This window comes from Meriones unguiculatus, chromosome 7 (genome assembly GCF_030254825.1).
Source record: "Meriones unguiculatus strain TT.TT164.6M chromosome 7, Bangor_MerUng_6.1, whole genome shotgun sequence".
Classification (NCBI taxonomy): Eukaryota; Metazoa; Chordata; class Mammalia; order Rodentia; family Muridae; genus Meriones; species Meriones unguiculatus.
Window position 1 is genome coordinate 57043787 of NC_083355.1, and position 144179 is coordinate 57187965.

Here is a 144179-nt window from a genome sequence, read left to right on the forward strand (position 1 = left end):
TCCCTGTGGAAAGAATGACTCAAGAAAACCAAACCTACTGTTTTTGGCTCAGGACACAGTGACCGACAATGCTCAGGTCTTCTAGATGGAGTCACTGGTGTCATAATCCCTGCGCTTGGCAGGGGAGGCAGGGAGACTGAGAGTTCAAAGGCAGCCTGTGCTACAAGAGACATCTCAAATAACAAGCAAGCAAGAATGGTCCTGACAAAGCCAAGCCTTTCCAGGACAGTCTCGCAAAGCCTCCATCTTTCAGGAGGATCCGATGGGCGGGAGTTGGTGTACCTCAGAGTGGTTCTCAGAAGACGGCCCCACAGAGACGCTGCTGCATTCCATGCAGCGCAAACCTGACGGCGCCCTTGGCAGTCCCGTACACACAGAACTGCTTCAGCTCTCTAACGTTTTTATTTTTTGAGATAGAGGCTCCTCTGTGTAGCCCTGGCTGTCCTGGACTCGCTTTCCAGACCAGGCTGGCCTTGAATTTTCAGAGATTTGCCTGCCTCTGCCTCCCTGAGTGCTAGTTCTCTAACTTCTTTCAGGAACTTGTCTGGCGGGCTTACGATGCTTTCTAACCTTTCTCAGCTGCACAGAGTAGGGATTAAAGGCTCAAGGGTGAAGGAACAGGAGGTGGTCCAATCTTGCCAATGATGAGAACCTTGGCCACCTGCCTGGGTATGTGGGGCAGATGAATGCATACCTTTTTATATGTTCACAGTCTATTAGGTGACACCGAATATGCTCCAGCTGAAAGACTTTAAAGTCGAATGCCCGTAGCGTTCTCATTTAAAAAGCCTGTCTTTCCTGTGCTGACCAAGGAAGGAACTGTCTGCAGCTCTTCTCTGGACTAAGTCCTGGTTTTGTGTATACAGGAATCTTCATTTGAGTCACAATTGCTCTCCAGATAATTAACTCTTGTATTTTGGTGGTTAAAAGTTTCCTCTGTTAGCAGCTTGAGGCTTTGCTAACATTGAGTGCACAGAAAAGGAGAAGAGAAGAAGGAAATCTGCTTGGGGACAATATTATGACTTGATATGCTTCTGAAACCAGTTTGGTGTGATTTTACAGTGTATTTGAACCGGTTTGACTTGCCTTTTTTTTCTTTTTTTTTTCCCCTGCACTTTAGGTTGGTCAGGAGTGGGAGAGGCCTTAAACAGCTGCACTTTAATTTGCTGAGTTACAGAAGTTCTTTGATTTGCTGCTTGCTTCCTTAAATAGCTGGTGTTAATCTTGCTCTTCTGACGTTCTCCGGGAGTGTTCTCACTGCTCAGCGATCATGGGGCTGTGTTGTGTCCTTCTGAGGGGCCAGTTGGGCCAGATTTATTCTGTGAGGTAAGATTGAAACAGGACTTAAGCAGAAAGCCAAAATTAAATTAGGCACAGAGAAAGTGAAAAAGATGATTATGAGGTTTGCTTCTAAATCAAATAGGAATCCTCAGCAAGCTGCATTTCTTTCAGTCAACGAAGGGCCAGCTGGCAGCTCCGTAGCTCCTTGCAGTGTAGAAAATCTGCTCAAAGCCGGACTTGAGCTGTCTTTCCTCTTGATTCAAGGCACTGAAAGAGCTTTGTCCTGAAGGTCTTGTCGACAGGACAGCAGATTCAGGGGGCAGACACTCACTTGCCTGTCTCTTCAGGCTCCCATTAGAAAGTTCTTGTACTAGTTAGCCGTTTGTCCTGGACCAGATAAATTAAAAAAAAAAAAAAAAGAAAAGAAAGAAAGAGAAATGAAAAAGGAAAGAGCATGACTGCTTTTAGGTATGCTGAAGGAAAAGGTTTATTGTAGAGAAAGGGGAGAGCGTAGCCAGAGGCAGGGGCATCTGGGAGAGTCCAGAGCGAGCGTGGCCAAACTGAGCTGGGCCACATGAGGAGGAGGAGGCAGGGAAAGGAGCTACTGACCAAGAGAGGAAAGGGTAGACCAAAAGGACCACATAACCAAAACGACTGGGTTTTATCGGGAAGGGCAGCTGAGCCCTGGGCTGGAGTTTAGGCTAGGGGGTAGGGTATGTCAGACAGCTAGGGACTCAGGGGTGCTAGGAGAACCTGGTGGCCAGCATCAGCTTTGGTTTGCTGACTGGCATCTCAGTTAGCCATGTGTCCTGGGCTTGAGAGCTAACCGTGGTGGAATTCATCTGTATGTGGGCGTCCTGGACCTAACTCCCAAGTCATCGAGTACAGTCTGAATGGGGGAAGGAGCCTTCATGGGGGTGGAGGTTAAGAGACCAGTTAGCTAGAGATGGTGCATCAGAAATTACTGGATCATTTGCTAGGAGGCTGGCAGTCATAACATTTGTCACACACATATCAGCCAATTGGCTTTCAAATTTCTTATATTGAGAGACCCACGGGCATTTTCTGTCTGAGTATTTGTTCTCCACTGACCTCTTCTTTGAGAAGTTAAGAATGGTGTGGTGTCCTGCCCCGGGTAGGTCAGAGGTCATGGGGCAGGGCATCTTTTATGTTATTGGCGTACAGCCACCAAACACTGTCCCTGTGACTCAGGCCACCTCTCAGGGGCATGTACAGTGTCCCTCAAGAAGCATCTGAGGGTTAGACTCACAAGAATCAGAGCCCCACACATGAACTGCTCAGAGCAAGCGTGGCTGGATGAGAAGGTCCCTGCTACACATGTACCTGAAATGATTGGTCAGCCTTTGGCCTTTCTGTAGGGAAGAGGCTACAAGCCAGGAGGTGCGCTTGTCCAAGCTAACGCAATTGTCGTCGGCAGGCCTAGACTAGATCCAGGGGCTAGATTCGTGCACTTTGTAATGCTGGAATGTTCTTTTATTCCAGTGGGGCATTGTACAGCTGAGGTGATCAGTGTTCTAAATACAGGGACTTGTTTTTCACAGATACACTCATTCCTAATTAGCAGTGGGTGTCACTCAGGTTATTAATCAATGGTGAGATCAAGTCTCTGGACTCTGAACAAAACAGTGTGAGCAGAGAGCAGGAAGTTCAGTGGTAATAAGAATAGTGGGTGAGCAAACAGGGTTGTGCAAAAGCTCAGAGGCCGAGCAACAGCCCTGCATAGAACACAAAGAAATACGGCACAGGAAGTATTATTTTCCTGTCCTCAGAGGAAAAACATGCTCAACAGAAAAGCACTTTAGTTCTTCTGACGGGAGAAGAAAGGTAACCATGGAGACACCCCATGTGGTAACGACCATGTAATGAAAGATGGAGTCACCTGACATTCATGTGCGTGTGTGTTCTGAGGTCTGCTAAGGAACCCGCAGTGCCTTGTCTGTGTGGACCTGGGTCTGGCTGTTTTCCTGCCTGTATTTTCCCCAGACACAGAGTTTCCATGAAGTAGCACTGATTCCTACAGATCGCTAGTCTGTTAGGCACAGCTCTTCACCATCCTTAACTGTGCCCGGCTGTGCCCCTCTGCCGCTGTGTGAGCTCGGTCTGCTTGCCTGGAGGGGTCACCAGTGCCACATGCACGAGGGGACATTAGAAATGTGACCTGCGAGGACTGAAACTGGAGAGCCTCTGTGGCAACCAGCGGTGAGGAACAGGGCTTTGGCGCTTGGCCTCGCATCTGAAGGGAGCGGTGTAAACAGAACCAGTGACTGAGGTGTTTTGACACTTGTTTTGGGTGTTACTCCTCAAGTGGAAGTCGGGTGCCTCCTTTCCCATCCCACCACACCTTTTCCTGCTGGTGACCCGAAACAGGTTGCCAGTTCTGACTAATCTCTGGAAATGCAGGTGAACAGAGCTGACCTACTTTGCAAATGTCTGTGATGATGTCAATCAGCTGGCTTAGGCGGCTGGTGCCACATGCCTGCACTCCCGGGCTTGGGGATGGAGGCAGGAAGAAGCCAAAGTCCTCCTCAGTAAGGTTAAGGCTAGCCTGGGGTATATGAGATTTTTTTTTTTTTTTTTGTCTCAAAAAGGTACCAGCATTAAAAAAAAAAAAAAAAAAAAAAAGTGTGGGATTGGGACTGCCTATCACGAGCAGGTGGGGCTGGAGTGTAGCTTGGAGGTAGAGCACTCTGATACCAGGCTCTGAGTTCGATCCCTGGAGCTCGGGTCTGTGTGTGTGTGTGTGTGTGTGTGTGTGTGAGTTTGGAGGGGGGAAGGTAACAAGACAGAAGGAAAATAGCAGCGAGGATAGTGCAGCTGAAAGCAACCTGCTTGCTGAGGCTTAAAAAAAAATGAGCCTTTCCGTTTAGAAGGGTCTTAGATTTTCAGAAAGGCCTTGCAGTGCCTGGCATGGGAGCACACTCCTGGAATCCCAGTTCCTCCGGAGTCAGAGGCAAGGATAATTTCGAAGTCATGGCAGGTCTGAGCAACCTAAGGAGACCCTTTCTCAAAATGAAAAAGGCTTTGATACAGCTCCGTGGCCGGGCCTTTGCCAGCCTGTGTGGCCACTGCCTTTCCTCCCTAGCACTGAAGAAAACAAGAAAAAAAAAATTGTGAAGAGGATTTATTTTTTCATACCCACGTGCCTGCTCTCCCAACTGCTAATAGCCCACACTGTTACAGCGCCCTCACCAGCTTTGAACCAATGCCCATACTGTATTAGATCCCTTAGTTTTCATTCAGTGTCCTGATCGGCCCCTATTCCACTGAGGGTGCCACATTACATCTGGCATCTACTCTGGCATCTCTTGGATGCAGATTTTCAGATCCTGTCCTTGTTTTTTTGTTTGTTTAGATTTATTCGTTTATTATTTATACAGCGTTCTGCCTGCATGTGTGCCTCCATACCAGCAGAGGCACCAGCTCTTGCTATAGATGATTGTGAGCCACCGTGTGGTTGCTGGGAATTGAACTCTGGACCTTTGGAAGAGCAGCCACTTGTTCTTAATCTCTGAGCCATCTCTCCAGCCCTGTCCTTGTGTTTTTGATGACCTTGGCAGTGTCTTTGTCAGGGGTTTCACCTTTTTAAATTAATCAATTAGGGGCTGGAGAGATGGCTCAGTGGTTAGAACTGGCTGCTCTTCTAGAGGTCCTGAGTTCAATTCCCAGCCACCACATGATGGCTCACAATCATCTGTTCTGGGATCTGATGCTGTCTTCCGCAATGTACCTACAGGCAGATGGAGCACTCATCTGCATAAAATAAATAAGTAAATAAAATCTTAAAATTGAATTAATTATCTATCATGGTATTGGAGGTTGAGCCCAGGGCCATTATACATGCTAGGCAAAGGCTCTACCAAGGTTACAGTTGCAGTCTGTGGTTGTGATGAAACATCATGACAAGAAAGCAACTGAGGGGGGGAAGGAAGGGCTTATTCCCATTTACAATCCCTGCTCACAGCCCATCATTGAGGGAAGTCAAGGCAGGAACTTGAAGGCAGCTGGCTTGCTGTTCCAATTACCTGTAACCAAGGAATTCACTTCATAGCCAAAGAGGCCCAGCAGAAACCAGAGGGTGCTGCTTGCTGGCTGACCCGCAGGCCGGCTTACCCCAGCCAGCCTCCTCCTTCTCCTGTCACTGGACCCATAATTCTTACCATGGTATTATTTCACCTGCTCTCACAATCAATAAAGACACAGACAGCTGAGAGAGTTTTAGAATAGCCTTATATTACCTGGGGCATGGCAGAGAGTACCTCCTGATGATATCTTACCTGCTCAAGGCCCCTCCCATGCCATCTGCTCTAATAATTTCTATGGGCTAATTCCCCTCTATAACTCCATAAATACTTGCTAATGTTTTTCATCTGGGCTGTTTCCTCCATCCCTGTCGGCATGTGCTCCTCTCCACGATAATCCATTAAGGCTTCCTGCTTCCTCCATCCTCCCATCTCTCCTCCCCTTCCCATGATCCTCCTATTGTCAGAGCCCGAGAAGCTGAGCCAATGCTACCCCATTACCCCTGCCCAGGCGTGTTAGCTTTTTAGTGATCAAACAGAAATAATTTCGTAGGCGAGGTTTACACAGTGACAGGTGTAGTGAAATGTGCTCATCAGATCTTGGGGGCCAGTCATTAGCAGCAGAATAGCACCAGACCAGCCTCCAACATTCTTTCTCTTTTTTCTTTTCTTTTCTTTTTTTGAGGCAGGGCTTCTCTGTGTAGCCCTGGATGTCCTGGAACTAACTGTATAGGCTGGGCTAGCCTTGAACAGATATCCACCCACCTCTGCCTCCCGAGTGCTGGGACTAAAGGCATGTGCCACCCTAGCAGCAAAGCTCCCTTTCTTCTGGAGTTCAGGACCACTTGCCCAGGGATGGTGCCATGACATCAATAAATAATAAGACGAACTCCTACAAACGCCGCCAGGCCAATCCGACCTGAGCTCTCCTCTTGGATGGCTCTCAAGCTGGATGTCAGTGATGACCAGGACAACCATGGCACTGCATTCCCAGAACACGTGTCACTTTGTGAGACAGGGACTTCCAGATTGCCCAGGCTGGCCTTGAACAGCCAGCCTCCTGCATCAGCCTCCCAGTTACCTGGAGGCCTGTGCCCTAGGCCTGCCAGCCAGGTGTCTTGGAGGATGGCTGCCTGTCTGGTTTGTCTAGGATTTCTCCACGATTGGGCTGGGGTTGTGGGCTATCCGGAAGAAGACTAGAGAAGTACAGTGACATTCCCACGCCCAAGTGCACCCCAGCATGGCTTATAACCCCTGACCTCTGTCTCCCATTTCCCTACTGCCTCCCATTATTGGCTTTCCTGTATGGACTCTTCTGGAAGCAATTCCAGGTGCAGCCAATGTTTACACGGTGGAGTTCAGTTTCGCCTCCTAGAGGGCAGGATATTTACAAGTGACTTGAAATTCTCTGAATGGGAGGTTTGCCTCTTTTCATCACTCAGTAACTTTTTCTATCAGCAGTTTCACAGTATTACTGTTTGGACGCAAATGTCCCCCACAGGCTCATGCATTTGACCAAGTGCTCTGTTCTGAGCGGGTAGAACTGTTCTGGGTGTCAGTGAAGCCTTTAGGAGATGAAGCCTGGCTAGACAAATGAGTTGTTGTAGACTTTGAGGTTTGTAGTGCCATCTTCACTTCCTATCCATCTCTCTGCTTCCTGAACTACCATGCAGGCAGCCATGCAGCAAGCAGCCTGTAAACAGACAGGCAGTCCTGCTGCCCAATTTTCTTGTCAAAAAGGGCCCTATTCGCCTTCTTTTTTTTTCCCTTCCTCTTTTTGTTTTTTTGAGACAGGGTTTCTCTGTGTAGTCTTGGCTGTCTCTGTGTGATTTTGTAGACCAGGATGGCCTCGAACTCACAGTGATCCACCTGTCTCTGCTTCCCTGAGCACTGGATTAAAGGTGTGTGCCACCATGCCCAGCTAAGGGCCCAATTCTTTATATATATAATTTATTTATTATTTATACAGTGTTCTGCCTGCATGTATGCCTGCAGGCCAGAAGAGGGCACCAAATCTCACTATAGATGATTGTGAGCCACCATGTAGTTGCTGGGACTTGAACTCAGGACCTTTGGAAGAAGCTCCTAACCTCTGAGCCATCCCCAGCCCTCAAGGGCCCTTCTTAAGCCCTGAGTCACAGTGAGCTACCCAGGTCAGTGAGCCAGCTCACTGGGTAAGCAGAGCCTGACAGACACCTGAGTACGACGAGACCCACATAGAGGAGAGAAGGGCGAACTTCGACTCTCTCCATGCTCTCCATGGGGGCCCCACGGCACGTGCACACGCACACACACAAAATAAATGGAAAAAATTGAAAACGTATAAACTTATCCTCATTTAAACTGCTTCTTCAACAGGGTGTAGTGGCATGTTCATTGAAGCCCAGCATTTGAGAGGTCCAGCAGGCAGGTCTCTGAACCGGGAGGCCAGCCTGATCTACCTACCCAGCTCCAGGCCAGCCAGCCACAGGTAGGCCCTTTCTAAACACACAAACACACACACCACCAAAAACTGAAACAAGCTTCTGCTACTTCCTATGTTTATGTGCATACCAGCAGGGAGGAGGCCCTGTTCTGGGGACACTAAGGCACAGGGACCCTGTGCTCGCTCGGATCCTAGGGCTTAGGGGCAGAGGCAGGAGGATCTGGGCTTCAGCTTGGGCTACACAGTGAGACTCTGTCACAAACAGAGCAAGGTAAAAAAGTTCCCCCTCACTCTTCTCTTTTTAGGTTCTGTCTCTCTCTCTATTTATTTATTTTACACGTGGTTTCTCTGTGTAGCCCTGGCTATCCTAGAACTCACTCTGTAGACCAGGCTGGCCTCCAATGCATAGAGACTGCCTCCCAAGTGCTGGGATTAAAGGCGTGCACCACCACCGTCTGGCCATTCTGCCTTCTAAGCACAGTCCAACGTGGAGAGGCAACTCTAGTTCACAGCAGTGGGAAAGTAGCCGGTGCTGGCTGCCAAGGGTTTTCAGAGGCGCTATCTCAAGGGACCCTCTCTATTAAAACATGAACACGGAAAACGTTTCTGTAGATGAGAACAGTGACACGCACATAGCAGGTGGCCTCCTAAGGCCACACGCTTAGATGCAGCATGGAACTACAGTTAACAGACTAGAAAGCAACATAGGAGCTTTGTGTTTCAGGCTTGAAATAGCATGACTGAGTAAGGTGACCAAAGGCAGACATCAGCCTGCTGGCAAGACTGCCTTGTAAGCAATAGACTTAGACTCCACTTTAAAAAGCCTATCTATGCAATACCTTTTCATTTTACCTAAAACTACATATCGTCTGGGTGTGGTGGCACATGCTCCCCTCCCCTCCATTTGAGACAGGGTTTCTCTGTGTAGCCTTGCCTGTCCTGGCTCATTTTGTAGACCAGGCTGGCCTTCAACTCCCCATGCCTCTGCCTCCCTGAGGGTTGGGATTAAAGGTGAGTGTTACCATGCCCCGCTTGGCACACACCTTTAGCACCAGCACTTGGGGAGGCAGGTAGATCTAGACCTGTGTGAGTTTGAGGCCAGCCTGGTCTGCATAGTGAGTTCCAAGCCAGCCAGGGTTACATACCCTGCCTCAAAAACAAACAAACCTGCAAATTAAAACAGAATTTGACTTTTAGAGACAGTGTCTTCCTACAAAGCTCAGATTGACCTTGAATCTGAGATTCATAGCCCAAGTCCTGACATTACCGGCGTGAGCCTCCACTCCTGCTTTCTATTAAGATCCCCTCAACACGGACAAACCAGAATGGTTGTTAATGAAGAGGACACATCTGCCCTGGGAGCTTGGCAGCCAGCGCCACAGCACCCCCTGCTGCAGAGCGAGGCCTCACTGTTTCCCACTGACGTTGGCTCACAGCTGGCCTGTCGGTTATCAAAGCAGAAGTAGCTCCCTAAGCTACAGTCTGATTTTAGGAAACCTTTGTGTTGAAGCACACAAAGTACTTGACAGTCACTGGGAGGGTGTGGAAAGGACTTACCCGGATAGCTCCAGAGGCGGGAGTCCCCACTTCCCCGCCCCCACCCCTCTGTGACTGATGAGAAGTCAGAAGGCTTTGGCTGGCTACGAGGCTCAGGGCAAAGCCTGGTGCCCTCGGGTTTGATCCCTGGAACTCACAAGATGGAAGGAAAGGACTGGTTATCTGCAAGTTGTCTTCTGACTTCTGCTCATGCGCGCGCACACACACACACTCTCTCTCACACACAGTAAATGTTAATAACAAATGAAAACAACTGTGACAAAAGGCTTGTGTTGGACATGTGTGCAGTACCCAAGGACATGCTAAGAGGCTGGATTCCTGGGACTGGAATTACACAGATGTGAGTCCCCATGTGGGCGCTGGGAATTGAGCTTGGGTCCTCTGAAAGAGTAACCAGTGCTCTTAACCCTTTTAGCACCTTTTGGGGTCCCATGTTAGTCAACACATTATTTAGCTTTGTATCAGTTTAAGGATAGAAATTCTTCCCTCATAATATTACCATTAAGAAGCAAAGGGGATTCTCTTCCAGACGTTTGCAAAGACCTTGGGTTGAGACTATTTTATCAGCGCTATTCTCTGAGCCGGAGTCCTGTGAATTCTCTCAGTGCTCACGGCCTCTGTGTCTCACTGCTGAGCGCTGCGGCTTGGCTTCCTTTCCCGCACGGCGTGCACCGTGCTCAGCCTCTTTTGTACATTTCCTTTTTGTTGACACGGGCGGCTTCGTGCAGCTACCGCCCAGTGGTCTCTAAGTCACTGTGCAGCTGAGGGTGGCCCCTGTGCGCCCCACCCTCCGCTTCCCCTGCCGTCATGACAGGTGTGTACCAGCCTAACTAGTTCCCGTGGACCTGGGGGTGGACCCTGGGCTCCAGGAATGCTGGCAGGCCCTCCAGCAACGCAGTTACAGCCTCAGCACCTTTCCTTTTGGTTGCTGTTTTTGGATAGCCCTGTCTGGCCTAGAACTCAGTATGTGGGCCAGGCTGGCCTAGAACCCACAGCGATCCGTGAGTGCTGGGAGCAAAGGTGTGCGCCGCTGCGCCTGCTTCACCCTCTTCCTTGCAAGGGGCCTTAATGGTCCCTTCACAAGTAGACAGTGAAGTTTACTTTGCAGAACGGAAATTCTGCTTCCATGCTTTGTAACAGATAGCTGTATACCCAATATTAACCTTTCCATGACAAACTTATTTTTCTAGAGGAGGGGGTTGTTCCTGACAGGGTTTCTCTGTTTCACTCATTGGCTGTTCTGGAACTCACTCTGTAGATCAGGCTGTCCTTGAACTCACAGAGATCCACCTGCCTCTGCCTCCCAAGCGCAGGGGTTTCAGGCTTGTGCCACCACTGTAGAGGGACAAACTTTTAAGCAATGGGTCACATAGAACAGCTCCTGTGTGAAGGCCAGGAGGTGTAGAGCAGTTCAAGACAGACATTGTTAGTTCTCATGAGGTGACAATACCGGAGAGAAAGAAGTTCAGTTTGTGGTCACTCCCTCCCCCCCCATCAGGTTCCAGTCGAGGCAGCATGGGAGCTGCTCAGCTGGTGGCGGGCTGGAATCAGGGAAAGGAAGGTGTACCCTACCTCCAGTCTTTACTTCCTTCAGGGAGGTTCCCCTTCACAGACTCAGCAGTGACATCCGCTGGGGACCTCCATGCGTCACATCCAGTCACAGTACACCACAGGTTTCACTGGGGTCGCAACAGTAACGTGTATCTGCTTTTTGCACAGCGGTACCTCACTGAAGCAACATCTGACTACCCAGAACTTCCAGCTGGGCAGTGGTGGCGTACACCTTTGATCCCAGCACTCAGGAGACAGAGGCAGGTGGATCTCTGAGTTCGAGGCCAGCCTGGTCTACAGAGTGAGTTCTGGGACAGCAAGGGCAAACACAGGGAAACCCTGCCTCGAAAAAAGCAAACAAACAGGAAGTCGGAGGACAACTTATTGGAGTAGTCCTTGCTGACCTGAACTTGCTATGTAGACAAGGCTAGCCTTGAACTCACAGAATCTGCCTGCTTCTACCTCGAGTACTGAGGTTAAAAAGATGGCCTACCACCCCTTTAATAATTATAAGCACATCTGTAACTGTTACTTTTCCTCTCATGCCCAGTTCCTGAAATACCTATTCTGAGACTTTATTATTTATAAACACATGCCTAGGCCATAAGCTTTGGCTCATTCCTTGACTAGCTCATAACTTACATTACCCGCTTATTCTATTCTATGTGTGTCCATCTTTCTCAGAGTCCAGGGCAAATCTCCAGCTTCTGATTCTATCCCAGAGTTAATTTCTCTCTCCTGGAACGCCTACCTCCTATGTCCTGCCTCAGCTAATAGGCCATCAGCTCTTTATTGACAGGTGATGCTTCCATGTAGCACACAGAGATGCTCTGTCCACACATCTATGCAATACTTGCCATGTGCCAGCATTCTGCTTTGTAACTTGGGTTGGGGATGAAACCCGAGTCAGGTGCCAGACTCTTGCTCAGTACGCTGGTGTCTGGCAGAATGCAGAGCAAAGGACAGGCACAGACCATACAAAGCGAGAGTCAGCAAACTACGGATCACAGCGCCCTCCAGGAAGACAACCCCAAACCACAGCAGAAATGCTCTTGAGAACCAAAGCCAAGTTGTGAATCTGTGAGAAAAACTGGCCATCTTTCCTGAATTGAAATACTTCAAAACATACGCACATTAGAGAAAATTAGCTTTATTTATGTGCTATAGAAAAGTTGATTGCAGTGTTAGAGTTTGCCAAATGTTTTCCCACTCTGATGCTTTACGAGAATATTCACATACAAACATAATAAAATAGAGTCCATCACACAGCTCCTGCTCTAGTCAGTCTTACTCTTCTGACCATGTCTCTGCCTCTGCAGTTTGTAAATTTTAACAGGAAGCTGCATCGCTTTGACATAGTGATCAGTTCACACAGAATAACACTGCAGTGGAGGGAAATGATCGTAAATACAGCCAAAAATATCTTCAACCAGTATGACTTTATCATTATATATTTGTATATTAAAATACATTCTTTGTAAAAAAACGTATGTGAATTCACTCAAGGTCTAAATTTGTTGTGCTAAATTTGACATTCATATAATCCCATGCATATATAGACATGATCTATACTAAGCTCTCAATATAAATGATTTCCACCAATAAAAACGAACAAAATGGAACAGAGGTAACAGAAAACCCATCTGAGAAACAGGAGGGTGGAGACGTTCTGTTCCCCACAAGAGCGTTCTGTGTGAGCTCACCACAGACTCACCTCAAAGATGCAGCCATGACCATCGGGAGGTCACACAGCCTCAGGCCACATGGTGGGGCTGAAGCTCTCTCCTATTGCACGCTGGGTAATTCTAGATCTGTTCTTAAAGAGCGTGCCAACCACTTATTTACTGTTGGCGTTATTATTATTAGTTAGTTTGTTAATTAATTTATTTTTTGAGAGCAGTCTTATCATGTAGTCCTGACTGGTCTGGAACTTGCTGTGTAGGCCAGCCTGGCACTGAATTTTGATGATCCTCCTTCCTCAGGCTTCTGAGTGCCCCCTTCCCTGCCCTAACCACTTATGCTGCTTGAGAAATACACCAAAGTTTGGTACCACTGCTCCACACGGCTGGACTTGTCACCAGTCACTGGGATATGGCTGGTAACACCAATACTCTCTACCACAAGGCCGCCTGTCGGCGATGGGCATGCGCAGCTGCAGCGCGGCCCCTCATTTCCAGAGCAGCGGGCTGCTTAGTCAATTTGTCTTTGGCACTTCCTTAGCATGCCTGGCAAGAAGTCTCTGACAGTTACATGTTCTTTGTTAATGGAAACCAAACCAAACCAAAATTACGAAGACTGTTAAGTTTTCTGTCACTCCTGAAACTGGAACAATTAACAGGATTTCCAAGTGCACTTGTCGCTGTTCTCTGCTGTCTCTAAGGAAGGAGACTATCAAGTGTTACGTTAAGGTGCTCAGTGTTCCAGAAGAGCGGCATCACAGGAAGTTAGTCTTTAAGCGGATGCTGGAGCTCCTCCCCAGGTTCTTGGCATGTTTAGAAGGCGGCTTCACTCTGACGCTTTCCTGATTGCCCTTTACAGCGGCCTCCAGCCGGGCTTTCAGGGCTGGGGAAGAAGCCATGACACTCTTAAACACAGAGGAGTAGCGAGGCCCGATCTGCATGAGATTTTGCAAAGCAAAGTCATGCAGGCTTCTCATTACAGAAGAGGCAGATCCGAGCGCGTTCTCATCCAGGAGGAAGGAAATGAGGACTGGCAGAAGGCAGGCCACCAGCTGAGCGCCTAGGGGCGAGGAAGGGCAAAGTTCAGGGAGGGAATGAGCCCAGGGAAACTCTTGGGCGAAAATCAACCTCATCTTTTCTCACACTGTATTTCCAGTATTGGGGATTAACATCATACCCACTTAATTGCTCCCTCGTGTGTGCGTGTGCGCAAGTTTGTGTGTGTGTGTGTGTTGGGGGCAGGGCCCGCCACGTAGGCTAGCTGGACAAGGAAACACCAGGGATCATGTTTCTGACTCTGGGGTTATAAGCATTACTGCCAAACCACACAGCTTTGTGTTTTTTTAGGACTAGCCTGACCCCAAATTCTCTGCGGATGACATTAAAACTTCTCCTGCATGCTGGGAGGACAGGGTTCTGATGACTGAACTTAGGCCCTCATGCTTGAAAGGCAAGGTATTTATTAACTGAGCTCTCTCTCCAATCCTCTTTTTTTCTTGTGCTTTTAAAGACAGGGTCTCTCTGTGTAATTGCCCTGGCCGGCCTTGAACTCACAGAGATGCCTATGCCTCCCTGGTGCTGGGATCACAGGTGTGCGCCACCGTGTGCCCATCTCTCTTTTTGTTTTAAGAGTTTCACTCTGTGGCCCAGGTGGGACTCAAATCATGGCCACAGCAGGAGTGTCCACAGCAAGAGTGCTGGAATTACAGAAGTGTGCCACCACCCCTGGCACTCTTTTTTGACAAACCCTTAGGCCCAAGACAGCCTGCTGCCCCAGGCACTTGAGAAACTAGACTTTTGCAGATATGCACTGTGGCCTCTCATAATGGCCTTCTGATGAAGTGAAACAGATGCAGTGTGATCATAGACAATGGAGAGAGCAGGACTCAGAGCTGACACTCACGGTGCTGGTCTTCGGCAACGGTGACCAAAGCTTCCAAGAGCTTTATTCCTTCTTGACAAAGCTGCAGCTCAGTAGCATCTTCAGGTTTTCTCTTGTCTATTTCCTGCAGTTTCTCCACAATAGAAGACGCTAAAGAATAAATGTACGGGTAGGAAATGGCCGGATTTGGATACTGAAAAATGGAATGTAGGAGCTGATAGGTCTTCATTTGTACCTAATCAGGTAAGATAAGAATAAACTGTAAATTTACAAAGTTCTTGGAACTTGAAAACTCTGAGGTCAAAGTAGCACAGATTTTATATTTATTCCAGTTTTCTTTAGCTCTCGAAGTCCTAGCACCAACAGGTACTAAATACAAACAGTGGCTACGACAGTGCGGAGACGCACAGGGAACTCTGCACATGGGGAAGGCCAGTTTTCCCTCTAGCCCATTCTTCTCTCGGTGTCCCTCTATAACATGTAAAACTAGCAGCAACATTAAAAACAAACCCCCAAAACAAAACAAAAAAATAGAGAGAATTTAAAACGTTTTGTTTTCAGAAAATGTTTTACAGCAAAGTTGTACACATTTGATGTCATGTCAAGGTCTAAAGGTTTTAAGGACTATCTGCCCACACTAAAAATATGCCATCACTTGTCACAGCCACCACTTGAAGCCTACTCCACAACTTGGGCAGGCAGCCAGTGACAAACTAGACAAAAGGATAAAGGAAAACAAGTACACATCTCATCCATGTATCATCTCTTTAAACTGTGTTAGCACTTTAAGCATTAGTATTTTCCTTTGAAAATTTGGCCCCTCCATCTTTGGAGTAAGAAATGTTTCTGAGTATGGGCTCCAACTCATTTTGTAACACATGAAATCAGACATCTAATCCACTCTACTATTCCTTATTTTATTTAATATTGTTTTTATTATTATTTGGTTGAGACAGGGTTTCTCTGTGTAGCCTTGGCTGTCCTGGACTCACTTTGTAGACCAGGCTGGCCTTGAACTCACAGAGCTCCTCCTGCCTCTCACCATGCCCAGCTCCTTATTTTATGTTTTCTTTAACAAAAATCTACAAGTTATCATAAAAATACCTTGTACTATTGCATTTTCAATGAAAAATGCCTTTCCAATGATTTTGGTTTTAGTTATGTGTATGTGTATGTGTGTGCCTCTGTGTGTTGATATGGGCACAAGACCATGGAGGCCAGAAACGGGCATCAGACCTGGAGCTGGAATTCCACGTGTCTGTAACCTATCCACCGTGAGTGCTGGAAACTGAACTCTGGTCCTCTGGAAGGGTAGGAAGTGCTATTAACTGCTGGGCCATCTTTCCAGTTCCTTGTTTTGTTTCTTTTTCTTTTTTTCTTTTTTTTTTTTTTGACAGTTTTCACTATGTAGTCCTCATTAGCTTAAAACATCCTGTACAGATGGGACTGGACTTGGAGTCATGGGCATTTCTCCCACCTTCGCATGCCCAGCAATGAGATTACAGAAGTAGCCACCACTCCTGGCGAGTCACACCAACTTTAAGATGCCCACATTTAAGAATTTAGTATTGTTTTGCCTTTCTGTTTTTGGAGACAGAGTCTCATGTAGCTTAGCTGGCCTTAGCCTCGTTTCTGACCTTTGCCTCTACCCCCTAGAGCTGGGATTATAAACCTAAATACCATGCTAGATTTGTATAGAGCTGGGCGTCAAATCCAGGGCCTGTGTACGCTAGGCATGCACTCTGCCTACTGAACCACAAATCCAGTCCCTGGATACTTTTTGCTGGAGAAAGCAAAATCACAAAGCAGACCAGTGTAGTACTACAATCTTAAGATTCCTGCTGCAAACAGCTGTCTGCTAAGAGACATTTACCACAGGGTCTTGGCTCTCCAGGGCAGCTTTAAATTTCTCAATGCAGCGCTTCTGAAGGCAGGGGACGGTTGTCACTTCTGGACTGGTAGACAAAATAAATACTGTGACGGCAGTGAGCAGACTGACTTCATCAAGTTCTTGATGCGCTCCATCAACTAAAGAGAAACAACTGTCAGGAAGGTCCTATTTACTGCTTCATATCTCTGTGGGAGGCTGTCTTTCTATGCTTAGCAACACTTTTTTCCCTACAGACAAACGGACTCTTAAGAGTCCCAGAGGACACTTGGATGGTGGTGGTGCACGCCTGTGTGCTCAAAGTCACAAATGTGCGCTAGTCCATCCCACTACACACACCACTGAAAGGTACCAATCTTCTATGTACCAGGCAAGAACTCCACACTGAGCTCCGCCCATTTTCCAAGGCGATATTCTAATTACACATTTTAATAGCTATGAAAAGCCAGTAATTTGGCCAGGCAGTGGCAGTGCATGCCTTTAATCTCGGCACTTGAGAGGCAGAGGCAGGTAGATCTCTGAGTTCTCAGTTCAAAGCTACCTGGTCTACAGGGAGATCCAGGACAGCCAAGGCTACACAGAGAAACTCTGTCTCAAAAAATAAAAAATTCCAGGATGTCACCTAGCCTAGGTGGCCTCCAACTTGCTGTGTGGCTGCTGATGACCTTTCCTTGCCTGCAGCTCCGGAGTGCTGAGCTTACAGACTGGACCTCCATGCCAAATGTATGCAGCGCTAGGGACACAGCCCAGGGCTCTGTGTTACACAAGTACTCTATCAGCTATGACCTAGTCCACTAAATGGTTATTTATAAACAAATGACGTGCATAAATAGTAGCATCAGTTGTATCAATTCAGTAACACATGTGCCAGCAGCCCTGTTAGGCAATGAGAATATAACTTCACTATAAAGTGAGGGTCAAAAAAAGAATTTTGGGTCAGCTAGTAACAAAGTCCATGCTTATAAAAACATTAAGAAAGACAAAACAAAACAACAAGCCTGCAATCTCAGCACCTGGGAGGCTGGGCAGAGGAATCTGGCATTCAAAGCTGTCCTCTGCATCAAAGTCAGCCTGGGGACCCCACCTCAGGGTAAAACAAAACAAAACAAAAAAACAACACCATAGACAGTGACCCAGGATAACTGACACTGGGTGGGTGGAGAGTCTTGAGGTCTGTCACCTGACAGAGGAGATGCAGTCAAAGAGCATTTTCAGGCTGAGTGGTATCTATCAGACATTTTCAGGCTGGGATGATACATGGGTAACCAGGTAAAGCACACAGCAGTGCCCTGGCCGCTCTGTACTGAGCAGACATTTAACCAGCAGAAGCATTTTATGCACAAGACACAGAAATCTGCTCATTTGCCCAAGCCACACCAAGTCAGTAAAGCAGACAGCGTGACTCCAGAGAACACCCGGCATCCAGGGGCTCCCCTGCCTCCTCCACATCAAGGCTGGTTTCAGTTATTCAGAGCAACCTGGAACTGCACCACACTTAAGGTAGTTTAGGAAAAAGATTTTTTAATTTTCATTAGGATAAATGTTTCCTGGGTCCTCTTCCAATTTCTCCTAAAACTCCTCTACTGCCATCTGTCCGTCCGTCCGTCCATCCATCCATCCATCCATCCATCTATCTATCTGTCGAGGATGGATGAGAAGTCTGCTTAGCAGCATGTGCCTGCTGAGGCCCATGCAGTGGAGAACAGGCCCCTTGTCGACAGCTGTCTGAGTGAGTCATCTTAGAATCCAGCCCTCTTGATGTAGCCTTGGCCAATGACCTAGTAGTAACTTCATGAGAGGCTAAGCTCGGGGTCTCAGGACCAATAGGTAAGAATGCTTTTCTGTTTTGAGGCCATGAGGTTTCTACTACCAAATGCTGGAATGACAGGCAGCATCAGGCCCAGCTGGGAGGCAAACTGTTACTCTGCAAACATTTTACCTTTTATGATCAGCTCTTTTTTTTTTAGATTTATTTATTAATTATTTATACAGCATCCTGCTTGCATGTGTGTGTGTGTGTGTGTGTGTGTGTGCACCAGAAGAGGGCACTAGATCCCAGTATAGATGGTTGTGAGCCACCGTGTGGTTGCTGGGAATTGAACTCAGGACCTCTGGAAGAGCAACTAGTGCTCTTAACCCCTGATCTATTTCCCAACCCTATGATCAGCTCTTATTAATCTATGTTAACAGTTTATCTAACATTTACGTCCCGGCTTGATACACAACTGAGACAACTTTGTGTCCGGGAGGAAATAAAGTTTGTTATGAGGGAGAGCGTAACACTAATACGCTTCCCTCTTTACCTCTTCCTCCTCACTATGTTGGCAGAAAGGAACACATTTAAATGTGCTGTAAGTTCATTCAAAAAGCATTGTAATTATAATTCCAACTCTACCTGTTCTCTCCCTCCCTTTCTCTGTATCTCTGTCCCCCACCCCAGCCCCCGAGACAGGGTTTCTCTGTGTAGCCCTGGCTGTTCTGGAACTCAGAGATCAGCCTGCCTTTGCTTCCTGAGTGCTGGGACTAAAAGTGTGCACCACCATGCCTGGCCTCCTTTTCTCTCTTAAATATGGACTTGCACTAGAGGGTTATCTTTGGAAATAAAACCTTCTTGCCAGGTGTAATGGCATGGACCTGTAACGCCAGCATGAGAAAGCAGGGTTATTCCGAGTTCAGAGCAATCCTCAGCTACCCAAGGAGATTCTGTTTGTCTCAGGGAATAAAACAGCAGTACCTTGACCCTATCGGTACTGACCCTGCTGTCTGTCTCTCTGGGATGAGCCCATCTGTACTTCTGTCTTTAGTTCTCATCTGTACCAAAGCATTCCTTGCTCAACACTCTACTGATTTTTTTCTTATTTTTCTTTTTGGTTTCTCTGTATAGTCCTGGCACTCACTCTGTAGTCCAGGCTGGCCTTGAACTCAGAGACTTGCCTGCCCCTGCCTCCTGAGTGCTGGGATTAAAGGCTTGCATCACCACCCCTCTTTCTTTAGGAACTTAGGCTTCTGTGATTGTATTCTTTTGAGTCTCTTCCCATCTTGATTTTGGTCCTCTTCTTGTTGCACAAACTCAAATTGAGTGAAGCGTGCCAATTATAAATAGAACAAAGATAGGGATAACATAGAATGTATCTGAACACTTCACATACTGCTGAATACACACTACAGTCTTTTCTAGGTGAGACTACCAAATGTGATCAGCTGAATGGCTTGGCCTAAAACACAGATGCAGAAACAAAATGCCATGCCGCTCACTGTAGAGCCCCCGACAGTCCTACTGACCTGGACTCCAGCAGTCAAGCACAGTTGCTAGCGCACTTTGGAGGAGGCTGGTCCAAGCCTTGTGACTCTTTTCTGCTCGGGCCATGGGGGAGGTTAAGATGCCTTTCAGCGCCTGCAGGGAAGCTGTGACAGGTGGGGATAACTGGCCCCCAGGCAACTTCACCGCAGTTTCTCGAAGGACTCCAGTCACAAGGTACAACACAGTAGGGAGGATTGAGATGCTTCCTGCAAGATAGAATTGGAACTGAGTTTCAGCAAGTATGCTTTCTAAAGTCATCAAGGAGGGCTGGAGAGAGAGCTCATCACTTAAGAGCACTTGTTCTCTTACAAAGAACGTGGGTTCAATCCCAGCACCCACATGGTGGCTCACAACTGACCATAACTACAGTTTCAGAAGATGTAATGCACACTTCTGACCCCTGTGAAAACCAGGAATGCACAGGTACATATACGTATGTTCTGGCAAAACACACATACATATAACATGAAATAAACAGAGCTGAAAAAGTTAAGAGTTTCAGGAGTAAAACAGTGTTAGCGGCCTGCAGTGTGTCCTGTCTCTTCTCCATGCCTCGGCACACAGCTCAGTACTCCTGCACATGTGCTGGGAGTCCATTCTCTGTCAGCTCATCTTGTCTAAAACTCCACCCACAGACAACACTCTGGAGTATCGCCCATAAATTATAACCACTGAGAATTCAGTAACTCAATTAAGTTTAAGTTTTTCTTTGAAAAAACGAAACAAAACAAAACTCAGTCTGCCACTGGCTTGAGGGTTGCCCGTTAGTCCAGACTGGGTAGCCAGCAAGCCTCAAGCCTTGTCTGCCCTCCTACTCCAGGGCCTACAAGTGCGCCACCATGCCCAACCTTTTAAATGTGGTTCTCGGGGCCCAGCTCAGGTCCTCGTGCTTGCAAGGCAATCCACTTACCACCTGAGCCACTTCCCTGTCAATTAGGTTTCGTTTTTTTGAGACAAGGTTTCTCTGACAAGTAGGATTTTTACAGTTGGATCAAATTCTGATAGTTATAACTGAAAATGTTACTTTGCTTGTTATTGCTTAGTGCCAAGCTTTTGATAGTTACCTATTCTTTTTTCTAAGATGAGGTCTCAGTATGTATTACAGCCCTTGCTGTCCTATATACCAGGCTGTGTATATACCAGGCTAGCCTCAAACTCACAGAGATGTCTGCCTCTGCCTCCCAAGTCTTGGGCTTAAAACTGTGTCCCACCGTGCCCAGCTAAGCCTTTCCTATCTTATTTGCTTCAGTTTATTCCGTTCTCACTGCTTCTGAGGCAGGGTCTCACGTGTACCCAGGCTGGGCCTGAGCCCCCGGTTCTTCCGCCCTGGACTCTGGCGTGCTAGCCTGAGAGGCACGCACCGCTATGTGCAGCTCCCGCGTCACACTAACGTGTACAATCCAGTGTCTAAGTGATGGGGTTCTTATTACTGTTCAATTTACTTAGAATATTTTTAAATAGCTTTTGTTTCTCTTGGTAGACATAAGCACGTTCTACCACTGAGCTATTTCCCTGGGCTTTTTTTCCCCTTTACCTTTAGTTTTATTTTTGAGATAGGGTTTCACTAAATTATCCTGGTTGGACTGGAACTCATGATAGAGTCTGGGAAAAATCTCAACCTTGCCATATATCCCTGCCTCAAAATCCTGAATAGCTAGGACTACAGCTACATATTACAACACTCAGCTTGAACATTTTTCACTTATTTTTGTTTGTATGTCTAGTATATGTGAGCGTCTGTGAGTTCAGGTTGACATTGGGTGTCTTCCTCTATTGTGCTCCACTTTATTTAAATATAGATATATATATTACTTAACACTTGAATTTATTTTATAGTAAATTCTTTTCCAAGGAATTTGCAGAAAACCACTTATGACAATGTAAAAGTCTTCATGGAGGGGCTGGAGAGATGGCTCAGTAGTTACAAGCACTTGCTGCTTCTCCAGAGGACCTGAGTTCAGTTCTCAGTACTCATATTAGGAGGCGCACACTTGCCTGGAACTCCAGCTCCAGGGGTCTGACACCTTTGGCCACAGATAAGATTAAAAATAAATCTTCATCCTGAGTGAGCTGTCCCAGAAGCAGAAAGATACACACGGTATATACTCACTCATATATATATCATCACATATATATAGGATAAACCTACTATAATCTGTACACCTAAAGAAACTAATCAAGAGGGAGGACTCTGGCTAAAATGCTCAATCCCCACTCCGAAAGGCAAAGAGGATAGACATCAGAAGAAGAAAATAGGAAACAAGTTAGGAGCCTCCCACAGAGGGCCTCTGAAAGGCTCTGCCCTGACGACTATCAAAGCAGATGTTGAGATTTATGGCCAAACTTTGGGCAGAATGCAGGGAATCTTATGAAAGAAGTGGGAAATAATAGTAAGAGCTGGAGAGGACAGGAGGTCCACAAGGAGAGCAACAGAACCAAAAAATCTGAGAACAGGGGTTTCCTGAGACTCACACTCCAACCAAGTACTATGCATGGAGATAACCTAGAACCCCTGCACAGATGTAGCCCATGACAGTTCAGTGTCCAAGTGGGTTCCATAGTAATGGGAAGAGGGACTGCTTCTGACATGAACTGATTGGCCTGCTCTTTGATCACCTCCCCCTGAGGGGGGAGCAGCCTTACCAGGCCACAGAGGAAGACAATGCAGCCACTGCTGATGAGACCCAACAGACTAGGATCAGAAGGAAGGAAAAGAAACCCTCCCCTACCAGTGGACTTGGGGAGGGGAGTGTGTGGAGAAGGGGGAGAAAGGGAGGGATTGGGAGGGGAGGAGGGAGGGAACTAGAGGGGGGATACAAAGTAAATAGAGTATAATTAAAAAATATATATAAATAAACTTAAAAAGAGCCAGGTATGGTGGTGTATACATGTGTTGGAGAATACATATGATCTCAAAATCTGGGAGGCCGGGGCAGGAGATCTCTAGTTGGTTTCTAGTTGATCTAGTTGATCTCTAGTTCCATTTTGGGCTACAAAGTAAGAGCTGTCAAAACAAACAAACAAACAAACAAACAAACACAAAACAACAAGCAACATCAACTAATTTAATATTAGTGTGGAAACCAAGCCTAGTGCCACAGGGCACTTGAGTCTGAGGTAGCAGAATCATTCTGTAGCCTGAGCTCAAGGCAAAGTTCAAGACCAGCATGACTCCTGTTTCAAAAAAAAGAAGGGAAGGTGGAGTGGGTATGGGCATATAGCTAGCTCAGTGGTCAGATACCTGCCTCAAAACCACGAAGCCCTAGAGTATCAAAAAACAACAACATCAACAAATGTGAGGAGATTAAAATAGCAATTTAATTTTCCTGGCTATCACCTAGTAAGACTAATAAGAAATCTTTCCTATTTGTTTGTTTTGTGTAGGGATGCCCACACAGGGGTTGGGCAGGTTGGCAGCGGACAACTTGCTGGAATGAGCTCTCTCCTCCTACCTTGTTGCTTCTGAGATTGAACTCTGGTTCTCAGGCCTGGTGGAAGGTACCATGTGACAGATTTTAAAATCCTTTTGGTGTGTGCGGTATGTGCAGGTGTGTGTACAGGCGTGTGTGGAGTTCAGAAGGCAACACTGGCTGTCTTCCTGTTGCTCCACCCTATTTTCCAAGACAGTGCCTCACGGAACCTGGAGCTCACGAGTCGCCGGCCGGCTGCCTCACGAGCTCTGCCTGCTTTGCCTTCCCTCTACTCAGCACTGGTTACAGGTGCTCGCTGCCATGCTCAGCTTAGCGCAGTTCCGGGCATTTAAACCCAGGTATCACGCCTGCATCGCAGGCACTTCACCAACCGACCCATCTTCTCAGCTCCTGTGCTAGCTTTCGTACAGAATACCCATTTTAATTGGAAATAAGATACATCACACACGCATGTATATTATCACATACATTAATAGTTACATGTAATATATTTACATGATGGAGAAAGCTACAGATCTTCAGATAGAAACTTATGAGCAGGTTTCCAGGGAAACATTTTCTGATAAGGTGAGACTGGTGTTGAACTTTGAAGGAAAAAAACAAACAAAAAAAAACATTTAAAAGTGCAGTGTTTGCTGTAGAAGCCTAGAACCATAACAAAAGCTTGAGACAGTGGGGAACATCTGTGTCCTAGCATTCCCAAGGCGAGATGGGAGGACCAGTTGCCTGGAAGCTTGCAGATCAGCTGCCCACAGGATGTACTACCAGTCAGAAACAAGAGACACTGCCTCCAAACAGAGCAGGAAGAACCAACTCCCAAAAGTTGTTATCTGACCAACATACACGTGGTGGCAGAGTGGGGCTCTCGACCACAGTCAGGTCATGTAAGCTCACAGAAAGCATGACAAACTGCAAACAACAGGACTAATAGGAAGCCTTCTGGGATGCAGTGGATTCAGCGGAGCCTACAGAGAGCCCTGAGAGCCATTCGAGAGAACTGAACGAGCCAGGCACTGGTGGCGCATGCCTTTAATCCCAGCACCAGGGAGGAAGATGCAGTCAGAGTGCTGTGAGTTTGAGGCCAGCCTGGTCTACAATGTGAGTTCAGGACAGCTACACAGAGAAACCCTGTCTCAAAACAAACAAACAAACAAACAAACTGAACGGATTTGTCTGCAACAGAACAGGGCATCATGAAAAATTTGTCATAGCAGAATCAGAACTATTCACCCAATATTGCACACTGAGAAAATGTCCAAGCACTACTATTTGATTTAAAATACTGCCAGCTAGAGACAATACTTTAAAGAGATGGTCAGGGCACACTCTCACATTTTCCAAACCTGGGTTCCTGCCTAGAACTGGAATAAGGAAGCCAATCACAGACAGTGCGTTCATCTATGATATTTGCTGTCTGTGATTTTTATTTTCACTTCTTTGGTGGAATGACTGTAAAACTAGTCTCACAGGATTATAAAAGTTACATGGCTCTGCAGTCATGTAATGGGAAAATGACCAGCAACTAGCCCATTTCTCCCCTCCAAGGCAGTGGTTCTCAACCTGTCGGTTGTGGCCCCATAAGGGGTAGTGTATAAGACATTTACATCACGATTCATAACAGCATGAAAATTACAGTTATGAAGTAAAAAGAAAATAATTTTAGTGGTTACCACAGCATGAGGAGCTGTATGAAAGGCCGCACGCAGCATGAGGAAGGCTGGGAACCTGCTCTGGGGTTACCTGCACTGCACAGCGTACCTTCAGGAGAGCACACTGCAGGAAGCTCAGCAAGGATGCCCAAGGCAGCTGCGACCAGCCCACTCCCCTCCTCTGACAGGGTCTGCGGCTGGGAAGCCTTCACTCTAGGGCCACCTGTCAGCTTAGGGTTTAGTTCTGGGAGTTGTCTGACGAGGATGCAGACACACAGTTCCAGGGTTGCAAAGACCAAAGACTTCCCAGGCACGAGTCCTCCTGTGTCCTTTCCTTCGCCAAACTCTGGCAGGGTTTCCTTTTCAGAGGCTCCATCGTCAACTAAAAGACAGAGGGAACAGCGCTTAAGAAATATATGCTGCTTGCTTGGCTTTAAGCAGATGGCAATTTAGTTCACTTCTGGTACAGGCAATGCATGTAGTCTAACGTCTTAGGTGTGAAAAGCTAAAGAAAAGTGCAGTTCTCAAGTTAAAGTGCTGCCTTTACTATAACTTCTCATGGCAGTGGATTAAAAAAAAAACTCTTGTAATCTTTTCAGCCTTAAAATAGTGTTGGACTAAACTTGTCTCTGCTGTTATAAATGAGGATCTGACAGCAGTAGCTCCAACAGTGACTCTGTCATCTTACAAACTGATCAGAGGTCCCAGTACCCACATGGTGGCTCTCAATCATCTATAATGTGAACTGATGCCCTCTTCTGGGTACATGCAGAGAGAGTTCTCACACACATAAACAAAACAAAAATAATCTGCATGTTTGCCCCACACCGCCTCCCTCTGCATGTCTACTTTCTGTACACATTTCACTTTGCCCTAGTTACAGTGTTGGGGCCTGAACAGCTCTGCTGAGCAGGACTGCTAAGTACACCGATGTTGCACTGTATCACAGCATTTGGTGGTCTGGTGCTCACCAAGTATGCAGCAGTATTTATCTCTAGAACTGGAATAAAAACAGATGCTAGCTATGTCATTAACAGCTAATATTCACCTTCTGCACTTCTTCTTTTTTCCTTCACGTGTTCTTGAGCTGCACAGATAATCTGCCTTACCACTTCAAGTGAAGCCAGCTGAATGACAGGTGACTCTCTGGTCAAAATTACTCGGTGTAGTACATTCAGCAATTCAATACCCAAGCCCTGTCAGAAAACAAGGAGTGGACACTATTGGAAATTTGGGTGTGTTTGTGTGTGTAAAAATAACAATGTTAAAAACTATGACAAAATTCAGAAAGAGAAAATTAAAGAAATTCTTTTTAAAAATAAGTTTATTGCCAGAGCAATAAAGGTACAGCAACACTTCTTCTGCAGGCTCTGAGACAGTCTTCTGTAGCCCTGCCTGGTCTTGAACTCCTGATCATTCTGCCTCTGTCCCTAACTTCTTCCTCTCTGTCTCCTCTACCCTTGAACCTAGGCCACACTCCCTATCCACCTTGCCCAACTGTGTCTGCATTTTATTGGTCAAAGTTTATGATGCCATTTGGGGTATGTGGGTGTCTGCTTGTATCAAGCAGGCCTCAGGGAGGAAAGCCATTAACAGAGGATAAACAGCACCAGACTAATCTCCAACAGTCCCACAGGCTGGGATTTTAGGTGTACATCACCATGCCTGGCTTGTAACATTCCAACCAAGTTCAGAACATTTCTTAAAGACACAGTACTATGACAAAAGATTACTTTCATTCATGTCTGAAATGATATTGGAGACATAGCCAAAGACTGACATGTACAATTCCAAGATTAATACTAAGGTTTTCTTGTAATAATAAAGAATGGAGGAGAAGTGATACTAAAGTAGATCTTTAAACTACCCTGGGGAGGAGGCTGGAGAGATGGCTCAGTAGTTAAGAGCACTAGCTGCTCTTCCAAAGGTCCTGGGTTCAATTCCTAGCACCCACCCGGCAGCTTACAATTGTCTATAACTCCAGTTCTATGGATTCTGACACCTTCATACCAATGCACAGAAAATAAAACTGAATAAATTATTTGAAAAAAGATATTTAGTGATACCCTGTCTTGAAAAAAAACCACCCAATCTACAAAACAAAACAAAAAAAAACAAAAACAAACAAACCCTCAAAACAAAAAATTATGACAACAGTTTATAATTTAGTCATGTTCAATTCAACTCAGATAAAAACCTAACTCATGCTTTAAGCTAATTAATAGTAGTACTAATTAAGTAAGAGCTTAGGAAATCATAGTACCCATTTACCTTAAAACCCACCAATGAAGATAAGACAAATAGGATGTGTTGCTAAGAGTGCCTGCCTAACCTATTTACTTTTGAGACAGGAGGTGCTGCATGCGGCAGCCAGACTGAAGACTAGGAAGAGAACCCAGACGGGAATATTTTGTAACAGACAGAAGTACACATCAACCACATTGTCTCTTGGGGGCAACGCAATAAAAGACAGGGATGAGTGCACAGTTTGGGGTTCACAGAAACAGAAGGAACCAATGGCTACTGTGCTGAGCAAGGCCACACAGGCCCTTTCCTCACTGTAGAAGGCACAGTGCATGGCTGCAGGATGGCTTGCTCCTGGGTTCCCAAATGCCTGTGACATCTCAGGACTGGCTGAGCTGCTCTGTCTTTTTCTTTTGTGATGTCTGATCAGTTCTATTCACTGTAGTAACTTGAAGACATTTCTGTTCTTTGAAGCCTACTCAAAACACAATACATCACCTGATCACTGCCAATTCTAGATCTGGGCCACGGCGTATCGAGAAGGGCCTGCAGTGCAAGCAAGCAAGCAGTAATGCTCTCCATGGTTGCATCTGCACGGAGGGAACACAGGAACTCGACACTGATTCCTGGGGAAGCCAAAAAGAAGACTTCCTTAAGTCTGTAGTTCAGACGGTTAGATGAGTCTACCGTGGTAAGACACACACCAACTCAGCAAAGACAGACTAGTAAAAACAGTAGTTTTAGGTTGTATGTGTATGTGGAGTGTGGCCTTGAACTTGTGTTGGATCCTTTTTTGTTTTTTTTTTTTCCCCAAAGACAGGGTTTCTCTGTGTGGCCCTGGCTGTCCTGAACTCGCTTTGTAGATCAGGCTGGTCTCAAACTCTGAGATCCGCCTGCCTCTGCCTCCCGGTGCTGAGATTAAAGGCATGCATCAACACGATCCAGCTTTTTTTGAAATTAAAAATAATTTTAGGGGCTGAAGAGATGGCTCAAGTGGCTAACGAACACTTGCTGTTCTTCCAGAGGACCTGGGTTGGATTCCCAGCTCACAACTGACTATAAATAACTCCAGCTTCAGGGGAGCTGACCCCTGGCTTCTGTAGGCATAAAGCATAAAGTGGGGAGCAGGTACACTTATAAGCAAAACACCATACACATAGATTAAAATAATAACTTTAAAGTTAAAAGGTTGTGTGTTTTGGATCCTTAAAGTAGAAGTTACAGGTGATTGTGTGTCACCTGGTGTCATGCTGGGACCTGAGCTCACGTCCTCTGGAAGAGCATAACAACAATTCTTAACCTCGAGGCCACCTCTCTAGCCTCCCGATTTTCTTAAAAAAATAAAAAATAAAAAAAATCACTGGGCATACATTATTGCAACTGTTGGGAACAACCCACTAAAAACATGTCAGCATAGTCCTCTCTATGTATTTTTAATGTATACACAGAGAAATTCAGAACGTTTGTAGAAGCACACTCATCTTTTAATAAACATATGTGGCTAGAGAGATAGCTCAGTGGTTAATTACACATACAACTCTTTCAGAGGACCTGAGTTGAGTTCCGTTCTCAGCGCCCAACTGGCAGCTCACAGCTGCTGGTAACTCCAGTTCCAGGGGGCCCAAAGCCACCTTCTGGCTGAGTGGGTGCCTGCATGCATGCACACATACAAAGCAGCACAGGTAATACACATAAAACAAACCAAACAAAACTCTATGGAACCAGATGGTGGAATATTTCTGCAGGCTCACTGGGGGTGAAGCAGGAGTTCCAGGCCAGCCAGGGCTACATACTGAGGTCCGGACCACCCCCTTTTCCCACCAACCAAAAATTTTGTAGAAAGACAGGGACTAAATGTTTCTTCTGATTTCTGTAATTTATCAACTTGATACTGAAGCCAACTATAATAGGATTCTAGACTTGCAATTTGTAATTTTATAAAATACACACTCTACCCAGTTTCACAAATGCCGTTGCTAAGCACCAGCAAAGCATATGGTGGAGGAGGCAGCAAGGTACACCTCAAGGACAACCCGTCAGCCCTGGAAGCTCTTGCTCACCTAGAATCAGATGGAACCTGTCCATGTAGACATCTTCGGGCGACTTCACTGCGGCCCCGGACGATGAGCCCTGACACATGGAAGTTGGAGTTACAGGCCTGGAGAGATTGGCAGCTCCTTCGTCGGGGTCAGCAAAGCCTGTGCTGGTGAGCCACAGTGCTGCAGCATGGAGGATGAGTGCCCAGGAGCTGTGGTAATGCAGCTTTGCCTTCTCGCTGGTCTCGGCTGTGTAGAAAGCGCCACCTACCGAAGAGGAGGCCGTCAGCAGGAGCTGCAGACACACTATCCAGGGTCCTTTCTCTTTCACTGGTACAGATCGCTGCTAACAGGTTCGGGAAGTGCATTTGTAACCCCTTCCAGGCAGTCCCCCAGTGGAGGCCCGTGCCTTCTGACTTTTATCAGCACAGGTGAGCTCTGCCATCATGGGCTTGACTTTCTGCTCCTTCTCCACAGTCTGTCTGGATCTCATCTTACCTCAGCCACATTCTGGACATGTGTTCATGTTGCTCTGCTGTCAGTACCCCGTTACTAATGTCTGAGTTCTCCAGGGAGTAGAGCTGTTGGGTCATAGGGTTAATTTATAGGTAACTTTCTATGAATCTTAAGGCAAAGCCAGGTTTGGTGGTATATGTCTACAATCTCTGACTGTGGAGAGGGAAGATCTGGAGTTCAAGGCCAATCTCAGCTAAAAAGGGAGCTTAGGCTACCTTGAGCTACATGGAACCAAGTCTGAGAAACAAGAGAAAAGGGAATGGTAGAATGCTGTCCATATGTCCATAGGGCCGAAGTTCAATTCTACGTATTTGCTTTCTCTGTCTCTCCCTTTCATCTTTCACAGAAAGAAAAAACAAAACTCAAAAAGCACTTGCCATACACCTACACTCAGATGTCCACAAGCTTTAGGGCATAATTTGGATCCCCCAACCTATGTGAGATTGGATATGTGGCTCATTGCAAGTGTATTTAAAACATGGGACAATCTGGGAACAGGTTTCCAGGCAATCATCAGTCCAACTGGCCAATCCCAGGCACACAGCAAAGCATAAGGTGTGACTACACAGACTCTTCTTCAAAGTGTGTGTGACCATGAGGGTGGGTGCTACAGCGTAGAGGTCGAGAATCTATGCGCTCTCTGATGGCACAGACACCAGCAGGCCATCAAGTACGCCAGACATCTCCCTTAAGGCTGGGAAGACGTGGGGCAATCATTCCGGGAAATCTGGATAGGTCTGCCTCTACAGCAAAAGGTAAAAGAAGTCTGCCTTCACAGACAGCAAAAAGGTCACCAGGTCATCAACAAAATCCTCCTCCAGTCTTGGGGGGGGAGGGGAAGGGACAGGTGTTTATCTCCTTCTTCACCGAGGAGGAGAGGCCCCTGTATGCTTAACATCCCTGGCTCAGTGCTTCTCTGAATACAAGCATTCCTGTGCCCCTAACACCAGGCTCCTAAGGGGGAAACAGGAGGCCCAGGCACGAAGACAGGAGAATTCCCAGTACCGTAGGTCAGTCTGCCAGGAGAGACACTGGCTCAAATGGGGTGGAAGGTGAGGAATGTGGAAACACCTGAGGTTGTGCTCTACCTGAACACACGTGCCACGGCACACACTCATACAAGTCAACAAAAAACAACCAGGAAAAAAAACTTGGAAAGCTAATCCCTTTTTTCTTAGAAGTTTTATTTGTTTATTTATTGATTTTTATGTGTGTGTGGGAGCATGGAAAGACCATTTTCAGGTGTCTATTAGAAACCCCAGAAAGGTTAGATTAGGATATCTATAGAAGAAGCAATTTAAATGCTATAAACATAGAAGCAAAGACTCAAATATAAATTTAAAATAATTATTTTCTACTGTCTAGATTGGAAAAAATTAAGCAATATATTAAGTTGGAAAGGTGAGAAGCAAAAAACGTGCTGGTGGACACATGATACTAGAGCTCCCCTGGAGAGGCAGGCGGCAATGCCTGCCTGTAAGGCCGATGACTGTGGCCTAGGGAGTTAACGAGGGAGTTAACAATTTCTCATTGTCTGCACTAACGCAACTCTTAGCTGCTTAGCCCAGCACAGAAACTGTCCTGGGGGAAACTGTCAGCTGACCATCACAAACTACAGGAGAAATCTTGGAATAGAAGTTAATATCACTCTAGGAATTAACCACTTATTTTTACCTCCTTACCTTCAACAGGAAGTTGGGAGGCAAATTCTGCAGGCAAAGTTAAGAGAGCAAAATCCTGAAGTGCAGCAAGCCAGAGTCTGCTCAGTGTGCCCAGGTCTGTGCAGACTAAGTCGAGAAGGCCACCAGGCGCAGGGGACGTGCTTCTCACAGTGTCTTCTGGGTTAATAGCAGTCTTCAAGGTTTGTCTGTGGCTTTTATGTCTTTGTACAGCAACTATGTAGACCTGTCAAAAGTTTACAAGTAGAAGAAAAATCCCATGTCAGACGCTTTCCTCAGGACACAGGCTTGCCTTTGAGAATAATCAACTTGAAGCGCTCTGTGATATCTAGAAGGAGTGTGGGACTGGGCAGACAGCTCTGTCGTTACAAGCACACGCTGCTCTGCCAGAGAACCCGAGTTCAATTCCCAGACATTACATTAGGTCGCTCAGCACTGCCGAGGACTCTAGTGGGGTGGAGTGAGGGAGCCGTGATTCCACTGTCTCTAGCTTCTCCTGTCACCCACATGTGAATCGGCAGGACACACTCAACACACACACACACAACTAATAATAAAAAAGAAAGCAAGCATGTTTAAGCACATACAGATGGTAGAAAGATTAGACTCTCTGGGGCACAAGAGTTAAGAACACTGGCTGTTCTTGCAGAGGACCTGGGTTCAATTTCCAGCACACACATGGTAGCTTGCAACCATCTGTAACTGCAGTTCTAGATGCTCTGATACCTTATTCCAGCCACAGGCACCAGGTACACATGTAGTGCACACATATACATGCTGGCAAAACACTCAGACACAGATAATTATAAAATAAATAGATTTTAAAGAAAAAAATTTCCCTGAGATGTCTTATAGATAATACTGGTAAACATCCTGCCATTATTTCAACAGCCATGACAGCTACAAACAAGAGTACTCTAGGTTACACCAATAATCCACCCCACCATGTGGTGGATAACGGCTTCATACAGCCATTTCAAGTACTGAAAATATGCTTAGTAAAATCACCACTAAGCCACTATAAGAATGTTTACATGAATAGCTTCATGAACTACAGAATGGTAAAACAGTTACCATAGTACTTGACATGTGTTGTCATATACTTATAAGTCTAAAGCCTAAAAAAACTGATCTTGAAACACAACAAATGAAAACCTCCTGAAATACGTACATTGTGTTAAGCTAAAATAATGGCAAAATTGGACAAATTTAATTGTTTCTATATACAGAACAGTATGAATACTCAAATACTTTCTTACAGATATGCTAATCTGCTTGATCACAGGGTGCCTGTTATTTATTGCCTCCGACTTCTTAGACAGATGCATAGAATACACACTTTTACCCCTAATTCTGAATTTTAAATGTATCTGGCTCCCGGGCTTTCACACAGGGATTCTGGGACTCTATTATATAGAATGTGCGGATTGGTCATTATCTAAGAGAAGGTAACGAGTCTGAAGAAAAACAAAGAGTTTAGATCATGTGAATACAAAGGTTATGTGAAAATGTAGTTTTCAAATTTAAACTCTTTAGACAACTGAGGAAAGCTGAATGGGAGAGGCAGTTCTTCCCAGGGAAGAGCACACCAATTGCTTGTCCAGTGCCAAATGGTCAGTCCTGAAAACATATGTACAGACCCAACAGGTTATATACTGAGAATATATATGTATATGCAAATAGAGATATGCACACAATAACAATTAATGAAAGAATAGGCCATGAATTTACAGGAGAGGGGAAAAAGGTATATGGGGGGATTTGAAGGAAAGGGAAGGGAGAAGCATAATTAGATTACATCAAAAATAACAAAGTAAGGGCTGGAGAGATGGCTCAGTGGTTAAAAGCACTGGCCACTTTTCCAGAGGACCCAGGTTCAATTCCCAGCACCCACACAGCAGCTCACAACTGTCTATAACTCCAGTTCCAGGGGATCCAACATCCTCACACAGACATACACACAGTCAAAACACCAATGCACATAAAATAAAAATAAAGAAGCTAAAAAAAACAAAGCAAAAAAATAAAAATTCTTGTTATTATGTGTGTATTCATTGCATGTGTGCGTACACGTGTGTGAGTGTGCAATGCTGTGTGTATGAAGGTCAGGTTGATACTCTCCTTCCAGCTTTTCATGGGTTCCAGAGATCAAATCCTAGCAGTCAAGCTCATACAAAAGCACCTTTACCCACTGACCCATCCTACCGCTTTTTTTTTCCTCCCTTCCTTCTCATCACCATTCTTCCTCCTCTGGAAGAGAAGCAAGCATTCTCAACCACTGAGCCAGCGCCTGAGCCCCAAATATTTATTTAGAAAAAATGATAGCTACTTATCATTTAAAGGTCCATCTATGAAAAAACATTAAGACCATTCGAGCAGGGCTCATGCTTGGCTCCGCAGGTGGAGGTGCTTGCTGCCCAGCCTGAAGACCTGGGCTAGGTCCTGGAACTTACCTGGTAAGAGAGATCCAACTCCTGCAAGTTGTCTGTTGACCTCCACATGCATGCTACAGTGTGCAAGTGTGCGCACACACACACACACATGCACAAACACAGACACATTAAATAAATTTAACTTTAAAAATTAAAAAAAATCAAAGTACACACAAACAAATACATACAATTTCAATCACTCATTTTTACTGGCTATTATGCGGTTTCTTTAATTCAAAACTGCTCCTGTTGGCTCTTTATAGACTGTATGGTTCACGTCTATCAATATTCAAATAAATCTTACTTGGAATTTAGTTTACCTCAAAAATGGACTACTGCTTAGCAAGGTAACAGAGCTGATAGTCTTAGCATTTGAGAGGTGGAGGAAGGAGAATCAAAATTCCATTGCTAGCCTTCGCTCCATGGGAGGACTTTGCCTCAAGAACAAACCAAAACCAAAACCAAAACCAAAAACCAAAAACCAAAAACCAACCATGTTTAGGATGTGTAGGCTTTTACTTTTTTACACCTCCACTAAAATGGTGTGGCTCAGAGTTGTAGGCCTTACTTACCATGACAGAAGGATCTGGGTTCAAACCTAGGCAAACAAATACAGACTACGTAAAAACTTCCCCGACAAAAAGACTTACTGTGTAATTGCATTTTACAGGCTTCAGTGTTTATGGTGTTTAACTATGGCTTCCATAATTCCCACTGTCAATCAAATAAATAGCACCAACCTCTGCCCAGGCTTTCAGTACAGCTAAGATCTCCATGGTGGAAGCACTTTCATTATACAGGTGACTGAGAGCTTCTTTTCCCGCCTGTATTTTTGTTAGTGATGAGACAAGCAGCTGATGAACTCTGCGGAGATCACTAAGGTCCCTCACAACGCCACTTGCTATCCAAGCACTGCACACCTGGTTTGGAGAAGACCAAAGGTTTAGATTTAAAAACTTGATATTTCTTCTTTTGAGGTCAGCAGTGTCCTCCCAAATCTTAGGAATCTAGCAGCGGAAATAATTAAAAATAGAAGAGTTACTTGTTTTTGCTTGATGTGAATTGGTTTTGCCTGCATGTATGTCTATGTGATGTCAGCTGTGAGCTGCCTTGTGGATGCTGGCAATTGAAACTGGGTCCTCTGGAAGAGCAACCAGAGCTCTTACCCTCTGAGCCATGTCTCCAGCTCCAGCTAGTACTACTCTCTAGCTCTGAAATTTTTTATTTTATTTTTATTTTTTTTAACCCAAGAAAACTAATTGAATGCAACAGAGAAGAATCAAAAGCCAGGAAGGACTTAAAAAAATGAAGCTGGGTGTGGTGGCGTGAGCCTTTAGCTCCAGCACTCAGGAGGCATAGGCAAGTGGATCTTTGTGAGGCCAGCTTTGTCTACACAGAGTTCCAGGTCAGCCAGTAAGACCCTATCTTAAAACAAAAAGACACTCTCCAAGGAAGGTTTCATTTTAATTTTTTGCAGTGCTAAGGATTGATCCCATACTCTCACATATTCTAGGCAAGTGTTATTCTACTGAGCTACATTCCCAGACTGTAAGGAAGATTTTGATCCTCCTAATAACAGTTTATTTTTATTTAAAAGACAAAGCAAGCTGGCAGTGGTGGTTCATGCCTTTAATTCTAGCAGTGGGGAGACAGAGTTAGGCAGATCTCTGTGAGCTGGAAGCCAGCCTGATCTACACAGTGAGTTCCAGGACAGCCAAGACTACACAGAGAAACCCTGTCTTGAGAAAACAAAACACAACAAAACCAAAACAAACCACAAAGCAAAGCAAGAAGAATAAAACACCATTACTATGTTGTGGTACAGGGCCAACCACAGTGGTTTATGTTTATATTCCAACAGGAGGGAGGCAGGAGCAGGAAGATCAGGAGTTCCAGGATAGTTTAAGGCCAGGCAGGGCTATAACAGGCTCAATCCCTAAAAACCAAAGGGGAAGCTGGTAGTATATGCGATTAGAGACATGTACTTACCTTTGCCTGAAATGCTGACCTGTGCTCTCCTGATACACAACTTTTAGTCCATCGAAGTCTAAAAGTTTGGTAAAAGTTTGGCAGATAATGTGGAAAAACAGGTGTCTGCATACAATCCTGGTGTGAATTCCTCCTATACACTTTTTTACCCACCAATTCAGTGAGGAAAATTTATCCCACAGACATGCTTGCATTCAGTGGAAAGACCTATGCAGGACGATTACTCACTGTGGGAGTATTTTCATTTTTATTTTTTAAAGATTTTTAAAATTTATTTATTATGTATACACTGTTCTGTCTGCATTTATACCTGCATTCCGGAAGAGGGCACCAGATTTCATTATGGTTGTGAGCCACCATGTGGTTGCTGGCAACTGAACTCAGGACCTCTTGAAGTGCAGCCAGTGCTCTTAATCTCTGAGCCATCTCTCCCGGCCCCATATTTTTTGAATTTTTGAGACAGGGTTTTAGCCTTGGCTGTCCTAGAACTCAATCTGTAGATCAGGCTGTCCTCCATTTACAGAGCTCTGCCTGCCTCTGCCTCCTGAATGCTGGGATTAGAGGTGTGTCACCACACCCCGCTGTGTCAGCACTTGTATAGGAACAGATGAAACCCTAACAAGTCCACCAATAGGAAACTATCCCGTAAGTAGAAGCCATGTGCCCACAGACTGGGACCCATGCAGTTGTGGGTCAGTTTCCCAAATGTCCAAAGGAAAGGAAAGAGTGTGCTAAGATGACTGTGAGGCCACCGTGGAGTTCAGTGTGCTGTGGCCCAGGCTGGCCTTGGACTCACGGCAAGCGTCATGCTCTTGTCTCCCAAGTGCTCATGTCTTCAGCTCTAACTTTGCCCCACTTACCTGACATGCTTTGGCAGTGACGTCAGGAGGTGTCTCTGAAGTGAAGGCTGGTCTAAGAGCTGCTCCAACCTAACAAGGAAGTACACGACACATCGACCATCAATCACTTTATGATTCACTAATAGGTTTCTGTCCATCTGTCCCTTTTAAAGGTACCGGCAGCACACTCTGCAGGGAGGCATCCCCCCTCAGCTCTCAGTCTGTGCAGCTGCTGCAGAGCTAGCTGCTAACTGGCTCCAGAGAACTACACCAGGGAACCAAAGTCTCTGAAGACTTTTGATGAAGAGGGCTATTTCTCTGCAGGAACCCAGGTGTGGGAAGAACTGTCTTGTTTCCACTTACAGAGCTGAGGGTGCTCAGAGTAGAGCCAGTGTGGAGAGTCCCGACAGTGACTCCCCCGTTTTCCTGCCTGAACTGTTCTAACACCTGCACTTCTCTGAAGGCAGAGGCATAAGTGCTCTGTCCTACTAGGCTGGGTCACAGTATTCTGTTCCAATACGGTGATTCCACACAGGTCAGTCCGCTCCTCTGGCTACGTCTCATGCACGCATTGGTGCTGTTTACTGGACGAAGCGACAGAGCTGGCCAACCAACTAGAGAACTGCCTAGAGGGTCCCCTTGTTTCTACCCGTCACACCCCGCCTGCCACTCAGCAGACAGGCCACAGACAGGCCACGGCTCCACTTTCATCCTTAGACTATTAAACACAGTTAAAAGACCATAGAACCAGAGCAAAACCTCGTCCTTTTCTAGAAAAAAACAAAGGAGGTTTCATTAGGTAGCACTCTAATCTAGGAATAATGAAGATAAAAGATGTATGCAGCCTAATTCCTTACTGCAGCTTACTACGACACTCTGTAAAAGATTTTCTTAATGAAGACTTCTATTCCTAGAAGTTAAAAATTTTAATTGTGAAAAATCAACCCTTAAGAAAAGCTACTGTTTTGAACACACCATTTTGCTTTTACTAGAAGCTTTATAAAATGCTAGTTAGTAGATTTATTCTACAAATGTGTGCATTTTCTGAGCACTGATGTTAAGGGCTGTAGGTTAGAAGAGAGAGTCTCTATGACCTAAATGTGACACGACACAGTTTCATAGCTTTTATCAGTGCTGTCTGACAATAACACCAGGAGCGTTCTAAGAGAGCATGCTTACATTGGCTTGATACTGTTCCAGAATCACATGACCTGGAAACTCTGGCTCTGCAATGTCTGCAAATCGTCGAATAACAACTAGGAGTGTGTCAAGGCCTGAGAGACGGAGGTGGTCGCTATGGTCTGTGGCAGCCATAAAAGCCATGCGAATTAAGTCAGCAAGATGGAGCACCAAAAAATCATCTAGAAGATGAAGAAGGTATTATCATGAAAACAATAGGCTGAAGTGAAGATTTAAGTTATAGGATGATGTTCTCTCCTAATTTCATAACCCACATTTCATTTTAGGTTCTCTCTACTGTTTCTTCCTGTGTTAAATATACTTTCAGGCTAAATTTAACACACAATCAAATATACACAAAACCATCTAAAACCAAACAATTATATACAGCTACTCAAGAGCCCAAAGCAGCTAACATTCTTTAGGAAAGAATGCTAGCAGTTTCCTCATAAACACTTTGTCTAGATTGTCTGATAAAAGCACATTCATTGTACTTAGCAGAGCTTGGACCGTGATGAACTTGGCAGTAATTTACTTTCTTTATGTCAAGTTGGAGTCAAGGAACTTAAAAAAAAATCAAAAATAAAAAAATTTAGGAATGTGTTTCATTCCTAAAACACATTCTTGTTATAAACATTCTGAGAAGAAACAAAAGGAAATCATGTACAAGTGTTCCAGCAGTGTTCAGAAAATCAGCGTTTCCCTAGAAAACATGAGGCAGACTCAGAGCTGGAGCGCACAGTAGGAGCCACCACTGCTGAGCAACTACAGCCCTGAGCACAGCAGTGAGCATGCATCAGTGAATGCCACACCCACTGTGCATTGTTTAAACCAACATTCACCCCAAACAAACATCAAAATAAAACGCTTGCTTGAAAACCATTAAACACAATGTATAATCAGACTAGCAATACCAACATTTTGACCTAAACAATTGTGTTTACTAATCTGTGTCTGTGCGCACACATATGCACAAGTGTGCCGCAGTGTGTGCAACCGCCAGTAGTTGCTCTTCCCTTGAGTTATACTGGTTCCAGGGACTAAACTCAGCATTTTATTTCTGTTAACATAACATAAATAACAGCGTATTGAGTACACTGTGAGAAGCTGGTGGGCTTGCCCAGCTAGAACAAGGCCTGTCAACACTACAGCTTTACTTTAAAAATGAAAACCACAAGCAGTCAGTTCTCGACTTCTATCATCTGGTGGTGCAACTTACTTCTTGAATCCCTTTTTTTCATTTCCTGTGCTAACGCAATGTCAAAATGGGCGCTGTTTGCACTTTCACACTGGTTAATTATTCTACAGACACAGTCAGCAGCGAAGACTCTGGTGGTCCATCGAGGGTTACTGAGAGGCTGTGGTTTGTCATCACTTCTGGTCAGCACCAAAGCATCGTCCCCTCTGTCTCCTTCTTCTTCTTGCATTGCATCCACACAAGTTACAGCTGTAAAATCTTTATCAAGGGAAAACACAGCTAATTACAATTAACTGAAAAACACCATTGTTAAAGAACACAAAACACAACTCCAACTGCAGACTAGAATTACTATTAATCAAGGATACATCTTTATGATAACAGAATAATCAGGTCTCATAACCACTGGCAACAGTGTTAGTTGTCACTCTGATCTCACACATGTACTGGTACATGTGTAACCCCCATCAGCATGTACACACATAGACAAGTCAGTAATAAGGATGATAAAATTACCACATGCGGTGATAATTATCAACCCCTTGCATGAAGACAGCTGTACTTAATGAAATTCAAAATCTCAGCAATTTTGACTGGGTTTAAGGCTCATACATACACACATACACACACACACGCACACGCACACACACACGCACACGCACACACACATACACACACACTCCCTCTCTTTGAATTTTTTTTTTTTGTTAGGACATTCATTGCTATTATTATAGTCTTAAAGTTATGCTTCTAGCTACCAATTAGGGAAATGACAATTATTAACTATTAATTTTTCTTTTGGGACAGGGTAAGTGCTGGCTTGTTTTGAACTCTAGAGATCTGCATGCCTCTGCCAGCAGAGTTCAGGGACTGAAGAACTATGGTATCATGCCCATAACCTGTTACCTGCTAACCTTGCAAACTAAATAAAACTAATGGTACAAAATAAACTTTTTTTTTTTTTTTTGGCTTTTTGAGACAGGGTTTCTCTCTGTAGTCCTTGCTGTTCTCAAACTCACAGAAATCTGCCTGCCCCGGCCTTAAGAGTGCTGGGGTTAAAAGTGTGTGCCACCATCACCTGGCCCCCACCTATTATTCTTAAACTATGGTGCATGTCAATATTTTCAATATACTGAGTTGACGAAGTGACTGATCTTTTTGACGTGTTGATTGAATTGTGTATGTGTGTTTCAAGGAGTCTGAATGAAGGCACCCTGCTTGGGTATTGGATGATACTGCTCCCAGAAGCCATGGGCTACTGAATAAAAATCCAGTGCCAGGAGTTTTGTTCAGGCAGGTGCTAAAGGCAAACAAAATGAAATGCTAATAACAAAATACAGCTGAGTCAGGAACCTCAGGACGCATGACTGTAAAATTAAAAAAAGATCTGGGCATAATGGCACACACTACAAATCTAGCACTCAGAGCAGTGAAGGCAGAAAGAGCAGAAAAAAAAATAAATGAGAAAGACAATACAAAAAAAGTCAGTCCAATTATGTATGCATTAAAAAAAATTAAGTTTTCTAGGGGCATGGTGGTACATGCCTATCATCCCAGCACTCTGGGAGGCAGGGGTAGGAGGGTCTCTGTGAGTTCAAGGCCAGCCTGGTCCAGGACAGCCAAGGCTACACAGTGAATCCTTGTCTTGAAAAAAAAAAAAAAAAAAAAAAATTAAGTTTTTTGAGATAGGGTCTCATGTAGGTATGTAGCTGCTGATGATCCTGAACTTCTAATCATCCTGTTTTATAGGATTATAGGGTGTTTTTTTTTCTTTTCTATACTATTTAATTCTTTAATTTCTTTTAAACTTTTTTTTGAAGCAGGGTCTCTCATGTATCCCAGGCTAGCCTGTAACTTGCTATGCAGGAGGCTCCTCCTCCTCCTAAGTGCTGACAGTATAGGCATGTAACATCACACTACATACCAGTGTGTGTTCTGAGGTAATCTCATACAGCCCAGGCTGGTCTCCAACTCACTATGTAGCTGAGACTTGAGACCCAGAATTCCAGGTACTTCTGTCAGAAACTTCTCAGGCTGGGATCACAGGCACACATCTGCATTAGGCATCTGTGATGCTGTTCTTGGCTGTAAACCTTACTACATCTGGAATGAACTAAAACCCAAAATGGAGGAGGATTTCTGCTTAATTTGAAGTAGGTAGATCCACTTCCAATCTGGATGTTTGAGGTGGGAAGACATGCCTTAAATCCCGATCCTTAATCCAGATCTAATCTGAGCCATGTCTTCAGAAAGCCTATATAAGGACAGGAAGAAGGAAGCTCTTGCTGTTTGCCTGCTTGCTCTCACCTTGCTAGCAAGTCCATTCTTTCACTGGCATTAGAGCTCACTTCTTCAGGATTCCAGGAAATACTGAAGAACAGCTGAGATGTCCAGCCTCATGGACCGAACAACTACTGGGTTGTTGGACTATCCATTCATAGCCTGCCACTGTTGGATTAGCTGGACCACAGCCTGAAAATCATTCTAGCACATTCTCTTCCTAGATATACATGCAGAGATTCATTCAGTAAGAGAACCCTGACTAATGCAGCACCTAACACCATTTGAGATTACCTTTATCAACTGCAGAGAGGTCAGGGTGCTCAAACGTCAAACGTGGGGTGCTAGTGCCCTGCATTCATTGTACAGAGCAAGGCGTGAGCATTTCAAAATGTGAAATGCAGTGATTTTTCTATTATGTTGCCATTACAATATATGCAAAAAAATGGAATAACTATAAGTTATGGCTTTTATACCATAACTCCACATTTTATTTGGTTCGTTAAATAGGAACTAGGCATGGTGGTGAGTCCTATAACCCTGTATGTAGAAAGTGAAGGCAGGTGAAGAATCCAAGGACATTCTTGGTCACATAGATCAAGGGCTACCTGTGGAACACGACATCCGATTTCAAGAAACAAACAAGCTGTTGGGTGTGGTGGTATACACTTCTAATCCCAGAACTCTGGAGGCAGGGGCAAAGGGATAGGCAGGCAGATCTCTGAGCTTGAGGCCAGCCTGCTTTATGCTTTACAAAATGAGTTCCAAGAGTGCTGGTACACACCTTTAATTTGGCACTTGGGAGACAAATAACAGGCAGTTCTCTGTAAGACCAGCCTACATAGCGAGACTTTATCTCAAACAACAACAAAACAACAACAAAAACACAAGAAAGGCTGGAAAAAAGGCTTGCAGAGGATCTAAGTTTGGTTACCAGCACTCATATGGCAGTTCACTATCACCTGTAACCCCAGCCCTCGGGGACCCAATACCCTCTTCTGGACTTGGAGAGCACTGTACTCATCTGTACTCACAGGTACACAAATCCCATGTAGTCACACACACACAAAATTAAAAATAGATCTTTTTTTTGAAAAGAAAAAAAAAGTTGTTATAGTAAAAACTTATTTTAGACAGAAGAAAAAAAAAACCTAACCATTACATTTACATCATGCAAATTCAAGAGAATTCTAGTAAAAATTATAGCAGTAGAATCTTCATTTGAAGAAAGCAATGACCACACAGTAATTAAACAGAGGAGTCAATGAGTTGTCGGTGGCAAACCATTTCCTCTAGGTTTCCTGATTTTACTGCTGTAACCGGCAGTTCCCAGTACTTACCCGCCGATGCTGCAAGAACATCTTTACACAGCTTTAACCAAAGGGAGAGCTTTTCCACGGCCATGGATGTCAGCATATGATGTAAAGTCTCTCTGATGTCCTGGCACAAGCTTTCGTCTGTCTCTCTATCCAGTAAGGCCAGCAGTGCCCCTTCAAGGCCCACTTCTCTGAGGTTAGGATCTGACAAGAAGACAACAGATGTTCCAAGTAACAGAAAACACAGCTGCCACCTGGGAAGCCCAGACGTCCAGCGGTTTCCAAACACCACATACCAAAGTGCTTTGAAAGACTGGCCTACACATGCGCTTAAGCTGCTGAAGTCGATACTAATTCACAGCTGCCTCTGTGACTGTTTACGGTCCTGCATAGCCTTAAAAGAAGGGATGCCATTAACTCTCTCAGGGTTAGTGACAGCAGGCCAGCAGATGACCCCATGGGGAGTCAAGTTAGCTTGCTGCTAAGTTGGATCCCTGGAACCCATGTGCTGGGAAGGAGAGAACACACCGACTCCTCTGACCTCTACATGTGTGCAAACACACACAAGAAATAAACAACGGAATTTTATAAAGTTGTTAATGCCACCTTATGGTAGGTAAATATTATCCAATTAATGTTTAATACAGCAATAGAGTATGTATACATATATTTTACCTTAACTTATTAAGATTTTTTTTTGGTCTAAAGCTAAATTCCAAACATGACCCATCATCCTTAAGCTATTGAAAGGTCACAGAGTGTTGTTGGGTGTCACTGGAGAGTGAATCCAAGCTTTGAACTTGTGATCCTCCCGCCTCAGGCTCCCGAGTAGGCAAATTATAGGCCTGTAGCACTGAACCCAGTTAAAAAATCTAAATGGTTTGGTTCTCTCCCCCCACCCCCCAAGACAGGATTTCTCTGTGTAGCCTTGGCTGTCCTAGACTAGTTTTGTAGACCAGGCTGGCCTTGAACTCACAGAGATCTACCTGCTTCTGCCTCCCCAAGTGCTGAGATTACAGGCATGCGCCACTGTGCACGGCCTAAATAGTTTTAAAAATCACACACAAGTTAATTAATGTGTATATTTATGCATGTGCACACACATCCAAAAACTGTGGCAAGTACCTCTATCGAGCAATTTTGCTGGTCCCTTAGAAAAAATTTAACAAATTAAACAACTACTGATTGGTGAAGAGGGTTTAACCTCTGAGTTAACATAAGTCACTGTCTCTAATAAAGCACGTGAGTGATGGGGACTGAACCTGGGTCCTCTGCAAGAGCAACTGCTGTGAGCTGCTGGCATCTCGCCAGCACCAAGGATTAAAAGGTTTAAAAGAAATAAGACAAGGAGTTCTTCACTGTAATTTTACTCACATTGCTAATTTAGTATTTTATTTTTTTTTACTAATAAGCATTTAATAAAAATGTGCAAAAAATTAAAGAGAAATGAAGGTGCTGGAGAGAAGTCTCCAAGATTAAAGGTGCTTGCTGCTCTTACAGAGGACTTGGATTCAGTTCCCGGTACTCATTTGGCAGCTCACAAAAGCCTAGAACTCTGGTTCCAGAACTCTGATGCTCTCTCAAACCTGGAAGTACACACAGTGAAACATAGCTAGGAAAGTGGGGGTGGGGAAGGGAACAGAAGGGAGCAAGTGTGGGGAGGACTGAGGGAGAGAGAACTGAAACTGGTGGTGGTGGGCAGCTCTGGAATGAACCGGAAACTTAGGACAAGGGAAACGCCCAGGAATCTATGAATGAGACTCTACCTGGGACTCCTAGCAACAAGGCATACAGAATCTGAAGTGGCCCCTCCTGTAACCAGGCAAGACTTCCAGTGGAGGGAGGAGGACACCAACCAGCCACAAAACTTTCAACCCACAATTTATCCTTCTTACAAGATATACATGGATAAAGAAGAAGCAGAGATTGAGGGAATGAGGGAATGAGGGAATGGGAAATGACTGGACCAACTTGAGACCCATGACATGAGAAAGAACATGACACTATTAATCATATTCTGTTATACCTGTAGACAGGAGTCTAACATAACTGTTCTCAGAGAGGCTTCCCCCAGCAACTGATGGAAACAAATGCAGAGGCCCAGAGCCAAACATTAGGCAGAGCTCAGGGAATCTTGTGGGAAAGGAGGGGAAGGATTAAAGGGGCAAGAGAGATCAAGGGCACCAAAAGAAAACCTACAAAATCAACTAACCTGGGCCCATGGGGCCTCACAGAGAAAGATCCACCAACCAAAGAGCATGCATGGGCTGGACCTAGATCCCTACACATGCGTAGCAGATGTGCAGTCTGGTCATATGTGGATCCCCTAACAACTGGAGCAGGGCTGTCTCTGACTCTGTAGCCTGCCTTTGGGTCCCTTTCCTCTAACTAGGGGCCTTGTCTGGCCTCAAGAGATGAAGCTAGTCCTACTGCAACTTGATATGGCAAGGTGGGCTGGCATCCATGAGAGGCCTCCCCTTCTCTGAGAAGGGGAAGAGGAAGTGGGGGAGGGGAAGGAAGAGGTAGGGCCTGAGTGGGAGCTGCGATCAGGACGTACAGTAAATAAATTAAATAATTAATGGGAAAAACAAAATAAAACATAATAAGTACAGCTTTTTTGAAGAACAGTGAGAGAACACTAAGATGTTATTACTGGAGTGTTAAAATTTTAAAATGATACTGCCTCTTGGCTTTTAAGATCAGATGAAGTGCAAAAAAAATTTTTTTTAAAAAAAGGAGGATCACTGTCAGTAACTATCACTGTCAGAAACTCATGTAGATCCACCTGCCTCTGCCTCCTTAGCACTGGGATTAAAGGTGTGCGCCACCACTGCCTGGCGTAACTCAACATTTCTAAGAACATGTTTATATCTCCAAAATCTAAAGCAATACAAATAGTTTTGGTTGTGAATAAAAAAATAAAAAGTTCCTTTGGAGGAAGATCTGACATTATTACAAGATTGTCATATCAACACAGTCATGTTCAGTAACCCAAGCCAGAACAGTTTTTTCAAAATGTTGTATTTTCATTCCTGTTTTGAGACTTTCATAATGTTGTCATAGTTAGGGTACCTCTGCTGGAATGAAACACTGTGAGCAAAGCACCCTGCAGAGGAAAGGGCTTATTTGCTTACACTTCTATATCACAGGCCATCATCAAAGGAAGTCAGGACGGAACTCAAACAGGGTAGGATCCTGGAGGCAGGAGCCTACTTAGAGGCCCTGGAGGGTGCCACCCACTGATTTGCCTCCACAGCTTGTTCAGTCTGATTTTCATAGCAGCCAGTACCACCAGCCCAGGGGTGGCCTTACCCACAACGGGTGAAGCCCTTTCCCATCAATCACTAATTAAAAACAATGTTCTACAGGCTTGCCTACTGCCTGATCTTATGGAGACATTTCTCAGTTGAAGTTCCCTTCTCTCAGATGATTCTTGCTTGTGTCAAGCTCACATAAAACCTGCCAGTACACATACATACAATGACTTTGATCATTTTTATCTTTCCGCCATTCCCCCTAATTCTTCCACATCTACTCTCAACCAGCAGGGAAGTTTAATGTATTTAATAAAATAACCTCAATAGGGAAGATTCTGACAGTAAAATCATCATGGATCTGAAAGCTTTTAAGCTGGGAAGCTTCACAAAAACTGTGACATTCTAAAAGTATGATAGTACTGTTGGAGATTGGTCTAATTCTAATGCTGACTCTCAAGATCTGGTCACACCTATCCTCACTTTGTAAATCATATGAAGGTTGAGTTACTTTTATCAGTTTTAAAATGAAGGGATATGGGTCAGCAGTGTGGCTCAGTGATAGAGCACCTGGCGTATGTCTGAGGCTCTGAGTTCAACTCTTAGCACTGTAAAAAAATAAACTAAAAATGGACATAGTCTTAAATGTTACTGGGCTATAGAGATGGCTCTGTAGTTAAGCGCATTTGCTGCTCTTCCAGAGGACCTACGTTTGTTACCAACCACTTCTAACACTGCCTCCAAGGAGCCAGGGTCCTCTTCTGAACTCCCAGCCCCCTCAATCAGATGTGCAGATAAACAAACACAGGCACACATCTGTACGCATAATTAAAAAAAAAAAAAACCATACATTCTATTAAGCAATACTCTGCTCTGTGATGGAGAAGGAATAGGAAACTCCTTTAACATGGAACAGTATTATTTCCACTTTATTAAAATGTTATTTTGATGGAAGGCAAGCATAACCAAATCTAATTTCTTTTAAAAGTCTTTAACTGTCTGTCTGGTGGTGTTTGAACACAATTGTGCGTGTGTGGTGGAGGATGACTTGTGGGAATCGGTTTCCCTTCCACTGGATGAGTTTTGAAGATCAGACTTGGATCATCAGGCTTGGTGGCAAGCGCCTTTTCCTGTTCAGACAGCTTGCTGCCAGTTACAAACCTTGATGCAAGATAGTATCCTTAAACTTCCTATCAATGAAGGGGTTGTCAAAACAGTTCATGCAGACACATCTTGCTGGGCTATGCGTCTCAGATTGCTAGTTCAGATCTGGGTAAGAGCTACTGGTATTTCTGACAAGTTCTCCCATGTGGCACACATCGCTCAGCCTCAACTGGAGAAGCAGTGCCCTGCACCACTATCAGCACTCAAAATGCTAACTGCCAGGACTACTTTTGCAGCAGGTCTCAAACACCCACGCATTAACCTTGACAGATCATTTCAACTCATGTATACATGGCAATTCATAATACTGAAGAGAAGAGTCACCTGCAGCCGGGTCCCTGGCATCCCTGGCCAGCATGACAGCATGCTCCGAAACTTCAGCTGCTTCCCTCTGCACCAGCTGCCGCAAACAAGCCAGAACTGCTCTTCTCAGCAACAGATAGGGACTACAAAGATTGACCTGGAAGATGAGATTTAGGGAATAATGCTAAGATTCTTGGTGCACTTAGTAGGACCAATACATAAGACTCTTGGTGTCACTCAGTCCATGTTCACTCACTGACTTTCTCTTAATTCTATTTAGCTCATTAGTTATCAAATACAGTGAAACTTCTTTATAGACTTAGAGAATATACTCACAGCTAGAAACAGCTTGAGGAATAATACACACACTAAATATGTGCTACTTGTATACACATTCAGGCAAAAGCTTTGACAGTTAGAAGACAAAAAAAAATAGATAAAAAGAGTTTTAAGATAAAAGAAGCACAACTGAAAGGAACTATTTTGTACTCATACAATTATACTTATGAAATGAGCCCAACTGCAGTAATAATGTAAGTCAAACAGCGCATGGGTTCAGCCGGAAGCTCTACGGTCAGAAAGCCTCGGGGCGAGTTGCTCCACCTGTGTCACGGACTGTGTGACCTTGGGCAAAGTTATTCAGCCTCTCTGGATCGTAGCTTCCATACAACTACTGTGAAGTTAACACAGAGTAACATGCCAAGTGCTGACCGCAGGATCCACAGGACCCACAGGACTTAGTGATTTATGGGCGAAGTTCCTTACAACAGGGTTTACAGAGAAAGCGTATTTTCAAATAAAATAAATTTCATTCAGAAAAACCAATCTGAAACATTGTTTAAGTTTCCATAATTTTATTTGTTTGTGTGCACTGGCGTTTTGCCTCTCTGTCTATGTGGCAGTGCGGGATCCACTGGAACTAGAGTGAGTTAGTTGTGAGCAGCCATGTGGGTGCTGGAAATTGAACCCAAGTCCTCTGGAAGAGCAGCCAGTGCCACCGAGCGATCTTGCCCGGCCCCTCAAAAACCTTCTTCCCCCGCCCCCTTGCCCCTAGGACAGGGTTTTTGGCCTTGGCTGTCCTGGACTAACTTTGCAGACCAGGCTGGTCTCGAACTCACAGAGATCCACCTGCCTTTGCCTCCCTGAGTGCTGGATTTAGAGGCCTGTGCCACTACAGCTAACTTAAAAAAAATTATTGAGCAACACCAAAGAGCAGCAATTTTACATACACTTCCACATACATGTAACATATGCCTACACATATGTAATACATGTAAGTCACAATGGGTTTGGCAGCAGCTTTATCTACAACAAATGATAAGCTTCAACGGATGAATTACAAGTCAGATGTTTCTGGATACAAACTTCTTAATTTTTTTCGGAGAGAGAATTTTGCTGTGTAGCCCAGACTGGCCCTAACTTCACCATCTTCCTGTCTGAGCCTCCTGATTACAGGATTACATATACTAATATGTTTTGATCCTGGACACAAATTCTTACTTAGTGACCTCCTGAGTAATAAAAAATTTAGAGATATAAAACTTATTCTTCCTTTAACTAGGATAGTACATACCAATTTGGTATGGCCTATAATATTTTATATGCTTTTTGGGGTAGTAGGAAGAATGAACCTGAAGCCTCACATGTGTTTTCTATAGGGCTTCACCCTGGTTCAGTATGTACTGTCACAGTGATTTTCAAGTTAAACTTGGGAAACATGACATAGTTATGATAGAGATTTGCTGATTTGGTATATATGGAAAAAACTGAAATAGGTGGCGGCAGGTACTGTCCACTTTAAAAAAAAAACATGCAAAAAAGGCCAGGTTCTGGGGCTGGAGAGATGGCTCAGAGGTTAAGAGCAATGGCTGCTCTTCCAGAGGTCCTGAGTTCAATTCCCAGCACCCACATGGTGGCTCACAACCATCTTATCGTGAAATCTGGTGCCTTCTGTTGTGCAGGTGTACATGCAGGCAGAATGCTGTATAATTAATAAATAAATTAATCTTAAAAAAAAAAGGCCAGGTTCTAAATTTATAAGCCAAAGATATTAGGTAGGCCATCAGTGAAACACAGGGGTGGAACCTGCTTTATAAGTATGTTTTATTAGACATCTATATTTCAAACTGAAAAGGGGAGGAAGACTGCCATTCACAGAATCCTCAAGATAATGTCATCACAGTCAGGTTTAAAAACATCTATTGTTAGAAATTAGTATACATAAGTTAAAGTATAAAGAGTAAGTTTACTCATGCCCAAAATTACTGTTGTAGTTAATATCAATGATTAAAAACAGCATTTTACATGAAAAAAAAAAAGAAAAATAAAGGAATCTATTTGTTATTTGATTGAAGTTTTACGAGCATATAACACAAGGAAGGTACAGCATTCATTCAGGGTGGTTAAACAATCCTTACGAAAAAGAAAAGCATGCTTAGAAATAATGTCCATGTATTTGGCAAAAGAGGCTGGGGCTGTCAGAGCAAGCAGACTGGAGGCTTCTTATCCCCACGTCATTTCCTGCATGTCAACTGGGAAAAGGAATGTAGGCTGTGCTAAAGCAAACAAAGCAGGCAAAACACAGACAGCAAATCAAACTGTAATTATGATTTCTTTTTGAAATGAATACATTAAATCAAAATGATGCAAAATTCAGTGCAAGGAGTGAGCACACCAACTGGAGAAGGTTAGGAAGGATTTGTTGATGCTTGCATTAAATAAACACCAAGAAACATGCTATGCATACTGGTTTGTGCATTAATGGTTAGCTTAAACACATATATAGAGGAAAACAACTGCAACCAAAAACAATACAAAAAACAGCACTGCAAACCTCAACAAAGTTAGGAATCAAGGGTCACAGACCTACCAAAACAGAATTATCCAACAAGAGCTCCTGTACGAAAACAAATGACAGACCAGTCATGACAAAAATCAAAAGATAAATATTAGGATGACTAAGACAACAATCAGCTAAGCGGTCGAGAGTCAGCTTTCAGATTGGCTGAGCGTCTGTCTAAGATTGTGGCTACAAACATTTTACTTTCTAACTTGATAAAAGTAGAGCTAAGATCCTGAAAATAGGTGAATTACAAATTTTAGGATGTAAGAACATGAACCAGACAAAGACAGACTGCCGCTTGGCTAACAAGGCTTTCCGCTCTTACTGGCCCTCGGATCCAAAGCAGGCCCAGGGGACAGGTCCGTGAGAGGCGCACTGGCTGTGCTTACATGAACGTGTGCAGTTCTTGTACTCAGAAGTGACGGTGTTGCCAAGACCAAGTGCAGACGGGAAGGACAGCATGCAGTTAGTGTGGAGCTCTAGAGTGGGGCCCCTGCCCGATGATGACATACAATATCCTTACTTGGGGAAATACTACAAAATATAATAAGCTCAATCTAATAAACTTAGAATTAATTTCTAACCACATTATTAAAATACTCAAGTGTAATGTAAGGAAAACCATTTTAAAATATGATTTCTATTTTAAATATAACAGATTTTGTTTTTCCTATGTAGCCTTTTTTTGGTTGAGAAAGAAAAAAAGGTAATAAACCTGATGAGATCTTATGCATCACGGATGAGTGAGCATTAATCTTATTTTTTCTTTCTTAGAAACCATCACTAAGTGAGCTCATAAGTCAGGTAAGGAGACTTTCAGTCCCCATCCAAATACAACAACTTCCATTTTCTTAAAACCAGATCAACTTGTAATAGAACAGAATATTTTTCAGTAACTGTGCTTTGCAAAAATTCTTCAAATGTAAAAATTAATATTCTTGGGAGAAACTGTCCTTGAGTAGTGATGATAAAAATCTTTCCCCTGGTATTCCCCCAACACATGTTTGATGCATATCAAAATTAGCTATATCATCTTTTTGAAGTTTTATGTGACAAGTCGCATCAATAATTAATATTATGTAATGCTTAAGACATGGCCATGCTATTTCTTTTATTCTCCTTAAAAATGTGCTGGTGGCTTGGAACTGGAAGCCAGTCCTGGGCCAGCCAATGCCATGTCAGTGTGTGGTCCACCTGCTATGACATCCGGCATCTGTGCAACCCTTGCATTTAACAAATACAGTAGCTGAGCTGGAAGAGGCTAGGGGACACAATAGAGCTAGGAAGTGACAAAAGTATTGCCACAATCAGGCTATTAAACTTAGAAGGGCAATAATAAAATAATGAAGATGGCACCTGGGCAAGGAACCCAGGAGAGAGCACTGTTATGACCACATCTGGTAACTTGTTTGATGGGGTTGGCTTGAGACTACCTTTCAAAGACTTGCCTTAATTAATTCCATACGAACGATGGAATAATGTGGCGGAATTTTAATGTTTCTTTGAAGCTCTGAAATACTATATATTTTGTATATATAGTATATAAGCTTTAAAATCAAAGGTCTGCCAACAGCTGTGTCCAACAGGTTAACGCTGCTACACACCACCTATGACACGCTTGCTGGAGAACCACACAACCAAGTTAAAACAAAACACAAAACTCCTCCCCCCAACAGGAAGGACCTGCAAATACCATTTTAGTAAGTCCCTAACTTTGTGTTGGACCATACTTGTAGGTGTCCTGGAGCTCAACTTCTAAGGCAAGTCTGGATAGACACTGGTCACGTCCCAGGAAAATCACAAGAGCAAAGAAGGTTTATGAATCACCTGGTCAGAGCTGGTTGACTTGACATTTATTAGATACATTTAAAAAGCCCCAGAGAGTGATGGGGATGCAGCCGAACGTTAAGGAAAGGTATCTTAACTTCTCCATCTCTCTGGGTGTGTGCATACGCAAATGCCACTGCAAGAGCACATGGAGTTCACAAAATGGCTTCCAGTGACCTGCTCCATGATTCTGCGTTACTCCCTTGAGATGCCATCTCTCCCTGAACCTAGAGTCTGATATTTCGTGCTGGCCTGTGAGTTCCCAGGACCTACCTATGTGTACCCTCTAGTTACAGCTATGCTTTTCTGTGGGCACTACATGCTGAACGCAGGTCTTCATGCTCCCTCACAAGCACTCTGGACCACTAAGCCATCTCCCCAACTCTTGTTGATCCACCTGTGCCAGAACACTTGATGTACTCACTACAGAAGAAAAACAGGACCACACAGAACATCTGCAGGTCCTCCAGCTCTTAAACAGTGACTAGGATAGCACAGGCACTCAGCAGGTGTCCCAAGGAATGAGTAAGTACTCTGGGATTTAACAGGAGAAAAATGAATCCTTACAGGTAGATGGGAAAGTGGTCCTCCCTTTTTCTAAAACAGACTAAAAAAACCAGTCATACATACAGCATAATTTTTACATAATCTAGAAAACAATTAAATTTTAATACATCAAGTTTCAGAAACCAGGAACTCACTTAACCTTTCATACTCACACAAAGGCAGCTGACCAGGCTAGACAAGTTGACGTGCCGTGGAGCAAACATGTGAAGCTGCTGAAGGCAAGAGATGGCCTGAGCCTGGACCAGGCAGCCTGGGTTGTCTTGCATCACTGCACAGCCCAGCAGACAGGATGTCCTTAAGCTGGACACAGATGGACTGTTACCTGAGGCAAAAAGCCAAAAGCTTTTAATAATTAGACCACAGAAGCACTAGTCTTTAAACATATGTAAGGCTTTAAAGTTACTAAAGTTACCTCATAGATTGGTCAAGTCAAATTTCTGCCACAAAAGTAGAGACGTGGGCTGGGGGGGTCAGAGGCAAAGTATATGCTTAGCATGTAGGAGACCTGCACAGGTGTGAGCCTGCCTCCCCGACCCCTCCCCATCAGAGGAAGAATAGTGACTTTTTGTTGTTGTTGTTTGTTTTTCGAGACAGGGTTTCTCTGTGTAGCCTTGGCCATCCCAGACCCTCTTTGTAGACCCAGTGGCCTTGAACTCACAGAGATCCGTTTGCCTCTGCCTTCCCGAGTGCTGGGATTGCAGGTGTGTGCCACTGCGCCTGGCTGATGTTCTTGAACCTTTTAAAAAGTCTACTTTACTTATTTTGTGTGTATGAACATGTGTGAAGGTCAGAGGACAACCTGGTGGGAGCTTTGTTTCGCTCTCTCCACCATGTGGATCCCAGGAGTCAGGCTCAGGTTATTGGGCTTGGGAAGAAGTACCTTTACTTGCTGAGCCATCTCATCAGCTCATTCAGTTTGCTCTTAATTGAATTGTTTATTAGAAGAATCCTAAACTATTTACAGGTTTTACCAAATACTCTTGAAATGGAAAATTTGGTAAAAAGTAAAATTAAAAATTGCCAATCAACTTAGCTCTGCTGGTATTATTTGAGAGTTATTTTTATATATAATAATAATATGTAATCTGCAGAGGTCTGAGTATTTGAAACTTTGGATTTATTTATTTCTGGGAAAGCAAAGTTCTTTATGCTACTGTAATTATCACATTAATTATTTAGGCAAGTATTTTTAGGACATGTCCCATCTCTCTAAATACAGCACTTGTTTTCTCAAGGTAGGAGACATGAGGCTGAGTAGAAATGTTTAACAGCACATGAATGCCTGCTACAGGCTAAGCTGTTTTCCTGTCTACACTGTCCTGCAGAGCAGCACAGCGCAGCCTCTGCCCACCTTGCAGCTCCGGGCCCAACGTGGTAATAAGGGCGTTCAGGCAGCGACCAAGACTCTGGTGAACCTCGGCATGCGTTGGAGGCACATTTAACAACAACATGATGATGAGCGACAGGGTGGACTCCACATGCATGTGATAGAGGGCGCCAGCAGAGTCAATGGTCAGTGACAGAGAGTGGAGCGCCCAGGTCTGCAAAGACAAGAGGAAATAACAATGTCACAGCTGCATCACAAAACAGAAGCCAGTAAACTGGTCTCTGGTCTTTGTTTTTCACAAGTTAAGAAGCAATGGAAATTAGGGAATGGATATGCCACTATCAATTTGAAAAGAGAGTAAGTAAGCACTATGAGTTCAAGAAAAACCTTAAAAAGGAGATTTATTTATTTTATATACGTGGATGATTGTTTTGTCTACATGTACATATGTGCACCACATGCACTCCTGGTGAACACAGAGGCCAGGAGAAGGTTTTGGGTCCCACAAATTAGAGCGACAGATTTTGTGAGTGTCGGGAAATAAACCCAAGTCCTCTGGAAGCACAGCTGCACTTAGCCATCGAGCCACCTCTCCAGCCAAGAACAATACTTACCTTTAATATAAAAGTAAACTGATTCAGACAACCACCAAACTCAGATGATACATCTACAGCCAGCTTCACAGTTAGAACTCTAGGATAATACCTGAGCTAACAGCTTGGATAAATCTAGTTTGTTATAAATGCTTTACTCTTTATAAATAATAAAAATGAAATCTAGACACCAGAATTCCATTTATGTAAAATAAAAAAAGATGAAAGGAGGAAGGAAAGAATGGGGAAAGGAGGAAGAGGAGGAAGAAGAATTAGAGAAAGAAAAAAAGGAAGAGACATGATGGGGGCTAGCTAAGAAAAGGAAGGGAATCACTGAGGGGAACATGAGATAGTAAAGAGGGGTGAATATGATCAACGTACATTACATACATGTTTGAAACATTAAATAATGTCACAACAAAGCAATCGTACAATTGTTGGGGTTGGCCAGGTGCTACGTATTTAATGTTAATTACTGGCCCCCAAGATCTTGTTCCTGCTCAGATGAGCACATGCTCACACATACCTGTTCTTGTTGTGTAAACCTAGTTCCACCTAATTTAAAGCTGGCTGGTCAATAAAAAATGCTGAAGCTTGGGATTTGGCAGAAGAAAGGGAGGTGGAGTTAGGGGTTCACAGGCTGGGGTTGAGGGACCACAAAGAGAGAAGGCAGGATCAGAGGAGAAGGAAACGAGCTGTGCCATGGGTTAGCGTGGGAACGGAGCACATGGCCGATCAGTGTGTGTGGAGGAGATGGAGAACACTGTAAGTGTTTTGGGACCATGGATGGGAAGTAGCTCGAGATTGGGGCTGGAAGGTAGTTAGTTTAGTGGGTTGATATCTGCAATGCCCCAGGTAAAGGCTATTTTATAAAATACAAGAGGTGTCTGTGTCTTTATTTAATTGACACTGGGTTAGATAATACAGCCCTAGTAATTATAGCTTAATAATAAACATTTATTAGGATATAACTTTTAAATTTACCACAATAATTAATACAACAGCAATAAAAACATTTTAGTTTGGATCATCAAATAAGAGGAGGAAGAACAAAAGAAAAAATTTAAGTGAAGATAAGAGAATGATGGAGGCAAAGCAGACAGCATCTGTAGGAGAGGTCAGTTTTGGGAATAGTAGCAGATGTGTCTTGGGTCAGCTGGGCAGCTGCTAGGAGGGGCACAGTGGTGCAGGAGGATCAGGATGCCAGCCTGACTTACACAATGAGACACTACCTCAAAGTAAGACAAAGCAAAGTGAGTTAAAATGCCAGGGTGGTGGCTCAGGCAGTTTGAGGGCAGCCTGGGTAACAGCAAGTTCAAGGCCAGCCTGGGGAACTGAGTGAGTCCCTATCTAAGAGTACCTAGAGTCTGGGGATGTGGGTCACTGGTGAGTATGTGGCTACTGGCATATACAAGGCCCTGGGTTCAAGCCCCAGTCCTGAAAAAAAAAAAAAAAAATCAAACCAAACCAAACCAAACCAAACCAACAAACCAAAGAAGCCATGAGCAGCCTGCCAGGCTTTTTAGCAATGTGGCTGCAAAAGAAAACATTTTAGACAAATCTGGTTTCACATCTACAAAAGACTGGAAGAAAACAACTAGAAAATAGTTAAGGTCTCTTAGGAGATATTATAAAAAAACTTGGGACTTATGTACAAGTGCAAAGAGATAAGGAAAATAAGCATAACAGGAGATCACTTGAGAGGCTGTGGCAGTGCCACTGAGTACATGTTTGAGGCCAGCCAGAGCTGTGTAAGGCTACTGCAAACAAAACAAACCCCAAGGATATATGAGTGAAGCATGGCCTTAAAAAGCAACAGCCACAGTCAGAGTGGGGGTGCACTCCTTTATCCCCAGCACTTCGGGTGGCTAGTGGAGGCTGACCTCTGAGTTTGAGGCCAGCTTGGTCTACAGTTCCAGGACATCCAGAGCTACACGGAGAAACCTTGTCTCAAAAAGCAAAACAAAACAAAAACAGTAACTACAACCATGAGGAGAACAGAAATCACTGCAGATTTAATGAAGATGCCAGAGGAATGGTAAAATTGACAGAAAGAGGTAACACACACAAATGTATGGTATACTGGTGAAAGCGGGTTTTCAGGTTCTGATTTGTTGATTTTTTAAATCTCATTCACAATTCATTAGCTTCTCAGCCAAGCAGAAGCACGCACCTCTAAAAGCCTCAGAGCCCCTCAAAGGGACTCCAGGCCCTAAATTATCAGAGGACCAACTATGCCAATGTATTTGGAAGAACGCTGCATGGTGGCTATTGCCCAACAAACCCAGGTGCTGTTAGTCTAGTTAAAGAGTTCTCTAGTTTTCAGAAGAGATACTGGTATGGTTGACTTTGGGTACTCATGAGTATGAGTGGAAGAGAGTTGAATTCCTAAAATCTACTGAAGTTAACTACAGCTTTGATGTTCTAACATGGACTAGCAGTTGTCAGTAAAATCAGAGTCCGCATCACGGACAAGTCTGGGTCTGAAGAGGGTGTCATGTGAGGTACTCACCTGCACATCAGGAGAAGTGCTGTCTTGAGACAAAGTGTACAGGACTCCAATGCAAGCACTCAAGTGCTGAGGCCCTAGGCTCCCTAAGTACCTATGCAGGGATCCCAGAGCCAGAGAGTGGCCTGTTCTGCTAACCACATCTCTTGCTGACTTCAATCTGCAAGAAGGAAAAATGAAACAGCACGGAAAAGACAAACCCAAGCAGAATGCATGCACTAGGGGCTTAGTACGCAAGGTCTGACTTCAAGGCCAGCCCCTAGGACTCAATCTGTAGGAGAGAATCTATTTCCATAAAGTTGTCCTCTGAGCTCCACATGCACACCCACCCACATACAAGCAGAACCACACATATACATGCACACCCATCCACATACACAAACACCCACATCCTCAATATGCATTCACACATGACTGTGCTCAGCTAGGATGTGTAGAATTGAGTACCCACAAACATACATGTGCACCACTCACTTATGCACAATCATACACAATAAAATAAATGAAAATATTTTATGCATGTAGCTTGTTACATAGGCAAATTTTTCAGAGGAATAGTTAGAAAATTACATTTTACAATAAATTTACGTGAAAAGGTAGCTTTCCATTCATTCATTCATTCATTCATTCAAATTTGAAGAGAGGGCCTCACTCTGTATATCAGGCTGGCCTAGAACTCAAGGCTGGCCTAGAGCTCCACGCACCTCTACCTTTTGAGTTCTGGAATTAAAGGTGTGCCACTACTACCACACCCTACCATTTTCTAATCGTGACCATTTCAAAAACATATACATGTACACACATAGTTTATAAGGTTGGTATTCATAGTGTTTTACTAGATTGCATTTTAAAAGATGCATACAGGGACATTTTAATTCCATCACTTCAACCTAAGAACTTTTATACTAAAACTATAAATGAAACTATTATTTATTGGGAATGCTCTACGTGCTCTGAAGGCCCTTCAGCTCCTCCTTCCTGCCACAACCCTGTGGCTGTGCTATCCCTGCTGCACTGTACAGAGGACTCCAGGAGGACGGGTGCTGTTCCACAAAGTAGCTACTTACTTCAGCAAAGACCCCAAGTGCTCACACTACCACCACAGCTACTAGCCACTGGTTCATGATTAAACGCAGCACCAGGGCATTTTTTGGAGTCCGGGTCTTGCTATGTAGCCCAGGCTGGTCTGAAAGAAAACCAGCAGCAATTCCGCTTGCTTGTTGAGGTTTAGAAGTATCTGTTACCACAGCAGGTACACTCATGGGGTTTTATTTGTAATTGCTTTAGTATTAGTTTCAATTTCATAACCTTTTCTCATAAACATTCTTAAATAAGGACGATCTATTACTGACCATCTCTTTAAAATAGTTCAAGACAACTGGCTGGAAGGACTGAGTGATTTCTCCAGTTACAGAGGTCATGGGGCTGGAGAGGTGGCTCAGTGGTTAAGAGCACTGACTATTCTTCCAAAGGACCTGGGTTCAATTCCCAGCACCCATACGGCAGCTCACAACTGTCTGTAGCTCCAAGATCTGATACCTTCACACAGACATACTTGCAGGCTAAACACCAATGCACATAAAAAAAAATAAAAATAACTTTTAAAACGTTACAGAGGTCAAGAGGGACCTGCTTGCGGCCTGCAGTCTATGGCTTTCCCTTCCTACTGACTGTGTCCATTACCTATCATCTGTACTCTCCTGACAGAACTGTCCCAATGTCCTAGAATCTATCGACGACCAATGACAACGTCCATGTAACAGTGACCATTCTTTACACCAAGAAGGCTTTCTTCATCTGAAAACATCCAGACAGTCCAATTTTCTTTATTAGTTAATCTGCACAACATTCTTACTAGTTCCATTCAAGTGCAAACTATTTCATTTTGCTAAGAGCCCATGAACACTGAGAAAGTCACTTACTTGTCGAAGCTTACTTGAGCTAGTCCAGCAGTAAAAGCTGCATCATCAACCACGTGGGCTAATCTGGCCCATGCTTCCGAAGCTGCACATCTCAAAAGGGGGTTGGGACTCTCTAGGGCTCCCAACACTAATGTTAGGACAAGTCTTCTTACTTCTGGACCTAAACTTCGTTTGGAGCCAGCCACATACTAAAGCATATAAAAAATAATTAAAGTGTATTATTAGAGCAAAATTTCTGATCTAGTTTGAAATGCATGTTCTTGTCAATCAAGTATGTTCATCACGTAAAAGAACACAGAAATCACTAATCACAATGTCCAAAAAATGAGTAACTAATAAACATGACTGCTGAAGTTGGATTTGGCCCACAGCCCAGCAATGCCTGGCTTAAGATGTCAGGTTTAGCCAGCTAAGGCACGGTGGCACTAAACCAAGGTCAGCTGCTAACAAGTTCTACATGGAGAAAAAGTAAATGGCAACTCTCTCACTCTTTTTGGATTTTTTGAGACGGGGTTTCTCTGTATAGCCTTGGCTGTCCTGGACTCACTTTATAGAGCAGGCCTTGAACTCACAAAGATCTGCCTGCCTCTGCCTCCCAGAGTGCTGGGATTATAGGAATGCGCCACTGAGCCAGGCCTCAAGGGCAATTCTTAATCCTGAGACATTTTCATTAGAGATTACGAAAAATGAATAATGAATTTCTCTAGGAGCACAAGCATAAAACCTACTTAGTTATTACAAAGTTACTTAGTTTTAAAATAGCAAGCAGATACTTGACTTTAAGTACAATTACCTTCAGTAGATTAGAAATGGCAGAAAGCACGTGCAGCTGAACTGTCTGCTGACGAGCTCCTTTGGAGTGCTTTATGCTGTTCAACAGCTGCTCCAGTGTCAGAACCCTGAAATCAGAAGCAAGTAGAGTCAAACAAGCTAAGACTGTAAAGTCAAATCAACTGCAAGGGCAGCTGAACACCTGGCTGATTCTCCTGTTACTGTATTTTGTGGTAACTACTAATACCTTGAAACATTTTAAGAAAGAAAAGATATATCATGACCAACAGGAAAGGTATTTTATTTTTTACTTTTTCTGAGACAGAGTTTCTCTGTGTAGCCCTGGCTGTCCCGGAACTCTCTCTGTAGACCAGGATGGCCTGGAACTCACAGGGACAACAGGAGACTAGAAACCATCAGGCACACAGCTCCACAGCTCACACAGTGAGTCACAACAACCTACTTTGGCCACTTCCTTAAAACAAACCCCCAAACTACCGCCTTCAGTTTTTATTCACTTGAAATCAACCAGAAAAAAAAAATATCAAAACAGAGTAACAGGTTTTGTTGTTATGCTGAACATTTTAATTACAACAAGTAAAACCTTCTAATTCTTGACTATTCATTATATTATTATAACCATGGTAGGGAAAATGAATGAGCACAATTAAAATTTCATTAAAAGTAACAAAAGTAAGCTATCACCTCCTTGAAATAACTAGCTAATATATCAGAAACCTGTCTACCAGAAGAAGAGTCATAGCTGTAAAGGGAAGAGCACTGTTTTATCAGAAGGCTGCAGAAGACTGGGCTGTCCGTAAAGAAGCTGTGCTGAAGTTGCCTCAGTGGTGACTTCACGAGAAGATGACTGTTTAGCTTTCACTAAGGGCCAGGGTGAAGTCTCTGCCTACTTGCTATCCACTAGGAGATATAACTAGATGAAGTGACAGAATAAAAATCAGCATCTACGTCAACTGCGCTATGGCCTAGAATAAAAGCTAAGGGGGAAAGAGGGAAGGAGAAAGCACTGAGTAAACGGGGATTGTAACAACCTGTGAACTCCCAGTGAGCATGGCCACTGGTTTCTCTGACAACAGTGTTTTCTCAAGCAGTGGACTTTGATCCCTAACACAGGCTTATGCCCAGGCCATCAGATAAGAACCTGGTTACCTGTTTAACTGCAAAATCACTAATGAGCCTTTGAGATGTTCAAAAACTGCTTCCTCTGCATCCCATGGCAGATGGCACCAGGCCTGGTTTGCATTTAGTAATTTATTATCAGTATTAGCTACATGAAAACAGACATTGCCTCCACCTGTCCAATGAGAAACCCCTAGGTTGAGGCTATGTTGATGGCATCCCTTTCGACCAGCAGCAGTGTGCTCATCGAGACAGAGTTACACTCAGGATGAGCCATTACTAAAGAGACTAACCTTTGAGCTTCGTCCACATTCGCACAGACAATGCCGAAGAGCTTGGATGCAGAGCTAATGACCGACAGTGTGGGAGGCAGGGGCTTGGGCACAGAGTCTCCTCCTGCGTCCTCCTCATAAATAGAGTAAGGATCGTATTCTAGACTTCCACAGGCGATGCCACTGCCAAGCAGGAGCTAGAGAGAAAAAAGTATGTAACGGTTGAGAAGTCATTCAAGACAAAGTCTCCTCAAGAATTACTGTTAAACCACCATACCTGTTCTTCAATAAACCTGTGGTCAGTCTCTTGCAGCACAGGACTTAGTATCAAAAGGTCACTGGGATGACAAAGGGCTGGAAGTAAACACGCAGATGCTGCTGCTTGGGTCTCAGGGGCAGTCAGTTCGGCAGACAGCTCTCGGAGGATAGCACAGAGGTTCCCTTGAGTCAGAAGGAAATAACAATTAGCAACTTAGTACTAGTTTTTATCCTTTGCGTATGGGATAAAAGGAAAGCTCAGGCTGAGCTCTAAAGTATCACAGCCTCAGACTGCAGCTCTCCTCTTTGGCAGCAGCAATACACACGAATGGCTCAGTGGTGTGTCCCCTACTCCCACAGCTCAGATCAGATGGCAAAATGACAACAAGAAGTGTACACCATTTAGCAGTGAGTACATGTTACCACTGTTTAAAAACATCAGTTGGGCATGGTGGCACATGCCTTTAATTCCAGCATTCGGAGAAAGAGGCAGGAGGCTCTCTGAGTTCAAGGCTAGCCTAGGCCACATAGTGCTGAGGACAGGCAAGACAATTTAGAATCCTTGTATCAAAACAAAGCAAAACAACTCAACAAGGCTGGGTGTGTAGCTCAGTAGCGTACGACACTGGCCCTGCGTGCATAAGCTCCTAGCTTCCCTTGTTAGCGCCAGGGAAGAAGACTTCAGTCTGGCCAGGTGGCACACTCCAGCTACACATGAGGCTGACACAGGAGGGCTGCTCGAGTCCAGGGCCTGAATGGAAGCCTTCCTGGACATCATTCCCCAATCTCATCTCAAAAGAAAAAGGAAGGCAGAAGCATGAAGAGATTAGTTAAAAAAAAAAAAAAAAAGCAGAGACTGGAAATATTATGTATTCATTATGAAAAATGTCATTCATCAAAGACACTAGTGCTACAACCCATGTCCCTGCACCTAGCGCATGCTCAGTGCAGCTTGCCCCAGCTGGAGCACCATTCCCCGAATATCCCATTTCGCCCTAGCCTGCATCCTTTGTGCTACTTTGAAGTCATCCAGAACGGTATATCATTATATCCACAAACGTGTGACTGCTAAAGTCACAAATATTTTATTTTATACACAATCTCAACATCATAATTTTGTGTTTAAAAAAAAAATCACTAAATATCAAATTATCTACTCTGTTCCCAAATCTCCAGTTGTGTGATAAATGTGGTTTTTGGTTCTATGGTGGAGTTCAGATCTATAAGGTCGGCATGCTGCAGCCAGTTGATGTATTTCATTTCTTTGAGTCTCATCTTCCCCATATTTTCCTTCCTTTAGTTCATCTGCAAAAACAAGGTTATCTACTCTATAAGTGTTTCTGTGGTCTGGATTCTGATGGCTGTGGCTCTCTGGCACAGTTAACTGGTCACTGTGTAGCCCCGTCCCTTGTCCTTAGTTGGTGGTGGGCCTGGAGGGAGCACTTCTTTTCCAGGTAGAGGTGATGGGCAGTTCTGTGTTACAGATAGCTTGAAATTTGGACATCGAGTAGATATTTGATGTTTAGTCATTTTGCAAACATGAAATAATGATAATGAGATTATGTTTAAAACTTTTAAGACCTTATTGTACTACTAAACATAACACTAGTAATAAAAATTTTATTAAAGATAACAGGTGTCGTAAAACGTACTAATAGCTTACAAAAGAGCCCTGTAAGCTATTAGTAAGGTCAGACAGCAAACAGAGCAGTATAGCACTGTCGGAGATTTTAATGCAGTCAGACTAAACCCAGGCAGCTGGGCTCCAGAACTTGAGCTTCTAACTACTGTGCTGAACTTTTCATTTATCTGAGCTTCATTTAAGGTACTACAAGGAATTTCCATTTGTTTTTGCAGTGCTGGGAACTGAACCCAGGGCCTGCACATGCTAGGTAAGAAATCTGCCACTTGAGTTGTAATTCCCAACCGCTTTATATTTTGAGACAAGGTCTAACTAATTACTCAGGCTGGAATGACGACAATCTATAGCTCAGGCTGTCTCTCAACTCAGACCCTACTGACTTGGTTTTAAAGGTTTGTAGTTATAAAATTACAAAACAACTATAATACGAGGGTGGAAAGCAGTTTTCTAAAAGATGGAAGCAAAAGCACTATTAAGCTTATAGACAGAAGCAGACAGCTCTGGCTGTCCTCAAGAGATCCACCTGCCTCTTCCTCGGCCTCCCAAGTGCTAGGATTAAAGACACCTAGATCTACAGCTATTTTCTTAATCCTATCCTCCAAACAATATAATTGCAGACTACTTTCCTTTTCTGTTAAAGAAGCAGAGATCATGATAGGTTATTACTGTACTTTGAGTTCTGTTATTTAAAAAGCCAACAGATTGTATGTATAGTATGTGCACGCACTTGCACAGATGCATGGAGGTGTATGCGCTTGTGTGTCTGTGTACGCCACAGGTGTGCCTGTGTATGCCACAGGGGACTGTTCCAGAGGTCAACACTGTTCTCTAACTCAATTATTTTTGGGACAGAGTCTCACTATGTATCCCTGGTTGGCCTGTAATTTACTATGTAGACCAGGCAGACCTTGAACTCAGAGGGATCCACCTGTCTCGGTTCCCCATAAAGGCATAGCTCCACACCTGGCCATCCACCTTCATTTTTTAGATAGGACCTCTCTCTGCCCCTAAAGCTTGCTGATTCAGGGCCACTAGCTGGGAAATGAGTTCCAGAAATCTACATGTATCTCCTCCCAGGACTGGGCAAAGCTGCACACTGTCCTATCCGGCTTTTCCTGGGTGACAGGGACCCACACTTAGATCCTCATACATAGCAAGGGCCAACCAAACCATCTCTCAAAGACACATATTTACATAACTTTTATCTTGGTGATGGAGACTCAATATAGGGCCTCACGTGTACTCATCTCGACTTGATGATAAAGCTTACTTTGCTCTGTATGGAGTATACAAACGTATTAAATAGAACACCACTTTTACTTAAATGCAAAAATTCTCAAGAGAAAAAACAACACATAACAGGCGGAAATGAAGTGACAGACACACTCCTTTCTCTTCTCAAATACTGCGCAGTGAACTGGGCTCATGTGAGGCAGCTCAAGCTGAGAACCTCTCTTAAGGCTTTGGTGATACCTGCCGAGCAGAGCGCTGGTGTGACAGGCACTGAGCGTGTGCCCAACAGTCACCTCCACAGGGGAGCACCTGGGCTCACCAACTTCCCCTTCCCCGTCCTGTAGAAACAGGACAGACAGAACGAGAACAGACAGATTTCTCACCACTCAGCTGTGAGCCGGGTGTCGCCGGCCATTAGCTGCTTCTACCCTCAGAACCTCCCAAGTTGCACATTCATTCCTTTTATTCCAGTTACTCCTTTACAACCAAGAAAAGCAAATCTCAAAGAAGTTAGGTGCCTTGTTCAAGGGCTCCCACTCAATTCATTTTGAACTCTAACTCTTCCTTTTTAGGAGTTCTTTGAATTGTTATTCAAGGTTATATAAGGCCATTTCCATGCAAGTCTATAAAATACTTTGATCATTTTCTATTTTTACTGAAACCCATAAAAAACAGTAATCTATATTACAATTTTCTAGAAATCAGTTTTTAAAATTTACATTAGCGAAGTAGATGTGATTTAAAAAGACTGGAGAGAAATTAAGAATTTGTTTGTTGAGGAAATTCAGAGTAGATCCCAGGATTTGTTTCTTTAAAAAATAAAAAATAAAAAAAACCTGCCAGGCATTATGATGCGTGCCTTTAATCCCAGCAGGGGTAGGTAGATCTCTGTGAGTTTGAGGCCAGCCTGATCTACAGAGAGTTCCAGGACAGCCAGGGTTCTCACACATAGAAACTCTGTCTCGAAAAACAAAATAAAAATAAGTTAAAAAAATTAATTCAAGAATTTCATAATTGTCATTAGAACACTTCCATCTTTTCCCCTCATCTACTCTCAAATCTACCTGCATTCTACCAACTCAGCTTTGTGTCCCTATTAAAAGAAATACATGAATGTCATTTGCGCTACCTAGTCTTAGGGTCTGGCTGTTACCTGGAGTGAGGACCTTCCAGGGGCCACAGCCTTAGTAACTCTCTGTCTCCTGGCAGCTGCCAGTTACCAACAGCCCCTCAGCTCGGCTGGCTGCTCCGTCCTCGCCCTGCTCCATCCTCGCCCCTGCTCTGTTACGCTCTGTCTGGCTCACGTCTGTGCAGACCTTGGGCACAGTCACACCAGCACACACATGCGTGCACCTACCCTCCTGTGTCACCCTAACCTTTGGTTCTGAGCACCTCCCTGAACCCAGGGAAAAAGGGCTCTTAAATTATATTTTCATTTATTTGCTATGGACATGTTTGTGTGCACACACACATGTGCCACAGACGACAACTCTGGGGAGTCGGTTCTTTCCTTCCAGCATGTGGGGTTGGGATCAAACTCAGATTGGAGGCAAGGGCCTTTTACCCACTGAGGCACCTCACTGGCCCTGACTCTGTTTCATAAGGAACATCTTAGAAGTGGCTTCAAATCTGGAAATGTATATTATTCCCAATTGCATTGCCAAACTCCCATTCTAAGAAAACACAAGTTTAAAAAAATTCAAGATTTTTTCTTTTCAAAGTTCTTCAAAGGTAGACTTATGCCATCATTTATTAGAAAATAGTTTGTTGACACTTTATATCCTTGCATTTCTAAGTGTTTAAAAACTCAAAATCTGGTAATTTTGTTGTAATGTATAAACTTTACAGTGCAGATCCTGAGAGCTGCTTTTGCTGCAGCCTTGGCTTTAAGCTGCACAGCACTGAAATGGTTGTGAGCCAGCATGCTCTGAGCTCCTGTGACAAGGCGCCTTTCAGAGAGCACCGGTGAGACAGGTCTAGGGCCAAGGAGGGTCGACGGAGGTGGAGCAACATGAAGCAAACCTTTTTTGTTTGTTTGTTTGTTTTGTCTGTTTCTTTTTTTTTTTTTAAGACAAGGTCTCACCATGTAGTACAGCCTGGCCTTGAACTCATACTCTTCCTAATCCTACCTTAGCCTCAAGAGTTCAAAGATTACAATATCTGCCATTAAACCCAGCTGACAAAACTCATTCACTAATCTTCATCCTACTATTTCCTGGATATGAGTTTGAGTTCACTGCCAAATAGAAAAATGTATGGAGACCATCGCATTATCCTAGGATAGATGAAGTAATTGTTATATACTATTTTTCAAGCAATGCTTAACATATAGCAACAAGTCAATTGATAACTGATAGCTCCTGAGTAATGATGATGAACTAATATTTTGCAGTTTTTTCCAAGGACATATACCACACGGTGACAGTGAACACTCTGGTAGGTACACACACGAACCAAAAAGAGCCAATGGGAACCATGTCATCCACATAATTAGAAAATCCAGGGCAGATCTTGTATATTAATATTCTGAGTTAATGTGGCATATGCTATGGTACTTGAATGTACAAAAACAAAGTAGTTTCATAAGAAATACAGGAATAACATGCACCTTAACACTGCTTAAGTATTAAAAAGAAAACAGGAATGTCAAATTTCAACTCCTCAAATAAATAGCTTCAATTATTTAGCTAGAGCAGAACATATTACCTTCAAACCATGTCCTCTGTCAGGCCCAAAGGCACAAACCTGTGAGCCTAGCACACAGGAAGCAGAAGTTGGGGCCAAGAGTCCTAGCTCATCCTCAGCTACATAACAAGAGTAAGGACAGCTTGGGCTATATGAAATTGTCACAAAAAAAATGCAATCTCATTTTTGTTCCCGAGACAGGGTTTCTCTGTGTGGCCCTGGCTGTGCTGGAACTTGCTTTGTAGACCAGGCCAGGCTTGAGACCCGCCGGCCTCCGCCCCTGAGGGAGGGTGAAAGCAGTGCTTCAGCCCACCCAGAAGCAAGCTCACCTGCTACAGAGTTCACTATCCCAGAAGCTCACCTGCTACAGAGCTCACTATTCCAGAAGCTCACCTGCTACAGAGCTCACTATTTCAGAAGCTCACCTGCTACAGAGCTCACTATCCCAGAAGCTCACCTGCTACACAGTTCACTATTCCAGAAGCTCACCTGCTACAGAGCTCACTATCCCAGAAGCTCACCTGCTACAGAGCTCACTATTCCAGAAGCTCACCTGCTACAGAGCTCACTATTCCAGAAGCTCACCTGCTACACAGTTCACTATCCCAGAAGCTCACCTGCTACAGAGCTCACTATCCCAGAAGCTCACCTGCTACAGAGCTCACTATCCCAGAAGCTCACCTGCTACAGAGCTCACTATTCCAGAAGCTCACCTGCTACAGAGCTCACTATCCCAGAAGCTCACCTGCTACAGAGCTCACTATTCCAGAAGCTCACCTGCTACAGAGTTCACTATTCCAAAGTTATTACTATTATTTTTTTGTGCCTAATAAGGACAAAACTTAGGTCATAAACTTTGTAAAATCAATTCTACTGTGGTGGCTAAATAGTAAACATCTTGGCATTGGCAGAGCTGCGAACAGAATATTGGATAGTGAAAAGAAATGTATAGTACAAATAGCATTCTACAAGAAAAACTATTAAGAGTTTATTTATAATAGATTTACACCCTAAAATTTATAAACAAACAAACAAACAAAAACCTTAAGTCTTTGTGTCAGTTTTGTGCACAAGTACTTTCCCCAAGAGTGATGCAAGTAGGGCATGAAAGGATACAAAAAGCAGATGAACTAGACTCCCTGTCTTCTTCCTTTTGAGGTACGGTGTTAATTCACTCTAGCCTGGAACTCATTATGTAGGCTAGGCTGGTCTCAAACTAACAATTCTCCTTCCTCAGTCTCCAAAGTAGTAGAAGTACAGGTGTGTGTTATCACACTTGGCAAGAAGAACAGGTTTATAAAAATGCATTTAGTATAAAACATTGAGCCCGAGGATTAAGGAACATTAAAGAAAACAGCTCTAAGTAATCAGCACTATTCATTCACTTAGTCCAGCGTCTAACAAGCAACTATTGATTTCTAGACAGCAAATTAGTCACAAGCAACAAAATATTTTGGTCTAAGGCACATACCTTTATAGGTTTCAGGAGGTAATAAAATTAGTAGTTCATAAAGCCTCTGTCTATAAACTACTGATGGTGTTTTCAAAGAACTTCCATATGTTTTTAATATTGAAGAAAGCCTTGAAACAAAAGAAAAAGTGTATCTTAAGTGTATACTTTATATGAAAATGTACAAGCATGGAACAGGTTGACATATAAACACAAGCTAATGAACATTACTGCTAATCTATGTCTTTAAAATCAGGTGGGCTCACAAATCCAGATGGGATGCTAGGAATGCAGCTCGGGGAGAGCACCCATCTACTACACGAGGCCTGGCTCTCGTTCCTAGCACTGCAGTCAAACCAACCAACCAATCAAACAAAACAAAAATAACTTTTCTGACTTTCTTCATAAAGTGAACTTATAAAGTAAATTTTCATTTCAAAGGTCATTAACTGTTTATTATTATAACTGCAACCTTAAACTCTTAGTATAAAATTGCAAAAGTTACAACTTGGCATTTGCCAAAAGCAAAAAATTATCAGGTAGGAAATTAACTCAGTAAATAAATAACATAAACACTGGTTGCATTTTATAATCTTCAGCTTGATAATCATGAAAGAACAATTTTGAAACCCCACATAGAACATTTTAGTTATGGAAGCTAAATTAGTCCATTACACTTTTGTGTTTCCTTAAAGCTGTATTAAAAATTTACAGATAACGTATAGAAACTATTCTATTCATATTTGCAAATGTTAAAAATGATTAATTACATTTTTAGAAGTCTGCATCATACATGGTTTCTACACATAAAGTTTAGTTCAGAGGAGTTACTGGTTGTTTCTGTACACTCAGATGAGCGAGTAGAACAAAAGGAGAATCTTGGAAATAATTTCTGTTTGTTTTTGCTTCTATTAGAGGGAAAAGTTATAGTTTTTAATTTGGCCTGTCTACAGAAATACAGGGAAGTAACTGTACACAGTACAGATAAAAGTGTAAAATTTGCATAATTAGACCTGAGAAAGAAACTTTTTAAGGCCGCACACTCCCTATCTGATAAAGACAAATTAACATTATCCAAAAGTGGGAAAGGGCATGGAGCAGCGAGAGGCAGCAGTAGGTTAGGGTCGCTGCATAACCCTGACAACCGGAAACTAATCCCTGAGTGTCATCCTGCATCTCCATGGTGAAAGGACAGAACTGCCTGACTCCCAAAAGTCGTCCTCTGATGTCTACTCTCACACACAGATGATAAAACAACTCAAAACCTGAACTGATTCAGAGTAGGAATATAAACACCAGTGCCAACGTAAGGACCTAAGGCTAGCTCGCACCCACATAAGGAAAGGACCAAACAGCGGAGTCTCCTTAGAAGAGGTTAGCACAGTTCTCGGCCCCTGCAAAGGCTTATCAGAGTAATTCAATTAGTCAAGAAAATATAATATATATATCCACACATACCTAATTAAGTTATTTTAGAATACACAAAGCTAAAGATGAAAATCTTATAGGAAGAAATGACAAGCCCAAGGTGGAAGTCTGACCGGTTGTCAACTGACAGGTTAAGCAAGGAAGAAACAGTAACGCTAGCACAACAGCATGTGTAAAAATTCCGCTTGTTACAAAGCAAACACCAACAAGTTTAAAAGGACAGACAAAATACAATAAACATTTATCTGATACCTACTGGAAATTGTATAACTAGACAGTTTAAGATTAAAAAAAATTAGGAAAAAGACTATATAGAATGATGAAATAAATATAAATTTCAACATGAACAGCACTATTTTTCCCAAAGATTAACAGGTATACCTTAGCGAGACTCAACAGGAAAGACAGAGAAAGCATAAAACTTCTCTAGAATGAAGGGACACTATAGTTACAGCAAACATTAAGGTAAGATTTTAAAAGATTAAAAAGGTCATGCTAAAACACTGGAAAATAAAGATGCATTAGGAAAACTCCCGGAAAAATTTACTTGCCAAATATTACTTAAACAGCCCCAAACAGACCTCATAAAGTTAGAAATGAAGAAATGGATTTTGCATTATTAAAAAAATCATGTAGAAATTTCAGACAGATGGTCTCTCAGAGTTTCATGTGACAAATCACTCCAATCACACATAAACTCTCTTGATAAAACCTTATTCTATGAGGTTAATAAATCAATACTTCATGAGAAAGTATAAGAAATAGACAGTTTCATCTATGATTAGATATAAAGAAACCTATAACAAAACCACATTCAGCTAGTTATAAAACTGATAAGTTTCTTCAAGTTATACTAACCAATGATACAAATCAAAATCTTCTCACATTAAAAATAAAACAAAAGCCATGGCCTAACAGAACACGTGCACTTAAAAAGATTTATGTGTATAGGTGTTTTCTGGTATGTATGTCTGTGCACCAGGCCCATATGCCCGGTGCTCATGGAGGCCAGAAGAGGGCACCAGGAAGTCATCAGGAACCAGAGTCACAGATGTTTATAAGCTGCCATGTCGGTGCTGGAAACTGAACCACAGCCCCGTGGAAGAGCAGCCAGGGCTTTTAACCACTGAGCTATCTCTCCAGCCCATTTGTATGCTTTTTTGAGACAGAGTCTCAACTATGTAGCCTGGCATGACCTGCAATTTGCTTTGTAGCGCAGGCTGACTTTGAATTTGTGACCATTTAGCCTCCTCTGTGTTGGAATTATAGGTGTGCTTTACTAAAACCAGCTTCTACGCAGTGGTAAAACGCACTTACAGAATATGTACTAAGAAGACAGAGTATGAATAAATGAGGGCTGTGAGGGGAAAAAAACTAAACCTACAATTTAATTATATGTGTGTGTCCGTGTCTGTCTCAACACATGTGTGGGATACTCTACTTGCTGAAGCAGCTCCAGCTAGTCTAACTAGATGGCTTGCTCAGGGATGGGCTGCTTTGAATGGGCTCAGGATCCAAACTCTGGTTCTTATGCTTATACAGCAATTGCTTCACTGCGGGCGTTAGGTTGTTGTATAATTCAAATGCTGATTTCTGTGCCCCCATATCTGGTTGCAACCCTTGTTCTGAGAATCTCCTGTCTCACCGTTGTGAAAACACTGTTCCCCAACTGTTCCCTGTTATGTCATTAAAGCAGCTTACAGCCAATCACTGAGTAGGGGAGAGAATAGGGCTGGACTTCCTGCCAGCCAGGCGAGGAGAAGAGGAAGGAAGGGATTCAGCTACAGGCAGAGGTCTAGATTACGTCGAGAGAAAGAGATAAAGAGAGAAAGTGAGAAAGAGAGAAAGAGAGAAAGAGAGACCGACCAGTAGGGAAGCTACTAAATGCAAGTACCTCTGGGATGTAGGCTGGGAGGAAACCAGATTAGTTTAGAGGGTTAAGAAAGAATAGTAATTGCTCAGTTCTTGTGTTGTGAAGCTTATCATTAAACAAACAAAAGAGTCTCAATTATTTGTGTGATAGCCAGGTTAAGAGAGAAATTGAGAAACAAACACAGTTTTAAAAAATAACTAACATTTTAGTGCCCAATGTGAGGCTGGAATTACACAGAAGGTAAAATTACAGAGCAATTTCTTAGTTATGTTCATTAAGAGAGCAGCTGTGGTTTCTAAGGCAGGAGCTCACAGCTTTCTGATAGATAAACCCTTCCACAGAGAAACAGCTGGCTATAGTAAACTAAAAACTGACACAAACCCCAGAAAGACAGTTCTGTTAGCCCTTGCTAAGAAAAAAAAAAAAAAAGGCTCTTTACCACAAACAAGTGTCTCAAAGCCATACTTTCCTAACAGGCAGCTAAATACCTTTGAGAAGGGGCTCATGCTGGCCTGACTCCTGCAGGCCTGAGGAGCAAACACTTGTGGATCAAGTAACTTTCCAGAGATGGGGAGGGGTCAGGATCCAGTGAGGGAGGCAAAAGAAAAGCCTCTCCTTGGAAGCAAGAGCCAGAGACAGGCTGAGAAGCCTCAAGCGTCTAAACTGGTAGGGTCCAGAAGGGAAGCTGGGTCTAAGAAAGTAAAGTCCTTAGGGAGAGGTTTTGAGATTAAAGAAGATTATTTTCTCTGTTGAAAATGGAGGAAGACACGTTGACACAGTGCTTCTGGATTCCATTTGAGTTTGGTTCTCAGCATACAAATATTTTTTTTTCAGTGACAATTTCAGTTTTGTATACCCTCTTTGGGAGAGATAGGTTAAGAGGGACTTGAAGAAAGAAGAGACTGAGAAATTAGATGCTAAAAAGGCCACAGAACAGAGGTTGGAGGAATCTTTGAATTAAAATAGTAAACCTTAAAAAAAAAAAAATTCCAATCTGGAACTTACCATAACATCAAAAGAGGAAGTTCCAAATGAGGAAAACCCATAAAGTCTTGAAGAAATTGCAGAATGGCAGCCCACTGAGATGCTGGCTAGAAAGGCTGTAGGCCAGCATGGTCAGACTGGTGATTGTGTGTATATTGTCAAGGTTCAATTGCTGGATGAAGGTCTGTATGCTAAAGTAAAAATGAAGACTGTGTTTTGTATTGCTTTGGAAAGAGGTCATTCAATGGCTTATGTGCTCCATGTTGTAGAATTTGGAGAAGTGAAATACATGTACCATGCCATAGGTTCATATTCAAAATTCCAGTGGGCTTTTGCCTTAAGTTCTAGAGAGCATGATCCTAAGGCTACACATTTGTTAGAGATGGTGACTATCATGGAAATGCCTTTGCAGATCAGTGTTGATGGTGCTTCAGCATGTGTATCCATTGGGATACAACAGTTTTTTAGTCATTATGACATGCAACCTGTTACAGATGTAACTTTTAATCCTATAGGTCAAAAATTATAAAAAGATCTAACAATTAAAAAAAGATCTAAAAAAGGGTGGTAATAAAACAAAAGGAGACTATAATATCTTCCTGAAATATATTAAATAATGATGTATGGATCTTAAAATTTTTAAATGAGACAAGTAGCGTACCTGCTAGGATACACTGGCTTTTAGAAAGGACTGCTAAATTAGATCAGCATATAAAAGTGTTAATTTCAAAATGAAAGACAGGAAATGTGTTGCACTGGGGAAGGGAATATGCTCTTGTCTCAACAGGAAACAAAAAGCTATGTATTCCATCCAAACTGTTGGAAATAAGATTTGACAGGAGGAGACCTGAAGACATTGGCTGCAGACAGAAGGAAAAAAAAAATCAAGAAGACCAGACACCAAAAGAGAGAGGTTAAGTAGCTCAGGTGATCCTCCATCACAGACAGCCTAAGAAACTGTTTCCTCAAAAATCTGCATCCGGAACAATTTCAAAATAGCTAGCCAGACTGTCCAGCATCACCGGCTGTTCCAATCAAGACTTCAGATAGGCTCTGAACGTTCTCAGCATTCAGAGACAGCACAGCAGAAGTTACAGATAGCTTTATTAAGACTGGACAATACCCTGATTTTCTGGGGACCCCCAAAAGAAAAACTATGTCCCAAATCAGCAAGAAACAATTTAAGAAAACTACACTCCATTCCCAAGAAAGGGGCGGATGGTGTTTGGTCATCCATGGGTGATAGATGTTTGTTATTGTTTTTAAGGGGTTGGTTATAAGAATGATAAGTAAAAGGGTAGATTATTGAATCTACTTTTAGATCAAAGAAAATTAATAAGCCCTTAACAGTCAAATGGTCAAGCTCACAGTTATGTTGGATACTTGTTTAGTTAATTACAAAAAAACGTTTTCTAGACTGACAAAAATAGCTAGAAACAAACAATTTAGGTAAGATAGATAGATGGTCTTCAAAAACCTCAGAGATCTACAGAATATGGATGACATTTAGGGATTTTATTAACTGAAGGCTTTTTTTGACAATGAGACAGGTCTGCTCCTGGCAGCACCCCTGTTCTGCTTCAAAGAGCATCAAAGGCTTCCTATGTGGCAAGCTAGCCCCTGGGTGAGAGAATGCCCTCATGTCAACTGCAGACAGAATTTGTCCAAAGCTGCACAGACTGGATGCAGGACAGTCGACTGTCAAGTTTGGCAAGGACAAAGTAGGCAAGTCATTTATAACTCCTGCTTCACAGAAAAGTTTGTCAAATATTCTGACCCAGAAGGCTGGAGATGATACTCTAACATTATGGAGAAGTTTTGGGGACTGTCCAGGCGGCCAAATATCTCTGTCATTTCTATACTTTTGGAAGCTGCTTGCCTGTACTTCTTTCATATTTAGGACATATTTATTCCTTAAGTCTCAGATGGGGCTGAAGACTAGATTGTTATAGTCTCACAGTTAAATTGTTTAGGATGATAGAAACTGATTAATAGAAGACTTTATCCAAGGGCACCAAATATATAAATGTAAATCTTACCTAATAATTTTATAATTGTTATGATTACATAGTTTGTTATTGTAATAAAAGAGCCTTTTATTAGACTAAAATGGGAGATGTAGGCATAAGGTGATTGTGTGATTCAAATGCTGATTTCTGTATCCCCCTACCTGGTTACAATCCTTGTTCTGCGAATATCCTGTCTCAATGTTGTGTAAGCACTGCTCTGTAATTGTTTCCTGGTATGCCAATAAAGCAGCTTACAGCCAATTGCTGCGCAGGGGAAAGAACAGAGCTAGAATTCCTGTCAGCCAGGGGGAGGAGTTAGAGGAGGGGATTCAGCCATGGAGAGAGGTCCAAATTACAACAGAGAGAAAGCCCAGCAGGGAAGCTACTAAGTGCAAGTATGGGATGTTAACACTTCATCCGAGGCATCTTTCCAGTCCTACACATTAAATTTTAACACAGAAGCATCTAGCAAGGTGGCTGCAGAAGAGACCAGTTATGTTTTTATGTAGTAGCAGTGAAGTGATCATATATACCACACACTACATATTTAATAACGGCAATAACAAAAATAGAGTATGTGGGAACTGAGTTTTTAAAAGTAAAACACAGAGATGGGTGTGGTGGCACATGCCTTCAATCCCAGTACTCAGGAGGCAGAGGCAGGCAGATCTCTGAGTTCTAGGCCAGCCTGGTCTACAAAGCGAGTCCAGGCTACACAGCCATAGCTACACAGAGAAATCCTGTCTCTGAAGGAACTGAGGATGGCAGGGGTGGCTCCATTTTGTTTCTTAGACTCTATCTTAAGCTGACTGTTGACTGACCTTGCAGTAACTTGACCCCATCTTTGGGTTCTGAGAAGGGACACATGGCCCTCCACCCTGCAGGTTGTCGTGGATTCCACAGAAAGTGTAAATAGATAATTATAATCAGGCCTCCACCCCACAGGTTGTCAGGTTGTCATAAATGCCACAGAATGTGTTAGTGGGTCCTCCACTCCACCCATCAGGCTAGCGTACAATTATCTTAGATATCTGTTTGGCCAGGTGGCTTGGAACAATTAGCCTGAAGGTCATCTTGATTACTGTACCCCCCCCACCCAAAACTTACCCTTCCCTGTAACGCCAAGGCTTGGAATTCCCCGTTTGCCATTTTTCCCTTTAAAAACTCTGCCTCCCTGAAACTCAGGGCCTCACTTTCTAACCTGCTACGTTAGGGAAGATTGACGGCCCGAGCTTAAGCTTGAATAAAGATCCTCATGTGATCTGCAACAGACTCGACTCCTAGTGGTCTTTTGGGGTCTCTTGAATCGGGCACAACATCTTGGGGGTGGAGGGGGTAGGTAAAACACCTTTATCTTATAAGGTGCTCTGATAATAGGGATATATCATGTTCATATAACTATAAAAATGTAAATTTTCTTCAAATCTACGTATAGATTGTTATAAACACAATTTCAACACGTGATGATTCAAAGTGCAAGAATGCCAAAAAATATAAGGTCGAAGTGCTTGCTCTAAGTCATAATTCATTCTAAAGACGATGTATTGGCATAGAGACAGGTGAGCACCCCAATGGGCCACAACGTGAAGCACAGAGAGAGCCATTCATGCTTATGGAGGTAATACATGAGCCAGTGATGATAATCACTGAAGGAACGACAGACTGTTAAAGCACAAGACAATGAATTTTCCACGTGGAAAAAGAAAATGAAATTGGATCTTGGTCTGGTTTGAATTGTTTGTCCCTGAAAACTCATGTGTTGAACACTTGCTTAATCCTTGGCTTTTTTGGCAGTGGACATGTCATCCAGGATGAGGATGGGCTCAGCCACATCTGTACGAACTGCGAGAGTCCAGGTGATGGGAGAATGCTAGTGTCATGAATCACTCGAGTCAATTTTGACAAATATTAGCCAGGTGACTTTGAGGAAGTCGCTATGACGGATTACTACTGAGGAGGACCCTTAGCTTCTGCCATTAACCTCAATAAATTGTGGGTGCTGGTCAGTGAACAGGTAAGAGCAGAACAAGAATGGCGGTTTCTCCACCATTGATATGGCTTGACCAGACTTCTGCAAAGGTCCAGAGGAAGGGAAGCTCCAGAAGCAGCCTCACCATCAAGCCCAATTTTTGTTTTTCAAGACAGGGTTTCTCTGTGTTAACAGTGCTGTCCTGGAACTCACTCTGCAGACCAGGCTGGCCTTGAACTCAGAGATCTGTCTTTGCCTCCTGAGAGCTGGGATTAAAGGCGTTCACCACCACCAACCACCCTGCAAAGCTCAAATTTTTTTTTATGTTTTATTTTTATTTTTTTATGTGTTATTTTTTGGTGTTTTGCCTGCATGTATGTCTGTGTGAGGGTGTATGATACTAGAGTTACAGACAGCTGTAAACTGCCATGTGGGCACTGGGAATTGAACCCAGGTCCTCTGGAAGAGCAGCTGGTGCTCTTCACCGCTGAGCCATCTCTCCAGCCCTCAATTTTTTTTTTCCCTAGGTTTTCTGTTTTATTTTGAGACAGGATCTTACCATGTAGTCTTGGCTGGCCTGACACTAGCTATGTAAAACAGGCTGGTCTTGAATTCAGAGATCCATCTGTCTCTACCTCCCAGGGATTAGGGCATGCCTCAGCATTTCTGCTTCCAAATTCTTCAACAGAAGAGGTGAGGGAAAATTAAATGTGTCCTGTTGGCTTGAAACTACATAGAGGTAGTTCATTAAATCCTATCCATTAAACCCAAAGAAATAAATTAATGGAAACCTAATGTCCAATCCAATACTATTGGAAGACTGGTCTTTTGCCTTTGCCCTCATGAATGATTAACAGCTTTATGAAATGTTTGACAAAGGCAGCTTGGTTCCCTTTTGCCTTTGTGTCCCTTCTGCTACATGAGGATTCATGATCCACTCTCTTCAAAGGATGGAAATAAGGTGCCATTTTGAAGATGGAGAGTAGGCTCTTATCAGACACTATTCTGCCAGCACCAAGTCTCCAGAACTGTGAACATAATTTTCTGTTCTCCATGAATCACTTGGTCTGAGTCCTTTTGTCAAAGCAGTATAAACACTCTAAGATAGACTTCTATCCCACTCTAAGTAGAAAAATCAACTTAAGATGAATTAAAGACATAAACATATAAGAAAAACTTGAAATAATAGAAAATCTTAGCAAAAATACACAAGATGGGGGCCAGGTAGTATCACACATCTTGAATCCTAACTTGAGAGGAAAGGCAGGTGGATCTCTGAGTTCAAGGTCAGCCTGGTCACACAGACAGTTCTAGGACAGCCAGGGATACATAGAGAAACCCTGTTTAAAAACAAAAACAAACAAAAAACCAAACCAATTCCCCTGCCTTCCCAAAACAACCAAACAAAAAACACCAACATTTAAATTAAGAGCATATCAATAAAAATATTTTTAGTATTTCAATAGGTAGCAATAGTATTGCAAATTTGTAAGAAGTCTTATAAATAAACTTAAAAGGACAAACGTAAAAGGCACACTTATCACTCATGCTACAACTCAGTGTTAAACAAGCACAAGTGTCTGTCTCCAGAATCAAGCTGTACTGGAATACAGCCTCACCTGCTCATCCACTCAGCACCCTGTATAATGACCCCTTCTGAGCTGAAAGAATTGAGCGATTTCAACACAGACCTCAGAGCCTATAAAGCTTTAAATATGTATCGTGGCCCTTGATAGAAACTGTTTGTAGCCCCTGTTCTAGCCATGTTCGATTCAATGATGTTCCTCTATTATATTTACAGGTCATACCTTAAATGTGTTTATATATAAAATAGTATATCATTAAAAGTCTTTGGAAAGAGTTTTCTCTACCTTATTAATTTGGAAATTAGTGCTTATAACTGTAAGTCACACACACACACTAAAAAGTGGCTTTTTTCTGTGTTTTATAGATAATGTTAAATCCACTTACAAGAAGCATAAACACACAGACTCCAGAAGTGTTAGCAAGCACCCAGTTCTGAGGAGCACACAACAGCACCAACAAAGCAATACAGTGCATACCTGCAAAGGTTAGCAGGCTTAGGGTTTAATTTCTTGTTAAATCTGCCTGTACGAAAGGGATATTATTCACCAAGTAAATTTCCTTCCCTTTTAATATGCATTTTCTCTCAAGATCCTAGCCTAAAAAAAAGAAAAGTCATACATCTAAATGATTGCCTTCCCCTGCAAAAGGAGCCCACCACATCAGCTTGCCTTCTCCGTGTATCTGAGGGTCACTAACTGCTCCTAGAAAATTCTACCAGTCTCCACAGCTGATCCTTACTGAGTCAGCAAATCCACAGCGCAGGGAAGTGGCGGCAGAAGACGCTGAATTACTTCCTCAGTAAGAAGATCACCACAGTGGGAAATGAAGCTCTTGACAGCTGAAAACGAGAGCAGACATTTACTTGGTATGGTGTAATCAGCCATGACATAAGAGCGGTCAATTATGTATAGCATCGGCAATGTTATGAGAAGTGTGCTGAGAACAAAACAAAAAAAGCTTGAACTTCTAGAGAGAAAAAGGAAGCCAGCTCGTATCTTACATCTTTAGTTGTACTTCTCAAGAATTTCCTGGGATTGCTAAGAAACTAACAAGCTAACAGATGTTGTTGTCCTGGGCTGTACTTAGACCTTGAGCTCAGAAGTTTAAAAACGAAAAAGAAATCAAAGCTGGGCATTCGCACAAACATTTAATCACAGCAAGTGGGAGACAGGCAGATCTCTGTGAGTTCAAGGCCAGCCTGGTCTACTCAGTAAGTTCTGGGACAGCCAGGGCCACATAGTAAAACTCCATTTCAGATTAAAAAGATTTTAAAAAAAGAAAAGGGAAAAAAAAAAAAAGGCAACAAGGGAAGAAAAAAAGAAATCAGGGCGAAGGATTTGGCTCCTCAGTTAAGAAAGTGTAGGATTGATGTCTGGCTCCTGGCACCATGTTGCTCTGACTCCAGTTCAAGGGGGATCCGACTCCACTTCTGGCCTCCAGGGGCACCCCCACACATGACATGTACACATATAGACTGACACAGTCACACACATATAAATAAAAATAAAAACAAACCATAAAAAAAATTCTGTGTAAGTAAAATCCCAGCACTTGGGGAGGCAGAGGCAGGTAGATCTCTGTGAGTTCGAGGCCAGCCTGGTCTAGAGTTCAGAACAGTCAAGGCTACGCAGAGTAACGTTGTCTCAAAAAGCCAAAAATCAAAACCCAAAACAAAAGCCTAGCTTTCCAAGTCTTCCAACTTTACATTAATTCTACAGACTCTAGTTTGCAGATACTTAAACAACTCAAATTGCTTCAAAAGGGGATTAAAATAAATACTTGAGAATAAGTTTCAGGTTGAAATTTAATTTATTTTGTTATCTTTGAGGGTAAAATGCCATGGATAATCAAATATGTGCTCCCTGGTCTTATTAGGAAAGCCAGCGTTCCTTAGTTCAAGCTTTGAAGAATTACTGTCAAGCTTATATACACTGTCACATACTTACTGGGAACCATGAATTTTCAGGGTGAATTAAATGAAGTCCTTACTATTTCTGAAAAGAGGAATGAATATCTACTTGAAGCAATCCTGTGAGTTTCCATCTGGACTGACTGTAATGAATCAAGCAGCAATCAGTCTGAAGATGCAGCTCTCGGCCTTGGCTTGTTACCACTAACTCATCAGCAGTTAACTGATTGCCTGGAGGCATGGAACCACCAATCAAACCCCTGTCCCTTACACTAAACAAAGCATACAGACAAAGGGCGGAGAAAGGTCACGGGAAGAGGAGCGAGGTGCCAGTCAACCTACCACAGAGAGCACCAGCACGGCCCTCCAGGGTCACCTGCCATGTGAAAGAATCTCCTCGGCTCTTTTCTGTCTGCAGATCTTGAGGAGACGCTGGGAAGACACACTTCCACAAGAGCAGAACGCGGGCAAGATGATGGCCGACCACTGCGGGACCTGTGGGAATAACCTGCAGTGACTCTCGCGCTCACGATAAAGCCGGGTGTCGCTCCTGAAGGAGTGTATTTTAATTCACGACTGCAGTATTTTCTATCTTATCTTCTGGTTCCAAATGAATGAATTAGAAGGGTAGCGTACAGAAAAAACAAACAAACAAAAAACCAAAAGCAAAATAAGGAGCTGAATAGCAATGGACACCTGATTTCTGACAAAGATGCCAAAACCATACAATGGAAAAAAGATAGCATCTTCAACAAATGGTGCTGGTCTAACTGGATGTTCACATACAGAAAAATGCAAACAGACCCATCTCTATCAACCCTGCACAAAACTGAAGTCCAAGTGGATCAAAAATCTCGACATAAAACCAGACACACTAAATCTGTTAGAAGAAAAAGTGGGGAAGAGCCCCGAACTCATTTCTTTTTTTTAATTATGTCCACATTTGTGTGTCTGTGTTTGGGTATGCCTAAGTCAGCTCCCATGGAAGCCAGAAGAGGTGTTAGATCCCTGAGGCTGGAGTTAGAGGCAGTAGTGAGCTGTCCAACTGTGGAAGTGAGAAACCCGGTCCTCTGGAAGAGCTGTCCTTGCGAGCTGTTAAACACTGAGCCATCTCTCCAGCCCCATAACTTCTTCTGCTTCATTCTTCCAAGTACTGGTATTAGAGGTATATGCTAACACATCTGGCTTTTAATGATGACTACTTCAATTTTTTTGTTTAAAAAGTTTTTTTTAAGACTTATTTTTATGTGTGTGAGTGCTTTGCCTGCTTGTCTGAATGAGTGCCATGGGAGAGTGAGAGCCTGATGTCTGCTGAGATCAGAAAGGGCACCAGATCCCCTGGAACTGGAGTGTACTGGCTAGTTTTGTCAACTTGACACAAGAGAACATTCTCCTATCAGACTGGCCTGTGGCCAAGCCTGTGGGCCATTGTCTTGATTGATGGTTGATTCAGGAAGGCCCAGTTCGATGTAGGTGGTGCCACCCTAGCAGACTGGTGGTCCTGAGCGCTGTAAGGAAGGCGAAATAAGCCAATAAGCAGCTTCCTCCATGGCTTCTCAACATGGAGCTTTCTATAAGCTGAAAGAACCTCCCAAAGTTGCTCTTGGTCACAGTGCTTTACCACAGCAATAAAACCCTAACTGAGACAGAGTTGCAGATGGTTGTGAACAAGCTTGTGGGTGCTGCAAACAGCACCAGGGTCCTCTGCAAGAACAAGTGCTCTTAGCTTCTAAACTATCTCTCTTGCCAATTTTTTGACTTGCACGTTGGAGCTCAGGCTGGCCTGGAACTCATGATCCTCCTGCCTTAGCTGCAGCTCTCCTGGTCCCCACTGGTCCCACCCCCACACCCCTGCCTCAGTGCTAAGATGATGGTATGTACCACAATGCCAAGCTTCCCAGGGTTAACTTCTGATAACAACTTGCTCTAGGTCAAAATTCAGAAGCAATAAAAGGCAATACAGAGGGCTGGAGAGACAGCTCAGCAGGTAAAGATGCTTGCTGCCCAACAAAAGACCTTTGTTCCATCCTTAAAACCCACATGGAGGAGGAAGGAGAGGACCTTCTATTTAAAACAAAACAAAACAAAACAAAACAAAACAAAAAAAAAAAAACCAACCAACCAAACAAAAAAAAGCTATAAAAAAAAAGCCTGAGGATTGGAATTTAGATCCCGGGATCCATGTAAAAGATGAGGGTGTCCCCATGGACTGAAACTACAATGAGTGCCAGGGAAAAGGAGGAACACCAGGGTTTGCTGGCTGCCAGCTTGACAACCCCCACCCTCAACCCAACCCCCACACACAGCAAGCTCCACGTTCAAAATGAGACCCTGACTGAAATGAAAAAGGTGTAGAAATAGAGGAAAATACCTGATGTGCCTTGAGGTCTCTGCATCCGAGCATGTACACACAAAGGTATACATGCCCCCACACAAAGACTGAATAACTTAAGGCGGGGGGGGGGGCTGGCTCAGTGGTTGAAAGCACTCGCTGCTTTTCCAGAGGACTCAAATTCTGTTCCTAGCATCTACACTGCAGTTCACATCCATCTGTAACTTCAGTTCTAAGAGACTCAACATCCTCTTCTGGCCTCTGTATGCAACTAGGCATGCATATGGTACACAGACACACCTGCATGAAAAATGCCTATACACAGAAATTAAAAAAATAAATCTGTACAAGGTTTACTTTTCCCTTTAACCCATTGGCATCATCAACAAGGCAAGCATAACATCAAATATCAAATAAACAGTAAATGAAAGCTTGCTACTGTATGGCCATCATATTGCAAAGTCATGATCTATTCTAGGGAGCAACACTGTCTGTAAACTCCCAGAGCCAGACCTCACATTCCTACCATAATTCAGCTCACAGCTTTTATAAAATTAGGTGGCAAACAAACAGACAAACCAAAATAAGCCCATACTATATAGCAAGCCAGATAAAGCTGATTCAATAAATTCTTTAGTCTCATAAGTTTTTAAACTACTCTTAAAAATATTAAAGCTGTTCTTTACTCAAGATTACTTATTTCTGATATCAAATTACTTCATATCCACATGATTTATTACCTAAATTGACTATGTTGCTCCATAGCCTTCCACTAACTTATATAAGAAACTTAAATATGGTTATGATAAAGTAGTAATATTTAAAGTCTCATAGTTACTTGTGTGAGTAGCCACACCCATACAGCAATTACTGATTTATTTTTTGTCTTTTTATTTAAAAATTTATTATGTATATAGTGTTTGAATGTATTCCAGAAGAGGGCATCAGATCTCATAATAGATAGTTATGAGCCACCATTCTGTTGCTGGGAATTGAACTGAGGACTTCTGGAAGAGCAACCAGTGCTCTTAACCTCTGAGCCATCTCTCCAGCCCCCCCCCTTTTTTTTTTTTGAAGACAGAGTTTCTCTGTGTAGCCCTGGCTGTCCTGGAACTCACTCTGTAGACCAGACTGGCCTAGAACTCAGAGCTCCACTTCTGCTTTCCCAAGAGCTAGGATTAAAGGTGTGCCGTCACTGCCCAGTGTGGGCACTGCTCTTTAAGAAACAGAACTGAAGTAAGCCCTGTCCCCTTTAACACGGCATAGAACCTCACCACGTGTTAGGAATCTAAAAACAGTCACAGAGCTGAATGTGCAAGGCCACGAATCTTGTCTATCCTTAAAACTGCAGCAAACTTATAAAGATGGACATGAATGATCTGGGGACATGTTTGAATGATTTTAAGCTTCAGAAATAATCAAATGTGTTTATCCTGTATACAGCTTATAAACTGGTTTAGATACCTGCAAATACTTTCAGGGAGTAAAGATAGCAAATGTTGGCTGGACTCTTGTGTTTTTAGACAAGATCACCCTATGCTGCCCTGACTGTTGTTGAACTTCTAGGCTGAAGTGACTGGTCTGTTTCAGGGTATCTTTTGGTGTTGTTCTTTGAGACAGGGTCTTACTATGAAGCTATGATCCCATGGCTACCCTTGAATTCAAGAGATCTATCTGCTTCTGCCTCCTGAGTGCCAGATCCAAGGCATGCTCCACCACCATGACCAGCCAGTGCATTTTCTTAAAGCCAATATAAGAAAAATGTTTGTGCAGTTATTTAAATTCTGATACACATTCAATGCAATGTGTATCAGATTGATCCAGAAAACACAATCATTTTATTATTATGGACACCCTGCAAGGAACTGTTACCTAACGTCATGAGAGCAGCAACCAACAACCATCCAGCTTGTGTGCGCTGAAGGGACAGGCGACTGTTTTGAGCAGCAGAACACAGCAAATCCTCAGCTAACGCCATGATAATCTGCTTGTGTAGAGAACGGAGTAATAAAAATCAGCTTACAAATCAGTAGTCAAGTGAAAGAAACTAATTACAATTTCTTGGAACACTGGCTTTTACGTATAATAAATTACAACCATGGCCAATTGTGCAGGCTACAATAGGGCGATATCACACAGGAAGCTATAAACAATTAAGTTTTCAAGGTTAAAAACTAAAAGATTAAGTGGTACAAAGATACAATTCTTTATGGGGAACAAGTGACAACCTTGTAAGGCTATTCAAAATGTAGCTGTCCAGAACTCTTATTTACTTTGCTTTAAGCAATTAACCTCTTTGAGTAGTAATCACCAAAAACATTTTCATTATAGAAGTTTCCCTTTATAAAATTCTATATATGACTTTGATACCTTAAGGGCTCAAAATGGTCTTCCCAAAAGCAGTGGCTCAGAATTCCATAAAATGTTACATTTTAAAATAGATGGTGTAAACAACAGAGAATTAACCAAGCATTTCAAATGTCTGTATATCCTGTATGTTTATTGAGTTCAAAGGGCAAAAATAATGTATGCAGTCTGACAATGCTTATGCTACCAATCTCCCCTGGACAGATGTTAAGGAGTAGGTGTTGCACATACAGTTCCTAAAGGAGGCAGCCCATACAGTTAACAGGTGATACTCAGAAAAAGAAAGGAGAAAACAACCATTTTAGTCAATTCAGGACAATCAGGCATCTTCTCAGAAGAAATTTCACATTTGAGGTCATAATGAATGAGATTTGAGGACAAAGTTAAGTAAATACACACAATGATACATGTTAGCTCTGATTATAGATACAAGGGGGAGAGGACAGAGAAGAAGGCCAGCAGTTAAGAGCACCTGCTGCTTTTGCAGAGGACCCATGTTCAGTTCTCAGCACTGACATGGTGGCATATAATCACCCATAACACCAGTTTCATGGAATCCAATACCATTTTCTGATCTTCATGGGTATATAGCACGTATGAGGTACACATACATACACTCAGACCAAAGACTCATACGAATAAGATTTAAAAAAAGATACTTCCCCAAGTTGTCAACAAGTTTATTACAATAATACTGATGACACTAAAGATGTTGGCATTTTTCAAGCTGTTACAGAGAACATATTATATATTATACAAGCATAGTACATAAGGCCTTAGTAGACTCTGGAATCCTTTCTGGGAGCTGTGAGAAAAGGCACTTAGACCCTGTCTCACCATGGTGATATTCCCTATTACTGGTTAATTACTGCTTCTAGGCATTTTCAGAAGAATGAGGCTGTAACTATTTTGAAGAAATAAAAGTGATAACTTCAACTTAACACATGGGACTTTTAAATAAAAGTTTCTTGAGTCTACAACTATAGGTTCCTTTTTTCCAATATAGAAAAAAAATCTCAGCTCGTAAATTATTATTTATCTACTTTATACAACTATATGTAAACTAATTCACAAGTACCAGCAGCAATATTGACAATAATTGTAAATTTACTAAATAACACTCAGGTCTCCTTTCATAAGTCTATTTGTCCTTTGCTTTTGTTTTTTAACAAGGTGCCACTAAATAGTCCAGGCCACTCTCCAACTCCTGATTTTGCCTCCGCCTCCAAAGAAGAAACAGGCTTAAAAGCTGAGTGCAGCCACACTTATAATGGTATTTTACTTACAGTGCAAAAGGTGTTTGCATTGTACGGAGAAACCAGAGTATACAGACGGATTTTAAACAGACGTATAGCAAGGCTAGACAGACTGCAACTCTTGTTATCACACAGACTGCCCTCTGGTAAAGGCACAGGAAGTATCCCTCCCCCACCCCAGTACTGGGGTCAAAGCCTACTGAGCAAACCCCCACCTGTGAGTTACGCAGTCTAGATGAGGAAGCACTCCTTGAGAAAAGTAAGAAAATCCTTTTCCAGAGAGACCGTGCTGCTGGTGCTCACCACACAGCAATGGCTTAAGCCAGTTGTCCCGCATGCCTTTCACTGGGTCACCTACCAACAAGCAGGCCATTTCAGAAAAACTTGAACACATTACCACACAGAGAATGAAATCATTACCTTGCCCTTTCCGTGAGGGATTCCCAAAGGACAGTGTGTCACTGCACCTAGCAAAGCTGCCACAGCAAAACTAAATCCAGTCACTGCTTCTGGGGAAGACTGAAGTATCGAGAGCCGTTCTAGGCACCGATCTAAGAGAGGCGTCAGGTGGGAGGGCAATGCCACGGCAATGCAGTGCAAGCACCAAGCTGCTGCCAGTCGAACAGAAACGCTAGGGTGCACACTCACTGAAACGACACTGTCCAGAAGGCCTGGAGGGACAGCAAAACAAGTGACTTACACACACTGACAGAACTCACATAAGCCACAAGACAGTCAAAAGAGTATGGCTAGCTACCTGGCTACAGAACATACTACTTCTATGAGAAGCCAAATTACAGTGAAGGAAGTGAGATGTAATTAAATTGTCTTTGTTTTTTAATAGAGAGCTCATCTAGTTTATCTCATGAAAATGAGTGTACACTATGCCAATATACAAAAGAAACATTTTATTTCTTGATGTTTTTCATATTTTGCCTTGAGATTATTAGTAATTTAGTACTGTACTAGGAATTAAAATTACCAATATATAAGAAAACACCTTTAAAAAGTCATACCTTGTCCTAACGCCCTCCTAAAAGACAGACTGTTGTTGGTATTGTAAGACCTGGGGTCTCACAGTTCAGGAGTTCAATCGTGCCCGTCCCAGAAACTCCCCCAGACCAAGACTCGTTGCAAAAGCAAGAGGTTTATTAACCATTGTACAACGGGGTCACCCTTGCTGGTCAGCAAAGAGTGGCACCGGGAGACAAAGGCCTTTAGGTTTTTAAAAGAAAAATTGCGGGAAATTTGAAGTTTTAGTTTTGGCAATTTAGGATTGGATGAGGAAGCTATAAAGTAAGATAATTGGTTAGTTTTAGGTGCTCAAGCTTGGCCAGTCCTGCCAAGTGTGGATGCAGCTGCACTTTAAGGTGGGGGTGGTTAGCTCATCCTTGAAGATTAGGGCTTCGGGCTCTTGGCCGGAGGTCAAAAGCTACTCAGAAGAAGTCTAGGTTCGTTGCTAAGAAACGCTATCTCAAGGACAAGGGTCTGGTCCTTCTTTTGCTGAGTGAAGGTCATTGCTTGCTTGCCCTTTTTTTATATCTGTCCTCACAGATAGGGTCACATTCCTTCACTCTCTGGAAAGGTACTAAGAGGCTTTAGCTTAACCTGGACCTAAAACTCAAAACTATAGGCTTTAGAAGACATATAGGTTACAAAGTTAGTCTAACCCTTTCATTATAATGTTTTTTTTAATGTATACACCTTACCCTTGTTCATTCAAATACTGATTTCTCCCTCACCCCACCCCCAACTCTCTGGTTTCAATCTGGATATCGCATTGTGATACTCATTCTAAGCATCCTATCTCAACTCTTGTATAAACAGGAACAAAATAAAAGCAACTAGACACAATGTTGAGCAGGGAGGAGCCAGAGGACAGGAAAGAGGGGAGGAGCCAGAAGGCAGGAGATAAGTGGGAGGAGAAGGGGCGAGAGGAGAGCTAGGAGAACAGAGCTGGAGAAAAGATCTTGGAGGATGTGGAGCATGAACCAGACCTAAGATTTCACAAAATGCAAGTATAATGGGGAAATCTAAATGTTAGGAAACTGAGGGCTTGGAGGTTTAGGAGGGAGTAAATATTGCCCAGCATTGTGTTCTAGGTTAACTAAAAACCCAGTCTCTGTGTGGTGATTTGGTAATACAGCTGTTTAACAGCAAGCTTTACTAGAAGATAAACCAATAGTAAATATTAATCGTCACATACAACAGACTGTTTTTACTACTGTTTGTTATTTGCATGTGAACGTGAGTGCAGGTGCCGGCAGTAGACAAAAGCGGTGGACCTCGGAGCGGGAGTGACAGCTCTGAGCTGCCTGACCTGTGCTGGGAATCGAACTCAGGTTTAACTCTTAAACTCTAAGTCATCTTTCCAGTATACTTGCTCCTCTAGAAAAATCTTTCCAGCACATTACAGACAGACCTTCATTGAAACATGACTGTTTTTTGTCAACTGCTATAGAAATGTAAAGAGCTTACATATATAATATAAAGCAAAGGTACTCAGTAAGCAGGAAGCATGACAAAGAACAAATCACAGAAAGGGAAATTAAGAAGAAACCAGCCACTGAAGACCACATCTTATGGGATTTCATTGATACGACACATCCTAAGTAGGTTAACTGAGAGAACTGGACAGTAGAGACAGGTGGGCATGGCCACTGGCGATATCCCTTTAGGGTTGTAGAACATCCTGCAGGTCAGCAGGGGTGGTGGCCATATAGCTGTGAACTCACAGAACCTCGGAGTTGCATATTTTAGAGGGGTGAACTTCGTGTTATCTGAAGATATCACAATGTTGACAAATTATTCTAACAGGCTGAGAATTATCTTCAGAAAGAAATGAAGACGATTTAAAAAGACCTCTGAGGAACGAACAGTATGTACTCCACAGACAGTGATATTTTCACTTCATAGGAGAGAGATCCAGGGGTACTTATCTGTAAGTTTTCCATTACACTAAATGTCTTCAGAAAGAGAAATAAGGAGTTACAAAACAGCCTTTTCTTTTTTCTTTTTTTCTGAGGACAGGATCCTACTATGTAGCCTTTGCCCCTGAGTGCTGAGATTAAAGGTGTGCATGTGGCCACATCTTACCAGAAAAGTCTTTAATAACAAAAGGGGGAAAAAAGCAACCGGCCAAATCCCCAAATCCAGAAAGCCCCTCAAGCACATCCATCCATCCATCCATCCATCCATCCATCCAGCATCCATCCATCCACCCATCCATCCATCACAGGTACCCTTGGAGGCCAGAGGAGGGCATCCGATCCCCTGGAGCTCGAGTTACTGGTGGTTGTAAGCCACCAGATATGGTCGCTGATAACCGAGGTCAGGCAACCTGGAAGAACAGCAAGTGCTCTTAAACAGTGAGCCATCCCTCCAGACTTCAAACACATCCACATTTAAAAATAATCATGACTATAAGCTTCTGTAAAACATCTAACAAAGCTTCAGTGGCTGCACAGTTCTAAGTAAACTCTAGCTTTCTTACATGAAGGCAATTTCCTTTCTCGAATACAGGTGAAATGCAGTATTCACATGGTCACAAACATCAGATCTACCTGTACTGGAATCCTGTAGCAATGGTGCAGCTGTAGTGCCGAGACTGTGAATGAGATTTCCAAGTTCTTGTAATGCACAAATCAGTGAATGCTGGCTGGCTGCGACATCTGTGGAACTGAGACGGGTTTCCAAATTACCATCACTCAACACAGCATCTGCCAGAAACATAGGAAGGACTTATGCATCACTTTTATAAACACATCATAGGAAGGCAGTGTCAGGGGTAGAGGAGCATAAGGGCCAAAGTGAACATGGTTCACCCGCTTAATCAGGAGGAAGCCCTTGGGGAGGTAAGTGGAAGGTTTAAACGAGCAGTCACATCAGGATGAACTGTGCCTGAACTAAAATGTATCTTGAAAAAGGTTTTTTGATCAGCAATTTTATTATTTTATGTGTATGGCATTTTGCCTGCAGGTATGTATGTGCAACACATGTGTTTGGTGCCTGCGGAGGTCAGATGAAGGTGTGGGATCCCTTGGAACCGGAATTAGAGACAGTTATGAGTCACCATGTGGGTACTGGGTCTTCTGCAAGAGCAACAAGTACTCTTAACCGCTGAGCCAATTCTCCAGCTCCTGAACTAAGATTTGATTCAAGGAACATGATTGGAGCCCTTGTTACTATATCAACTATGGAAAATGAAAAATGAAACTCAGGATACCACTTCCCCACCTTTTATTTAAGATTAAGTGTAAGGAAAATGCAGGGTGATCAGAGTGGACAAGGCACAACCTGAAATAGCCTGTTTAGAATCAGCAGTCACCTTAACTTACATAGGAACATGAATTCTGAGGACTGCTATGACTAGCCTCTAGGACTTGTTGTGGGCCTGGAAAGGTGGCTCAGTGGTTAAAAGCATTTGCGGCTCTTCCAGAGGACCTGGTTCCCAGCACCCATGTTGGGTAGGTCACAGTCTGATGTCTAGTCTGGCCTCCTAAGGAACTGAACACGTATGTTCAGAGAGACATACACGTAAATAACTAAGTTGTCTTAGAAAACTATTTTGTTGCTATGGTAACACCGAAGCAGTACTTTCCAAAGGGTGGTTCCTCTGACATTGGCAAGCGAGCCTCTTTGACATACCCATGACTTTCTTTAGCTTCCAGATGGCCTGGCAGAGATCCTTTGCAGCAGCAATTTGAGCCTTTTCTCCAAGAAGGCCTCCTATAGTTGCTCGAAGAATAAATGAAACACAACGGCGACAGCAGACAGCATCAGTCTGAGTTTGTGTGGCTTTAGGATTCAGCTGTGATAGAAGGCTTAGGATATGAGAAAGAAAGACAGCAAAATTCTTCTCTAGCCAGGCTCCTCCTAATGTTGAAACAAATACCACGTAAGCCTAAAAAGAAAGCAGTTTCATTTTCAAAATTTGATTATCCAGTTCCAGATCAACATCTGTTTTGTTCATATAAACATGCAGACTTGCCCTACACACTGCATTCTTCCCTGACTTAGTCACCTAATATGTGCTAGTGTAGCATTAGTAGCATTAGTTTGTTTCTTTGTTTGTGGCAAGACTGAAGCTACAGTCTTTCGGTGCAGACTCCATCTATGCTGTGCCTCTATTCTACTTTGGTCGGGCTCTGCAAATGTTCAGTAGAGTGATATTGCCAGTTAATTTGCTAAATGCGTCCTTTGTTTCCAGGAACAAAGCCCTGAAGATACTTAACCTAATGAGCAAGCAACACATGGACACCTTTTATTAGCTACACTCCAGTACCATCACTCCAAAGGATCTTCTGTTGTAGACACCTAAGGACAGTTTGCAGTGTTGAGTTGCTCTCTATCTCCGCAAATGCTAGTCTTCCCCCAGATGCAAAGACAAGCAGTCTTCTCAAGCAACTCGTAATATGGAAACAGTCTACAGCTGCACTGGGGCTCTCCCTTCATGAAGTAGCCACACAGCACAGTCCAGCAGGACGCACGCGGATTCTTATTTTACTTGTTCATTTAAAATCTTTAGCATGCACGGACTCGGGAAATTTCTGGGAGCCAGCCTAGGGTCCTGTACGCAGCAGGCTGGGCTTCAGCAACTGTCCAGTCCAGCGTGAACTTTTCTAAAGCACATTCTGTGCTGAATCACAGCATTTAGGAAAAAGCGGGATTGGGCAAAGGCAGCAATGGCCTTTGCACTGTTTTATTCTAAGAAACCTTTCCAGGGTTTAGCTTTAAAATTTGTGTTTAGGATGGAAAATTACCCAGCCAAAACATATGTTGCATGCCATGACCTTTTATAGGAGTTAATATCATACAATATTAAATAATTATGTGCTAATATTTAAATTGTACTAGTTAAGCATATATACACAGTAGAAGACATGTTAAGCCATAAGACACCAGACAGCACCAGAAAGGAAAAAAAAAATGATTATGATTTAAAGGAACTAAGTAAAACTCCGTACTAAAAATTAAAATCACATTTGGGTTACAAGAGTCTCTTAACTTGTAACCTTTATTTTCAAAAGCTGTTTTAGCTTCACTACACTTGTTTGCAAACACAAGCATAACTAGCAACCTCACACTGTGGAGTCAGATTCTAAAACTGACGACAGGTGGGTGGAAGTTACATGTAGGTGGCCGAGCTCTGATTCTGACCTGAGTGACTCCAACTCGAACGTCCCTACTGACTGAACTGCTTCCCTTCAGCATATCTCCGCTGGCTCGGAGGAGTCCTGAACTCCCACGCAGAAAGCCTGTTCCCAGCAGTTCCAGAACTTCCTCCAGAGACACTCTGCGAGCACTCTGCCTCGAGGCTGCTACAACAAAGAACAAAACAGCGATTCACAGTTGAGAGACTAAGTTTTAACATGCAATCTCTTTACTTTCTGGTGCTGGAGATCCATCCAGGGACCTGTGCACGTTAAGCACACGCTCTGCTCCTGAGCCACATTTCTACATGACCTCTATTTGCCAAAAGCAAGCATACTGACCCAAAACCTAAAAATCCAAATGTAATGGAAAATTCACAGGAATTCTATATGTTAATACATGAAAGAAGCCACAAGACCATCTAATGGTCCACCAGAATGAGTCCTGGGAGGGCTGGCAATGCAGCTGTATGGGAAATCCTTGCCTAAAATGTACAGAGTTGTGGGTTCAATCCTTAACCCTGAGGAAGAAAGAAGTCCTAAGTGCCTTCATGGACATCTTAAAGTCTATGCCGCTTTATGATCCTGCTCCACTGCTTTCTTCCCTCAAAGAAATTAAAAGGTGAACAATTTTACTGGTGATGGTGGTGTAAGACTTTAATCCCAGCATCTGGGAGGAAAAGACAGGTGTATTTCTGTGAGTTCAAGGACAATCTTGTCTACAGAGTGACTTCTAGGATAGCCAGAGCTACACAGAGAAACCACATCTTGAAAGCCAAAAAAAAAAAAAGCGAATAATTTCTCAAAACAAGAGAAAATATAAATAAAACAGATGCATCATCGCAAATGAAAGTGCAATGCTTTCAAAATCCCTCAAGAAGGGACTAGAGAGATGGCTCCTGTAGAGAACCCAAGATTGGTTCCTACATCTGCTTTAAATGGCTGTAACTTCAACTCTGAGAGACCCAATGTCCTTTTAGCTGGCCTCTGCAAGATATATACAAATTCCCACACATATACAACACATAACTGAAGATATAAAATTTTAAAAATCTTTAAAAATACTACCCTGATGGGAGAGCAGCCTTACCAGGCCACAGAGGAAGACAATACAGCCAGTCCTGATGAGATCTGATCGGCTAGGATCAGAGGGAAGGAGAGGAAGACCTCCCCTATCAATGGACTTGGGGAGGGGCATGTGTGGAGAAGGGGAGAGAAGGTGGGATTGGGAAGGGAGGAAAGAGGGGTTTATGGGGGGATACAAAGTGAATAAAGTATAATTAATAAAAATTAAAATAAAATATATTAAAAAAACAAATACTAAAGAAACTAAAACATGATTTTTCCAAATGTTCTACAACTTTTAATGAAATTTACATGATTTTAATGTTTTCTTGTTAAAATTTCTCAACTGACAAATGTAATTTTTATTATTTTGTCATTCTCTTAAATTAAATCTACGTATGACTACAATTACTCAATTGGCTCTTAGGCTATAATGATTAAAAGACCAGTGAAGACAGGAATTTAAGATTCTTTTCTGGTATTTCTGAATTTCTCATTATGAAAATGTTGAAAATATTACCTCAAAAAAAAAAACCTCATTTTTTTCTTATCATCTGAAAACTAGCGGGAAAAAGCTCAGATCCTATAAACTCAAACCATATAGGAGTAGAGAAGTAACCTTTCTTTAAAATCTACTCTATAGTCTAAGGAAGAGAAACTCCCTGACGCAATGTTGGTATCTGGAGATACACTAGTAAATAGTCCAAGCCCTCTCCCCCACGTCCTAAGTGCTAGGAGGATGAACAATAAGTGCAAGAGACACAATATGTAGGATATGAACAGTAACTTGCAACAGAGTAGAGATGAGCTAGGGAACACTGTGATAGTGTGATTTTAGACAGAATGATGGGCTGAAACAGTGTTAGTGCAGGGGCATCAGGCATGCTACATCTGGAAAGCAGTTTCTAGGCTTTTCCCTTCAGGCAAAAAGCCTCCAAGAGCAGTACTCACTGAGTACCCTTGAATTTGAGCAGAGCTAGGTGGATAGCGCTGTGATGGTTAACTACTGTACAGGCCAGAGTATAAGATGGCGAGCACAACCCAGGAGCTTACTGACCATAACAGGAAGGATGAGAGCCAAATAACCTGCCAGCTCTTGAAGAAGGGAGGGATAAACTCTTCACTTGCTACTAGGGTGACATTGGACTATAGATGGGGCACAGCTAGGAGATGGACCCAGCAGAAAGGAGTTGTAAATTCAGCTAAAGGAGCAAGGTGAGTCAGGGAAGATGAGTGTGGGTACTCAGAAGATTACATCTGTAATGTTTTGATTTTTAAAATCTCTCAAATTAAAAAAATAAAAAGAAAGCTGCTGGAAGAGTAGAGTCACCTCCAAAACACTTTTTTACCTAGGCTCCTCATATTTTCATTCTTTTCTCATTTTGAAAAATTGAATTTTGGCCAGTTTCATAGAATGACTACAGTTTCAATGAGTCTGGTATTTGCTCAGAATTCTGGCAGAGAACCACCTAACTGACAGTTTCTTTCTTCGCAGCTTAGCTTTGAACATCCGAGTAAGGTTAGGCTTGTCAATGTGTCCACCGTGAAATTATTATTTGAAAGCACTAGACAGCTTCCATCCAAGATCCACCAGGAGTTCCGTGCAGACCTACACAACGGCAGGAAGGTACCTTCCCTCCACCTTGCTCCGCAGTGGCTAGCCACCATTCCACCACATGAAAGCAGCTTTTCCTTTCTCCAGGTACATAGGTTCAGCGTGGACTCACAGAACCTTTTTATTCAAAAGGTTGTAACGGTGCCTGTAACTGTCCGTTTCGATGCTAATACTACACTGGGTCTGACCAGCGGACCCCTCTCTACAATACAGAAGCTCCCTGGTTTTGGACACAGATGCTCAGGCACATCTTGAACTTTCTGCGTTTCAACCTCAGAAGTATTTCCCAGGGTCTCAGCCCGGATATACTTATAACAGCTCAGCTGAACAGAGGTGGAGGGCTACAGCAGTCAATGTGACTTCATGAGTTTTGGGTTAAGTACCTTGAAGGAAGGCTCTGGGATGCAGAATGCTTGCCTAGCATGAACAAGGCCCTCGGTTGTATCTCTAGTACTGAATAAACTGGACATGGTGTTGCAAACACACAAATCCCAAACACAACAATTAAACCTAGAAGTACTATATGATAGGGACAACCCATTTGTGAATATTCGCTTAAAAGAACTTTATTCCAGTGTGATGGCTGATCTTGGTTGCTGTGAGCCTAGCCTTTAATAGCCGAGCCATCTCTCCAGCCCTGATGTTGGTTGTTATCTTGCCCACATCTGGAATTAACTAAAACCAAGCACCTGGGCACACCTGTGAGGGATTTTTCTTGTTTAGACTATTTGAGGAAGACCCACTCTAAATCTGACCACATCTTCGGGCGAATGGAAGAAGGAAGCTATTGCTTTCTTCTTGCTTGTCCTCATTCTCACTGGCAAGTGCATGTTGCTAATTTCCTTCACTGCAGTTAGAAGCTCCAGGATTCCAGCATGGAGTGAAAACTAGCAGCTCAGGGCTGGAGAGATGGCTCAGAGGTTAAGGCTGTTCTACCAAAGGTCCTGAGTTCAATTCCCAGCAACCACATGGTGGCTCACAACCACCTATAATGAGATCTGGTGACCTCTTCTGCCCTGCAGGCGTACATGCAGACAGAACACTGTATAAATAATAAATACATAAATAAAAAAAGAAAGAAAGAAGTTAAGAAAGAAAGAAAGAAAGAAAGAAAGAAAGAAAGAAAGAAAGAAAGAAAGAAAGAAAGAAGGAAAGAAAGAAGGCAAACCAGCAGCTCTCTAGGACCTCCCTGGGACTCCAGCACCAGACTGGAACTGTGGAGACACCCAGTCAGGTAGACTGAAAAACTACTAGATCTTTGGCCGTTCTATCAGGAGACAGTCACTGCTGAAGTACTTGAACCACAGCTGTGAGCCACTCTAATAAATCCCTTTCTAATATATATGTTCATTCTAGCACTTCTACTCCTTTAGAGAAGCCTGACTAGTATACAAAGATATTTGTACTCTCATACTCTCAGATTTGTACTCTCACTATTCTCAACAGCCAAGATGCTTATGGAAACATCTAAATGACCATGAACAGTAAACAGATAAATCCCTGTAGCACATACACACAGCAGAATAAGAGTATGGATCAATTTAAAGACTATCATATAAAGAGGAAGTCAGGCTGCGGGTACTGCTCAGCTGGTACAGTACTTTCCTTGAGGGCACAAAGCCCAGCACTTCATAAAAACAGCACATGGCTGTTAGTCCAACATTAGGAGATGAGGGAAGAGGATCAGATGTTCAAGATCACCCTCAACTGTACAACACGTTCAAGGCCAGCCTGGGATACTCTGAACAAAACAAAATCAAACCACAACACAACTATGACTTGTAGACCACCTTTTAGTTATGCAACAAGGTAGAATTTAAAGATGCAAAATGAAAGAATTGCCAACAAAAGAGTAGGCAAAAGTTTCACTGTGAGTCAACTAGGCAAAGGTGAAATAATCTGCACTAATACTATGTTATAATATGCCCTTCACCCGTGTACTAGTGCTAACATCAATCTGTAGAGGTGTAACTGACACTTTTAGAGAGAGTCTGAATAAACATACATTCTAATCGCAATGTCTTAGGTGACTAAGATTTTTACCTCTAAGTGTGATTTCCCTCCCCCTGGTTTGAGGTATGTGTGTCTGTGTGTGCCTTCTTCCCAGCACAGGCTACTGGGCCTCTGCCAAATGAGAACATCTGAGTGAAAAATATGGTGAAAACAAAGGCTTTCTGTTACGACTTGGAGAATGAGAAGGTTGTACCTAAAGGTTTGCTACTGTTTCCCACGTGATTCTACCATGGTGTCACTTCTGCCCTCTCTCACCCCTAGCTGAGGAGCAGTGTTTTAAAGAAACAGTGAATTACTTCCAGAATAATGTTTTTCAAATACTGTACACACAGATTACGTGGACCGCTTGATAAGTAGGGGAACGGACTCTCGCCAGCTTGAGCGTGGCAAACATGACTCTGTCAGGTCGTGCCCTTCTCCCCCATCCTCTCTGCCTTGCTAAAACCATTAGTACATCCTGAAAGCTGGCCACCAAGGTCTATTCCCTTATTTTCCCACTTCCTCCCCCTGAGGCTGACCACCAGGTCCAGCTATGAAAGTATTGAAGGCCAGCAATCAAAAGCCTCCTTCGGTTGCCCTAATTAACATGCTCAATTAAAATTAAACACCTCTTCCTAACATGAGGTTTCCCATGTACCTTTATAAACTGTCAAATTCCTGTGTGCCATGTCTGTCTCCTCTCTATCCAGGTGTCCTTTGTCCTCTAGGACAAATACTTCTCCCTCTCCCCTGTTCACTTCCCCTTCCTCTATCTCCTGTCTTTGTCTCTTACTCCTTGCCCTCTGTCCCTCTGGGGCACATAAATCTCTCTAGTGCTGAGAACATGGTCTTGGGGGTCCTGGGCCAATATCAATCTCATACAGTAAGAATTTAGATTAAATTGGTTCTGATTTCTGGTCTGGGGATATCTGAGTCAAGGTCTGGAAAAGTTACATTTTTCATTTGTGTGAGCTTTTTTATCTTTGAGGATAGGATGATAAAGTTTTCAGTTATTCATCAGTGTTTTGCATATACTGTAAATTAAATCTTTGTTTTAAAATATAACCCCTCCTTGCTTACTACTTAAGAGAATATAAAAAGGAAATAAAACAAAATTGTCCAAACAGAATTCCAAACATCTGTTTGTAATTATCCACATAAGCTGTGCCCTTTTATCAATCTAAAAAAAACAAGCCAAATATAATAAACTCTAGCCTTAAAAATAATTTTAAAAATTTAGGCCTTTTATCTTATTGAATAACACAATTACTTCAAAATTCTCTTTTGTTATTGTTGTTTGGTTTGGTTTGTTTCTTCTAGACAGGGTTTTGCTGTGTAGACCTGGTTGTCGTGTAACTCAATCTGTAGACCAAGCTGTCCTCACAAGAGATATGCCTGCTCTGCCATCTGAGTGCTGGGACTAAAGGTGAACGTCACCACTGCTTGGCCAAAGTTTATTTTTTTTAAAGGCAATAAATAAATAAAGCACACTATGTTTTAAGAATTAATTAATTTTTTCCCTCTAATTTTTTTTACTGATTTGTTTGAGAATGACATCTTAGGACCTACAGCAATGTTTGTGAACAGCAACTAATTTTTTTTCCTGCTTTTCAAAAATTAATGCTACATGTATTTATCAAGAGAAGAGAGTAAAAGAAAACACTTAGAAAGTAACTGAATAACTTTACCTGTTCCTGGATGCTTAGCAATTACAGCTTTGGCCAACACTGTACCCAGCAGCTTTGAAACTGAAATCCGCACATCATAATTGGAACCTTCGAAGGATTTAAAACATAGTGTAGCCACACTGTCCAGTTCTGTGCTCCACATAAAGACAGCCTCATTCTGGAGTTCAAGAAGACACTACGCAAATAGACATACAAATTAACAAAAAACAAAAATACAAATGTCAAGTTCAGATCTGTGGAAGTTGAAAATATATAATGGTCTAACAAAAACACAATTTCATAGTATTTTATATGCCTACGGAATAACCAAAAACTATTAAAACTCATATATAAACTCATATATAAGTACAAAAAAGGTGAGAAGACAACCTCCTTTTAATTTCTAGAAGCACATTAAAAAAAAAAAAATCCTTGCCAACTGTGGTGGCACACACCTTTAATCCCAGCACTCCGAGGGCAAAGGCAGGGGGATTTATGTGAGTTCCAGGCCAGCCTGTTGTACAAAGTAAGTCTAGGACAGCCAGGACTGTTACTAAGAGAAATCCTGTCTCCAAAACAACAACAACAAAAAATCCTTTAGAGTATCAATGTGTTAAATATGAGCAACTATGAGAACAATTTAAGCAATAATAAGTGGCCTCACTGTTCTGCTCAGTAAGCTATATCAAGAATAATTTAAAACATTTTTTATAACAATGACCCTAACAAACACGTTTTGGCTCACACATGTATAAAGGGGCACAGAGCAAACAGAATGCACCCATAAGTGTGGAAGCTCGACCTTCTTTTCTGGCCTTGGCTCCTCACGTCAGCAGCAGCCCCGAGCTGATCTCCAGGGCTGCAGCTATAACATTAACACACTATAACATTGTGTCTGACCCAAAAGCTTCAGAGGGGACTTCACCCTCCTTGTACATGGTTGAAGAAAGCGGCAACTAGACGGTTTTACCTTGGCAGCAGCACAACGGACAGCCATGGACCTGTCTGTTAGGCAGGACCGAGCAGCCTTGTACACATCCCTGTGGCAAGGTGCGGCGGCGACGCCCAGTCCTGTAAGTATGCTCTGCAGACTCAGCATGATCTCATAGCGGCCTTGAGACTGCCAAAGAGAAAAGAGCAAGGAATAGCGTGGAAGCCCGCACAAAGACCGCACTAAGCACCGTCTTTATTGCCGAGTCGGGAAACTTCAGGCTTCTCTGTGTACTGACCAACTGCTGGCATCGGGAAACACCGTTCACCTTCCTGCTTAAAAAGCTCTGCGTGCACACATTCCATTCAACACAGTAGAGCCCCAGCGCTCTGGGAGGCTCAGACACGGGCTGCTGCTGCTCCTCAGTGAGAGCACTTGTCTAGGTAGGCTCTGTGCTTAATCTCACGACCAGAGAACAAGGGCTGGAGACATGGCTCCTCAGTGAAGCACTGGCTGCTCTAGCAGAGGTCTCAGGTTCAGTTCCCAGCACCCACACAGCAGCTCACAGTCATCTGTAACTCCAGCCCCAGGGAATCCAGTGCCCTCTTCTGGTCCCCAAGGAGCACCAGGCACACATGTGGTGCACACATGTGTTGGCAAAACACTGAAACACATAAAATAAAAATAAATAACTCTAAAACACACACACACGAACACACCCCTCCATAAAGATACCTGGATCTTACTTGTAAGTCTCAAATGCTATCTGATTTTTAAGTTGTTTGTTCTATTTCCTCACTCATAAGCTGAGGGGAGCGTGAACCTGAGAGACAGTGGGGTGAGGCGTGGGCTCCTGTGGACACACTCAGGAAACAGTAGTTCCCTTTAGTGACGGTGCTTTCCTAAATGTCCAAGATGTCTCTAGGAATGGAGGCCACTGAAGAAGTGACCGAAGACCAGGACCAGCACCAAGCAGCCCCTCCATAATAACATTCCCGATTGTCTTTGTTTAAAGGAGCCCAGAAATCACAGGTGAACAAAATAAACAGGACAACTGGGGAATACAGGAAGCTAGGCTCCGTTCCACTTTTACAACACTTGTGTGTGTTGAGTTTGGAGCCACTTCTAATATCTAAAACATGGTATGGCACTCCACCCGACTACGTAATAAGGGTAAGTAAGTAGAAACGCAGTAAAATACTCAAAAAACGTTAAAGAGTGTACCTCTCTTAAGATAGGGTCCCCAAAACAATATGACTGCTAGCCCTGGTCTTGGTCACTTGTCCATCTTGGACGTTTAGGAAAGCACCGTCACTAAAGGGAACTACTGTTTCCTGAGTGTGTCCACAGGAGCCCACGCCTCACCCCACTGTCTCTCAGGTTCACACTCCCCTCAGTTTGCCAGTGAGGAAACAGAACGAACAACTCTACACACAAGGATAACGCACCTGCTGAGTGCTCCAGGTGCTTGCTCCCGTGTATGAGGTCAGGCTGGCCCAGGTAACAGACAGACAGGCACTCAGCCCTGGTGAAGACTAACCCTCCTCTCAGCAGTCATCTGGCATATGTGGCTCTTTGTCTAGGGGTGGGCATGTCAAGAATCCCCCCTTCCATGAATAAAACCAAATGTATCCATGCAGAAAGTCTCCCAGACATTATCACCCTTTCGGAAAAGGCTGCTGAGAAGCATTCTGCTCGGGAGATTTGCTAATGCAGTCTTCACACCTTAAGGTTTTGACCCGAGTACAATTGTTAAAGTTAACGGAGTTTGTTTAAATTTCTTCCCGTTCTGTCTTGTTACATTTGAAAACTATGAAGCTAGCCTCTTCCTATAAATGACTCCAGGGCTGTTTTCTGGACTGTCTCCTCTAAACAGAGAATGAAGAGCACCTGTTGTGATCTTTTCATGCTATCCTTAAATTTTAGGAATGATGAGACTTAAAATTTTTGATTAACATATAAGCTTAATTTCTTTTTTTTTTTTTTTAAGCTTAATTTCAAAACTGGTAAAACTACAGTTGTTGAGAGATTATAGGATCTTGGAAGTTAAATCAATAGTCGGCCTTAAAAACAAGAGGTGCTCCAGAGAACAATGCTGCGGTATCACTGAGGAAAAGGCTAAGGACTATACTCTGTGGGCCTGTCATTAAAAGGCCCTCTAGATCCCAGTCCCTCAGCCCCCATGCTCTTTCTCTAAGTACACACTGCTTATGCCTTTCCAATGCCAGGATAATAACTCATCTATTTTCTAGGTACAATAGATATTCTAGATATATTTAATTTATAGATAAAGTTACAGATACTTTGCATACTAAAAAATGTAAACCTTATGTTAATTCCCGAAAATACAAACATATAAAACGCTATCATGCTGTACTTACCTCTGCACTCTTCATAGCTTTAAGAATATTCCCCACTGTATCAGTAAAGCCATTAGCCAGTATTCTACCCAACTTCTTGTACAAGGAACCCAAACACACCACAGCAGCACTGAAACAACATTTAAATCAGAAACAAAGTCACAAATAAAGAGAGGGGAATATAAAAATCTTATGATTATATAAACATAAGTATTAAAACTTTTGCCATTCTTATTATTGCACTTTTACTTTTTTGGGAATATCTTCAGAAATTAAAGACTTTTAAAATTATGTGGGTATGTATGTGCCTGTGTATGGGTGTGTGCATGTGAGTGCAGTGCTCACAAAGGCCAGGAGGGGGCGTCAGATTCCCCTGGAGCTGGAGTATAAGCTACTGTGAGCTGCCTGACTGTGGGTCCTAGGAATCCAACAAATGTCTTCTGGGAGAGTAGTTCACGCTCTTCACCACTGAGCCAGCCCTCCACAGTGAACACACTTTTCACCATGATGAAGTATCATTCACCTGTATTTTCTTTTGTTTTAGTTTACTACTAAGAACTTAATAAAAGTAAACAAAATCTGAAGAACTGAAAACACATTCTTCAACACCCACCCACTAAAAACCTAGGAAAATGTTTTCAATCTCAAAGCTAGATTTACCATGTTTAATTAGTGTTCTTGTTAATTACAGTATCAGGGATTGAAGCCAAGGCCCTTTTTGAGTGCTAGGCCACGAGTGACATTCCCACCTTACTCTTGTTACTTAACGCAGGGCCTTGTGAACGCATGTGTTCCATCACTAAACTGCGAGTGCCTGGCCCCTGACTGCTTTTAAGGAACGATTTTCTGTGCATGCATGCGCATCACATGCACGCCTGGCGCCTCTAGAGGCTAGAGGAGGATACAGAAGCCAGTGGAACTGGAGTTGCAGGCAGCTGCGAGCCAACATGTGGATGCTGACAACTGAACCTGGGTCTCCTGCAAGAGCAACGAGGACCTTGACTGCCACGCCATCTCTCAGGCTTCCTAAAATAGTTTTAAAAGGACTTTCTTCACAGAAAAATGTCTGTTTTGTTTTGTTTTTCAAGGCATGTTTTCTCTGTGCAGCCATGGTTCTCCTGTAGACGAGACTAGGCTCAAATTCAGAGATCTGCCTTCCTCTGGGACTAAAGGTGTGTGCCTCCACTGCCCAGTTAAATGTTGTTGTTTCCCAAGAAAGGGTTTCTCTGTGTAGCCTTGGCTATCCTGAACTCGATTTGTAGACCAGGCTTGAACTCCCTGAGTGCTGAGATTACAGGCATGTACCACTCACCCCACTCTAAATGTTGTTTTTTAAAAGACTAGAAACTGAAACAAATTGGGCATGGTGGTAAATGCCTTTAATTTCGGAACTCAGGAAGAAGACACGGGCAGACCTTTGTGAGTTCAAGGTCAGACCCACATAGGGAGTTTCAGGATAGCAAGGACTACACAGAGAGACCCTGTCTCAAAACAAACAAGCAAATAGTAAATAGTAACTAAATAAAACAAGACAAAAACCGAATCAAAATGAATTTAACTCAATTTCAAAACCATTATCAAAGGTTATATACTTTATAAAAGTCACACACACACAAAAAAAAAAACAAAAACAAAACCAGTATTTTGTTCTGTTAGGTTTTAATGCTTAACTTACAGTTTGGTAGGAAGGTAACTTGGAGAGTCATCTTTGCTACGAATAAGATCATTACATTTATCGATTGTCTCATAAACAGAAAATGTGTCTCCAATACTATAAAGTGTGGCCAGATTCTGAGCAAGGAGCTTGCGTGTGGGAGGCCCGGGGGAGCTGTTCAGTAAGGAGAGGAGCTGCTCAACAAGAGTCTTCTGGTTTTCCCTGACATCGTTCTACAAAGGAAGCCACAAGAGACAGCTAAGTGAATACAGTCACTATGACTGCGAGGTGTGACCCTTCCCAAGAAAACTCGACATTACTTTGAATGAGGCTAACAGGTAACTTGGTGACTGAGGCATTGTGTTATGCTAACAAGTGAGTCTTCCCTTTGCTATCACCAAAAGGAAACTCTGAAACACACTGCATAGTCTAGGAACAAAGACAGGGCTCTATTTCATGTAAGTCACACAGTTTGTGACACACGGAAGATACACAGTTTGTGATTGTATAGCTTCTTTTTAGGCCGACTCTCCCATTCATTTACGTGAGCAATGTAAGGCAGCAGCCTACAACCCAAACAAGACTGAAACCTGCAGTGCCCTCCTGGTTTATTCAGGCCTTTTCACAGTTGTCTTCTGACAAGTGAATGCATGGAAATTCTAACAGTATTGCTCTGTTTTACCTGGGTACCCTCTGAAAAAGAAGTCACTGCAAAGCTAATGGCTCACTGAGTGCTCACTGAGGCCTCAATTCCACAACTTAGTACTTGTTCAATTAGTAGACAGGATTTTATCTTAAAAAAAAAAAAAAAAAACTTTTTGCAGCCAGGCGTAGTGGTGCATGCCTTTAATCCCAGCACTTGGGATCTCTATGAGTTTGAGGCTGGCCTGCCTACAAAGTGAGTCCAGGACAACAAGGCTACACAGAGAAACCCTGTCTCAAAGAAAAAAACAAAAAACCTTTTTGTAGCCAGGCATGGTGGCTCACACCTTTAATCCCAGAACTCAGAAGGCAGAAGCAGGCGGATCTCTGACTTTTAGACCAGCCTGATCAGAGTTCCAGGACAGCCAGGACTACACAAAAAAACCCTATCTCAGGGAAAAAAATTTTTTTTCCTTTAATTTATTTTTTAAAAAATCATATGTACATTGGTGTTTTGCCTGCATGTATGTACCATATGTAGACTGATGCACCACATGTATACCCAAGAGCAGCCCATGTGTGCCCGTGGAGGCCAGAAGAGGAAACCCAATCTCCTAGGACTGGAATTAAGGAGAGTTGTAAGCATAGGTGGGTGCTTGGAATTGAAACTGGATCCTCTCCAAGAGCAGCCAGTTTTCTTAACCACTGACCCATCTTTCCAACCCTAAAATTTTATCTTTTTGTTATTGTTTTTTGAGACAGGGTTTCTCTGTGTAGCCTCCGCTGTCCTGGACTCGTTTTGTAGACCAGGCTGGCTTATTTTCCTAAACCTAGAAGTTGCTTTTAATTTTTTTCTTGAAGATAAGAAAATTAATCAAATCTTTTATATTTATAGTGTCTAATAACAATAAATAGAAATAAATAACAATACATAAAAAGTGTTTAGAACTAGAATGGTCTTCAAATGATTTAAAGTCAGTTTTTAAATGAACAAATATCTGTCTTTTGTTAACTCTTACATGAGTCTGTGTGTATGCGCATGTGTGTTGGTGGGCATGTATAACCCAGACCTTCCCCATGAGCAGTGGGTATTACAGACAACACTGGGATTACTTAAAAGAATATCTACAATTGCCACCTTGTGCCCATGAATTCAACATGGCCAAGGGCAGGTACACAGCATGAGAAATCAGCTTTCTTTCTTTGTATCTATTTCATAAGCTTTATGAGATGGAATGTACTTATAAAAGGGCTTTTTAATTCATACTCTTCTTACATTTCTTACAGATTTTGAAAATAAACTTGCATCAGGATTGTTTAGAACCATAGGACATCAAGACTTTATGGATTGGGAGAAACACAAGATACAGAAGATAATGAAGATAAAACTAAATACAATGTGGTTGTGGTTCCATGGTGTGTGTGTGTGTATGCGCGCGCACCTTGCAATCCTGGAGACGGAACTCATGACAGACCAGTACACCGCTACTAAGCTATAGTTCTAGCCAAGAGTTACATGTATTTTAAAGTAATACAGCAAACACTGGCTAATTTCTTTCTGCTGATCTGACCTTGTAAAATTAAAACAGACACGTCAGAAGGGACAAGGAATCCATCATATTGCACTACAAACTCTTAGGAAATCTTACCTTTCAAATTAATAAGTGACTATAGACAGGGCAAAGAATTAAATGGAACCAAATTATTTCTGGCCCAGAACAGAACAAAAATCAGCCTTTGCAATGTCACCTACCCTGCTTGTTGCTAGCAAGAGCTTCTCCAAGTATCTCAGCCATTCGAATATAAACTCGGCCTTCTGAACTTCACCTAGCTGATTGGATGCTTCTTCATTGAGCAGCAAGCTATGAGCTAATTCCATTCCTTGCAGCAAATTCTCTTAGCTGGTCAGAAGTCTTCTCATTTATAAATACAGTCAATATTCCTAAGTAATAAAACCTGCAATAGAAAAAACAACACACTTTGAAAGGTGAGTAAAAGGCAGTCAGTTGGAATGCTGGAAATTTCTATGAGAAAAGCATGGCTAAATTTATCTTTAGAACTGCTGCAGGGACCAAGAAAGGTCCCAACATAAGTTCTAGTTAGCTGACCCAAATTTAGCTTCACATTCAATATCTACTCTCAAAAGGGCAGACAGGCCAAACAACGTGGACTGTCCACAGGCAAAAACAGAACAAAACAAATCACTAAAACCAAGAGATAATCCACTTAAATTCTCCAAGTTTTAGGGTCAGTTAATACACTCAATGTTAGATTTTCACCATTCCTTGTACCGTAAACGCCCTTTTATTAAAATGTGTCATAGGTATTTAACAAGCGACCAAATAGACATCCTACTAAAATCCTGGAGTGAAGCTAAGTGCTTCCTTAGGTATCTGGTTTGGGCTCCAGAACATCTGTTCTTGTCTAAAAAAAAAGAACACTTACAACTTTAGGCATTTTTAGGACCATCCCTTTGTCTCCCAGCAGAGAATCATCTGAGTTTAGTTGTGAACAAACATTTTTGTTTTTCCTGATGGCACTTGGGGATTTTTCTAGAACTGTAAACTATGGGTTACATCTGTCTCGCCAGACCCCTTGCAGTCTTAATAGTAACAAGACACATTCGCCATCGTACCCCCAGAACACTCAGCCTTTCTAGACTATACACGAAATACAAATCCACATGAACTTTAATACATATTATGAGTATGGGGCTGTTTTATTTTTAAGGAAGTTCATGCTTAAGTATGTTGCAGTAAAGTATTTAAATGACCAACCTGACTATAAAGTATGACAAAATGCTGGTAGGTAAATAGTGGACATGAGACGGATCATTTTATTATCCTATTTTTTGTACTTTTATAATATGCAAGAAAAGTATTCAATTAATTTTAAAATGCTGTCTATGAGTAAGAAGTGTGAGGCCAGAGAGGCTCAGTGAGTAAAGGCGATTCCCACCGAGCCAGACAGCGTAAGTTCAATTCCCAGGATGCACGTGGTAGAAGGAGAGCACTGATTCCTACAAGCTGTCTCCTGACTTCTACACACACACACATACACATCAAATAAAGTTAACTGTATTAAAAATGCTAGTACTCTACTCTGATGACATAAACATCTAGTCCATCAACTGGAGCATCTGACAAAGCAGGATCGTTTGAGCCCAGGAGCCTGCCTGTGAACACAGCAAGAAGCCTTTTAGGAAATAAAATCACAGCAGCTTACAGAAACAGCAGCTTACAGAAACAGCAGGTATCACGGCGAACCCGAAGCACATGAGGTAACACACTTAGAAGATGAGTTCTCTCATGTATCACAACAAACAAACACTTCATAAGCTGTGGACTCACTGCTACAGGCAATTAAAAAATATATATACATGCCTATGGTTCCCTAAGCAAAACTAACTATTCTAATAGAAAAGCAAACAGAAACTTAATAGAAAATCAGGCATGAGACGTCAGAAGGCTTTTATTTCTTTTTTTCTTTCTGAGTGACTCTAGTATGACATAATCACTAGGTATCAAAAGACTCTGAATTCCCATACTTTATCTTTATCCCATACTTGTGTCAGCTGCTTTGGACCCATGTCTAGATTCCAGGCTATATCCCTGACCCAAAAACCACCTGTGTCCAGCTGTAACTGTCTTCTTACATCTGTGCTTTAGCTATCTGGGTACTTTAACCTCTTCCCAATCGGTGCTGCCAAGATGCCTATGACATGGTACCTAGAGTCACTCAAAAACAAACAAACAAACAAACAAGCAAACACCAAACCAAACTCAACTTAGTTTATTCTCTTAGTATCCTTTTTAAGGGGCAAAGAACAATACAAACACCCAGGCATGGTGGTGTGACTAGTGACCCCACTTCTTGGGAAGAAGAGGCAGCAGTTAAGGATTACCTATCTGTAGACACACAGCTGAACTGCAGACACCCTGGGCTATAAGAAACAAACAAACAAACCAAAAGATCAATATAAACAATACTGCTAAGAATTCATTTTTTTACAGAAATCCCTTGAATTCTGGCTTATTTAAAAAACTCTTTCCTTTCTTAAATTACCAAAGTGGGGCTGGTGAAATGGCTCCGTGGCTGGTACACCTGCCACACAAGTGTGGTGATCAGAATTAGGTCCTAGAAACCCTCCTTGGAAGTGGTTGGAGGGCTTGGCCACCTTCCTGTCATCCAGCATTTGGGAGGGAGAAGAGGATCCTTGGAGCAAGCCAGACTAAGCATAGGAGGAGCTCTGGGTTCAACTATGTACACCTCAACTATGTACGTTCAACTATTCATGCCTCAGTGAAAAAGGTAGAAAGCATTGAGGAAGAATAAAAAAGGTCAACTTCCAGCCTCTGCAGACATGTTCAGGCATTTGCCTGGACAGCCCCCTCACACGTCACCACAGCCCCAAACATGCTTATATTCATACACACTATACACACGAGGAAAAAAATTATCAAAATGAACTGGCTAAAATATTCACAATTAATGACAGAATTTGGAAACGCTAGTGAAACTTTCTTCAAAGAAAACTAAGCATATAATACTTTTGTTCATAATATCAAGATTCTTGAGGGAAAAATAACCTTAGTGCAAAGATCACCAAGGCAAATGACAATTTACGAATCAAATTACCTTTTCAGGAGGTCAACAGTACTGCTGAAAAGACATTTTTTTTTCCTTAGACAGCAGCAATATTGTGGTGTAAAATGATCTATCAAGAAGCAAAATAGCTAATACAATGTGATAATAAATAATTCAGCAAACAAGCTGGAGCCCATAAGTAGGGCACAGAGTTACCACCAATGGCTCCCATGCCCCGCTCACATGAGCACTCTTAAAAGCAGCAGCCAGTTCTGGCACCCTCATCTCTCCACCTGAGGTCTACACACCTGCACTCCAGTGTGAAAGCAAACACACTTTGCAGACAGAGGCTGTGACCTGAAGTCTGGCTTTAGGATAATGGCTACGGATACAGTTACCTCCTTTGAATTTTAATACAACCATACTCTACATACATGAAGGAACTTCACTTTCCCAGTTTTCCTCTCCCACTCATATGCTGTTGAGATTATGTAGATTTATCTACAGAAAGTGAACACATACAGCAATGTTTAAGTATACATTTCTGTTTTTTGCTTTGTTTTTGATGAAACCTTGCTATGCTATCGAGGCTAACCTTAAACTTGTAGTCTCCTACTTTGGCCTCTTGAGTAGCTGGGGTAGCTATGCAGCACCACACCTGGCTGAGAGCTATTCTCAAAGTACAGTTAGCACTTACTTGAAAAAAAAAATATTTTGTAAAACTGCTACTCCAACCCTAATTCCAGTGGCAATTTAATGGCTGCTAATATTTCCTGATCACTTACAATGGCAGCTGTGCAATACGTGTGTCTAACATTTATTTTCTTGAATAAATCTCAAAACTGATGTAGCTATTTTTTCAAAGATCTTTCTGTCTGCCTGTTGATCTATGTATCGGTCTGTATGTGTATGTACACATGAATGCAAGTGCCTGTGGGGCCAGAGATGTTGAAATCCCTGGAGCTGGAGTTATAGGTGGCTGTAAGCTGATGGATGGGGGTGCTAGGAACCAAACTTGGGTCCTCTGCAAGAGCAGTCTGCAGTCTGCATCACCAATCCATCTAAGCAACCCCTTGTGTTTGTTCTATTTTAAGCTTCATGGGTGCTGAGAACTGAATTCAGCAATGTTTAAATGTACATTTCTGTTTTCTGTACAGAAATGTACATTTCTGCTCTGTCAGAACAACACATGTTGTAAGCCAGCAAGCATCCCGGTCCTTGGAGGAGCTGCTTTTATTGCATTCTCTTTCAAATGAGCAAACTGAGGTGGAAAGTTAGATAGCTCTTCCAGATACACATATAATCTTTTTAGTTGTTTTGGATTCTTAAAACTGTTTGGAAAAATGAAAGAAAAGATTACAAGAGAGAGAACCGCAGACACAAGATCCATTTACTGAATTGGTCTGTCAGTGTTTCTTGCAGAGAAGATGGAGAGTAACTGAGAAAATGGGTGAAGCCACCATGTGGGCACCGGGAACTGGAGCCAGTCTTCTGCACCAACAGCTGCGCTGCTGAGCACTCTAACAGCCAAGTCATCTCGCCAGCCCTATCTGTGGTGGTCTCAACAAGCTGCCCCTGCATGGCCTCAGGCAGTTCAACACTTAGTCCATGGTTGGTGGCACTGTGAGGAAGGAGCAGGGAGTGCAGCCTTGCTGGAGGAAGTCCAGCACAGGATGGCCTTCAGAGGCTACACGTTTGTGCCGCTCCTGCTTTGGTCTCCCTGCCTCATGCCAGCAGCTGAGACGTGAACTCAGCTTCCTGTTCCCGCCACTGTGCCTCCCACCTACAGCATGCTTCTCTCTCTGCCATGATGGAATCTTACTGAAGTTCTTCCTTCTCTAAGTTGCCTTTGGTCATGGTGGTTTATCACAGCAACAGAAAAGTAACTAATATCAAAGCCCCAGGGCAGGAAGGAAAAAAAAAAAAAAAAAAGGCTGGGCATCATGGTGCACATCTTTAGGCCAAGCACTTGGGAGGCAGAGGCAGGAAGATCTCTGAGTTTGAGGTCAGTCTGGTCTAAATAATGAATTCTAGGACAACCAGGGACACACAGGCAGAACCTGTTCATAAATAAAACAGGAAGTCCAGCTTCCTGCTATTCCTGCATAATTACAATTGACCTCTTATCACCTTGTTTCTCCTATGAGGAATCCTGTATAACTAAAAATAAGTCACACACTTCTTACTCCAAGAGGAAAAAACAAGGACAGCTACACTCAAAATCAATGAAAAAACACTCAGAATGTAAATCACATTCTTTAGCTCAATGTGCAGCACCCGAATCTTCTGGGTTTGGGCAGTGCCATTTCTTCAGCTCTGCCACCTGCAACACACACAACTGGCCTCCTAGGCTTAGGCCAGCTGCACTTCATACCAGCTGATGTCCTCAGTGGTCACCCCATGGTCCTGGCATCCCTAACATGCTGGGGTCTGCAAAGGAGTCTACACTTTCACCAGAGGCCTCCTAGCCTCTCTTAAGGACTCTGATCTGCTACACCTGCCTAATCTCAGCTTTTCTCCATAATCCCTCCAATCCTGCATTTTCAAAATCAGTGCCACACAGGAGACACTCACACATCGCTGAGTTGAGCTGCCAGTTTGAGACGCAGCCTTGAACTCCTCTGAACCACAGCCTCTATGCACTGATCTGAAGGAGATATTCCATATTTCCCAGGCGATGTCACCGCAAAAATACTGCTCTCTTGTTGATGACAGCTCACTTCTTAGCCAGCTAACCAGTATCTACTATCGCAGTAAATCACAGGTGTCATTTCCACAGTCTTGATTCAAATATATCACACAAATGGCCTTTATAGTCTTTAGACTTTCTCAAACTTCCCTCTGAAATTTCAGAAGCCTCCACTGTCTGCATTCCTCCCAGCATTCTTATCGCCTAAGCTCCCCTAACGGTTCATTAAACTGAACACTCAATGGCTTTTCCAACCTAAAGCTCCCAAATCCTCCTCAAAACAGTCTAAGGTATAAAAGCCCACAAGATCAGGACCCTCAAGCAACATCCCACCAAACTGGTACCAAAGTCTGTCCTAGTTTACTTTCTGTTGCTATGAAAAAGCACTGAGCAATGCTGGGCAGTGATAATCAACACCTATAATCCCAGCACTCGGGAGGCAGAGGCAGGTGGATCTCTGAGTTGGAGGCCAGCCTGGTCTACAGAGTGAGTGCAGGACAGCTAGGGCTACACAGAGAAACCCTGTCTCAGAAAAAAACAAAAACTCTGACCAAAAGGGTTTATTTTTTCCATCACTGACCATCATCAAGGCAAGCCAGGGTAAGAGCTCAAGTAAGGAACCTAGAAGTTGAGAACTGACGCTGACCACGGAGGAACACTGTTTACTGGCCTGCTCAGCTACCCTTCTTATACAGCCTAGGCCCACTGCCCACCCTGCACGGGCTCACCTACATCAACTGTATTTGAGACAATTCTTCAGTCGAGGGTCCCTATTCAGGAGAGTCTAGTTTCTGTCCAGTTGACAACAACTAACCAGCTCATGCTCTTCAGCTCACCAAAGCAGCTGGGCTCACAGACCTGTGGCATCGAATACAGCTCTTAAGTATTATTATTATAGACAAAGATAACGGATTAATACATCTGTCTATAGGTTGGGTTTTACAATAGTAAAAGCACTTACAAAGCATCAGTAATGGCATAAGGCATACGACCCTGGGTTTCATCACCAGCAAAGAAGGAAAGGATGGAAAGAACTTGAGATAGGAGATGGAGAGAAAATCTGCTCAAAGCTAAAACACTGTTTACATAGAAGAAAGTAACATCCATGTGCTGCTCTCCCCTGTTCCTGGTTACTGTTGATGTAGTTTGAGAAGACACTGGAGATATCCTAAAACGAAGATTAGACTTGGCCCAAGGAACCCAAAGACCTTATAAACCAGCAGGAGGTACCCAAAGAGAACTATGGCCCTTCTCACTAACCTTTCTCTCCCACCTGGTGTTGGATGTTGGAAGGATTGGGGTAGAGAAGGGAGAAAAAGGCATAAGAAACATAAATAAGATAGTAATAGAAAATCTCACCAACATCTATGTCCAGTTTCAATGTCTGTGTCCCTTTTAACTAATTTAACTTTTAACTAAAGAAACGTATGCTTTCTTTCTTTATGTTTAATCACAACTGGGTGTGGTGGCACACACCCCTTATTTTTAATTTATTTAATTTTATTTTATGTACATAAGTGTGAGATTATCAGCTCAGCTGGAGTTGCAGACAGTTGTGAGCTGCCATGTGGGTTCTGGGATTGAACCCAGGTCCTCTGGAAGAGCACTGCTCACTGAGCCATCTTTCCAGCCCCCAATTCATATGGTTCTAATCGCTGCAGTTAATGACAGTGACAACTGCAGCTGCTGAAGCATCTTATAAAACTTAACAACATGCTGTTCTTTCTCTTCTCTTCACTCTGCTGTCTCCAGTGCTCTGACGCTTTCGTTAAAGTGCCATGTTTTTCAAAGACATTGGTTTTCAGCTTTGGCTGAACTAATTCCTCGATATTTATTTCTTAAAAAAAAATAAATAAAAATCACTCTCCATTCCACCTCCCAAATTCTCCTATCTCTTTTTAATATGGAAGATTTCATGTGGACATTCAAGAACCCAAAGGCACATTTTAAGGTAAAAGAAACTGTATTTGTTTGCATCTCCCCACACTCCCCTAAACTCACAATGTCCAGCCCTTGGTTGAATGTCCAGTACCAGAAAGGAAAAAACAAAGAGGTGTAAACCACTCATAAATTTGACATCAATCCCTCAAAGTCTATTCATTCCACTTTGACATGATTAATAATCCAGTGAGCTCAATTTTAGTGAGAGTGGAATAGTGCACTGCATTAAATGTGAAAGAGCAAATCCCCTGAGATCAGGAACAATCCAGAGCAGGCAGCTAGCAGTGATGGAAGAAATGAAACCCTATTCAATAAAGGTATCTGTAAAAGCAGAGAAAACAGCACTGTAAGGCACACATGATGCCATTATCCCCAAGCACAGCAAGCCAGGACAGGAAATCTTACTCATTTTTCAAAAAATCTGTCCTTGTATTTGCTGCTTGCACAATCGGCTACATAGAACTTCCTTGTTCCACTGTCAGACAGTCTGCTTTAGATTCCTTTTCCCTTTCCCTCATTTACAGCTCTTATTCTGGTTCATATTTGCAGATCCACCCTTTACCACACCGTGGTCCAACATTCCAGCTCATCATCATGGTTCATCCCATGGTTCTATCTTGGCACCGAGAAACCACACTGGTCCCACTTGTAATTTATAATACAGCTTGCACATAAGCTTGCACATAACCAGCACAGAACTTTGCACATGTCTGATCCCTTGGAGCTGCAACTTCCTGACGGCTTCCCAGGCAGACCCTGCTTCTCACTTCCTGTCAGAGGTTCTGCAAAGCTCTTCATTTAGCTATGGCAGCTCCTTGGAGTATAACTCCTCACTTCTCTGCCTTCCGGCAGCTATGCCATGCCCACCCATTTCACAGAGTAAATATATTGTCTATTATACTGTGTACTGCATCAAACCTCCATTCTAGTAACATCAAACTGATTGCTATTTCTACAGGGGAAATATTTCCAGACAATGCGATGCATCTTAATCAGTTCAAGCCATGCTAACAAACGAGTTTAACAACAACAACAACAACAACAATAAAGTCACAGCTTTTCCAACTTAGGTGGGAGATTCCGTACCTATACCGATACTTAAAAAAAAAACATAATTCTGGACACACATCCAATTTCAATCTTCTGAGTATTTATTCAGAGTTTAATATCTCATTCTGTTCTACCCTTAATCTTAGCCAAAAGGCCAAGAAGCAATCCCATTAGATTCTTACTATAGAAATACCTTCAATTTCAGGTCTACATTTATACTTCAAGAGTATTTTACCCGATCTAGTAATCCAACTGTCATTAGCCATGTTTAAGAGAAAAGTCTGGAGTAAAACTAACTTATGACAGACGTCATGAATGTTATATTAAGAGAAGAGAATGAGGCTCAAGGCCCTGACCTGATTCCTAGTATGGAGAGGGAGAGATGAGCTTGATGCTTAAATTAAAAAATAGAAAAAAATCCAGACCAGATCTAAATTAAAATGAAAAATCAGCTGGAGAAACATAAAAAATCCCCCCTTTTCTTCATTTTCAAGAGACCAAAGCTGCTGAAATAAAATACCCACAAACTAGGTGATGATGGCAGAAAAGCCCCACCCTCATTGCACTACACTGGATCTAGAATCCCAGAGAACCCTCAGAAGGGATTTTTGGCTTTATTTTATTTTTATGGTCTTAGTAAAAAGTCACTCAAGTTCTTCAATGATCACACAAGACTAAATGTCATTAAACAGGTTATCAAGAATTGATTTAGAATATCTAGAAGTCAATCTCTTATTTTATTCATAAGAAAGGCTATCAAAGGTTAGCAACTGCTCTCTTAAAAATTAAGCTGGCTGAAAGGGAGGGAGGAGGATGGAGATGCCCAAGACAAAGACAAAGAACCTTGATTTCCCAGACTGTACTCATCGGCTTAAACAGATGAGGTTAATTTCAGATAAAATTAGGAAACTTTAAAGGTACTGTAGGATTCTAGGGGATGGTTCAGCAGGTAAGAAGGCCGGCTGAGCAACAACGGAGGCCTGAGAGCAAACATGTGGACGAGGCAAGTGCTTCTAACAGCATTTGCTGTGGTGGGCAGAAAGTCTGCTGGGGCTCTCAGGCCACCACCTTAACCCCCAGGTTAGGGAGAGACCATGTTTCAAAAAAGGAAAAGTGAGGAGGGCACCTGACCTCTGTATGTGTTCATGCGTGCTTGGGCACACATGTGCACACTTACCTGCCACATTTACACGTAACACAATGATTTTAGAATTCCGTATTTTTCTGTTTCTAACATCAAACACTCAGGAACAAGTAAAGGTGACCTAATCCAGGATCCATAAAGAGTACCAAGGTTAAAGTAAGGAGTTTATTCCTAAACTGCAGCTATCTATGTAAAATAACTGCATTCCAAGGCACAGCAAACCCAACCTCCAGTATTCTCTGCTCCTTAGTAACACTGCCTTCCTACTTTTGTTTCTATTTTTTCAAGACAGGGTTTCTCTGTGTAGCCTTTGCTGTCCTGGACTTGCCTTGTAGACCAGCCTGGCCTAGAACTCTGGCCTAGAGATCTGCCTCCTCTGCCTCCCTGGTGCTGGGATTAAAAAGAGGCGTGAGCCCGCCTGCTTTTTGCTTTCTTTCAAACTGATGGCACTCTTGATATATAAGCCCATTAGCTGGGACCTCTCCATGTTTCTGCCCCAACAACCTAAACACTAGAACCACAGGTGTGCAATACTACACCCAGCTTTATTTAGGGAAAAAAAAAAAAAAGTCAACGGTTCTAAAACAAGGTAAAAATTAGTTTGGATGCTTATCCAAAATCTCATTCTCTGCCCCGTGTTGCCACACCCCTTAAATTCCAACACGCTCAAGCCAGAGGCAGGTTTGAGGTTGTGCTTCAAATAGCTAGATAGATAGAGGATTACAAAAATTCAAACCTTATCCTTAGACACACTTCTTTAAGATGTTTGGGAAATAAAACCAGGCAATTCTGGCCACGTTCCTATAAAGCCCAGCTAATGACTCATTCCCCAACAAGTTAATCTGCCAGTGTTGTTTTTCAAAGTTCCCAACTGTATAGGACCTTTTCACTTAAACCTGTCGCCACCTCTAGACGCTATGTTCCTTAAGGGCGCTTAGCTCGCATACAAACCACGCACAGCCCGATGGACCGCAAGCCTTCCGATCGACCAGACAGTTCAAATTGCCTTAACTTGCCAGAGGTACCCGTTATGCTTAGTAAGTACCGTACGTCGCTTTACGAAGTGCCTGGAGATTTACAGTCCCCTGAAATGATGTCTTGCTGGTGGTCAGAAAGGCGAACGAGGCAAACAAATAAAAATAAAAACAAACGTCTCCGGGACGCCGCAGAGCCCGGGCGAAGCTTTCCTCCTCGCTAGGAAGACCCGGAAACTTCTGGCAACAGGAGGCAACAGCCACGCCGCGCTGCTGCGGGCGACTCGGCGGGCAGGGCGGGTCCCGGGCGAGGGCAGGCGACGGGGCCCCGACTCCCCGGTCCGCGCCGCCGTCCCCGCCGCCCCGCGCCCGGGACCCGCCTACCTGTTGTGCCCGGGGATCCCCGCCCCGCCCCGCCGCAGCCCAGCCCCGCGCCCGGCCGCCGCCGGGACCCCGTCCCCTCCGCCGTGCCCGGGCCGGGTCCGCAGTCTCCGCCCCGCGCCCACCGGGGTCGCGCGCCGCCCGGCCCAGCCGCCCGCCCCGCCCCGTCGCGGGCCCCGGCTCACACGCGTCCCAGCGGTGCCACGTTGGCGGCTCCGCGACGGCCCAGCGGCGCCCGCCTCACCGCAGGCGACTGCGGGGCCGAGCCGGCGGGCGGGGCTGACAGCGCGGCGGGAGCGGCCATTGGGAGGGCGCGGCCCCTCCCGCGCCCAGGCCCGCCAGCCGCCCGCCGAGCCGCGGAGCGCGCCCTGGGCAGGCGTGACCACTCCAGCGCCGAGAGAGCGATGGGGCCCCTGAGGCCCAGGTCGCGCCCGGGACGGCGGGCTCGCCGGGAGGTTCCGGCCACAGCTATTTTTGCCTGTTTTCGTCGCCAGCCGGAATTTACGATTGCGGCTTTGCGGCTTCGAAGGCGAAGGCGCCACAAGAGCCTGGAAAAATTCAGGCAGGGCCAAAGCTGTGGGAGGATTCGACGGAACCTCGCCCGGAGAAGGGGCTGAAGAACCTTGATGGAAACCAAGGTGTGAAAGGACTGTGTGAAGGTCGCGTACGGAGCCCGTGGCTCCGACTTGCGAGTGTTTTCCCACTGTAATCAGGAGTTTGAGTGTAATTTTTTTCGGTTTGTTTTGAAACAAGCTTACAGGAAGGTTGCCGACGTAGAAGAAAAAGATTGTTCCCCTGAACCGTTCTGAGATTTAAGTTGCAAACGTGATGCCACACTGCCCCTGGGCACCTTCCACATGGTCACGGCAACTGCCTTAGCCACACTCCGTGGGATACATTCGCTTTGCTGGTTGTCTCAATACTGTTCTTTATAAGTAAAGCTCTTCAGTTTTAACATAAACGTTCTAGGTACTTGCGATCGATATCTTCAACCTTAGTCTTTGATTTTTGCAATACTGTTGAAGATTATTAGCTCCTGTTTTTACAGAAAGGCCTTTAGTTTGAGTCTGTCTGATAGTTGTGATTAGATGTAAACTAGATATCTTTGAGGACTCTCACAAGTAATTGTGTGTTCATCTGTGTCTGTGTTTGCTTTTTCATTTCTTCCCACCAAATTGGGGAAAAAAGTTATTTTCCGTCTTTGTAATTAGTGTGTATTTTCTGAGGAAACTTCCTTGAAACTCTCCTGTTTCAAGGTACTCTAAGTAACCTTGTTTAGAAATTTATTATTTATATTCCTGTATCTAGAGGTTTTTACTTCATTAAGTTGGTTATAGTTTGCTTCCGTTATTTACTTATGTTTTACAACTATATATTTGTGTGTGGGCATGTGTGCATGCAGTTCCCACAGGGGCCAGAAGAGGGCATCAGATCTCCCAGAACTGGAGTTACAGGCAGTTGTGAGCTCCCTGGAGTTCTGGGAACTGAACTAGGGTCCTCTGCAAGAGCCCTGAGTGTTTGCCTTTCTTTTTTGTTTTTTGTTCCTGGTGTTGCACCCTGTGCTCTTGTTCCTAAACCTGACTGGGGCAGTGAGGGAGTGAAGAAAGGACAGACACAGGTACAGAAAGCTGGGGTGAGTGGATTGCGAGCATTCTGATGGAGTGGCATCAACTGTACAATAACCCACTGGAATCTCAAAACATGTATCACATTCAGCACATGAGGAGGGGTTAGCTAGGACTATCGGGATACTCTGTGGGCAGCAGTGTCCGCTGCAGTTGCTAGTTTTTGCATGTATGTCATTCATTAGTAAACATTCAAATAAGAAGAGGTCTGAGGCCTTGGGTCTTGGGGCTTATCCCAGTTCCTTCCAGTTTTGTTTACATGTGTGTATGTGTGCTTGTCTTTGTGTGCACCAAGTGCATGCAGGTACCCACAGAAGCCCGAGACAGTACTGGAACTTTAAGAACTGGCATCAGACATGGTTGTGAGCTGCCTGATGTGGGTGCTGGGAACTGAGCCAGGGTCCTCTGCCAGAGAAGCATAGGGCTATCTCTCCATCCCCTTCATCTCTTTTGATGATCAAGTTCTCCTAAGTTTGCTCAGTAGGAGCGTCATTCATTCTTGCTTCTGTGTCTTTGTGTTTCAAGTTATTTCCCAACATTCCATTACTAGACATTTAAACATATGTAACACATTGTGAGGCCTTATGTAGACTCTCTGCCCAGCATCCAGATTTTGTACCTTTTAGACATGACTCCCTATTCTTGGCACATCTTTACTTTTTAGCATAATTACTATCTCAGGCCCACCCTGCCCCAGGCTAAATGCTGCCATTTCTTGAGAAGCCCCAGTTTAGAATGCTCAATTGATAAGGGTCTGAATCTGAGAAGCCCTGGTTCCTTTTAATGGGTAATTGTGTTTTGCAGCACCAGGTTTGTTTGCTGTTGGAGTCTCAGCGTACTGCCCAGGCCACCTCAGTGGATGCCGCTAGAGGATATTTTATGTTCCTCCTCATGCACATGCTCACAGCTAGAGTGCTTTCCCCAACTGTATACATTTCTAGTAAGGACGTAAAGCCTTAGGTGGCATTCCCTCAAGAGGCGAAGCACCATTATAAATATTCAAGCCTATCAACATGGATTTTCACCCACAATGGGAAGTGAATAACACTGAGCTGTTTAATCTCAAAGGAAGCAGCTAAATTCACCAGTGCCTCTACATAAGCATGCAGAGCAAAGGTAGGTACCGCCACTATGCAGTTAACAGTATTTTACACAAGAAATGACCAAAATTACATTCCTCTTTGATCCTAAGGGTTTTTTTTCCAATACCCAGTCTCTAATCAGATAAAGAAAGAGAGTACACAGGCATAAATTTTCCATGTTTTCGCAGCACATGTATTCAAAATTCTGTAAAAATATATTGAACTAACACTTTTTAAATTTTTTCTTTTTTATAATTTATTCACTTTATATCCTGATTGTAGCCCCCTCCCTCATCTCCTCCCAGTCTCACCCTCCCTCCCATTTCCCCTGAACTAACACTTTTTAAGAGCTTTTATAGCTCTGGAACAATGGCTCGTTGGTTAAGAACACCACCTGCTCTTTAAGTGGAGCTAGATTCCATTCCCAGCACCTACATGTGGCTCATAGCCATCTGTAACTCCAGTCCCAGGGTATCCAACACCCTCTTCTGACCTCCAAAGGCACCAGGCATGCACATGGTACACATACATAGGCACAGGAACAATACTCATAAAATTTAAAAATTAAACTAAAGTTTAAAGTACTTTATAGGCATAGGATCATTTTAAAATAACGTCATCTTGAATATAATTCTACTACCTCTACATGACAGTTCAGTTATTTGGCTTGCTTTCAACAATACTTTCATATCTGTGAACAATGATATGCAAATGCACATCAACTTTGGATTTGTAGTTGTTTGTAGAAGGGATCTCTTGTGTTTGCATGGAAGCATCACCTGTCAATAACAAGCTGATAGCCTATAGCTGAGGCAGGAAATAGAAGGTGGGACATCCAACAGGCAGAAAAGATTCTGAGAAAGAGCCAGGCTTCTGAGATTCACCTGGGAAGATGTGAGGAGGACAGGGGCATGGTACCTGAGCACAGGTAACCAGCCACATGGCAGAATGTAGATTAGAATAAATGGATTATTTTAAGTTATGAGCTTGTCAGAGAAGAGCATAGCTATATGGCCTACGTTTTTGTAAATATATTTTGAGTCTGAGTTGTTATTCTGGGAGCTTGGGGACTGAAAGAAAAACCACCTACAATAGTTATTTCGTTGCTGTTGGTCATATAAACAATAATTTATGGTTATAATATTGCTAGCACTTAGTCACATGAGCCTGACAGGAAAGGAAAATCAATTTTTATCATCAACACATTGTGGGGGAGCTTTAATTTCCTATGTATAGACATGCATAATTGACAAAGGGTGAAGCATACTTCAAAATGACTCTATAGTCAGCTATGGTTTTTCTTTTTCCTTACACCTACTATAATGGTTAGTTTTGCCCCCTTGACACAATCTAGAATCACCTGGGGAGAGGTCTCAATGAGGGATTGCCTAGATCAGGTTGGCCTATGGGCATATCTGTGGGGAACTGACTTGATTACATTAATTGATGTCAGAAGACCAGCCCACTGTGGGTAGCACAGTCTCCTGGGTTCTAGATTGTATACGAGTAGAGAACAATTGAGCAATAGGCAGGCAGGCATGCATTTTCTCTGTGCTAGCGACTAGATGGAACTAGCTGTTTCAAGTTCCTGCCTCCTTGAACTGTGAACTAAAAAAGCCCTTCATTGCTACAAGTTGCCTTGTATCAAAATATTTATATGAAAGCAACAGAAAGAACTGTGTTGTAACCCTTAGAGCTTGGGTCCCAGCCTGGCTAGGGGAGGAGAGGGAATGAAGAAAGACAGACACATTCACACAGTGAAGCTGCTCAGGAGGGGCTGGCTCCAACCTGAGCAGTGTGTTTATTAAGCACAGCACAGGATTAGCTAGTCTGTAGGAGGTCTAGTCTAGCTCAGGCTAGTCTCAGGCTGTAAAATTCCAGGAGGAGGAAGTTGCAGTTGCCAGTCTTTACACGCAGTGATCAATTGTTCACAGACCCTGATTCTTGGACTCCAGAGAAATGCTTTGTCATTTTTATTGAGCCTGGGTCATATGGCTATATGAGCAATGGCTGTGCTAATCTCACATGGGTTTGAGGCCTGAGAGTATCCAACATGCCTGTGTCAACAACGCACATGCACTTAGGATTTTCTCAGCGCTTCCACCACTCCCCACAAAATCAAAACACCAGGCTTCACATCTGGTTAGAAGCGGAAAGCCAGACAAGATTTCTGGAAGCTAGTGCAAAGAAGCTGCTGTAAATGTGTGACAGGAGGGCTCTGATCTTCGCCGGCTGCTTTACGACAGTGGTACCATGGGAGATGGGGGAGAAAGTGACCCTGAAGGGACAAGCAGCAAGACAGAGAGCTCCAGCAGTGAGAGGACGACCTGGCAGCGACACACTGCAGGGGCCAGAGAGCAGTCTGGGTAATGGGATCCAGAGCAGACTATGGGAAAGGTTGATGTCTGTAGAAAATCATCAAAGTGGAGCTGAGAAGAATGAGAAAAAAGTCCTTGGTCTGTTTGTCAGTTTGTTCCTGCCGCAAAGTCCCTGATGGAAACCACAGGAAGCACCTTTCTGTGCCAAGTGAGTCACAAAGTTCATCTTGCAAGGTGAAAGAACAAACTTTGATTACACTTGCAGCTCTGTTCTAACACAAGCCAGAACCCAGGGGATGGAATAGAGCAGGGAGCTGGAACCGAGGGCTCTACTGAGAACCACACAAACCCTCCACTTCCACAAATGCCACCGGTGAAATGCCGGGTTACCTACAGACAGACAGCCTAAAAGTAAGGTAGTGCTTTCGTTAGCAATGCTTCATTCTTTGCAAGCAGCACAGAAAGCACCCCAGAACAATCTAATTGGCCAGCTGAAGATTACGTGAATATGAAACTGATGACAGAGGATCATCCACCTAAAACCAAACATGGTGGAATAACACACAAAATAATATAATTCATGATAAAAATAACAATTTAAGATTACCACTTTTATTTGTCTAGCCCAGAAATTGAACCTAGTATAGGGCCCATATAGATTTTGTTTTTGCTGAATTATCAAATATGAAGAAAAAGTAGAAAAATATTATTCTCAAAATCCCATGATTTAGGGATATGTGTTCCCTCTCAGTGATAATTAAAATAAACTTATGTTTTAGGCCCATCAGGCAAGCTTAACAAGTAAAAGCTTTTGCTATGCTGGCCTAGCCATGTGAATTCAGCTCTGTAACCCACAGTGAAAGGAGGGGTCGGACTGCTGAATGCTGTCCTCTGACCTCCACACATATACTGTGCCTATATTTACATTCACATACACCAGACATATGCTTTTCTAAATAAAAATTTTAAAAATACAGGCAGTCATGGTGGTGCCTTTGAGCCCAGCGCTCAGGAGGCAGAGGCAGGAAAATCTCTGCGAGTTGGAGGCCAGCCCGGCTACATAGCAAATTTGAGGACAGCCAGACTACATGGAAAGACCCAGTTTCAAAAAACAAAATAGACAACACCCAATTGTTTAGAAGTTACTGTTTATTAATGAATATAAATCTTTCATTAACCTCTCTAGAACTCATTATTCTTGAAGCAGATTCTAATAAAAATGAGTTTATACATCATTAGCAACAAAACTTAGGGAAAAGAACTGAATCTGAATGCAAATATTTAACTGACCACTATGAACAATAGCTAGAAATTAAGTTGCTCATGAAATATGGTTACACTAATTTGTAGGCCCTGAGTCATCCATCAGGATGAAAGAGAAAAATGTTAATAATATGGAATAGAATTATATAGTCTGGAACTCAATTTACCAATCTACAGGCATTGTTAGAGTAGAGCACAAATCTATTCATAGGCCATCCTTGCTCCTGTTAAGAATGTTTTCTTGGCTTGCAAATTTCTCCTTTTGCTTGCCACTTCTTGCTGAAATTCTATGAAAAGCAAAAAAGGTATTTTCTTATTTGTTATTTATGGTAAAATGATCACTTTTTGGTGTTATATCTTATTTGGAAGACTGGCAGAATTTTTCAGTGAATTCAGATGGTCCTGGACTTTTTTGGCTAGATTTTTTTCAAAATTAGTTTTTCTATCCCATTGCTTCTGATTTTTATTCTCCTCCACCCTCTAGGTAGCCTTGGCTGTCTTGGAACTCGCTCTGTAGACCAAGCTAAGTTCGACCTCACTGAGAGCTGCCTGCCTCTCCCTCCTGAGTGCTGGCATTAAAGGCATGCACCACCACACCTGGCCAATCTCATTGCTTCTTATAGGTCTGTCTAAACTGTTTATCTCATCTTTGATAATTTTGATAGGATATAGGCATAGAAATGCATCCATTTAGCAATTCCAATTTGGTGGAACATAGGTTTTTTTTTTTCCCCTTGGGGGGTGTGTAGGTGGTTCAAGGCAGGGTTTCTCTGCGTAACAGAATCCTGGCTGTCCTGGAACTTTCTCTGTAGACCAGGCTGGCCTGAACTCACACAGATCTGCCTGCCTCTGATTTCTGAGTTCTGGGATTGAAGGTGTGTGCTACCACACCTGACTAGAACATAGGGTTTTTGCTTGTTAGTTAGTTAGTTTGTTTTTGAGACAGGGTTTTTCTCTATCTTGGCTGTCCTGGACTCACTTTGTAGACCAGGCTGGCCTTGAACTCACAGAGGTCTGCCTGCCTTTGCCTCCCAGAGTGTTGGGATTACAGGCATGTGCCACTGCGCCTGGCTAGTAACACAGATTTTAATATAGTATTTTTATTCATTATTAGAGAATTTCATGCATGCATACAATGTATTTTGATCACATCCGTCTCTGTTCCTTCCTCCAACTCCCCACAGACTCCACACATATCTCCCTCTTAAGCTCACGTCTCCTTTTGTCTTATAACCCAGTTAGTAGCACCTGTATGTGCATGGTTGTGAGGCTGTGCACTGGAGCCCATGCAGCCTATCAGGGGTTACCCAGAGAGAACTGACTCATCTTCCCCTAGTGGTCATCAGTGGCCAGTAGCGCCTCAGCTAAGAATGGGGCCTCAGGGCCCTCCCTTATCCATGATGGGTCTCTCTCTCATCCATGGCTTGGTCTTGTGAAGGTCTGGGGCAGGTAACCACAATTATTGTGAGCACACAGACACAATGGTTATATACAGAAGACAGAATGTTACAGCAGTCGTCCTGTTCATTCTCTGGCTCTCATTTGTTCTTCCCCCTCATCTGGAGATGTTCCCTGAATCTTGTGGGAGAGAAGCCATATAGAAGTCCCCTGTAGGGGCTGGAGAGATGGCTCAGTGGTTAAGAAAGAGCACTGGCTGCTCTTGCAAAGGGGCCGGGTTCAGTTCTCAACACCCACATGGCAGCTCACAGCTATCTGTAATGCTAATTCCAAGGGATCTGACACCTTCACTCTAATGTACATAAAATAAATTTAACTACTTTTTTAAAAGTCCCATATAGGGCGGAGAGCTCACAGTCACTGATTCCTAGAATGCAATCAACTTGTTGTGTAATATGATCTTAAAGTATTCTTGAATTCAGTTTGCAAGTACTTTATTGACAATGTCCATGTCTGTGTTCAGGGAAATTGATCTTTTTTTTTTCTTTTTGTTGAAATCTTGTACAGTTTTGGTATTAAGTCATGCTGACATTATAGACTGATAACATGGTAACATTCCTTCCCTTTCTGGCTCATGAACAGTTTAAGGAGGGAACATTGGTGTTAGCCCTTCCTTAAAGCTCTGACAGATTTTGTCCAGCCCTAGGATTTTGTGGGATGGTTTTTTGTGTAGCTGCTTCACTCGTGTTTTTCGTTAGGCATCTCTAGAATCTGTCAATAGCCTCTTAATATGTGCCTTGCAATTTATTCGTTTCTCTAAATTTTCCAGTTGCTTTGAATGTTTGTTTTTCTCTTCATTTTTAAATTAGTTCTAAGGTTAGCATACCAAGTAATGGGTTTAATCGTAGCATTTTCACCAATTCTTCAGTCTTGTCAGCCCTCTTCTCCTGCCCCACACCGGCCCTGCCCGCTCTCCCCTTCATTAGTTCTCCTTCTTCTCTCATTTTGCAGGTATTCTTTTACCCTTTTCCTCTCTCCCAGTGTTCCCTTAAGATTTCTTTTCTTGTCATCTTTCTAGCTTTATGAACAACACACACACACACACACACACACACACACACTGAGAGAGAGAGAGAGAGAGAGAGAAGAAGAGAGACTAATCTGGCATCTGTATGAAATATTTGTCTTTCTACATCTGAGATAGTTTGCTATATAATATAACAATTTCTGGTTTCATCCATTTTGCTGCAAACATAATGATGTTATTTCCTATTATGGCTGAATAAAATTCCATTATTTATATGCATCACATTTCCCTTATCCATTCATCTAGGTGGTCATTTGGCTGGTTCTGTTTCTTATCTATTGTAAGCAGTAAAGGTGGATGTGTGAGCTGGCTAAGGTGTGATTTAGAGTCCTTCACATGCTTATCTAGCAAAGACAGAGCTGGGCCATATGGTGCTTATATTTTCAGTTGTAGTGAGAAACCTCCACATTGATTCTACCAGTTTACACTTCCATAAGCAGTAAATAGTGAGTGATTCCTCTTTCTCCATATCCTTGTGAGCATTTGATTTTTGTTTTTGTTTGGTTTGGTTTGATTTGGTTTGGTGTCTGTGCGGCCCTGGCTGTCCTGGAACTGGCTCTAGGAGCAGACTGGCCTCGAACTCTCAGACATCCACCTACCTTTGCAGGCACCACCACTGTTCTGTGGGCATTTTTTGTTTTCTTGATGGCAGCCGTTGTGAAGTTGCATCTCCATGATAGCTAAGAATGTCAAACCCTTTGACAGAGTTAGTGGCTCTTTATGTTTCTTTTTTTAAGCACTAACTGTTCCATTCATTGGTCTATTCATTGAATGGAAGATTTGTTTTCTTGGTATTGGAATAAATGATCTTAGATGTCCACTAAGAAGCCCATGGATTCCAATGGAATCTGTTATAACCTCCATTTTATCTCAAATTTTATTTATTGGGGACTTCTTTTTCCTTTGTTTAACTTGTGTTGGGGCGTGTCAGTCTTATTCTTTTTCAAAGAACCACATCTTTAGGGCGGTGGTGGTACACTCATCTAATCCCAGCACTCGGGAGGCAGAGGCAGATGGATCTCTGTGAGTTTGAGGCCAGCCTGGTCTACAAAGGGAGTCCAGGACAGCCAGGGCAACACAGAGAAACCCTGTCTTCAAAAAAAAAAAAAAAAAAAAAGGACAAAATCAGAGAGACCCACAAAATCAAGCCAGCCAATATTCTAGCATAGATGAAACATAGATGAAAGAGCTGATCTCCTGCCCCACCCCTTCCTGGGGCTACTGACAATGGATAGTTGCTGGGGAAGGAAAAGCGGCTGTTGCTCAGCTTCTCATCTGTACACAACACTGACTGGAGTGGGTGCTGAGATTAAAGGTGTCCACCATCCACCCCGGTGTAAACTTTATTCTTAGAACACCCTTAGTCATATTCCAAAGGTTCTAGTATGCTCTTCTTTCATTGTCACTGATTCCAGGAAAACTTAACTTCCTGATTTCTCCAATGACCCTCTCAATTCAAGAGTATATTCAGTCTCCAAGTATTTAGGGAGTTCCTGTAGCTTTTCTTGTTATCGATTTCTAGTTTATTCCATTGTAATCTAATAAGATACAAGAACTTATTTTTTATTCCTTCATGTTTGTTAAAGCTTACTTTGTGGACTAGAATTCATGGATTCATGGGATTGTTCTCTGAAGGGACTCTGGTCAGCTCATGTGTGACTCTGGCAGGTCGTGCCCTTCCCCCCATCCTCTCTGCCTTGCTAAAACCATTAGACTACATTCTGAAAGCTGGCCACCATGGTCTATTCCCTTATTTGGCCATTTCCTCCTCCTGAGGCTGACCACCAAGGTCCAGCTATCAAAGTATTGAAGTCCAGTAATCAAAAGCCTCCTTTGGCTCACTTAGTTGACATGCCCAGTTGAACTTAAACACCTTATCCCAACATGAGGTTTCCCCTTGTCCCTTTATAAACTGCCATTTTCCTATGTGCCATGTCTGTTTTCTCTGTCCTCTGAGACAAATACCTGTCCCCCCTCTTTCTTGTTGCCTTCCCATTTTTCCTCGTCCTCTATCTCCTGTCTTGTCTCTTATTCCCTGCCCTGTGTCCCTCTGAGGCAAATAAATCTCTTTTGTGCTGAGAACTTGGTCCTGGGCCAGCACTTTCAGTTCCATTTTCTATATCTGTTGAATGTGTTAGCTGTGCTATAACTGTAAGTTGTGTGCTTGATCTAGACTGTAGTTTAGTGGAAGGTTTTTGTTTGTTTGTTTTTAGTATTTAGATGAGAGTAGGATATTGAAACCTATGTGATCTTTTATTAGTGTTGTCATAAATTGAGAGTTCCAACAGCACATATGTATTTAAAATTATTACATCTTCATGAATTTCTTTTTTTCATTAATGCAAACAGCCTTTTTTTATGTCACCTCACTAATGTTGGCTTGGCATGTACTTTATTAGGTCTCAGAGTAGCTATGCTAGCTTGTTTTCAGTTTCTCTTCACTTGCTATTATTTTTTATCTTTCGATTCTCTGTGAGTACCCAGGAAGAAATAGCTAGATCTGGTTTTCTTAATCTAATCAGCTATGTGGAGTCCTTTTGTTGGTGAGTTGAGGCTGTTTAAATGTAAGGTTGTTATTGAGGGGTGCTTGCCGACTCCTAAGCTTTTGTTGGCTGTTTGGTTGTTTCTTCTCCTCTGTTAGGGTCAAGAATTTATTGGTTATTGGTTACCGGACTTTCCCTGTTCTCCTTTGTGAGTCTATTTCTCTCTGGAAAATTACTCTTTCCCATGCTCTTGGGATTGAGACCATCTTTCTTATTCCTGTATGCAGTATTCTTTAACTGTCTTCTTCTGTGCTAGCTTGGTGGTCAAAAAGTGTGTTAAGTTTGTGCTTGCTTTGAAATGTTCTTTTTTGTTTGTTTATTTTGGGTTTTCTGTTTAACCTTGGCTGTCCTGGACTCACTTTGTAGAGCAGGCTAGCCTTGAACTCACAGAAATCTGCCTGCCTCTGCCTCCCCGAGTGCTGGGATTACAGCTGTGTGCCACCACACCCAGATGCGTATTTCTCCACCAATTTTGAAAGACAGCTTCACTGTAGATAACCGTTCTTGTCAGCACACTTACTTTAAAGGCTTGAAATATATCACTCCATGCTTTCTTAGCCTTGCAGATTACTGAAGCGATGTCTAATGTTTCTTCATTGGTAAGTTGGCATTTTCTCCTTGTAGCTTTCAAAACTGTTTCTTTGCTGTGTTTTGACATCTTGTCTTTAATATGCCATGAGGTTTTTTTTGTTGTTGTTTTTGTTTTTTTCTGGTCATGTCTATTGAAAATTCTTAATGCCTCTTGTATAAGAAACTTTTCTGTCATAATTTCATTGATAGATTCTCTTTGCCTTTAGTTTTTATTGCTGTTCTTTGAATCCTGTGGATTCTTAGGTTTGGTAGTATCCTAGGGTTCTTGAATATTGTAGACTTGTTTTTCTTTTTCTTTTTTCTTTCCTTTTTTTTTCTTTATGAGTGTTTGAATATAGTATTTTACCCACTGTGCCAAACCACTGAGTCCTTGGAAATTGGAGACTGTCCACTAGCAGCACTTGGCGAGGACAGTTGAACTGGTGAGTCATTCCTATGGTTTATGATGCTGTTGAGCCTGCTGTGAACAATTGTCTGATGCACACCAAAGCTGTCTTCTCTTTATGGGTTTATCTTCTTACCTTCTATGGGAGCCAGGAGCCTCTGCTGGACACATTCAGCTTTGCAGTCTAGGCTGGGAAGTCCCTACACCTCCCAAGTCTCTCCAGATGGTATGGGGTGATGTGGTTAATTCTAGGAGAGTTCGTGGTATGGTAGAGATGTCTCTCAAATGCATTGCATGTGTGGTCTGCAGAGAGGACCTGTATTCCTCCTTTCAAGATATCCTGAGTGTTAATCACCCAATGGGAGGATGCTGCTGTGTTCAGTAAGCCACTGGGGCTTCCGATCTGCGTCAGAGAGCTGGCTCTGGAGGTTCATCCAGGCTCAGGCATATCAAACTCCTGAGTCATTCTCAGTTTATGAGACCTGTTCCCAGTCATCAAAGATGGGGCTGTCATTCCCTACACACTTTATTGCCTGGACCGAATATCTTGCTGCCTATATTTTTTGGCTTTTCAGTTTTGAAGACAACCTGATCTGCAACACTGGCTCTCACCCCAGGCCTCAGGAAGTTAATCTAGGCTCCCTGACTCATAGCTGTCTTCTGTTTTCTTTCCCAGTGCGGGTCAGTTTTAAGCAAATAGGTACCCTTTCAGAATGGTAACTGGCCACTGCCTGCTGAGTCATACCGGATGACAAAACGGATTCCTCTGCACTGCTAACTTGTCTCCAGAGGAATGGCTATCTCAACCAACACTTGACGTTAGACTTGAGACTTTTGAGGGATGCAAGCTAGCTTTGTGAAGAGGAGCATCTGGCATACCTTCTAGATAAAGGTTCTGCTTCCTCTCCTCCTGCCAACAAACCCCTTCTAACCTGTGAAATGCAATAGGCTTTTTGACCTCTTTTCTGTAGCCTGTTAGCTCCTTGCTGGTTTTATTTTTCCTTGTGTAATCTGGGCTGTTTTACTAGTGTCCAGCTTCTTCTACTCTGTGACCTTAACACACTGCATCTCTGCCAATCCCTGAGTTGGGATCAGCACAGCCATCTGCTTTTGTCAATCTGCTCCAAGATTGGCAAAGACTGCCAAGAAAGCCCCTGCACTATTTATAGCATGGCCTCAGCTGGTTGGCTCACCTGCTTGTATCTCACAGTAGCTATACCAGACATTCCCCCTGACCTCCCGCCATCCCCCACTCCACCTTCCTGTTCCACAGAGGAGTGAGGATTTGTTTGTTTTTAAAGTAGAGGGTTTGATGTCTGAGCTTGTTATTAAGAGCTCCCTCTTCAGCCTACACTGATCATCTTTTTCTCCCTTCTCAGAGGATGCTCCAAGTTTTCCAAAATCATCCTTTCATCTGTGGATTTGACGGGGGTTTTGATCTACATTGCCTCTCTTTATATTGCTCTTTACTTACCCTGCCTCTGGAAGGATGCGTCTGCTTTCTGAACTTTAATTATTTTGTTCTATGTGTACGGATGTTTTGTGTGCTGTATTTCCGTGCTCCGTGTACATGTCTGGTGCAAGAAGAAGGTGTTGATCCCTGGAGCAGGAGCCACACACGGTAAGCTGCCATGTAGGTGCCAGGACTGAACTGAGCCAGGTCCTGGAAGAGCAGCCAGTGCCCTTAACCACTGAGCCATCTCTCCAGCCCTACACCCTCTAAATTTTAAAGTACAGCCTCTTAGTACTGTCTTCCTCAAGGCTATCCTTTACTTCCTTCTTTTATTCCTACCTTCTTCAAAGTTATCTGTATTTATGAAAAATTTCAATTTCCATTTAATTGTGAAGATATTTTGTCTTCCATAATTCTAAGAAACTTGCACTCAAATAATGTTTGTAATGACTTCCTAATTATCAACCCAAATATTTGGTTTTCCCTTTCTATCTCTTCTTCCCTCTCCCTTCTGTCTTTCTTTAATGCTAGACAGTGAACCCAGGACTTTCCCCATACAAGGCAGGTGCTATACCACTGACTTTGCCCCCACCAGGACTTTTTTTTTTAAACCTTTTTTTACAAAAAAAACCCAAAAAACAAAAACAAACAAACAAACAAACAAAAAAAACCCCAAACAAACAACAATATTTTCTTATTTGACTCTCCATCGGATTGGATATTTTTTTTTCTTCTTCCTCCCAACCCCCCAACAGGGTTTCTCTGTAGCTTTGGTTGTCCTGGAACTCACTTTGTAGATCAGGCTGGCCAGGAACTCAGAGATCTGCCTGCCTCTGCCTCCCTAATGCTGGGATTAAAGACATGTGCCACTACCTGGCATGACTGGATATTTTCTTCTCTGGAGTCCATGAAGTTACTCTCTTGGAAATTTTCTCATTGCTTCATTTTTTTTTTTTTTTTTTTTTTTTGTCATTCTCTTGATACTGTCTTAGCTTTTTCTTAAAGGTTTTCCACTTATTCTATTTCTTAACTTATATTTGTGCTTATATGTTCCTTCCTGACTGGAGGGCCTTAATGAAGTCATCCCATTTAGTGCTGAGTGTTCCAAAGCCTCTCAGTCTGCATACTGTCCAGCTGTGGATTTGTGATCCTACCCCCTGCATGAAGCTTCTCTGTGTGAGCTAAGCACTGTGCTGATATACAGGCAGAGGAGCATGTCATTAGGAGTCATTTTATTGCTACATGCCTTTACCAGAATAACAGTAGTAGGTTTTCCTTGAGGCCCATGAGCAATCTAGTCTCAGGTTCTTGGCCACGTTAGCGGTAACAGGCCTGGGTTCTATCTCTTGGAGTGGGTCACAAATCTAATCAAGAAGTGAGTGCTTACTCCCACAGCATCTGTGCCTCTATCACGCTGGTTTATTTTGCTTGTGGCTCACTGTTGCAGTCACAGGACTGTAGCTGGGAGACACTGACCATTACTTTTCTTCAGTAGAAGGCAAAGTACCTTCCAGTACCATGGACTCCAGTTAGCAGGCATGAAGCTCCTAGTCAGGCACCAGCTCAACTTCTGTGTTCTCTGGCATATATAAGTGGTGTTTTCCACAATCGGGCCTTATCATCAGGTTGGGGAGAGTAACCAGCAGCCTTGGCAATACCTGTGCTGTTTGGGGTTTCTGTGGGGCTCCTTTGGACAATGACTCAGCAAACTGCATCCCATTCCTGGCACTGGGGGTTTTCCTCAGCATAAAGTGTCCAGTTGGGGTGTTCTATCCCCTATTATTTGGGGGTAGAGTCCTTACATATATGTTTAGATTTTAGGATGCTTCTGCAGTAGGTAGGCTGTTTGACAAACTGTATGAGAGCATCCACCTTATTTTTTGAGACAGGTTCTCTCATTGGCCTGGAGCTTGCTTAGTCACGAGCATCACAGATCCACCTGTCTCCAGCTCTCCAGAGCTCCACTTACAAGGTCATCATGATGTCCACATTAAAAAAAAAAAAAGTGGGTTCTAGGGATGGAATGTAAATCCTTAAGCACCTTACAGACTGAGCAATCTTCCTGAGTAGTAATTTAAACAATATTCTAAAATCATATTGAGACCAAAACTAGCCCTGACTTACAATGGAGGATAAAAAGCTATCTAATGAAAAAATGGGCAGATAGCACAAAGTTTAATAATTGCTTAAAAATACCAGACATCAGCCAGGTGTGACTCACACCGTTAATCCCAGCACTTAGGGAGCAGAGGCAGATGAATCTCTATGAGTTCAAGGTCAGCCTGGTCTACAAAGAGAGTTACAGGACAGCCAAGGCTACACACAGAGAAGCCCTATCTCAAAACAAAACAAAATACCAGACATCCTCCTCCTCCTCTTCTTATAGCTGCTGCTTCTTCTTCTTCTTCTTCTTCTTCTTCTTCTTCTTCTTCTTCTTCTTCTTTCTTCTTTCTTCTTTCTTCTTCTTCTTCTTTTCTTTAGACCAGCTTTTCCTCCAGCACATAGAGAGCCGCTGACCCTGCCTCTCAAGTGCTCAGATGAATAGGCTATGCAGCCCCGCCTCCAGCCTAGATTTCATTTTTCACTTATACACAGAACTTTCAAACTTGCCATGACTTCTGCTGAGATACAGAGCAAAGAGGCCAGCTTTCATGTTTGTTTTTTTTAGTTGAAGGAAGGAGAAGAGAATGATCTCATTAACAGTAGACAAGGAATGCTGAGTAGCTAGCACTTGTAGTGGGCCTGGCTTGTCTGAGTGCTGAAGCACCAGGGAAACAGATCTATGAAGCATCAAAGGGCTGTGGGTAATGTCTGCAGCCCCTTCTTCGGCTAAACCTTAAAGGCCAAAAAAAAAACATTCACAAGTTACAAGTAACTCACATTCTAGCCGAATTAAATACAAACTTTAACATTTTTTTCAGTTCATTTGATTAAAGATCAACTAATTCCTAATAGAAACGATTCAGTTTTCATAATACCCAAAAAGTGTTAAGACTGAAAGGGATCATATAATTTATCAAGTACAAGTTCCTCCTTGTCATGATGAATTCAAGAGACACCAAACAGCCTAGAGTTTACGGGAAGCTGAGACTCCGAGGTTAGAGGCCCCAACTCTCAGAGTGCACCCCGTCTACAGTCAGTTCTCACACCTGAGTCTGTAAGGACCAGGGTGAAATGTAGACTCTGGGCCCGATGGGGTGGAAAAGTTGGTGAAGCTGTTCACCATAAGTTTGACAACCTGAGTTCGACGCCTAGAACTCACACGGTGAGGAGAAAGACGCACCTCCTACAAGCCGTCTTCCGACCTCCACTCGCCCATCATAGCAGGCACACTCCTGCTCCCAAACAAATAAATACATGTGAAAACTATTTTTAAAAAGCTAGAGCGCCTTTGCCTAATTTATGTGAAATCATAGGCTTAATTCCCAGCCCTCGATAAAATAAACAAAATATGAATCCTGCCCTCTCTCAGGACTTTACGCTTTAGCACGTTTTCAAAGAACTTCTAATTCAGGTCATCTTCAGATCATATTTTGATAGAATGCTGGAAAGCTGTAGAAATCATGAGTTCCCGTAGAACAAGACTGCTCTCTGTTTGCAGGGTCAGACTTCCAGTGACAGCAAACTAACCTTAGTTGGGGTGGAGGAGCTGTTGTCCTGTTGACTATCATTTGGCACATTTTTGGGGTAAGGGGAACCCAGAGCACTGCATACGTCAGGTAAACCTCCTCCATTGAGCTGTGTCCCAAGCTCTGCCCTCTGTAATTTCCAAGAGAAGCTTTCACTAAATTATCCAGACTGGCCTTGCATTTGCCATTTTGATGCTTCAGTCTTCTCAGTAGCTAAGATTACAGATCTGTGCCATTAGGCTCAACTGGGGACTTTACAGGTAGAAGGGTCCCCCTGAGCAGACGGGCTTTCCCACAAAGCAAGTGTATGCTGTAAACTACAGCAGAGGCAGCAGGATCACACAGAACCCAAGTCCCTGAGAAAAGGTAAGACACTGCGTAGTGGGTTCCCATACCCTACCATCTAGGTTTCACAATTAGCATCTTGCTATATCTGCTGCACCACTGTGTACTCATCGTCCTCCAAGAGCAAGATCACCCTGCTTCCAGAAGGCTAACTCTCCCTTCCATCTCTGCAGGGCTGTTTCTTGTGACACAGCTAGCTTCTCTGGATGCCACACTGTTTTGGTGTCCCAGTGTTAGGACCTTCTTGAGACTGAACCTGGTTTTAGAATGCATCTTTACGCTCGTCAGAGCATGCAGTCAGTGAAGACTGGGTGATAGAATCTATGTGGGTAAATTTTCAGCTGCCTCCAAACTCAGTGAATTACAGTATGAATCCATCTTTCCAGGAACACACACATTACATTTTAGAGGTTTTTTAAAAATCCTTTTTTTTTAATGTGGTTTCATAACCAACCAGCTTCTCTAAAGTATATTTTTTCCTTGAAATATCAGGCACTACCTGATTACACTCATTGCTATACTTACAGAAAGCCACCAGAGTATTATAAATGAGCTTTAATCTCCTTGTCCCACGACTCCAAAGAGCATGTCACTCTGCCAGTGAATTCTCTTTCCTCTGTACTCCTGTGTACTGCAACCTGGGTAATCCTTCTAAGTCTTTACATATTACTCACTTAGTATATGTGTGTATGTGTGCTCACCCATGCTCTTCAATTTCCTCTCTACCCTTTCTTTTTCTTTTTTTGTTTATATGTTTGTTTTGTTTTTTGTTTTTATTTTTCAGGCAGGGTCTCTCCCTGCACCTGGAGCTCCCCCTTGGGGTACCTGTCAGGCCAGCAAGACCCACTCGGCTCTGCCCGGCAGTGTTGGGGCTGTGCATGCTGCGGCCACTGGCTTTTACTTGGTGCTGGCACTCTGAGCTCAGGCACTCATACTTTCACAGCAAGAATTTTGCCCTGAGCCATCCCTGAACCACTTCTAACCATGTCCCTTCCTCTCAAAGCCCCCGGTGCTATCTTATTACCTACTAGTCCAAAGCTTGAAATTTCTTGATCATCTCTAGCCCTGACAGAAGGCCTTCTAATTCTTCAAAGGTTGGCCAGATTGTCATGACTTAAATTGTGTGTGTGTGTGTGTGTGTGTGTGTGTGTGTGTGTGAGAGAGAGAGAGAGAGAGAGAGAGAGAGAGAGAGACATGCATGTGCAGGCCAGAGGACAACTTTGTCAAGTTGGTTCTCTTCTTCCACCATTATGTGGGTTCCAGGGGTCAAACTCAGGCCACCAGGCTTGTGTAGCAAATGCCTTTACTGGCTGAGCCATCTTCTTTGGCCTTTTTACATTTTTTTAAATATGCAGATTTACCACCAGAGCAAGAAGTATTCTGTTATTCTACATTCCGTAGACAGCCTTGTCCAGACACCACAGACTACATACCACCTTGTGGGCATCTGTGTCTCACCTACCCCTCATAGACGGAAAGTCCTGGCTAAAGATCACGTGTGAAACCATTTCACACAGCCCCCAGCTCCTTTGCTGACGGGCAGATCCAGAACTGTGATTTGTAAGTCGAAAGAAACTGTTCATGAAGTAGTATTAATCAAAAGCTAGAAGAGCACTCTCAACACTGTCGGTTACCAAAGGCAAGTCCCTGCAGTGGAAGGGATCGAAGCCCCGAGGAGGCACGGAGAGAAGTAAGCTTTGAAGATGATCATGTTTTCTCACAAAAAGGCTTACATTAGGACTGCAAAGTATATCAAAAGAATGCCAGAAATAGGAAGCGAACCATAATCTATCCACAGTCATACAAAGTTCAAATAAATAGGACCTCAAATCTGGTCCCAAGAATTACATTTTGCTAGCATAGTCAGACACATCCTTAAAAAGAAACTTCTCTAAATAAATAAATAAATAAATAAATAAATAAACCAAAACAACAACATCAAAACCATGAAAATCAGAAAACTTCACAATTTCTTTCCCACTCCTCAACAGGCTCTTAAGTTCTGCTACATAGGATATAATATATAAATTTTGCTACATAGGATGTAATATATTAGTTCTTTTTGTTTTCAGGTGAAAGGCTAACTAGGTCAAACTGTATTAAGCTTCTGCAGGGTAAGATGCTGGCTAACACAGTGCAAATAGTCTACACTGAAAAATCTGGTAAAGGGTACGCTCAGTCCACAGCACCAGTATCAGCCCATGGCATCGGGTTTCTGGGGCACGTTGGGGGCTGCCTTAGCCCCTTGTAGGCTCAAGCTATGAGAAGAGATCAGCATAGGGGAGGGGAAGGCTTCCGACAGTGACGGAAGCCAGTGGCTGAAAGAGAAGTTCAAGCTGGACCCGGGCCTGTCCAATCCGCTCTACTTAGGTGATGGGTCACAAGTGGTCACCCCCCTCCCCCATGCTGGAATTAAATGCCTGCGCTACCACACACAGCTTACAGCCACATTTTTTTTTCTTTTCTTTCTTCTTCTTCTTCGTCTTCTTTTTTTTTAATAACATGACCTTTGTGGATTTTCTTGCTTATGACATACTTAACCTGTATTTAAACCTAAGTGCCCCACATTTCTTTGTTTGAGTCACAGTCTCACTGTGTAACTGTGGCTTGCCTGGCACTCTGTAGACCAGGCTGACCTTGAACTCAGGGAGATCTGCATGCCTCCAAAGTGTTGAGAGCAAAGACTTGCACCACCGGGCCCTGCTCTAGAAGACCATCTTGTGTTCTCCAGGGTTTTAAGGGACACACTGATTTCCTGGAGTCCTGTGGTCACCTTCTTTTTTTTCTGTCCCCTTTCTGACTCCACATTGTTATGAACCCTCTTTTCTCTCACCAAGTCCCTGCTCACTCAGGCCTTTTGAAGCCTAGGCTTCTAGTGTCCATCAGCAAAACCCCTTTGAACATGACCAGTGTCTCATACCAACACCCACCGGAAGACCTTGCCCACCACCAGTGACCATGCTGCTTTCAGAGCTCAGTGGGGCCCTCCCCTTGGGGCTCAGACTCTCACCTAGGGCTTGGACACCCAGTGCCCTCCTTCCAGCTGGGATTGCTGCTCAGTCCTGGCCCACCCCTGTGAAGCCTGAGACACAGATGCTATGGCTATTGTACTCACCAGCTTTTACTGCTATCTGGAAGGACTGCCTGGAGACTCCAGTTCACAGGCCCTGGTGGGGTAGGCAGAGTTTGCTGCCCCTGGTCCCTCTGACACTCACGGCAGGCAGCCAAAGGAGGTTCTTTTGAGGGCGTAAGGAGCCTTTTGGGGGCCTATTGTCTCTCCTCCACTCTAGCGGTTCTGAGGCTTCATGCAATAACCAGGGGTCTGGAAAGACTCCCCAGCAGGGAGCCAGTTTCCCCTCTCCACCTTCCAGTTGTTTGGCTACCTTATCTCTCGAGGTCTCCAGTCTCCTCTTGGTCTCTGATGCCCTCAAGGTGTCCTGTCCTGGCTTGCGGCTTACCTAGCATGGGGACCTTCTTTCTTGGTGAATCCCTTCTTTTCCTAAGTCCCTTTGAAACAATTTTTTTTAATTTATTTTATTTTATGTACATCAGTGTGAAGGTGTCAGATCCTTTGGAATTGGAGTTACAGACAGTTGTGAGCTGCCATGTGGGTGCTAGGAATCGAACCCGGGTCCTTTGGAAGAGCAGACAGTGCTCTTAACCACTGAGCCATCTCTCCAGCCCCGAAACAAATTTCTTAACAAAACAAAAAACAGCAATCAGTTAAAAGTAAAGCCATGTCATTGTGGTAATGCACGCCTTTATTAAGGCATTATTATTATTATTATTATTATTATTATTATTAGCCTCACTTGAGAGGTGGAGAAGGAACATATCTGTGAGTTCACAGGCAGCCTGATCTACATAGTGGGGTCCAGGCCAGCCAGGACTACAGAGTGAGACCTTATCTAAAACAAAAAGAAGGATGATTTTTATCTCAGCATTTGCTGTTTGTGTTGTATACCACAAAACTGCTTTATTCTGAGGTTAGATGGGGGTGGTGCTAATAAAGCTTGTTGCATCAAAACTCATCTTTGTAAACATAATTTACATATTTTTGTTTCATAATTTTACAGAAGGTTCAAATCTATGTCTCTATGAACACTTTTTTTTATAGACAAAGCTTTCATACAAATACAGCTGTGCTATAATAGAAAGATATTACAGAGTGAAAATTGAGAAAATACACAAATCCTTCGCTTTTGTTGCATAGCACTCTTCTGGAGTCATCTGCCATGGTAAAGCAGGTGCTGCTGTGCTAACTTGCTTCTTGTAGCTCCCACCTTCATTCCCTCATCACTAAGGCATCAGGAGTGTCTCTGCCACTGGCAAACCTCCATGGCTGCAGGCACAGCACTATGTGAAGGCTGCAGGAGATAAGATATGTAGATTTCAGGCGGTCTGCCCGCGATTATTCTGTCTGTCCATGCTACTATACTCTTACCGTCCGGAAATATAAAAGTACTCAGTCTCACAACACATCACTGATTTCAAGAAGGGTACATGTATAACATGAAGGAAATTACAGCGGGGACAAAGCTACAGAACAAATGGTGATGGATTTGGAGGAGAAAAGAAGGTAATGAAGTAAGGGTATCACCAGAAAACGCATACAGAAGAAACTCTGAGGGCAGTTGTGGAAGAAAAGTTTTGAAAGGGGAGCTGGAACCAAGTTACGACAGACCAGGACAGGTGAGATATTTCAGGGTAAAGGTGCCTGCTGCCAGGCCTGGCTACCTGAATTCAGTACCCAGGACCCACATGATGGAAGGAACGATGCAAATCCATGCAAGATGTCCTTTGACCTCCACACTGGCTTTGTGGTGCACATCTCCCCACTATAAATAATTGGAAAACAAAACAAAACAAAACCCCTTGTTAGCAGCCTTGAAGTCTGGACTTGGTTCCGAGTGATGATGGGTCTGGAATTCTGGTATGTGAAAGAATCACCTGGAATGCTACGAAGCAATTAAAAACAAGGAAGTCATGACATCTGCAGGCAAATGGTGGGAACTAGAAAAGATCATCCGGAGTGAGGTATCCCAGAAGCAGAAAGACACACACGGTATATGCTCACTTATAAGTGGATATTAGACATATAACATAGGATAAACATACTAAAATCTATACACCTAAAGAAGCTAAGCAAGGAGGAGGACTCTGGCTAGGATGCTCCATTCAAAAAGGCAAAGAGGATAGACCTCGGAAGATGTAGAAAACAGGGAACAAGACAGGAGCCTACCACAGAGGCCTCTGAAAGACTTTACCTAGCAGGGTATTTTATTAAAGCAGATGCTGAGACTCATAGCCAACCTCTGGGCAGAGTGCAGGGAATCTTATGAAAGAAGGAGGAGATAGAATGATCTGGAGGGCATAGGAGCTCCACAAGGAGAGCAACAGAACCAAAAAATCTGGGCACAGGGGTCTTTTCTGAGACTCATACTCCAAACAAGGACCATGCATGGAAATAACCAGAACCCCTGCCTAGATGTAGCCCATGGCAGCTCAGTGTCCAAGTGGGTTCCCTCGTAAGGGAAACAGGGGCTGTCTCTGACATGAACTCAGTGGCTGGCTCTTTGATCACCTCCCCCTGAGTGGACAGTCCTGATAGGCTAAGGTCAGATGGAAGGGAAGGAGGACTTCCCCAATCAGTGGACTAGAGGAGGGGCATGGGAGGAGAAGAGGGAGGGAGAGTGGGATTGGGAGGGGGCCGGGGAGGGGGCTACAGCTGGGATACAAAGTGAATAAACTGTAACTAATAATACAATAAATAAATAGAAAAAAGAATTACCTGGAGGGAAGATTGATTACTGTGCTTCCTGGTTCTGCTTCTGCTCGCTGGGTGAGCTGATACCAATCCTGGAAAAAAATCAAGCAGTATCTGGGATCAGTGAGATCTGCAGGATTCCAGTCCAGCTGGGGGTGCCAGGGGAAGGCCTTCTCTGAGGATTTTAACATTACAGCTCTCTAGCTCAGAGCTATCCCTATGAAACAGCAACTCTCAGATGATATTTAGTGAAACAACTTATGTGTGTTTATTCCACTGTGAAAAAGTACTGTATAAACCTTGGGGAGTGGGAAGGGGGTTTTGGGGTGATGCATTTCATTGGCTATGGCTGGGATGCTGGTGATGTCCTATTTGCATCTAGGTGCTGGCTGCATTGAGAGTTGGGGGTTGCCAGCTTTTGTGCCCCTGGGCTTGCCGGTACCGAAGCAGGGAGGGAGCGGCCTACTCCGATGGGTCTCAGGATGAGATTTTTTTATTTCAGGTTTGAGATTTCTGGGGTTTGGACACATCTCTGACCTCACTCTAGCCCCACGCCTGTTTTCCCCAGTCTACGTGCCTACGTGCTCCACAGGTGATTAGAAAAATTTTGACTCCTAAGGTTGTGATTTAGAACTGCATTTAAAGAGAGTCCCTTGGTGAGTTTGGCACGAGCTGAGTTATTGTCTTTTACAAAAACTTAAGAATTCCTTACATGGCAAAGACATGGTTTGAATGAAAACTATCTCAATATGCTCATATGTTCGAATGCTTGAATTCCAGTTAGTGGAAGTGTTTGGAAAGGATTAGACCTTGTTGGAGGAGCTGTTACTGCTCAGTTTTGAGGTTTCAAAGGCCCACACCATTCTTGTTGGCGCTTTCTCTGCTTTGTGGTTATGGTCTCATTATACAGGCTCTCAGTGCTCCAACTCTGCCTGCTCCTGTGCTCCCACCGTGATGGCTATGGGATAATCCTCTGAAAGGGTAAAAATAAAGTCCCCAATAAACTATTCTAAAGTCTCCCTTGGTCATGGTGGCTCTTCACAGCAATAAAAAAAGTAAGACAGATTTCAATTGTCCTATAAGATCTGAAAACTCTTAACTTTAAGGTCTGCCTTGTGTTATTTAATTTTTCTTTAATATTTAGTATTTCTTTGTATTTTCTTTAGTATTTGGTATTCTTTAGTATTTGTTTTTCGTATTTTATTTATTGACTGATTTTGTGTATGGAAAACAAGCATAACAGTATGCGTGTGGAGGTCAGTGGATGACTGTGACAGTTGCCCTGCTCCTGAGACATGGATCCCAGGAATTCAACTCAGATCATCAAGCTTGTGGCAGGCACCTACCTTTACCCCTGAGCCAGTTTGCTGGCCTCTTGTTAATGTATTGAACAACACATGCTGGAGAGGAGGTGGAGAAAGGGGGACCCTCTTCCATTGCTGGTGGGAATGTAAACTTGTACAACTACTTTGGAAATCAATCTGGTGCTTTCTCAGACAATTAGGAATAGCACTACCTCAAGATCCAGCTATACCACTCCTAGACATATATCCAAAAGATGATCAAGTACACAACAAGGACATTTGCTCAACCATATTCGTAGCAGCTTTATTTGTAATAAAAGCTGGAAACAACCCAGATGTTCCTCAGTTGAGGAATGGGTTCAGAAATTGTGGTAATCTACACAATGGAATATTACTCAGCAATGAAAAACAAGGAAATCATGAAATTTGCAGGTAAATGGTGGGAACTAGAAAAGATCATCCTGAGTGAGATAACCCAGAAGCAGAAAGACACACATGGTATATACACACTTATAAGTGGATATTAGACATATAATATATGATCCTCATACTAAAATCGGTACACCTAAAGAAGCTAAGCAAGAAGGAGAACCCTGGGTAAGATGATCAATCCTCATTCAGAAAGGCAAATGGGATGGACGTTGGACGATGGAGAAAACAGGGAACAGGACAGGAGCCTACTATACAGAGGGCCTCTGAAAGACTCTGCCCAACAGGGTATCAAAGCAGATGCTGAGGCTCAGAGCCCAACTTTGGGCAGAGTGCAGGAAATCTTATGAAAGAAGGGGGAGATAGAAAGACCTGGAGGAGACAGGAGCTCCACAAGGAGAGCAACAGAACCAAAAAATCTGGGCACAGGGGTCTTTTCTGAGACTGATACTCCACCAAGGACCATACATGGAGATAACCTAGAACCCTTGTTCAGATGTAGCCCATGGCAGCTCAGTGTCCAAGTGGGTTCCCTAGTAAAGGGGACAGGGACTGGCTCTGACATGAACTCAGTGGCTGGCTCTTTGATCACCTCCCCCTCAGGGGATCAGCCTTACCAGGAAGACAATGCAGCCAGTCCTGATGAGACCTGATGCACTAGGATCAGATGGAAGGGGGAGGACCTCCCCTATCAGTGGACTGGGGGAGGGACATGGGTGGAGAAATGGAAAGGAGGGTAGGATTGGGAGGGGCCGAGGGAAGGGGCTACAGCTGCGATACAGAATGAATAAACTGTAATTAATAAAAAAATAAATTAAAAATATCTATACATACATATTACACAGACATTAAAGACAATTGGAACAAAAAAAAGTGCTGTTCCTCAAGTGTTTCTTGTCTCTATCTCTCTGCTATCTGTAGAGTTGTTGGCCTCTTGGACATTGCTCTTTCTTTAGAAGTTATTTCCCAAGGTTCTGACTTATGAATAGTGTCTACATTAATGATCTGTTGGCTCCATGGTAACAGAATAAAAGTTATCAAATATCAAAACCAAATAGCGCAGGATTCTGTGTCACTTCTTCTGCTGAATAACCACCACACTGTTATCACAAGAGAATGTTATGTTAGATTTTTCCTCTTGTTGATCAGAACTCACTGTGGTTGGCTGAATGTACTGAGAGCTTTGAGTCCACCCTCCGATGGGTACACTTTGTCCTGCAGATAACAAGGTACAACAGCTTCTAAGCACGGCAGTACTGTAGATAAAAACGTTCTAGAAATGCTGCCTTGGAGACAGTTTGTGAAGGACACACGAGCCATCAAATGACAAATGTAAAGTCATTATGGAGGTGTGTGTTCAGAAGGAAAACTTTCCTAGTGACTCAGAAACCACTCTCATTTCAACAAACCACCAGGTATTGGGGCTGCAGGGATGGCTCAGTGGTGCAGAGCACCGGCTGCCCTTCTCCAGGGCGTGGGCTCAATTCCCAGCACCACACGGTGGCTCACAGCCAGCTGATAATTGTAATCCTTAATTCTCAGGGATCTGATGTTATTAGCTGGCCTGTGTGCACACTGTGTGCATGTGGCGTAGTCATACCATAGGCAAAATGCCCACACGTGGAAAAAAAAAATCTCATAAATAAATAATTAAATACAATTTATGTGCTGGGCTGGTGGCTAGGGTCCAGGCCAGGTCCTTGGCCTCTCATACAAAGAACTGAAAATAAGGGCTCCAGAGTTGCTGAAGAAGCAAGTTAACTCTGTTTGAATCAGGCAGTGGTACAGATTGTAGAAGACATGCTGTCAAGATTGACAGCTGGCCACAGGGGTCGGAGAGCTCAAGGCTGTAGGTTCTTGCTTGGGGCTTCTTTCTACGGGGTTCAAGAGAAGGAAGAGTGATTCGGGTGGCTCTCTATTTCGGTTGGAGGCCATGTACTTATTTTCCCTCCTGTGCCCAGCCCTTCTGCACTGCATCGGATTTTAATAATTGGTAAGCCTGATTAAGCACAAGCAGAAGCTGGTAATAGGGGGTTCCTCTAAAAGTTCACCAGACAGCAGTTTTGCCCGTCTGGCTATGCACCCACAATTAGTTCAGGCTACATCCTGTTCTTGCTACTCCGCTACTTTGAGGATAACCTGGACTAGAAGTCATCTAGCTTCAGTTGTTACTAAGGGAAGTGAATGCTATTGCCCTGAGATGGGGACGGCAGCCTGATGCAGGTGGCAGCTTGAGGGCGTTCTGAGGTTG

At 43.1% G+C, this 144179-nt stretch overlaps 3 protein-coding genes across 10 annotated transcripts in view; 1 reads left to right on the forward strand and 2 right to left on the reverse strand.

Annotated features, from left to right (window-relative positions):
* Positions 1–11988: 11988 nt before the first annotated feature.
* Positions 11989–117025, reverse strand: Heatr5a (HEAT repeat containing 5A). 8 transcript variants are annotated; one of them, XM_060387477.1, is made up of 37 exons: positions 116895–117025; positions 105697–105899; positions 103323–103534; positions 101669–101777; positions 99327–99476; positions 98378–98552; positions 92025–92182; positions 90513–90768; positions 89429–89584; positions 86286–86536; positions 84115–84226; positions 80253–80405; positions 78740–78839; positions 68173–68282; positions 61161–61324; positions 60905–61080; positions 59494–59599; positions 58701–58888; positions 56782–56938; positions 53701–53890; positions 52502–52671; positions 49983–50009; positions 47135–47270; positions 42417–42596; positions 38818–39054; positions 37599–37780; positions 36441–36509; positions 34332–34511; positions 31163–31385; positions 28989–29231; positions 27427–27554; positions 25733–25880; positions 24794–25066; positions 19586–19810; positions 16289–16443; positions 14437–14650; positions 11989–13593 (listed from the first exon to the last, which is right to left on the reverse strand). In XM_060387477.1, exons 2-37 carry the CDS (start codon positions 105820–105822, stop codon positions 13289–13291), a joined length of 6144 nt encoding a protein of 2047 aa, XP_060243460.1. In that variant the 5' UTR covers positions 105823–105899; positions 116895–117025; the 3' UTR covers positions 11989–13288. The 8 variants fall into 8 exon arrangements, with proteins under 8 accessions (XP_060243460.1, XP_060243458.1, XP_060243457.1 ...); XM_060387475.1 differs by having other exon boundaries at positions 92025–92185; positions 116897–117007; XM_060387474.1 differs by lacking the exon at positions 116895–117025 and adding an exon at positions 116405–116715 and having other exon boundaries at positions 92025–92185.
* Positions 116319–118255, forward strand: LOC132655339 (basic proline-rich protein-like). The gene is made up of 3 exons (XM_060388329.1): positions 116319–116375; positions 116553–117347; positions 117463–118255. The coding sequence occupies exons 1-2, from the start codon at positions 116319–116321 to the stop codon at positions 117324–117326; spliced, it is 831 nt and encodes a 276-aa protein (XP_060244312.1). The 3' UTR covers positions 117327–117347; positions 117463–118255.
* Positions 118256–136218: 17963 nt separating this feature from the next.
* Positions 136219–144179, reverse strand: part of Dtd2 (D-aminoacyl-tRNA deacylase 2) — a 17145-nt gene continuing 9184 nt past the window's right edge. The window contains exons 3-5 of the mRNA XM_060387482.1: positions 140220–140287; positions 139166–139266; positions 136219–138795 (exon numbers count right to left, since the gene is read on the reverse strand). Of these exons, the coding sequence (XP_060243465.1) occupies positions 138714–138795; positions 139166–139266; positions 140220–140287 (251 nt within the window). The 3' untranslated portion in view covers positions 136219–138713. The remainder of the gene's footprint in view (positions 138796–139165; positions 139267–140219; positions 140288–144179) is intronic.

What these genes read in the sequence shown, in the direction of transcription:
- Heatr5a (XM_060387475.1), bottom strand. Translation starts at nt 105,822, where the DNA reads ATGGAATTAGCTCATAGCTTGCTGCTCAATGAAGAAGCATCCAATCAG. An exon ending in TGTTGGATAATTCTGTTTTG is followed by an intron (nt 47,271 to 49,982) that starts GTAGGTCTGTGA and finishes CTCATCTTCCAG; the next exon opens with GTCAATCTTTGTAGTCCCTA. An exon ending in AAAAAGAAGAAGTGCAGAAG is followed by an intron (nt 25,067 to 25,732) that starts GTGAATATTAGC and finishes TCTGTCTTTTAG; the next exon opens with TTGACGATGGAGCCTCTGAA.
- LOC132655339 (XM_060388329.1), top strand. Translation starts at nt 116,319, where the DNA reads ATGGACCGCAAGCCTTCCGATCGACCAGACAGTTCAAATTGCCTTAAC. An exon ending in ATTGCCTTAACTTGCCAGAG is followed by an intron (nt 116,376 to 116,552) that starts GTACCCGTTATG and finishes CCTCCTCGCTAG; the next exon opens with GAAGACCCGGAAACTTCTGG.